Source organism: Mauremys reevesii, linkage group 9 (assembly GCF_016161935.1).
Source record: "Mauremys reevesii isolate NIE-2019 linkage group 9, ASM1616193v1, whole genome shotgun sequence".
Lineage (NCBI taxonomy): Eukaryota > Metazoa > Chordata > Testudines > Geoemydidae > Mauremys > Mauremys reevesii.
In genome coordinates, this window is record NC_052631.1 from 36,948,727 (window position 1) to 37,092,905 (window position 144,179).

Consider the following 144,179-nt stretch of genomic DNA (forward strand, 5'->3'; position numbering starts at 1 on the left):
GCTCAGAAAATATGTTTAGACCAAGCAATCAGAGTAAAGCAGACAAACAATCTTGTACTAGACAAAGGAATGTGGGTTTGCCAGTCTGGCAGGGTCAAGCTTTTCAAGCAAAGTACAATAGAAGGACATTTACATCTAAGGCAAACAAAAAATGATCAAGCTAATCAAAAAGGCAAGGGGGTTGGGGCCTGCACTCTGAAAAAAAGCAGCAGGGAAGAGGAACTCTGTCTGGGCTTACTTTTCAAAAATAAATTTCAAAGGTTTACTGAACTATAAAAAGAAGGGGAGAGAACCTTATTACTCACCTAGGGGACAAAGGGGAACAATGCACTTTGAGCTAACGAAGAGTGGATCCTCTTGGCCTGAAGAGTAGCTAGAACTGACTATAGGTGAGAAACCTGCTTAGACAAAGTTTGTACCTTGCTGAAGTTAAGTTTTAGTCACTAGAAAGTGAGTTTTGTTTTACTTGTAGCCCTACCTGTGTCTTCTAGTCTTACTTATCACTTCAATAGCTGTTCTTTGTTAATAAACCTAATCTTGTTTTATTACAAAACCATTTCAGTGCTGCGTATTAAACTGAAGGGTGAAGTCTTCCACTGAACTGGTAGGCTGGTGTGTGCTCTGTTTCTTTGGAGGTAGCGAACATAATAACACCTGTGAGTATCCAGTGAGAGGGACTGGACCCTCAGGGGAGATGGAAGGGCTGTTGGTGTCACCCTGAAAGGAGTAACCAGGCTGATGGATGTCAGGGTGAGGCCATTGTGCTGTGAGCAGGCTGCTGGTGGCAGAGGTCTGAACCAAAGCTGCAGAGATGCACCCAGGGTTACAGAGTAAGCAGTGACAGAACCCAATGCCGGTCTGGCTGAACCTCCAACACATCACAATGCTGTTTATTTATTCCTTCTCCAAGATCATGAATGAAGATGTTAAATAAGACTCGTCCTATTGCAGATCCTGCTCTACATACCACTTCCTTATGCCAAAATTTGCTGTTTGCTTTTACCCTTTGCTTTTGTCCTTTCTGACAGTTTTTAGTTCATGCACTTGTTCCTGTTCACCTCAATTTGAAGTCATTTTGAGAGTAAGATTTCATGCGATATCAAAGGCTTTGCTAAAATACATATATGTTACATCTTCCATTTTCCCTTCATGTAGTACTTTTGTAATTCTATCAAGCATGTTTGTGTGGTAAGATCTACTGATAAATCCATGAGAACAAAGCCGACTGTGTGCGTATTAGCTAGTTGTCTGATTTTTGTGCTATTTCAGCCTGTTGGTGATCCCTACACCAGAAAATATAAAGGATGAACAAGGCCAACTAAGCTTGTGGACCAAATGCTGCTTTCAGTTATAATGGTGTATATCTGGAGCAACTCCATTTGCCCTTAGGTTTTTGAATTTCCTGGCTTGTGAGTATTTGCTTGCTCAAACTGAACTTTATGTTAATGTTAGATTTTGCTCATGTGCGCACGTGCGCGCGCACACACACACATATATCTGTTCAGTACAAACGAAAGATTCTGCTTGCCATTAGGAATCCAAAGTGCATGCTTCATGGAACCGATTCTCCTGAAATGTGTAAGCAAGACTTTAAGAGCGTTACTGTGGCAATTACTCATGCCTGGAGAATTTAATGAAATAACCATTGCTACAGTCCAGATAAGTTAAGTGTGCACGAGTAACTGCAGCCCTGATACCAGGCACATTTTGTACCTTCTTTTCTCTTTGTGTAATTTGCATATCACCTGCAGCAACCTTTCTTAACCCCATCTATGAGATATTTCTATACATATCCAAGGCCATACATTTTGAAAGAAAGTCCCTTTCTTTTTTTCAATGGTGCAACAGGTCATGTAATGTCTTTTTATGTAATCAGTAAAATGTCCTCTGGCCCCAATTCAGGATGTAAGTACATGCTGAAGTCTAGCCTTATTCAGCGAAGCACTTCAGCACACGCTTGACTTCAATGAGATTTAAACCATGTGCTTAAAATTAAACACGTGGTTTGCTGAACAGAGATGCTTTCCTGAATTGGGGCCTCCGTGACTTATGCGGTATGTAATACTGACCTACAGGAATTGGTTTTAAATAAGCTTCATTTTTTTGTTGTCAGTGTAACATACTTTTCCACATTAGTAAGCTCAGTGAATTCATAGAAATTCATCCTACATGGAATAAGTGAACCCTGTATGTTCTTAATGTGGCCTATAAGATAGGAAATGAACATCAATTATCCAAAGATTTTTTGTTATCAATAGGATCACATAATTAAAGAAAACTAGAAAGTTGCAAGTTATTTTGAAACATATATAAAATGCCATTCACAAGTTTCCTGAGAATTGTGCAGTATCTGACTCCCATGCACATGACTTTCAGCTTGTTTTCAAAGTCCTAGTAACAGTCTTGTTTTCAGATTGGGAAAGGTTAAGTGACCCAGTATCTGAAACTGCATTAAACATAGCTGATGTTTGACAAGGACCTCTCTCCTTTGCATACATTTCACCTAGTAAGGAGAAAGAAAACGGATGTCATCATAAAAGTAACATGGAAACAAATTATATAAAGACAAAGTTAAGGAGACATAGCTAGGTACTCACCACCCCAAAATTGTGAAAATTAAGCTTGAATACCCAGCTTAACTCTGCCTCCTTGTGTGCATGTGTTCAAAGAATATAATATATTTTTCTATGATTTCTGATTTTAAAGTGCAGCCACTACTGAAACACAGCATCTTAAAATACCCTTAGAATAGAAATATATGGGAGCAAGCAGGGTTATTGCCTGGGATCCCATACCACAGGGGCCCCTGTGCAGCAGGGCTCGGGTTTCAGAAATTCAACTTGTGAGCAGGCAAGGGAGGTGGGTGGGGTCCCACATCCTAGTTTCTGCCCTGGGCCCCAACGAGTCTAAAGCCAGCCCTGCATAAACTTATTGGCTGATGCCAAGTGCCTAAGGTCAGGTCTCCTCTAGGAGCATGACCCAGGGTGACTGGCCTAGGGAGGTGGTCCATCCAGTCCCCCCTGTGACACACTTAGCTTGCCATCCCAGGTAGAGAAATTGAGCAAAGTCACATGGGCATGTGGCTTAAACAGGTGTGGCGAGAGAGAAAATGGAAGCCTGTTGAGAATCAAAGTGAAAGAGAAGAAAAATTCCAGATAGGAAATCCTGGGAGTTGCTGTTTGATAGAGCGTAGGGAGGGACTGAGGAGAGAAAACAGGCCCTTAGGAACGAGGGGCTGTGCTCAGCTTGAGACTGGGTTGGAAGACTTTTTGTGTTTGTTTGGGACTTAGGATACCCTGGAAGCAGAGGGGTGGACTTTTTTTTAAATGATTTAGCTGGAGGGCCCAGTTACTGCAGCAGCTAGCCTGAAGCCAGATGGGTTAAGCAAGGCTGTGACAAAGCACTTTGCTGGTATAGCTATACCAGTATACTATACTGTACTATATACTAGGGTAGATGCATTTTTACAGCCAAAAGTGTGGTTCTACTGGTATAGATTACCCCAGCCCCCTCCCCCGCCACCTCTCCCAAGCAAAAAAGGCTGCACCAGCAAAAGCATTTTAACAGTCTAACTGTGTTTGTGCTAGGGGCTTTTGCTGGCATAGGTATTTCCATCACAAATCACACCTCATCATACCACTGACCAACATAAACAGGTCAGCAAAAATTTGTAGTGTAGCTCTAGCTTAACTCTCCATTGCCATACATCTGATATCACCATTTCCACCTCTGCAAAATGAATGTGAAATAGCTGATTTGGTACCATGTTACACCCACTTTGCACACATACAGATGACCACCCAAGGTCCAGTTAGGAGGAGAATCAGGCACAGTGAGCAAATGTGTCCCTCATACTGCAGATGGGGATGTATCTATGATTTGGGAAAGGAATAGTGATGAAGGTGACAGAATGCTGTCTCAGCACTCCATCTTGCAAGGTGTTGAGCACTCTGGCCCTGATTCAGCAAGCATTAAAGCATGTGATTAACTGGAAGCATGAATGATGCAAAGTGGACTTAGCAGACCACAGACTCTGGCCATATATTTTATAAAAATATATAAAGAATAGCACAGGGATCAGCAACCTTTGGCATGCAGCCCGACAGGGTAAGCACCCTGGCGGTTCGTGTGCCAAAGGTTGCCGATCCCTGGAATAGCATTTGCTTGGCATAACGTGAAGTGATTTTTATACACCATCCTTAATGTTAGCTGTAGCAGTCTCATTTCTGGCAGTGGACTTTGTAAGTGTAGCTTACAACAATGTTTGCTTTTTGTGCATAATATGCTAGAAATCATAGGTAAAAAATCCAAAAATGCCTAAGTGATGTAGGAACCCCTGGGACTTAGGCATCTAAGTAAAGCTGGTCAGAAAAATTTCAATTAAACATTTTTCCTGTTGGAATTTGCCAGTTTGGGATCATGTTGATTTTGCCAAAAATTGCACCAGAAATCAGGCAGAACCCTGGCTAGCAGAAATCTGCCTGGTTTCCTATCAGCTCGTTTGCCTGGCTCCTTAGAAGCCTATCTGGCAAGCTGATGGCAATCTGAAAACCTAGAAGACAAGACTCTCGGCTCTTCAGTAATCTGGGCTTTCAGGGTACCCAGTACCCCCAAAACAGACTGCCCCAAAGCCGGGGATCCCAGTAGAATTAGGTAGAGAACAGTAATTCTGTTCTGTGAGAATTTTGAAACTTTCAGATTTTGTTCCAAATTTAGAATTTCTGAGTCTTCCTCAAAAGAGAACCACTGTTCTCTGCCCAGCTCTACTCTGAAGTCACACAGGCATTTCTGAAAATATTAGCCCTCTTCTCACTTCCAGTAATAGGCCCAGATTCTGCAGCCTAGTGGGTGTGGACAGACCATGTGAAGAGACTGTTGTCATTGCTTCATGATCAGAGTATGAGACTATAAAGCCCCTTTCCTCCACATCTCTCTGGCTCAGCATTGAAGTTAGCTCAGAAGGACCTGAGATGTGGACCCACAGTTCAGTTAAATCGGACACTAAATAAATAGTAGGTTTAGGATATAAATAAGGGGAAAACCCCAAAATAAAAAAGCCCTACACAAAGTGAAAGGTCCCTCAAGTTTACCAAACTTCCACTCTTGAAATGCACTTACTTAGTGTCAGTGGAGCCTACCAAAGTACTTAAAAGTTTTGTTTATGAGCCTTTATTTGTAGTCTGAGGTTCAAAGTTTTAATCCCACTGATGGAAAGGAGTTTGATGATTTCAGTGTTATTCCGGTCTGTACATATCACACATTTGTACTACAGCACAATTTGGTACAATTCAGAATAATTTGCTCTCTGTTCAGGAAACTGGAAGATCAGCACAAATAATTTTATGGGGGAAGGAGTCACAGGTGAGATTCGGGATTTATGTGGAATGGCAGAATGGATTAAGGAGGTTTATACAGAACCTCCCACTTAGGATTCCTTCTTTGATTCACATCTGTGATGGGGTGTACATACCCCACACTGGGCCTGAAGGGGTTAAAATACTGGGCCAAGATAGCCTCGCCCCTCCAAACCTGCAGAGCATGCTCCAACTGGAGAAGACGCTTAAAAGGGAGTGACTCGGCTCAGAAGGGGGATGCTGGGAAGGGAGGCAAGCCTGCCCTAGTGGCTCCTGAACAAACATGCTAAAGTAGCCTCTCTGTAAGCACTAGGACTGAATGCTGAGCTCAGGTGGGGTTGCACGCTGAGCTGTCTTTTCTTTTTCTTTTATCTTATATTGGACTTGGAGGCCGGGGGGATGGGGGAGGGGAGACAGATGGTAGGAAGTGACCCAGGGAGGGTAACTCTGAGGGCATTCCAAGGTGCTGGATACTCTTGATTCTCACAGGGCCTTGGGTTTGAGTCTAGTGGAATGGAAGGGCCTGGGCTCCCCTATCAACTGCATACGCCACATTCTGATGTCACTCCCCTCTCTAGTAAGAAGAAGGTTGGGATTCTGCAAACCTGAGGTGAAACTAAACCTATCCTCAAGTGGGGAACTGGAATGAAAGGCCTTCTTGCAAAGAGGTGATAATGGGTGTGCTGCTCACTAGACTACCTGGCCCTCTGAGGGCTCTATCACAGCATCCCATCTATTCTTCAGCTGTCTCCTCTGTTGCACGCGTGTGTATGAATGTATTGATGTGGGCTTAGCTCTCCATGAGAACTACCCAAAAATTAATAGATTTTAATACTAGAATGGACTGTTTTGATAATCTAGTTCAATCTTTTGTATAAGACGGGCCAAAGCCTTCATCATTCTATGGTTTTAAACTCCTGTTGTGTGCTCAGCTGCTCTTTTCTTCTGCTTGAGTTCCTCTGCTGTGTTTGGAATAAACACCTCTTTACAAAGCTGTTTCATTCCTTCATTGACTATAAACTGTCTTGTTTTCTCACATTTTTTATTATGGTCCCTTTCATGGAATCCCATCTTTGACTCTGAGCCTGGGAACCTAGCCCTCAACAAACATTTCATGTATGTGCATGGTCTCTGCACTCCCACCAGTAATATACAGAGTTCAGGATGGTATGACATACTTACAGTTGATATGCACCTGTGTTTTAGGGTGAGTTCACATGGCTTTTCTACAGAATTCTGCAGACACCTGTTGGGCTGGAGGACCCGCCTTTATATCAGCACCGGAGCCATCCTTAATTACATCCATTCACAGCTTTGAAGTTGGCCACATTCTATTCCTAGTAACACCGAAACCCTGTATGCCCTCTTGAAATCAGTGGAGTGCATTGATGGTATTGATTGCAGAATTTTGCCCATTTAAACTATTTATTTGTTGCTTCATGTCTCCTCTTGTGGGTGCATGCTGTAAAATGTGTCAAAAAGGAGTGAATGGAGTTGATTAACACTCATGGCTACCAGACAGAGAGCTTGTTATTGCACTGGATACCTTGAAAACATAAAAGAGGGCAAAATTCTGATCTCATTTTTCACAAGTGCAAATCCAGAATAAATTCATTTACTTCACTAGATCTACACTGGGATTAATCTGGTATAATGGAGAGCAGAATCTGGCCCACAGAAACTACATGGATAACATCACAGTTACACCAGGAGGCACTCATAGTGCCATGATGGGGACTGGCATCAGGGCAATTACAAAGTGAGATATCTGACAAACATCAAGATGTAAGTTTCCCATTTTGCTTAAGAAAGTGATGAGAGAAGTGGTCAATAAAAGGATGTATGAAAAGCTTTAAGTGAGAACAGAGGAAAACAAAAGGAACTGCCCTTGTTTACTCAGCACTCAGACAACCTAGTGAATGAGTTCTTATATAAACACTTACCAAAGTAAACTTGTGTGACCTGAGGAAAAACTCCTAATATGGGTTACTTTAGCCCAAAGCCAAATGCTAATGTCTTTACTCATGCTGAGTAGGACCTTATTCTGTGAGTACATCTAGTGAGTTAAGGACTACTCGTGGAGTAGGTTACTACTAACTGTGAGTAAGGCTAGCAGAATCCAGCCAAAAAATAAAACCAACAGAAGGTATCTCACCCCGACTATGGATAGGATGGAACAATGCAAGTTTGCGACATTAAGAACCTGTACAAGTTGATTACCAGAGTGCAGGCACTCAGAGTCCAGAGCCATACGAGCTTGTTTAGAGAATAATCAGTTATAAAGGTGATGTCAACCAGCTTTGAAGTGAACCTTCCCCATATGTGGACCTTTCCCTGAGCATGCTCAGATGAATCATTTACTTTCTCAAGGTCCAGTCTGCTTTTAATATGTTTGTATAATTTCCATTGCCATTAATAGCCTTTACTACTTCCTTCTTTGTTTTTTAAAAAATTGAATGTAGTCAGTTTAGCAAATGCAGCTAAGAGCTTTGGGTTTACTGGTTGTAAATAACCAATTTACTGGTTTTGTTTCCTTCACCTCCTTTGAGTGAAACCCCATGGTACGACCACTCTTGGGCTGGATCTCTGGATCTCTGCAGCCCTCTTTTTTCCCAACCATGATGATAACATGACAGGCTCAACTATGTTTGGAATAGGTGAGCTCTTTTCCTCTCTAGCTCTGTGACAAGTGGCCAATTAAGGTGACTCAAAAACAGTTTCTTCAAAACAAAGTCTTATTTATTCACCCAAAGGTACATAGCACATAGAGGAAAGAAATAAAACAACAAAGGCCTAGCCACCTAGGTTGTACCTAACTGTTGTTCTTTCCTTCCAAGTTCTCAGTGAGTTCCATTCATCCAAGCCCCCCGGCTCCTGGCCTGGGAGAGTCAGCCTTCTCTGTGTTTTATTTCTTGCTCTCTCTTTGTCCCTCTCTGAGATTCAGCTCCAGCCACTACTGTCCATTCAGCAGGGATCGTAAGCCAGGATCTTTAAGATTTTAGTATTCACATTGATCCTTGATCTGGTTCTAGGAAGAGTAAACCGCACTTGCCTTGCTGGAGCCAGGCAGGTGGACGTTCCCCATAATAGATTCCCCACTGTTATTGTTCCACTTTTTGTTTGTTTTTCCCCTTAACAGCCTCCTTTGATTTAACTCTGTGCAGTCAGGAAGGATAATATCAAGCAGGTACATTGAGGTGCTTTTGGTATTCATCAACAGAAATACAGATAACTCCCTCTTACTCCACACTATATCAGATCTGTTGTTGCCTGATAGACTGACACGCTGTAAATTCCCTGCTATGGCTATTCATGTAATCACTGAATCATTGCCTCTCAGAATTATGTTTGTTGTTTTCTTATTAGGGTCTTTCCTTTACATTCCTTGGAACAGATCCGCAGCTCGTGTAACTCAACCTCACTTTGCTGAAGTTGGTGGAGCTACATTGATTTACACCAGTTAAGGATCTGGCTCATTGTTTCTAAAACACACTTGAAAAAATATTTAATCCACCTTCTGTAACTGTAGGCAGCAGGAGCTTCATTCCATCATGTAGTGCTGGAGCACAGCATATTGCATTCTATAATGTTAACATTTAAAGAAATTAAAGATAGCAGAACCAATGTGAACAAATCACAAAACTCTCTCAAATTTCTTGCTAGAGCAAAAATGATCCCTTACTCTGTGATCTGAATGCACAATGTGTTATTTCTAGGAACACATATAATATTATTTTCACCACCCATGGAGGTACATTGTTGGTGTAGAAAATTGATGTTTTTTTTAAAGGGTGGCAGAAAATACTTTCTAAACTAGTCAGTAAACAGGTCACCTGCCATTAAACTGTTTGCTGAATTTGTGTAATTTACAGACAGACTGGTCATAAAGTGCTGAAAGCTCTGGGGATTTGGGTACCACCCAATGCAGAACAGATTAATTTCATGGTTTCCCTCTGCATTTGCACAATTTAAAAAATATGAGGCTGTTTCATTTGTTTGAACCCCTTGGATGAAGTTTCTTCAATTAGTTTTGTGCTAAGGTTTGGTCGCTCAGCATTTTCCAAAATGCTCCAATTCATCCATGTTTAATGTGTTCAAACACCCATACCTTGCTCTTCCTGTAATCTAGCACTCTCTAGTACAAAAACCATTTTGTTACTGTAACCTCTGTTCATCAGCAGTTTTCACCACTTGGATGCTATCCTTGTTTGCGCATTCCAGATCTAGCTTTCATATATTGGATGATTAGAGGTTGCTGCATAAAGTGCTGATCCTGGGACAGTTTAAATTGCACTCACCACTTTTTCAAATAGTTTTGAAGTTTTACTTTTAAGAATCTGTATTCACTGTTGGTCCTGGAGCCATTCAAGACCCTTTGAAACAAGGGATTAAAGAAAGTATTATTGTTGTGGCAGGGAGCTCCCATGGTTGCTTGAGAGGAAGGAGGGAGGGATAGCTCAGTGGTTTGAGCATTGGCCTGCTAAATGCAGCATTATTAGTTCAATCCTTGAGGGGACCATTTAGGGATCTGGAGCAAAAATCTGTCTGGGGATTAGCCCTGCTTTAAGCAGGGGGTCAGACTAGATGACCTCCTGAGGTCCATTCCAACACTTATATTCCATGATAGCCAAAAATCTAATTGACCACCTATTGATAGGAGAATCTCAATGATTTGATTAAGTTCTGATAACTCTTATATTCAGATGATACTTTGAAGCTTATCCAAATCTTTTGTGGCTTGTCCTTTCCTACTATTTCATCCTTCTTTCCTTTCTTTCAGTTAGAGATTGCCAAAATGATTCATATTTTTTCATGGAAAATGTATTTAAAAACACTTGTTTATGACTTTTTTATTGAAAACCTGAAAACCCTTAAACAGAAAATTTTTGGTCAAAACCCAGAAAGATGCTGGTGACCCAGTACTTCATGAGTCACACTGACCCTCCCAGGTTGCACCAGGGACATTACAACAGTACTTGTGATTGGATTTACCCAGCCTACATTGAACCAGCAATGGTTAGCAAGCTGCTTTAGGCCCACTCAGCCCTGCCCCACTACACCTGCACTCTTTGTCAGGTAATGAAGGGGCAGTTAAGGGAAGACAAGTACTTAGTAACTGGCTGACTAAGGAGGAGAATAGAGCTCTTGTAGCTTCCTGAGGAAAGGAACAGTCCAGAACTTCTGCAGGGGTGACTGACTGCCAAAGCTCCTCTGGAGAAAGGTAGGTCTGGCACAGGGCTATTGAGTTTGGTTTTTGCATGGAATCTTTCTTTGCTATGTTATAAAGAGATTGCTTAGACTGTTTGCGTTGTCTGGAGCGGCTTGAAGGGCCTAGTGAGACTGTTGCAGGGAACTCCAGCCCACTGTGTGTATGTGGGGAACTGTTTCAATAAACCCTATGGACTTCTTACCCCATATTTGAGTTTGTCCTGTAGTCTGCCTTGGACCCTGAAGAATATGGTCACATACAACATGCTGTCCCTTGCTTGGTGCCTGATTGCAAGCTGATGACCTAGTTCTTGGCAAATTCTGAGTTAAAGCACTTCTGGGATGGTTAGCAGACAGAGCAACACAGGAGGTGACCTGGCTCCCCAGCCTCCTGAGCCTACATTGTAATGCATTAAATTTTATACGGAAAGGAAATAAAATACTGGGGCTCAGTTGGAGCTGGTAGTGAGACCATGTGAACCTCGGATGGAAAAGGGAAGGCATGGCATTTTTCCAGAGGCAAGCAGTAGAGATGCTATTTCAAAGTTAATCAAAAAGAAAATATGAATTTGGAGTCTTTCCACCTATTGTACCATGTTTATAGCTTAGAAACCCAAGCTACACTTGCTCAAACTGCCAGCTGCTATTTGAATGAAGGGTTAGAGGAAGGCACTAGGAGTCAGTGATTCAGTGTGTGACTTTAGACAAGTCATTTCAAGTCTGTCTCATTTTAGTCATCTGCATACATATGGGTTTTGTAGGTATACATCTTAAACTTTTAAAGTGCTATTTGTTCCTAGGATGAAAGCTGATTGGTATGTACAAATAAAATGAAATATAATTAATGATGGTTTGGCTACTACAAAACCAAATGTTAATTCACTGACTTTATTTATAAGTGGAAAATAAGTTACTATTTTATCTTCATCACAACAATAACTTAAAGAAAAACCTGGACACCCCCTCCAAACAAACCAGAAAATAGGTATTGCCTGTTATTCCCTCTTCCTGATGCTTACCTAATATACAAATTAGGGAGGATGATACTGTAGTCTACATTTCATCTATTGGATTAGGAGACTTATTCTGCAAGTACTTAATAATTGAGAGACTATGCAATGTTAAAACATCAGGGTCATTCAGTAAGTACTAGGATCGCGAGTAGCTTCTACTAGACTTCATTACTGAATGTTCCACTAACTATAATTTGACAAAGTAGAAGAGATATGATGCTTCAGTTACTAGTAACATCGCTCAGTCCATGAGATGATCAAGTCCTAGGAACTGAAGACAGGCACTGAATCAAATGGTTTGCATATCAGTGCAGTGGTGGTTGCAACTTGCTTAAATAAATCATTTGAACATACCAGCCTGCTAATGTGTTGGCCAGGGAAAGATCAGTATGAGCAGCTCTATTTCATGAACATTTCAAAGCTTTATTTTAGGCATGTGATTTATTTCTTTTGTTCTGACCACTCCTTCACTATCACTTTTTTTTTTAATTAGTGCCCTTTCCCTGTCCTATATAAGGAGAGAAGAGGAGTCTCATTAGCATGGATGAATGTATCGATTCCAAAAATAGTCGGTTTTCCCTCTAGAAACTTTTCTACTCTAGAACTCATTAGCTTTGATTCAGTAGCCCATCAAAATTAAGTAGCAATAATAAGAATCATGTTTCCAGTAACACTTTACCTATTTGAAGAAAACTGGAATCAACTGTGGAAGTACAGTTACTGAATCTGGTTATGGTGGTGGTTGGTTGTGTGTGGGTTTTTTTGTTTGGTTTTGTTTTGGAGAGGCTATTTTTTTTTTAAAGACGACAAGAAAAAGCTTTCTTTTAAAGCACAGTTTATATTAAATTTTGATCTTGCAAGTGGATTATAGCTTGAGATTTTAGGCTTGCTTGAATATAAAGGCACTATGGGCCCCATCCACAGCCAGTTGAAGTCTCCCATTAACTTCCATAGATGCTGGATCAGGCCTTATGAGCCTAATCTTGCTTTCGGTGCACACCCAAAATTCCCCCTGCTGTAAGTCAATGGGAGTTCTTGGGTGTGAAAATGAAAGCAGGACTGTCCCTACTGTAAAGGGAGGGGATTTAGCTCTATTTTGTCAATTATTTAACATTCACTGGATAGGAGGTACCAGTAAATTACTGTGATGTGGGGTGGCAGAAATGAAGATATCTGTAGTCCGGAGGGACTGTGGAAGCCACCATTCACTTTGCTGGTAAATTGTCAATTCAACCCCCTTCCCTGAATTCTCTTGGCTTGAGCGTTTGACACATGCTGGAATTATATACATGTTCGAGTTGATTTGTCTCACACTAACTTTTTGTATGAATATTATTAACTTCAAAACAAATTCTAGGTCAGTACCATTTTGCTGTGGTTAATTCTCATGATTTAGGGGCAAATCCTGCTTGCCTTACTCAGAGGGATTATTTGACTACATTCTTGTACCATGGTGATAGCTATTGGGGAAGTGAGATTTGGTGCTGAACCTCCAAGGCCTTGTGTTCACAAGATGTTTTTGTCCTAAGGACGGCCTTCCTAATAAGGATCCACCCAGAGACCTCTACAAGTATAACAAGCAGTATAACTATAACATTACACTTCCCCAAGCAGGCAAGTCCTGAACTGGCATTAGTCACCTTTGTGCCCTTCTGAACTGGATGTGTCCCAGAGGCTGGAGCAGCACCTGTTCTAAATTAGACAGCCCTGGAGGTCTGTCTTACTATAGAAACCTCCTCAAGCTATCCTATGGCCTGCAAGGCTATGGAGAATTTCTTCAGCACTTTGTGATGTGACCCCATCCTTGACACACACTTCCAACCCTGACCCTAGCACGCCTCTCAAGCTGGAGCTTGATGAGGTCCTCTTCAGGCAGCCCCTGGCTGTCTTCCAAAGTGCCTGCACTGGGGCAATCCTTTCCTGGCAGCAGCTGGGACTTATTCCTTTTCTTCAACTCTTACAGTTCACAGTGCAGCAGTGCTCCACAGTGCAGCTACCCACAGGTGACTTGGAGACTTCGCATAGATAAAGTCCCTATACATACTAGCTGTATAGCTGTAACAGCATCCCCAAAGTCTACAGGCAAAAGCATTTTCTTGGCTGTCCATTTTTTTTTCTGTTTCCCTGTTAACTATAGTAAAATGTCCAGTAGTGTGAAAGTTATCAATGTTTTTAATATATCATAATTAGGTTTCAGCATCAACAACCTATAGGGACTGCCACATAGGTCTCCTTCTCTCTCAAAGCTATTTTCCCTCCCCCCCCCCTTGTCGTCTTGTTTCGCTGTATTCATCTGTTGTCTCTTGTTTTACACTGAGGCTGTGAGCCCCTTGGGATAGGGGATGGTCTTTATGTTTCTTCAGACCCTAGCACGATGCAATCCTGGTCCATGTCTCTTCTGAGGTACTGTGTTAATGCAAACCAATAATAATATTGGTTCAGGTGGATTCTTAGTCCAAACAAATGCAGCTACAACTACATATTAAAGGATTTCATTGCAGCCATAACAACTACATTTTTCTTTCATTTATTTTACATTTAAGTTCTGCAGCAAATTTCACACCAAGGCAACTTGCATTTGAACTCCACAGCTGCAGAATCACACACAGTAACTAGTGCCCTGATTACAGGATGTACGTTCGGGACTTGATCTCAGCTAGTGTATATCAGCATTGAAGTCCATTCGCACCACTTGAGGGGTCTAAGCCATTGCTGCTACTACTTTTCTCTTGACACACACATTATTGCAAACTCCAGCTTTCTGTTCCTTCCTCTTCCTTTTGTTCTCCTGAATAAATAATGCATCCTGTATAGAAGTGCACCTCTGCAAATCCCCACCAACAGGATCCATATGGACCAATTAATACACAACACAGTGTGCTTTAGACCTCACATTCCTATAATGTGCATTTCACCACTGTGTAGACAAGCCCCAATACAGATTGCTTTCTTCATGTTCTTCCTTCGTACAGTTGTTGCTGACCTGGTTCTTACTAGAATACAAGGATCTGTTTTTTCTCTAGATCTAAAATTCTGGGTGCTTTTGTTTTATCACTTTCAGATGAACAATTACTGTACCTTCTGAACACCTGCTCCTTCCCAATCTCTTGCTGGAGTTCTGTTTTGATTTCACATTCTATTCATTTATAGTCAGGCAATATCTCAGTGAAATAAAATGATTCCCCTGCTGCAGTTCATGTTCAGTTTCTGTTGAACGGTATCATGTTCTTTATGCTATTTTGTGTTTTAGTTGCAGGGGCGGCTCTAGGAATTCCGCTGCCCCAAGCAGGGCGGCGGGGCGCGCTCTGGTGGTCGCCGGTCCCGCGGCTCTGGTGGACCTCCCGCAAGCATGCCTACGGATGCTCCACCCGAGCCGCGGGACCAGCGGACCCTCCGCAGGCATTTCTGTGGGAGGTCCAGCGGAGCCGCCTGCCGCCCTCCCAGCAAAATGCCGCCCCAAGCGCGCGCTTGGCGCGCTGGGGTCTGGAGCTGGCCCTGTTTAGTTGCTCACAAAAGGCAGAAGGTGAAGACCTGGGGCTCTAATACCTTTCAATTTAACTCTTACCTCTTGTCTTCCATCATTATGCCCCATACCATCCAATTGGATTTACTAAAACTAAACGCTTTACCTTTCAGATTTGTTTTGCATGCAGCATTTGGTGCATAGTCTACAGCTTGTTGCATCAAATTAATGACAAGGGAAGAGCCAGTAATTTCCAACATACTTTTTTTTTTTTTCTTTCTTGGTAGTCTAACGGTAATTTATACACCAGAGAAGATCACTGATCCATTGAGGCTTGTCTATATTAACCCTGAAAAATCTAAGCAAACAACCTATCACCATCATGAACTTGAAAGTTCAGTTAGTGGTGTGGCCTCAGATTCCTTCCATAAACATTGATTCACTTCTCCTTTGAACTGACAAACATTACTTACCTTTATTGCCATGGGTGTCAGCTTGCTTAATGTTCCAGCTACCCTTGGGGTCAATAAGTTTTGTCTGAACTACTTATTCTAGTCCCATCTTTACCATCTACTTATGGCCTTGTTTATAATACTAACTTAATCAAAACAACTTATGGACATGAATCTGTCCCTTCCCTTTAAAGAGCATTTGAAGCCCACATACTAACGGAAGCTGTGTGTTATGAACTGGGGCATGGGTGGTCAGGCTTAGTAGACAGAGCAGAGACAGTTGGGCTTAGTGGTCAGAGTGGAGTCAGAAGCCAGGAACAAATCCAAAGGTCAGAGCTGGAGTTGGGAACTTAACAGAGTTATAAGACTGGGGGGTGGGGTGGGGGAGGGGAGGGGAGGGAGGAATTATAGTGACCTGGCCAGAGGCCCAAGCCACAAAGAGGAAGCCCTGCAGCTCATGGGGCATAAGAGAGGCTGCAGAGTGAGAGATTTGTACCAGGGGGCTGAGAAACTGCAAGAGGATGTGTTAAACCAGTGGGGAGGTAATCCCCAGATGAGCCCACAAGGAAGCACCTTAGTGGTGAGTGGAGCAAATGCTGTCAGTTTGCCATGTAGATACCTGTTCTGGGGTTATATGTACGCTGCACTGGCCCAGCAACTAAAGAGTTAACACAGGCACTGTCCATGGCTTCCAGTCAGCAGCATTGCAGCGTCTGAGGGGCAGGGTGGGGTGGCTACCAGAAGAGTGAGCAGGCTGGAAAAAGTTGTTCCTGCAAGCAAGCTACTAAAGGGCAGCCCAGGAGGGGGTGAACTGATGGACAGGCTGGAGAGATCCAGGGGAAGGTTGGAAGAAACTCAGGGCAGCATCAGAGTCAAAGTATCCTGACCATGCTTATAGAGAGATGGAAGGGACCTTGAAAGGTCATCAAGTCCAGTCCCCTGCCTTCCCTAGCAGGACCAAGTACTATCCCTGACAATTTTTTTTTTTTTGGTCCCCAAGATCCCTCAAGGATTGAATTTACAACCCTGGGTTTAGCAGGCCAATGCTCAAACCACTGAGCTATCCCTCCCTCCTCTGCTTACGTGGCTTGAGGGCCGTGAGTTGGAACCTAGTGGAGTGGGCGGACGGGTAGGTCTGGGATCTCCTACGAACCCCTGGCAGACTTGGAACTGGAGACAGGCTTTTCAGACTCCTGGGCACCAGAAATAGATTGACAGCCCCACAAGACTAGGTAGGCTGGCCAGATAGTAAGTGTCAAAAATCGGGACAGGAGGTGTGGGGGGGTAATAAGTGCCTATGTGAGGAAAAAGACCCCAAAATCGGGACTGTCCCTATAAAATCGGGACATCTGGTCACCCTAAGGCTAGGTGAACCCTGGAGTTGCACCACCCTTGGCCCAAGGGGTTGCCGTTGCACTGACACACTGCCTCATGGTGCTCCTAGACTGCAATCAAGTGCTCCCTTAACCTTCTCTTTAAGCTAAAAAGATGGAGCTCCCTGAATCTATTGCTGTAAGGCATGTTTTCTAATCCTGTAATCCTGCTTGTGGCTCTTCTCTGAATCTTCTCCAATTTATCAGCATACTTCTTGAATTGTGGGCACCAGAACTGGACACACTATTCCAGTAGCGGCAGAGGTGAAAGTAAGGCGGTATGGTGTACCAGCAAGAGCCAGTACACTGTGCTGGACTGCATTGGCTTTTGCAATGGGAATTTAAAGGGCTCTGGGCTTCCTGCCGCAGTGGGCATCCCAGAGCCCTTTAAATCCTGCCTGCGGCTCCGGCGGCCAGGCTGGGGCCAAGATTTAAAGGGCTCAGAGCTCCCTGCAGCGGCAGGAGCTCCAGGCCCTTTAAATCCCGGCCCCAGCCCGGCAAGGCTCGGGGTTCCCTGCAGCCGCGGGAGCTGGGGGGGGGCTTTAAATCCCACCCGCAGCTCCAGAAGCCAGAGCTGCTGTGGGAAATTAAAGGGTCCAGAGCTCTGGAGCCCCGGGCCCTTTAATTTGCCCCTGAGCCCTGGGGGCTCCCAGCCACCTCTGCAGCTGAGAGCCCTGGGTTGATTTAAAGGCCCTGGGGCTCCCAGCCACAGCCGGCGCACCAGGGCCTTTAAATTGTGAGAGGCCACGCCTCTTCCAGATGAGGCCACGTCCCACTCAGGACTCCACAGTACCGGTAAGTCCTGTAAGTTACTTTCACCCCTGCTCTGCTCTTCAAGATTCCTTTGTTTGTGTCCAAGGATAGCATCAGCCCATTTAGCCATAGCATTGCAGTGGAGGAGCTCATGTTCAGCTCATTATCCACCATGATCCCCAAACCTTTTTCAAAGTTAAGGATTTTTGTGTGTGGATGGGATATGAGTTAGGGGCAACACTCAACTTGAGTTAACTTTGCAATGAAGACCAGCCCTTTGGGGTCTGTGTGTGGTATGTATCTCCTCTTCCAGCCACTTCATCCTGAATCATGTAATGGCCTCTTGCTTCATTTAGGATGCTTTTATTTCTTTCCTGCTACATAGCATGTTAACGAAGGGCTTGCTCTTGAAAAGTGCTGAGCAACTGCAGTCTTTATTGGGTGAAATGCTAAATTCTCTATACAGTATTTATTTGGGAGATTTTCTAAGGCACCAAGGGTTGTTAGGTCAGCTGGAAGGACCTAAGGAATTGGGTTCTAACTCTGCTTTTGCTGCGTTCTTACACAGAAAGCTAATTGAAGTCAATGGGAGTTCTGTGGGCCAGTGGTTTTACTTGAATTGAAATCAAAGGGAATTTCTCTGAGTGTAGAGAAAGTGGAAAAACTGAAGAAGGACTTCAGGATGTGGCCCATCTCTTCAATGGGTGTTGGGGGGAGGAGGGGGCGAGGCGAAGGTTGCCCAGCACATGTTGAGATTAGGCCTCCGGTTTTCTGGGTTTATATGGCATCAGACAGATCCTCAGCTTGTGTAGACTGGCTTAGCCCACTGTTTTTACTTTTTGATGGTTACTATGTGTTACATTTGTAATATGTCAGCCAATGTGTTTCAGACTTGCATAATCTTTTTTGTATTTTAAACAATCATCTCAGAGCAATAATACATACTCACTTTTAAAAATATTTGTCTTGATATATTTCTTAATTTCTGACCCTGGCACATCAAACTCAATAGAAAATAGTCTAGTATTGGGAAGATTACATCACTAGTTTTATTTCTATATAACTGGCTTTCTGTTGTGGCTCCATGGACATTCATTGCTTTTTATTGTCTTTTATTGTTGAATTTAAGAGAAAAGCAATAAATATAAAGCATATGCTGAATTACAGACCTTGATTGTGGTCTTGATTGTCTCTTAAGAAAGACAGTATAAGCTACTTAGCCAAGAACTAGATGAATGAGAGATGTAGATGATGGAAACATGCACAAAGCCTCTTTCTAGCTGAGAAAGTTCTGTAGTTACATGGATTTTTAAGATCAGATTTATTTATTTTTTTTAAAATCTAGTGATCGTATCTTGCTGATAAACTAGAGGATCCAACCTTTAAGTATTTCAAAATATTAAGCCATACATCATTAGTAGGGAGAGTAATTATCTTGATGTGTCTTCATGGTGCTGAAAGAACTCGGCATGGCTGAGGGCACTGGTAAATTACTAGAGTGAATTAGGCTATGTCTATGCTGCTTCTGAAGGAAGCAGTTCTGCGCTAGTTCTGAAGGATCTCAAATGTGAAATTGCAGAACTACTAACTGTAGTCTGTAACCTATTGTTTAAATCAGCTTCTGTACCAGATGACTGGAGGATAGCTAATGTGATGCCAACTTTTAAAAAGGGCTCCAGAGGTGATCCCAGCAATTACAGGCCAGTACGTTTGACTTCAGTACCGAGTAAACTGGTTGAAACTATAGTAAAGAACAATATTGTCAGACACATAGATGAACAAAACTTGTTGGGGAAGAGTCAGCATAGTTTTTGGGGAGGCATGATTTCCCTTTACAATCTACTAGAATTCTTTGAGGGGAGGGTCAACAAGCCTATGAACAAGGGGGATCCAGTGGATATAGCATACTTAGATTTTCAGAAAGCCTTTGATAAAGTCCCTCACCAAAGGCTCTTAAGCAAAGTAAGCTGTCATGGGATAAGAAGGAAAGTCCTCTCATGGATTGGTAACAGGTTAAAAGATAGGAAACAAAGGGTAAGAAAAAAATGGTCAGCTCTCAGAATGGAGAGAGGTAAATAGTGGTGTCCCTCAGGGTTCTCTACTGGGCCCAGTCCTATTCAACATATACATAAATGATCTGGAAAAATGGGCAAGCAGTGAGGTGGCAAAATTTGCAGATGATACAAAACTACTCAAGATAGTTAAGTCCCAGGCAGACTACGAAGCGCTACGTAGGATCTCTCAAAACTGTGACTGGACAACAAAATGGCAGATGAAATTTCATGTTGATAAATGCAAAGTAATGCACATTGGAAAACATAATCCCAACTATACATATAAAATGATGAGGTCTAAATTAGCTGTTACCAAGATCTATCTTCAATGGTGTCATTGTGGATAGTTCTCTGAAAACATCCACTCAATATGCAGCGGCAGTCAAAAAAGCAAACAGAATGTTGAGAATAATTAAGAAAGGGATATATAATAGGACAGATAATCTCATATTGCCTCTATATAAATCCCTGGTATGCCCACGTCTTACGCACACAATTCCCAGAAATTAGTGACGTCCAACAATAGCTATTAGTCAATGCAGCTATTAGTCAATATAATGTGCACTTACTATGTCTTTTTTTTTTCAAAAGTACCTTAATGGTTTGTTTGTTTCTTGTGATGTATGTATTTCTGCACTTAAAAAAAAAAAAGGGCAGTGCAAGCCCTTTCATGTAGGAGCTTTGTGGAACATCATCTGGCCCATTTGATGATCTTAGTATGTGGAACTAGCCCCAACAGTCTACAGGTAACTAGAAATATTTATGAAAAACTACACCAACTGAATAAAAATAAACAATATATTTTTTTTCTAATTTCCTGGAAGGCAAAAGAACTGATGTCAAAATATTAAGGTCTCCTCCAAAACAGTGAAAATAGCAAACATCCTTACATACTCTCTTCAGAAAGCTAAGAAGTATTTAAAAAAAAAAAAGTAAACCAAAAACTCAGTCAAACAATATTAAAATCCCATTGAATGGTGAAGAGTTTGACAACTTGCCACCAAGAACCTGAAATCTTCCTAGGGGATGGTTGCTCATGACAAGAAGAGGAGTAATTGAACTGAAATCACCATGGATGATCTTGTTAGTGATGTCCTAATAACATCCATTTGACTAGAGTTTATCTCGCACTTTACAATTTACACTCAGAAGCAGATGTATGACACATTAAAATAGATCTTGTTTTGATCTTGACAAAGATTAAAGTAAATACTTTTAAAGTAACATGTAGTTGGCTGAATGTGGCTCCTGTGGACTTCAGTGAGAGTTGTGGGTGAACTCCCAAGTACAGAATTTTGGTCCAATTTATTTAGTAAGTGCACTGAATCTGAAGAGTGCTGAATCCAGATCATATTGATTTGTAAACCACAAAACAGTTTTCTCCAAAAGCATGAGTGGGCTGACTGGAAGCCACAGACACTGATTACCAATGTCAAACTGAAATTCAAGGTCAAGTTCAGTGGTGATGTGATTGATTGATTTTACATAAGTTACAGGTCAGGCATAAGTTAGAAAATTGATGGAAGTGTCAAGGCAGAATAACTTGTAACCAACTTGGTGGATGTGCTAAATGAATGTGATTTACAGTGATCAGATCGCCTATGGGGACCCAGGGGTGAAAGTAACTTAAAGGACTTACCGGTACTGCTGGGGTCCTCAGCGGGGGCATGGCCTCAACCAGAAGAGGCGGAGCCTTTAAATAAAGATTTAAAGGCCCCGCTCCAACTGTAGCTGGAAGCCCCGGGGCCTTTAAATCACCCCTGGAGCGACCAGCTGCAGAGGCAGCTGGGAGCCCCAGGGCTAAGGGGCGATTTAAAGGGCCAATGGCTCTGGCTGACACTACTGCAGCGGCGCTCTGGGCCCATTAAATCTCTGATGGAACCCTGCCACCGCTACCATGGGGCTCCGGCAGCTAGGCTTGGGCAGCACTTAAAGGGCTAGGGCTCCCTGCAGTGGCAGGAGCCCTGGGATCTTTAAATCGCTGCCCGAGCCCGGCTGCCGGAGCCCTACGGACCATACTGGCTTCCTTTCAGCTCTGTGGGGACCAAATACTGCCAAATAGTGCATGTAATGCCAATGGGATTGGCACCTACAGAAGGGTTGAGATCAGTCCGAAGCAGTAGGTCAGCACCAATGGTTTATAGAGGCGATGAAGCAGAAAGAGCTGTGTTTAGGAGAGTAGAAGGAAGCAGGGCAGAAGATTCTGTCTCCATTTCCATGAGCTGGCTAGCTGCTTTACTGTAGGTCCTTGTATTTGGGAGTTCCTGTTAAAATGGTGTATGAAGGAGAGAGAGCTGTGTGTACGCGCGTGCTCTCTCTCTCTCTCTCTTTAAGTTGCTCACTTTGTGAACAAATGTCTGTGTGATGAGTAAAGCCCTTCTTTTTACTGAAAATGTCCCAGGTTTTACTAAAGCAATCATTCAGTGTTTACACTTTTTAAAATCCAACTTTTGGATGTGCCAAACTCCCCAGACCTGGCTTCTTGTTCTGGAAGGAGTAACCTGGACCTCCCGGTCCCCAGTATTAACTCCAAATATTTACTCAGAAAACTCAAGTTTATTTTTTGCATTGACTTTCACCCTTTTTAATTCTTTTTTGTAATAAACACTGATAAATTCCTGGGACACTTTAAAACAAAATAAAAACCAGAAATGAAGAGCCTCAATTATGAGGTTAAAAAAATCCTTTAAATAGACTCCAGCATGTGCAATTCAACAATGACTTCAGCATGTTTTCTAAACCATCTCCCCACCAGCACCTGTTCAAGTGTAGTATGGCCTTGATACCTGAACTGTCCATGACTGTGACTGGTTGGATTCACACACGCGCCCCCTCCCCCCCCCCCGCCCCCGGGATGTCACCTGGTGTGTGGTTCTGTCTCTTCTACTCCATTATGGCCAGTTCATGCTTTTGCTCTTTTTCTTTCTCCTGAAGGGGTAGCCTCTGGATCTCCATGGCCCTCTTGTGCTCTGCTTTTTGTCTGGCTGCTTGTGCCTCCATTTCCATCTGTTTTAATTCATCTCTCTCTTTTATGCATCTTTTCGTTTTCTTCTACCTGCAACCTGTGGAGCTCCAACTCTTTGGTAGCTTCACTTTCACTCATTTTCTTTCTTTTCCTGTCCCTACTTCCCTTGACTGAAATAAGCAAACAGAAAATAACAAACCAGTAACCCCTTTGTCTGTTCTCTAGCCAACACACTTAAAATCACCACCAATTATCCTGCTTGCTGGGCCACGATGATCTCCTTGGTGCAGGGACAGAATGTTACTACAGCATCAAGCACAGTATTAGTGCCCAATAAATTACAAATAGTAAGAATACTAACAAGCCACTATTCAGGGCCTTGCTGGGCTGTTCCCATTAGGAGAAAAAATTGATGATTCCAGTCAAGTATTTCTTGGGTTCAGTCCCATTTAATTACAAAGAATGTACACACAGTCCTATTTCCCTAAAGACAGTAGAAAAACAGAATGGCAGGCAGTTTCCTTGCACGCCAATCCAAGTCTGGCATCGTACTGACTGGAAAGGCAAAAAGAAGCTCTGTCTCGTGACTAGTTCCAAGGCCATGCTAGTCTGCTAGCTTTCTCCTTGCTTTTTGCCTCTCTCCCACACAGGTTAGGCTAGCATAGCTATGTTTCTCTGGAGTTTTTTTTTTTATTTTTTGGTTTTGTTTTGTTTTGTTTTTCCCACCACACCTCTGAGAGACTTAGCTATGCCAATGTAAGCTTTCAGTACAGACCATCCCAGAGTGGACTCAGCAGTCTCCCATAGCTGTCCTGGCTTGCTGGTGCTAGGGGGAAGGAAAAACCAGCAAACCTTTATTTTTGCTATAGGCAAATCTGTAACCTGCCCACCCCCCAAGGAACTAAACAGGGCTTGCAATCCCTGTTCCATCCCAGTAACTGCAGTTTAGGTGCCTAAATACCTCTGAAAATCGGGCTCCTAGAGCATTCCTTTCACCAGGGAAATCCCATTAGACACTGTCACCACTTGCACTATTTTCTGAAGGAATAAGAGGAAATGATCATTGTGAAAACCAAGGGCATATCTACATGAGAAAGGTGAACCAGTTTAATTTAAGGAGTGATTTTTTTAAACCGGTTTAGTGAAACAGTTGCAAAAGATTGTGTGGAGAAACATATTTCATTTCAAACCAGGGTCAGTCCAATGTAACCTAAATTGATTAGAAATCAGATTATGCTAAACTGGAATAATAGTGTCCTTTCAGAGACTTGCACAGCTTGAACTAAATGGGTTTTAAACCAGAATTAAATTAAACGACTGCACAAGATTTCACTGGGGTCAAATCCATCATCTAGGCCAGGGAGTCCCCTCAAAGCTCACAGAAGAAGTATCCAGAATGACCATATTCTATTTTATATTCCATTTCACCCCCTGTTGGAATAATATCATAGAATCATAGAACTTAAGATCAGAAGGGACCATTATGATCATCTAGTCTGATCTCCCACAAGATGCAGGCCACAAAAGCTGACCCACCCACTCCTGAAATAATTCTCTCCCTTGACTCAGCTGTTGAAGTCCCCAAATCCTTATTTAAAGACTTCAAGTAGCAGATAATCCTCCAGCAAGCGACCCCTGCCCCATGCTGCGGAGGAAGGTGAAAAACCGCCAGGACCACTGCCAATCTACCCTGGAGGAAAATTCCTTCCCGACCCCAAATATGGCGATCAGCTGAACCCCGAGCATGCGGGCAAGACTCTCCAGCCAGACACTCAGGAAAAAGACTTTCAATATCCCAACATTGACCCTCGGTACTAATTACCAGTGGTCGCACGTTATTGACCTATTGGCTAAATCACGTTATCCTATCAAACCATTCCCTCCATAAACTTATCAAGCTTAATCTTAAAGCCAGAGAGGTCCTTCGCCCCCACTGTTTCCCTCAGTAGGCTGTTCCAGAATTTCACTTCCCTGATGGTTAGAAACCTTCGTCTAATTTCAAGCCTAAACTTCCCGACTGCCAATTTATATCCATTTGTTCTCGTGTCCACATTAGTACTGAGCTGAAATAATTCCTCTCCCTCCCTGGTATTTATCCCTCTGATATATTTAAAGAGAGCAATCATATCTCCTCTTAACCTTCTTTTGGTTAAGGAAAACAAACCGAGCACCTCAAGTCTCCTTTCATATGACAGGCTTTCCATTCCTCGGATCATTCTAGTGGCCCTTCTTTGTACCCGTTCCAGTTTGAATTCATCCTTCTTAAACATGGGAGACCAAAACTGCACACAGTACTCCAAATGAGGTCTCACCAATGCCTTGTATAACGGGACTAGCACCTCCTTATCTCTACTAGAAATACCTCTATCATACATGTTTGAACTGGACTGTGTAGTGTGGTTGAGAAGACCTGAGAGCTAGCTGAAATGGTTTTTAATCATTTTTCTTTCTCTCTCTCTCCAGAAAGGACCCTTCAAACCAACTGAATGTTTGTGGGATATTTTATTTTGGTCAACCTTTTTCCATTTGGCGGGGGGAAAAAAGTATTTCCTTGGGATATTTCTGATTTTAAAAAAAGTTCCAATTTTTTCCAGGGGGAATATTTTGACCAGATCTCTCCTATATATATTAGTAATATTGTCTTTCTTTTACGTGCAATTGAATTGCCCATGGAAATCATGGGAGTGACCAAGAGAGGAGATTTTTTTTCCGAAGGCATAAATGGGCACTGAATGTTTGATATTTGAATAGTAGGTTAAAATCTATGCGGAGACATCCTCATCTTCTGGAGCGTGCATTTGATGATAAGAAAAGGGTGCAAAGTAGAGTTGGTGACTTCAGACAAGCTAACTGCAGAATCCATTCAGAGTCAGGCTAACAGCTCTGAGGGTCAGTGGGAGAACAGAGAATGGAGTGCCCTTTGTTAGCAAGGAGGAAAACAATTTGAGTTCCTAATAGAAGCTATTGAACAGTTCATCAGCTTTCTGGTTTTCTCTGAGTCACAACAAAGGCTCTTGTAGAGATTATTCATATGAAGTAACATATGACAATGGTAAAGGATCATGGGGAGAGTCACTTGATTTCAACACTAGACAACAAACTATATCAGAACAAAGAAAGCTGCTCTGTCTCTAAGGGCTAGTCTACACTTACCAGCCGGGTCGACGCGGTGAGTTTGACTTCTCGGAGTTCGAACTATCACGTCTAATGTGGACGCGATAGTTCGAACTCCGGAAGCGCCGCGGTCAACTCCGGTACTCCACCACTGCAAACGGCGGTGGCGGAGTCGACCTTGGAGCCGTGGACTTCGATTCCGCGGCGTCTGGACGGGTGAGTAGTTCGAACTAGGGTACTTCGAATTCAGCTACGCTATTCACGTAGCTGAACTTGCGTACCCTAATTCGACCCCGCTTCTTAGTGTGGACCAGCCCTAACACTGTACAGTTTCTACCTAGAACCTTTCCTATCTCCCTCTCCTGCCTGGCTTCCTGTTACAGATTTAAAAGAACAGTAAAAATATCTTACTATATACTATGGGGCATCCAGGAAGGTAGCCAGAGAAATCCATGAAACCCACTATGAATTATGGGAGCTGACACACACACTTTTCCCCTTCTCCTGCTTAAAAGGAAACCTCCATCCACTGTTCTATTCTCTCCCCCCCCCCCCCCCACAGTTCTGTGTTCCCTGTCTCCCAGGTAAAGCAGCACAGCAGTTCGGGGCAGGTGGAGAAAGTTAACACCAGAATCTTGAGTCTTTCAGCTAGAAGAGAAGGGGACTCTCTTTGCAAGGGGGTTAACAGTGCATTAACTATTCTTAACTATCAGATTGCAGTACAGTCCATATAACCTGCATGCAACTTTGCAGTATGACCCTATCAGTCACAAAGGAATCAGGTTTGGGCTGGTTTAGTGCTTGTGAGAATTACAAGAAGCACACTGGTGCTGTATGCAGTGATTGGCAACTCTAGTCCCTAAACCAGTCCCCCTACATAGTTCTGGGGCCTTTGTGTTGCAGAAGCTGTTGTCTTTAGCATGTAGAGCTCAGTAAATATTTTTTCTCAAAACTGTTTGTTGGGTGAAAAATGCAGAGTCAGGGACACAAACATTTTCAGGAATTTTTGCTTGCTTTTTTGAGTAAAAAAACAAAATTCCAAAAAACCTGAAATGTTTTGTTTTGACCTTTTCAAAATGAAACACTTGGGGGATTTTTTTTCTTCAATTTGAAACTACTTTTCACTTTAATTTTTATTTAAAATTTTTTTTTCAAAAAATGTTAATAGCTCAAAATCAAAACAAATTGTTTTGGATCAAAAATGATGTGTGTTTTTTTTACTTTTCAAGAAGCTAAGCATTTTGAAAAAAGTTTTGGGTTTGACTTAAAACACACACACTTCTTATTTTGATTTGGTTTTAAGAATTGCCAGTCAACCAACAAATTCGTTATTCACCCAGCTGTGTTTGCATGAGGCTTATAATGGAAATCCTGGCTCCTAGTGGCAATTCAAGACCATTGCAGAATTAGGAATACATTCCCTACGCCTTTCCAAGAGAAGCATATTTTCCCCCTGGAGTGATGCTGAATGAGACCATAAAGCCCCTAACAAATATTAAACAAAATGATAACTGTATATTTAATGACCATATACTATCTCCCATCTCCATGCAAGCCTCCCATTGAAATTAGTGGGAGATTTGCTGTGGGTTGTGGGATGCTTATAGTTTTAAATTTTTACCTTGACCCATGGATCACAATATAAAATGAAAGTTGGTCCTGCCAATGAATGAGTTTGGCAACTTGAGTATATACAATAGTTTGTTGTAGAGACTCTACTCTGTTAGCCCTACTCATGCTGAATAGTGCCTTAACTCTGTGTGAGGAGGGATGGCAGAAGCCAGGATTGAAATTAAGTTCTCCTGATTTCCAACCCTATGTTCATTCCATCAGACCACACATTCCAAAGAAATATTGCAATAATGAAATATAGCAAAATAAAACCATACACAGTCACAACTTCCTGTCCCCCCTTCCCTTATCAAAACACACATACAAAAACCAAACCCCAGTACTACAGCTGGCCCAAGAAAAAAAGACAGGAACTGATTCTTCTTACTTATAACTCACTGAGAGGTGTTTAATAGACCTACAATACTCAAGAAGAACTGTTGGGAATAGACATGGGGAGGTAGAGATGGTCTCTTACAAGTATGTATGTTTGCATTAGGGAAGCAGCAATTCCTCCCTTCCTCTTTCCCAATTATTCTGATAAGTAAAGCTGTAGGAGTTACAACTATTGCTAACTGAACTGCTACAGCACAGGTAACAGTAATAAAGTACCTAACTTACTAAAAAATATTAGCCAAGAACTACTTAAATAATTTTTTCTTCAAGACTAGCATCTTCTGGGAAAGGTGCAAGTATCTTATTAGTATTTCATAATAAAGAAACTGTGTAATGAGAAATACACTGGCGACTTTTTCTTCCCCCATCCATTCAGTCCTGCAAGGTGTTGAACCTTCAACTTGCTATCACTACAGCATTTTGGGATTGCAGGTCCCAGAGTGCCTGTAACTCACCACACACAATGATACATGCCACTCTGACTATATCGTGCAAAGTTGAGCAATACATCTTCCATCGCCATGTTACTCTGCAGTGAAGGGCCAGTGAAAACTGGAAAGATCAGACTCTGAAATCATGACTAGAAACTGACAGGGAATTAAACAGCATATTGATATCTAAGGCCTTATCTTGCAGTCTTCTTTCAGGCAGAATTCTCATTGAAATTCAATGAAATCCAGTGGATTTGCTTGACTGAAGATTGCAGGATCAGACCTTTATTGTGGTGTTTTAAGGAGGTACATACTCATGTGAAGATGAGAGAGTAACAAAACATGCAAATTGAACCCTACACCTTCACTATCTAGGTCAAATGTCACAGCCACTTAGTTTCAACTGATTTTTGTGGGGATGACTCAAAGACACTTAATAAGAATCAGATGTGCAAGTTGCATCCAACTAACTGGATTCAACAAAACCCTGGAGTTGCTTTTGCTTGTATTTCAGTGGAATTCAACAGTTTGGCCAGAACAGAAACTGTCCCCTTTGGCTTGTTGCTCTCAGAGGAAAGACACAGTCTGAAAACTAGAGCCTATTTAGATGAGTGGCAATAGAAGTAAGAGGGTTTTCACATACGTAAGTAAGAAGGGAATTTAGCTGAGTGTGGGGGTATTCAAGTAGTATTTCAGGGGGTGCATATATGAATTTTTCAGGCTTAAAGTGTCTGTATCAACACCAAACACTTCAAAAATTTGATGTTTTTAAGACTGAAGACTAATATGGGTTTAATTTTTGGTTTCTTAAAACAGCCTCTAAAATCTGAGACACTTCAGATCATAACAGTTAGTTTCCATTCCTGAAAGCAGATGCTAAAGTGAATTTGCTCTTGATGACTGCGTGAACAGAACACAGCAGAGAATCTCTCAGCGACAGCCATGTTGGGACATTGTCAGAGGTCAGGTAGAAACACCCCTGCTAACTCCTTTTTGCAGCTTCTGTTATGTTGTGCCATTTATACTGCTTGAAATGATAAACTGTGACACTAGTGCATAATTTAAGTGTAGTTTTAGTGAGAGTAGTTAAGGGCAGAGTAGCAACGGCCACTATTTATTTATATAATGCATTTCTAAAAAGACTTACTTCATATGCTGGAACTGCAGCCCAAGAAATTATTTAATGTACATTTAAATTATATACTTGTCACAGTTTATCATCCAAAATCATAAATACAATATACCATGGTTTACTAAGGGTTGCAATGTAAACATGCCTGTTTCAGACCTAGGTGCGATTAGATTAGTAGCAAAAAAATTATTGGCTGCAAGTAAGGACCCTAATCTGGGCTGGGAAGGGGGAGAGCCCCATTGCGCTAGGCATTGTGTGCGCATGTGCGCACGCGCACACACACAGACACAATGCAAAGATGGCCCCTTTCTCCAGGAACTTTCCAGTTTAAAAATGCACGCACATCTGCGGTGCGGCAAAATCCGTGTTTGTGCATGTGAATAGGCAGTAAGGCATGAAACACAAATGTCGGTTTTTGAGTTTCGCTGGTGCGCATGCATTTTAAAAACAAATCATTGGTCCTAGTACAGCCCTTGATCAACTTTACTGAAGTCAATGGAGTTTCACTGGGGTGAATTTGGCCCATTATCTTTGTCATTGTGCCAGTTCCTGTTTCCACTTTAGTCTGTGACAAAAATTCAAGTGGCTTCAATGGGGACCAGATCAGGCCATTATGTTAAAATTAAGCAAACCTATGGTCCATAATTGACAGATACATGGCATAGTTTGCTATACCAACAGGAGTTCAGCAAGCTGGTGTTCTGCCACCATCATTGTTCGATATCGGCATTGGTTGATAAGCCTGAGGAGGCAAGTGTTCAATGGCATTGGGCTGAACACCATTCTGCTCCAAGATCTCGACTACACAGATGCTGCTGCCCTGTTGGCTCAGTTGGGTGAATTGCTGCAGTTTATGGATAATCGGGCTAGTCAAGAAGCAGTGCACAATGGGCTGGTTATTAATCTGGATAAAACGAAGTTCCTGGCCATTACCATCAAGCAACATCCAGTTCCAGATCCTGTATTAAATTATCCAGGCAGGACACTGAGCAGGTGGCAACTGTCAAATATTTGGGCAGTGTCCTAGTGCTGGAGGATGCTTGAAAGATGTGGACAATCATATGGCAGCAGCTGCTGCCATGTGGGGACTTCATGATATCAAGCTTGCTAAGAAGCTGCAGATCTACAGAACCACAGTCATGCCAACTCTATTGTATGGAAATGAATTGTGGATGCTGAGGTAGGCTGAAAAGTGACAAATTGACATTTTCAATTCTTGTCATCTTTGGCAGCTCCTCCATGTCCAGGGGCAGGACAAGCCAACCCAGCAACTGCCTCCATAAGAAATGGTTTGGGTTTGGCAGCTTTTTTTTTCTTTTTCTTTTTTCATATGGGCATCACATTGGAATTCATTCTTCTTCTTCCATTCTAAAGTGTGTACACCAAGGAATGCCGGTATATGGCTGGCAATCATGGGGGAGTCAAACGCGTGTCTGATATGGCTAAAACTGAATATACTACCAAGCCATGTTAGGCACCTTGATGAAGATACTGAAAGGTGAACTGTCAGGCTGGAAGGAGGTTACTAGTGGAGTTCCTCAGGGATCGGTTTTGGGACCAATCTTATTTAATCTTTTTATTACTGACCTTGGCACAAAAAGTGGGACTGTGCTAATAAAGTTTGCGATGACACAAAGCTGGGAGGCATTGCCAATACAGAGAGGGACCAGGATATCCTACAGGAAGACCTGGATGACTTTGTAAACTGGAGTAATAGTACTGGGATGAAATTTAATAGTGAAAAGTGCAAGGTCATGCAATTAGGGATTAATAACAAGAATTTTTGCTATAAACTAGGGACTCATCACTTGGAAGTAACAGAGGAGGAGAAGGACCTTGGAGTATTGGTTGATCACAGGATGACTATGAGCCGCCAATGTGATATGGCTGTGAAAAAAGCTAATGTGGTCTTGGGATGCATTAGGCGAGGTATTTCCAGTAAAGATAAAGAGGTGTTAGTACCGTTATACAAGGCACTGGAGATTATTGTGTGCAGTTCTGGTCTCCCATGTTTAAGAAGGATGAATTCAAACTGGAACAGGTACAGAGAAGGGCTACTAGGATGATCTGAAGAATGGAAAACCTGTCTTATGAAAAGGGACTCAAAGAGCTTGGCTTGTTTAGCCTAACCAAAAGAAGGCTGAGGGGAGATATGATTCCTTTCTATAAATATATCAGAGGGATAAATACCAGGGAGAGAGAGGAATTATTTAAGCTCAGTTCCAATGTGAACACAAGAACAAATGGATATAAGTTGGCCATCGGGAAGTTTAGACTTGAAATTAGATGAAGGTTTCTAACCATCAGAGGAGTGAAGTTCTGGAATAGCCTTCCAAGGGGAGCAGTGGAGGCAAAAGACATATCTGGCTTCAAGACTAAGCTTGATAAGTTTATGGAAGGGATGGTATGATGGGATAGCCTAATTTTTGACAATTAATTGATCTTTGACTATTAGTGATAAATATGCCCAATGGCCTGTGATGGGACACTAGATAGGGTGGGATCTGAGTTACTACAGATAATTATTTCTTGGGTGTCTGGCTGGTAAGTCTTGTCCACATGCACAAGGTTTAGCTGATCGCCATATTTTGGGCCAGGAAGGAATTTTCCTCCAGAGCAGATTGGCAGAGGTCCTGGGGGTTTTTCACCTTCCTCTGCAGAGTCGGGCACAGGTCACTTGCTGTAGGATTCTTTGCACCTTGAAGTCTTTAAATCACAAGTTGAGGACTTCAATAGCTCAGACATAGGTCAGGGGGTTTGTTACAGGAGTGGGTGGGTGAGTCTGCGGTCTGCATTGTGCAGGCAGTCAGACTAGAAGATCATAACGGTCCCTTCTGACCTTAAAGTCTATCCACATGGTCAGTTGGCAAGGAGGCCACATCGCTTTGGGATTCCCCATGATGATGATCCATCTCAGGATCCCAGTTGTAATTCTTAGGGTGAGCTCCCTAGTATTTTTTCTTTTCTTAAAAAGAGAGAGCCAGTTACACCCCGGGTTCTGCTGTTGCAAATTGGCAGAAGCTGGGTTGGACACTCCTGGTGGTATGAAGCTTGTAGGGAAGGAGCAGTACAAGTTTCCCACAACCTCCACCTCCAGTGGGAGACATGAAATTAGCTTGTGCACCTCTAAAGTGGGGAGGGGAGCAGGCACAGGATAGCAGTGGGACATGGTCAGAAGATGTAATGGTTTAGGGTAACTTCTTCAGAATCTCTGTTGGCGGAAGCCCTGGCCAGAAGTATAAGCTGCTTCATCCGTGGGCTCCTATGGGTAGAGGCAGCAATACAGTCACCTGCCTTTCCCTGGAATGAATGGCTCCTCTGGGAGAGCTCCACAATATTACAAAAAATAACGGAGACAAAGAAATGGAGAGACTAAATTTAAGGAGTAAGATCTTTCAGGCTATTAATTTTAGCTATATAATACTAGTGATGAAGATAGGTCACCCCATAATGCTATACTCAGATTTTATGTGAAATGTTTTTGATACCACATCATGTTTTGATTTTTTGTGGCTATATTCTTGTCACAGTTCAGACGGAATCTCTATACTACTTTTGTTCTTGGGTAGGTAAACCTAAGCTGTCTGTCCCAGCAATGGAAAAGAATGGGTTGAGGGGAGCAGGGGTTTAAAACAGTGCAAGCTGCCTGCATCAGTCATCCTAGCAGGCAGCTTAGAGCTGGCCAGTAGAAATCAAATAGTCAGTAGTGGAAACAGACCTTCCTTACAAATTCAGTGTGTATCCTGATATTAACCACTGCTTAATTTTGTAGTTGCTCTCCACAGTGGAACCCCTAGGGTAGAACAGCTGTTCTACCCTATGCTTCTTTGCAGCTGCTGCTATGGGTAGCACTTTATATCCCCTGTGCCCATGGAAGATGAACCTAACCTCTTGTATGTATTAGATGTTGCAAACATTCATATAGAAATAACGTCTTTAAAAAAGAGAGTCCACTTAACAACCTAAGTCCACTGTGCACCATGCTCAGTTCTTGGCTAACGTTGTAAGATGAACCGAAATCGCTGCCAGTCTCCCCTTGGGGTGCCTCTGAGGGTTTTAGCTGCTGGCAGCAAAGTGACTCAGCAGTTAGACAGTTCATACAGTGACTCCAACTCCGGTCTTGAGGCAACTATTTGCAAGGTTTCCCTTGTCCAATTTCCTTGTTTTAGTGCTCTTCTTACACTGCTGCCTCCTCCTTCTCTTCCTGTTTTTGTTTACACAATTAGATCTTGTAAGACTACACCATAAAAATATGCTCTGACATCTGGTATAAACTTAGGCTGCTGTTGCATGTGAATACAAGAATTTAAATACCCTGATTCATATTCTAAATATTGATGCAAATATGGCTGTCTTCTGTGTAAGGCAGGTTTGTTTGTTTGTAGCCGAGCCACTGTTCTTCGCTCAGTGCTCAGTGCCACAAGGGCCTGGGCTTGTGGATGCCAGTGTTCTAAGCACCTACAGCATTAAGCTACATTTCTGATTTCTGTGGCCATACCATAGGATGATCAGATGGTAAATGTGAAAAATTGGGACACTTTTTTTTTGGGGGGGGGGGGGAGGTGGAGGGACTAATAGTTGCCTATATAAGACAAAGCCCCTAATATTGGGATGTCTGATTGCCCTAACATGTCCAGTCCCTGTTGCTACTTGTGAACATGGAGAATCTAAACCTTCAACAGCAGTGATGAGCTGTCCTCAATGTCTCGGAAGACGGATTTGAATCAGCCCTCAAAAAGACCTGAAATAAAAACTTTTACCAGCTAACTTTTACCATTTGTTGAGAGAGGGGGAAAAAAACTCTCTAATAGCTTTTTGGCAATGTCAGCTACTGTCTCTGCTAGAAGCCTGGTCTACACTAGGCGTTTAAATCGGTTTTAGGAGCGTAAAACCGATTTAACGTAAAAAAAAACACACCAGCACCTTATATATATTTTTTCGATTTTAATGAACCTTAAAACTACTCCTCCCTCCCTAGAGAGAGGAGTAACGCTAGTATCGTATTAACATAGGGATTTAGTTTAGTGTGTGTGGATCTGGATCGATGGTATTACTCTCCGGCTATCTATCACAGTGACCCGGACCGACGCACTGCACCGCAGATGCAGTGGCAACAGGAAAAGCCAAAGGAACTTTGAATCTTTCCTTTTTTCTGTTTTGCTCAGCGATCAGCCCGATGGGCACCGAGGTGGCAAATCAAAAAAAAAAAAAAAAGAAAGCCCGCTTGTGGGATGCATGGATGTGGACGCTGTAAGGGGTAAGTATCAGCTCCATCCCAGAGAAGATGAAGAGAATCCTTTTCAAAAAATTTAAGAATTCCAGACAGACAGCACAGCAGGGTGTAGCAGCACTGCAACGTGACACGGAAAGCCAAGCGTATCAATGGGAATGAAAGAGGACTGGAGGACTGGACTGGACTGGAGGACTGAAGCTAGCCTAGAGTGCATGCAGCTCTGGCATATTCTGCTTCCCTCTCCAAAACACAGTGTCTCAAGGGTCAGGGCATAGCTTGCAGCCTACTCCCACCTCCCCCCACCCCCCCCCCCCCCCCCCCCAATCCTCTGACTCTTTTAAACAATCTACATGTTCTTTACCTTTACTGAATGCTGCAGATAGACGCGCAGCAGACAGTGCAGCAGCCCTCATCACATCCCACCTCCCCCAAATGGGCGGCTGATGGGACAAAAAAATGGAAATCAATCCTCATCATCATCCTCAGCCTCAGCTGGACAAACAAGGACCCCACCAGCCTCGTCATCAGCCTTTTTTCTGGTGTTTTTTGGTGGATGGATGGTGGGGCCATAATGGCAGGCATGGCTCCACATCTATAGCAACAGGGCTGGGCTCCATGCATAAAGCCCCCCCTTCATGTGAAAAGAAGATTCAGTTGCCCTGGATGCTGGGGCGGGATGCTGGCTTGCCTCCCTGTCTGTTCTGGTCCTGTCTGCAGCTGGAGGCCTGCACTCAGCTGGCCTTCACCTTCAACTCATTAACTACTTGTTCTTTATTTATTCATTCATTAAGCAATTAATTCATCACACACAAGGAGAAAGGGGGCTGGGAGAACGGAATCAAAAGGTGAAGTGGACACAGGGCAAGGTGGGGTTGTTAATAGCATACAGTGTATATAGCAGACAGTCTGACATGCAGCTGCAGCTGACTCTCTGCTTCTGCAGGTTGGTTCTATGTACTCTATGCTCTCTAGTACTCTTGCCTATATTTCAGATTACTGATTTTGATTTAGATACCAAAGGGGGGAACTTTTCATGTGTCATTCCAATTTTTTGGCTTTGCGCCCCTGGCTGATTGGCCAGGGGCACAAAAGCTAATGGTACAAAACAATGGAGTGCAACATGGCTAGGCAAATGGTTTGCTTTTGCGCAGGCTGATCATCCAGGGCAAGCAGCAAAATATGGTGTAGCAAAAGGTACAGCCATGCCATGATCATCCATCTCAAGTTCAGTGGTAGATGGCTGGTGGCTGGTGCAATAAGCAAAATGTCATGGCTGTGCAAAATCTAGCTTAGCTGTCGCTTCTGTGCTGCTGATTCGCTGCTATGCAGGCAGCTAGTACACATGCGGTGAAAGTCGCAAAAAGTGCTAAAGCCAAAACAGGGGCCATGCTTGCAAAAGGCACAAAATGCTTGTTTGCCCAGGTAAAAAAGCTGAAGGAGTGACTGGACGACATTTGAAGGATGAACCACTCAGTGACTGATTTTTTTTACCCATCAGCACTGGATGACAATGATTTTTGACCACTCAGCACGGAGGTTGCGGGGGGCGGGGAGGAACAGCGGGAAACAGTGCCACAGCCAGGAATAGCTACTATCGACCCACCCACCCACGGACCATGGACGACATCCCACCGCCACGGTACCATGATTTCGACGCGATTCCATTTATTTTTATAAATTCTGTTTATTAAAACCGGTTTATGCAAATTCGACTTAGAGTAGTTTACACTCTTGAATAACAATCAACATGTGAAGGGTAGAGGAAAGATACAATTTGAAGGCCCAATCCTGCAAAGACTTCTGCAAGTGCTTATCTTCAAGCATGAGAGACATCTCGCTGAAGTCAATGAGACTATTCATGTCTGTAAGGGTAACCACATGGCGGCTACTTCAGGATATGTATAACTTTATAAGCAACACATGGAAATGTATAACTTTTTGGTTCGAAATAGGTATTTCAACTATTCCAGTGGATCATTAGCCTTAATTTGCTGGCTAACTACATGTAGACATCCTAGATGAAGTAGATCTTGTGAGGGTACTAGTGGGAGGAAATTGTAGTGGTGGTTTACACCTACATTTAGATATAGTGTCTCTCTGGTAGAGGGCTACATGGAGGAAGATGTGTTGAAGGCTCTGGGAGAAACAGGTGGATGGGTGGGGCTAGTGTAAATGAAAAGCAGAAGAGGCAGGGGAGATAAAAGTGGACAGCTAGGGGGAGTTACAGCTGTGAAGGGCCTCCAGTTATGACAAGACGCTTGAACTTGATACAGTGCAAATAGGGGAACCATTGGAGAGATTCTGAGAGGGTGACCTGGTCAGAATGACCAGAGAGGAAGATGGTCATAGCATCAGCATTGTGTATGGATTGGAGGTAGTGTAGAGAAGTGTTCAGCAGGCCAAAGAGAAGGAGGTTGTGGAAATCAAGACCGAGGATAAAAGTCTGACTTAGAATTACACCATAGCTTATTAAAACAGAAATCACACATGTATAAAATAACTGCCTAACCAGTGAAAAGGAAGTTAGTCTATTTGTTTTGATCATTTTTCTCAGCTTGAACAGAGAACAGACTGGTCAGTTTACTTTTATGGTCTGTCTAGTCAGTTTCACTTTCTTGTGCTCACTCTCACAATGCTGTAATGATTAGACTGAAAACACTGTTATTGGCAGTGGGGGAGAATGCCTTGAAACTAGAAAAAGGAGTGAATCATTTTTAGTAAGCTTAAGCATTTGAAAAACTTTATAAAACCTACCTTTTTGGGCTAAACTTGATCTGATGTTGTCCATTTCATGACAATTAGGGATTTATTTATATTCCAGCCATTTAATTCAATCCAGGCTCTCTAAACTGCAGATTGGCACAGCTCTTTAGTCTGTGTCTGCTTTGTTGTACCATGTCCAGCTTTAATTTATGTATTCAGTACATAACACAGGTAGGGGTGTCCTACACTTTTCTGAAGGAATCCCCAATTCCTGTGATTATGTTCCAGCTTTCTCACAGGGAAAACAAATGAGAAAAGAAATTTGGAGACATTAAAGAAATGTAGTCAAAATATTGTAAATATTTAGCAATGAAAGGTGAGAGGATTTAAAAGTATGATTACAATGAGTAATAACGAGTTAATTTGTATCAGGGGTATCTTCATTTTAGTAAATTGGAAGTAACAATGAATACATTAACTGGGGAGAAAGAACAGCAAATAGTGCCATCTAGCGGCTAGATTTGGGTCTGCAATGGAAATAGTGAAACTGGAGGTTCTGTGCCAAACAAGAATACTCCTGACAAAATTTCTGATATGGTACATCCATGCAAATTATAAAGCACTTTCTCTAACAGTGTTGGTAATTTGTATGGAGATGTAATTGCTTTAATCTTATAGAGGCAATTGTTTTGGTAAAACTCTCCTGTGATGAAGTCTAGAAGGTTTTGATTACAACTGCCTGCATCTGATACTCAGAAACCTCATCAGAAGAAAAGATTGTTTGAAAAATCCTTAAAATGACTAAGGTCAACATTGTACTAGCTCCTTTTTTTAATTGTTCCTTTCCAAAACTTGTCTGTTATCAAACTGAATATAATAAAATCATGACATTTATAATGTGATCTAAAACAAAATGTCTGTGCTATTAATTTTAGTAGTACCCAGAGGCCCCGAGTATGGGAGTGGGGAGGGGACACGGTATGTACAGCCATGTAAGTAGACCTACTCTCTGCTTAAAGAGCTTACAATCTAAGGACCCAGGCCTGCAAACACTTAGGGTAGGTCTATACTTACCTGCCGGGTCGACGCGTAGCGTTCGACTTCTCGGAGTTCGAACTATCGCATCTAAACTAGACGCGATAGTTCAAACTCCGAACGCGCTCCCGTCGACTCCGGAACTCCACCACCGCAAACAGCAGTGGCGGAGTCGACGGGGGATCCGCAGACTTCGATCCCGCGGTGTCTGGACAGGTAAGAAGTTCGAACTAAGGTAGTTCGACTTCAGCTACGCTATTCGCGTAGCTGAAGTCGCGTACCTTAGTTCGACCCCCCCCCCACCACCCTAGTGTAGACCAGGCCTTACACAATTTAATCTACACTCTGAAAACAGTCCTATTGACTTCAGTGGGACTGCTCAGTGCATAAAATTAAGTGGATGTATACATCTTTTCAGCTGTGTGATTCCTTAATAGTCATGGGCACAGAAATCTGCCTAATACTGACTTGCAGGATTGGAGCCTTAGGCGTAAAGGTTTACAGAATCAAGACTAAGCATGTTTGCTGTACACCATTTTGAGAACTTAATGGGGAACTACTGGTATTGTGGGATGACACGTGGACCCTGTCCTTGGCTAGATGGACCGCTGAAGAATTCTGCAGCTTGAAATAAGCTATTTCATAAACAAACAAAAGAAGTACAAAATATATCCTATACCCTCAGCCTAGGGTGAGCCACAAACTCTTCGGGGAGTGTTGTGACTAGCTTTTGAAACCCTTTTAACTGTCTCCAGGTAATTGGAAATCAATTTATACAAAGTAAACTTCAGTTATACTCCAGCTCTCTAAAAGCAAATCCAGAGATAAGTAACTCAGTTTAAAATTCCACTGTTACAGAAATCATTTACATATTTGCCTAGTTCTTGTACTCAGCTATAAGAATTAAAGGTATATAGCAACAGAAGTGTATCTGCCTATACTTGCATCTCTTGGGAGGTAGGAGGGAGGGCAGCACATGACTACCTTCAAATACCAAGAACTTATGGTCACAGCAGATGCTGCAATTCAACCCCTGCCAGAGGCCACACGACTAAGAATATAGTATTAAATATCATATAGGAGAAAGAGGGAGATGGGTCCCAGCAAGCAGATAATAAAAAACGTTGCTTGAACACCACTTTCGCCTGTAAGTGCACAAGGGCAAAGATGTAAATAACAAATATTGCAATTTATAAGTAAAGCTCTCAAGCTTATTAGCACTGAGTGAAGAACCAAGTCTGATGCCCTCTTTTCTTGGGCAGAACCGCCCTTAACTTCAAGGGCAGTTTTGCCTGGGTAACAAGATTAGGCCCAGCATATATCAACCTGTGGTGTACTTGCACATTACATTGCCCTGTGCACTTTAAACATGGCCCTGAGCTGAGAGCCAAAGTTCAGATCTAGATTTCACTCTTCCAAGTTCAGAGGGGTTTGACAGTGAAGTTCTCATTTGGCCCACTATAGGGAAAAGGGCTAGCTGGATTTGGATCTGAACACTTCAAAACTGGCTAGATATTGGTTTCTGGAGAATTAGTTCAGGCCTATTTCTACTGCAATACTTCTAACTGTCTCAGGTTCTACATTTGAGGCTCAGATGGTAGAATAAGCCAAGGTTGTATTCATGTGTCCTAGCTAATGAATTATATTAAGTTATTGCTTATAGAGTAGTGACACTTTTTTATAGTAGGTGCATAACTTCCTTTTAGAAGTGCCCAAGGTGCAACAATGAATAAATGAAATAAAACTTTCTCTTTGCATATTTATGGAACGTATAGTGTAGGTAGGTAACATTATTGTCCAAATTAGGGCCCTGTCTTTGAGCCATAGGAGATCTTAGCACTCCAATGGTGGAAGAACGATTTATCCTCAGACTATGGCTGCCTCCTGTGCAGGTACTGGAAGTGGAGAGGAAAGGGGGTCCTTGTGTGTTCTCCACATCTAGCGCGCACACATGCATGACTGTCCATAACTTGCCCAAAGAGTAAGGGGAAGTGAAGAGGTGTAATCTGTTGGTTGTGAATATAACTTTTAATAAGGCTACTGGGACATCTTGAACATGGCAGGGAGCCAAAAAACCCTGGCTGGCAGTCTCTGCTCTACCCCACCCCTGTATTGAGTCTATTTGTGGTATTTTGAAAATCTTCTAACATAGCAAAGATATAGTCCTGATTAGGCTTTGGGAAAACTGCTTTAATATGAAGTTTTCCTCTGAAAAGTGATGGTTGTGGCATTGTGGGTAGAGCTGTATGAATAACTGAATTTTTGGTTAGCTGAAAATGTCATTTTTGGATGAAACAATGTTTCATTTTCAAGTTTTCTAAGCTTTTTGTAAATGAAGTAAAATTTGAAACTAATTTTAAATAAAAAATAAAAACTTGTTTTGAAAATGTCAACTTTTTTATTTATTGGTTTTAGAATTATTTTACTAAAACCATCTGGCAGCGTCACATAATTTGTCATCTCAAATCTGCATTTGTTGGCTAAAAACTTCATCCAGTATTTTTTCACCAGCTCTAATTATGGGCTTCTATGATTACTGGGCCAGACTCTGTGCAGTATCGCTCAGGAGGTGTGACTATCTTAATTCAAAATTTAGCTTGCTATATAAATACCTCGTCTCTGAAACTTAAAGTTCAGTCGTCATTTCCAGTAATGCACAACTAAAATAATTACACAATCTCTTTAATGCAAGAAAAGACAATGAACATGTACCTACAATTTGGTGTTTAGGGCAGGTGGCTTAAGCTTTCACACAAATAAAGCAATAATTTCAGCATATTCTGGTGATTACAGATTATTATTCAGGTAATATTAGCTTATTCAGGTGTGGCATCTTGTTTTAGGTGTTGTAACCTGTCATTTATTCTTTCAGTCTATTCATACTTATTTGGTAATTGCTTTGCTGAAGACCAGATTATATGTTGTTGAAATGTCACGTGTATTAAAGAATTGCCAAATAACTCTCTCAAACAACCAAAAGTTATTCACTAAACTGCAGTGACAACAGTTCATGCATAAAGCAGGATTCCAACTTGTTCTGATCGGATGCCTAATGTAAGGGCAAACTAGTTTTTGCTAAAATCAGAACCTTCTGTGCAGACCTTCACCCACAGTTTGAGCTTTGAAAAAGATTAGTTTAACTTTGGGATTTAAATCTAATATTTTTATGTTGCTGATTATAATAATTTAAATAATGCTTCACATAGGCTGGAAGATGTTTCCTATGGGACATCTGAATAAGCACTAGAGCTGTCTTAAGACAGTTCCAGAAGCCTGTCTTCACTGTGCCACTAAGATATTTCTGAATTAAGTGTTCTCACAACAGAACCTTGATATTGCACATTCCACTTCCACAAAATAGTCAGTGGAAGCAGCTGGTGCTCTGCATCGCTCAGGTCAAGACCCTAGTCAGGTATTGCTACTTAAGATCACCTCTGTTTAAGGGAGGGGGACTGTTTCATAAAATGTTCAAACAACTAGCATTATTACTGCTTATGGACCAGTTGGGACTGACTTTTTTTTTCTTTTTTTTTGTTTTGGACAGGTGAAGTACGTATCCCACAGTCTCAGAAATTCCAGTATACCTCTTCCTCCTCGTGGCCGTGGCTGGTGGCTTCTGCTCTGCCCTGCCAGGACTGCAGCCCCGCTTCCATCCCTCCAGCTTGCGCCTGCAGGTATCTGCTGTCACTGGCCCTATGGCCATGTAGGGAGTCCACTGCAGCTCTGCTGTCATGCCAGGAGTACAGGAGCTGTTCAGCAGCAGGGTGGCCCACTGGCCCCCTGTGGCTGGCGGCTCCACCTTGCAGTCCTGGCCAGGAGTCTCTGCTCTGCCAGGGCAACTGCAGCTTCCCCTGTATCTTGTGCCTGGTGTCTTAGGCCTCTGGACCATACAGGGAGCCCCTCCAGCCTCTCTGTCAGTCCTGAGAAAATGTCCTCTGCAGCTCTGCTGTGAGAATCAGCCTGAACTGCTGCAATCCTGTCAAGACCTCACTAAATCATGGTTACCAGAGCAACTGCATCATAAAGTGATGCCTGCGTGGAGTAAACTGCCGTGGTAAAAAGGCAGCTTCCTGGGGCACTATTTTCTATACCACAATTTGAGCCTCACCCGCAGCACTGCATTTGCTGGCATTGCATGTCACTATGCAGACAGAGTGAGTTACCTGACAGATTTAAATCAAATCCCAAGTGCATAACTGTCCTTTTTAAAAATTGGTATATACACAAAAAATGTAGCTTTGGGGAATTAGCTGCTGAACTCTTTGGTTAGATCCTTGTTTAGGGGGGTGAGCTGCTAAAGCCCCTCAATTGAGAATCCTTGTTGTGCTAGGCCCTGTGTAAACACATAATAAGGCTTGCCCCACTTGAGATAAAAGCCAAAGCAAAATGTGTGTGCAGATGCAAACTTTTCAGGAGGAGTTATGATCCAGAATTAGTTTGGATCCACCTATAATTGTTACTGAGTTTTAAATTGGGATGATATTAGGAACACTAGACTCTGTCTTACATGGCCCCATTCTTGTAGTATCTGAGCACCTCACAATCTTTAATGTATGTATCCTCTCAGCACCCTGTGAGACAGGAAAGTGTCATTTTACAGATTAGGTTCTCTGTCCTCAGTACCCAAAGTGACTGTCCCCAGATAACACAGCCTGTGACCATTCTGCTCCTCAAAAGCTAGCTGTGGCCTACAGGCTCCACTGTGACCAGTCTGTAGTAAAGGCTTTTCCAGTGAATTACTCATAAAGAGTGAGTCCACTTTGATCAAACAATTGAGTTTCTAAATGTTGAGGTGGTCTTCTTTTTTAAATGGACAGTTTCCTGGCCCCTGAAAATGTTCTCTTTCAAAAATATAGTTGGCAGAAAGGTGACCCCTGGTGGCCAGATGGAAGTGAAATTTCCTAACCCTATTAGTTTTTGGTAGAGGTCTTAGCAGCCTGCTGACCCATTAGGATAAGTCATCAAGTTTGCATCGTGGTAGCTTGTAGTCGGTGGCCAGAAAACTGGAGTGAAAACTCTACTGGAATGCTACTTTTCCCACTGCTCCTTCCTGCTCCTGCACAACTCTGCATGAAGCAACTTGCTTTATGACTCCACGTGAATTATTTTCTCTGATGGAAAATTAATCTAGCTCAAAACAGGATTAGGGAGCTTGGCACTTCCCTTTCATTGTAGGACAAACACACAAACATCCACCCCGGGACACTTGGCTTCGATAGTCAATTCAGATGCTTGCTGTCTATAAATGGTATCTTGCCTACCCATTCTTATCAGATAAGACTGCATTGTGGCCTTGCCCATGTTGTTAACTCTTGCTCTGGCATATAGGCGCCAGACACTGAAAGGTTTCAATAGGCAGTCTACAAAACACTACACATCTTTTGCAGGAAATTCCTTGAGACCTTTGATAATCTGGTCATATCAGTGAGGAAAAGAGGCATAGAAGACATGGACAATTCTAACTGATAAGCATAACAGAATATCTTTTGTAAAATATTGAGAGTTCAGCACATCATCATATGTTGATTGGGGGGGGGGGGGGGAAATACAACCAAGTGGTGATGCCAGGAGTCATAGTGGGTAGACCTTCACTGCGGAGTTAGTCCCAGCGATTGGTACCTGGGTCTGAACGCCAGGGTTAGCCTAGCCCAGGTGTGCGAAGCCACACTGTAAAGCCATACGATATCTTACCATCTCCATGCATTGGTGTATGTTGCTAGGTCTTCTGGGAGCGTATCCCATGGTTCTTTTTGCTGCAGTAAGCGAGGCCACTTGCTCAGTGAATTGTGGGAGAACTTGACTGTCCTTTTAGGTGTGTGTGTGTGTGTGTGCGCGCGCGCAAAGGGAGATTGTGGGAAGGCATTGTAGGACTATCAGCACTTCAGTGTGGTGAGTACATAGGCTAAATCAAAGTGGGAGGGTTATCAGCTAAAGTGAAACCTGTGCTCTTACCCATACCCCCGCTGTGCTAGCTAGCCTGGGTTGAAAGCACACCTAAGATAACCTATATCACTAGTAACAGAGAACCACAGTGAATGAATGAATCTTGCAAATTAGCAAGTAAAAGTGATGATAGAATAGGGGATCATCACAAAATTTACTTGATTTGTTTGTTTTTTAAATTGTGGTTTAAATGACTGATTAGAATACTATGGAATGCACTTGCTATGAAGTATCTTAGACTCTGGTCCATTATTTATTTATATTTTGCAATCCAGCTCCTTTGTTTCCTCTTCTGAGCCAACTGTCCCTAACACTGCCATGGTATAGTGGACATCTTGGGAAGTGGGAGGTGTTGGGGGTAGGAGAGGTGGTGTGTCAAGAACAAATCATGCCAAACCATAACTCCTTTCTATCAGTTCTCAACTGGCCTAGGATCTGCTGGTAAAATAGCCAGCTGTCATGATTTAAAGCAATACCTACCCTATTCTAACTCTTCATCAGGGCCAAAGTAACTACACAACTGGGGAAAATGTAAGTTGCTTCTTGACATCCCTGCCCCATGTTCCTGTATTGAGATGTTGGAGAAAACCTGGTCCAATGGGATTCTAATATGACACTTTATTGCAGCATCTGCTCTTCTGGCCTGAATCAAATCCCAATTAAACTAAACAAAAAACACCCCCATGTATGCCTACACAGCAATAAAAGATGCATGGCACAGCTAGGGCTGGGCTGGCTCAACTGACTTGGACTCACAAGGATCAGGCTATGGGGCCTCAGAACACAGACTCCAGCCTGAGCCTGCATCTCTATACTGCTATTTTGAGCACCTCAGCTTTAGCCCCAAAAGCTGACCCAGTCTCTGAGACTTGGAGCCATGGATTTTTTTTATTTCAATGTAGAGATACCCCCAGTGACTTCATTGGGTTTTACAGCAGACCATTAAACCTCCTGAGATTAGAGCTTGCTGAAAAATAGAATTTGTGTCCTGCTGGGAATTTCAAAATTTGGTTAAATTCTGAATCTGAAGAGTAAAAAAACAGACCCTTTTGCAAAAATAAATAACAATCTAAAATATTTTTTGTTTCAACCTTAGTGAAATGTTTAAGCAACACTAAAACATAATTTACAATAAAAGTTAAAATAAAGTAAAGTCAAAATAACATGTTTTAACCTTGTCAAATGAAATATTTCACTTTCCCATGAAACATTTTGGTTTTAATCAAATCAGCATTTTCTGATGGAAAATTTTCAATCAAATTTATGAGATGTAGGGAAATGACACAATTTGTTATGGAAGTTATAGAGTGGGAGGTTTAGGGAAGTGCAGATTAGTGAGATTCTGGGGTAAAATGAGTTTCTGCCAGCCAACAGAACTAATGATCAGGAAGAGAGAAATAGAGGAAAGTAATTGTGCAGGTCTTTTGTTTTCCTGAAAAATTCTATGTATGCAGCAGTTTTAAAAAAACCTAACAAAACAAAACTATTTTCCTGCTATCTACTTTTGTCACAAAAGGATTTACAATATTTTTTTACATTTAATTTTCCTTAAGGCAGTCAGCTAAGTTAGTTATACAATTGTAAAAGTTAAAGTTTTAATTGTAATTTGAAACTTGTCTAATCTGAGGGTATTTAACATACATATTTTAACCAGTAAATAATTCAGAAAAACTTTTTATTAAACCTAATTTTTTCTTTCCTTTTTTTATGCCCCATTTTTATCTTCTGTTTCCATATTTCAAACCAAATAACCAAGGTTCTTTATATTTATACTGTAGTAAGCATTTTCCTCATACAGTAATTACTGTAGAACTAAAATTATGTAAATTAGACATTTGCTTCCTTATAGCATGTCTTTGTACAGTGAGACATTAGGAATATGGATGTTTTGAGAGTTTCCTGTAAAAAAAAAAAAAAAAAAAAAAAAAATTCATGAAGGGCTACAGGAGTTGTGAAATGAAGACTTATGTTACCGAAGGCACATCCTATATCTCCTCACCTTAACCAATTCAGGTAAAACACGGACCAGTTTGTAAAGACATTTTCAATATTATTATTTTTAATAGTGTTGTGAGGATGAATAGTCTTGTAGTTAGGGCACTGGACTAGCACTTTAGAGGTTCAATTCCTGGCTTTACCACAAACTTCCTTTCTCTTCAGCAAGTCATCTCTCTGTTCTTCTGTGCTGTCACAGGTAGGGTACTTAAAGAACTAACTGAAGCAACCTTGGAACCATTAGCAATTATCTTTAAGAACTCCTGGATGTCCCGGAAAACTGGAGAAGGGCAAATATAGCACCTATCTTTAAAAGGGGGAACAAAGAGGACCTGGGGAATTATAGATCAGTCAACCTAACTTCAATACCTGGAAAGATACTGGAACACATTTAATAAACAATCAATTTGTAAGCACCTGGAGAATAATAGGGATATAAGGAATAGTCATCAGCATGTATTTGTCAAGAACAAATCATGTCAAACCAACCTAATTTCCTTTTTTGACAGGGTTACTGGCCTACTGGATATGGGGAAAGCAGTAAGTGTGATGTATCTTAATTTTAGTGAGGCTTTTGGCATAGTCCTATATGACAGTTTCATAAGCAAACTATGCAAATATGGTCTAGATAAAATTACTATATGATGGGTGACAACTCATTGAAAGATGGTACTCAAAAGGCAGTTATCAGTGTCAAACTGGGGGAATGTATCTAGTTGGGGTCCTGCAGGGGTCAATCTAGGGTCTGGTACTGTTTGACATTTTCATTAGTGACTTGGCTAACGGAGTGGCAAGTATGATTAAAGTTTACAGATGACATTAACCTGGGAGGGGTTGCAAGCACTTGGGAGGACAGGATTAGAATGACCTTGACAAAAAGGAGAATTGGTCTGAAGTCAGAATGATGAAATTCAATAACAAGTGCAAAGTGCCTCATTTAGGAAGCAAAAATCAAATGCACAACTACAAAACTGGGCAACAACTGGCTGGGTGGTAGGACTATTGAAAAGCATCTGGGTATTATAGGGGATCACAAATTGAATATGAGTCAACAATATGATGCAATTGCAAAAAAGCCTAATATCATTCTGGGGTGTATTAACAGGAGTGTTGTGGTATAACATACAGGAGGTAATTGCCCCGCTCTATTTGGCACTAGTGAGGCCTCAGATGGAGGACTGTGTCCAGTTCTGACTGCTACGCTTTGGGAAAGATGTGGGTAAACTGAAGAGAATCCAGAGGACAGCAACAAAAATGATAAAAGGTTTAGAAAAGCTGACTTACGAAGAAAGGTGAAAAATATTGGGTGTGTTTAGTCTGAGAGAGAGGCAGGCAGGCGCTGAGGGGGGACCTGATAAGTCTACAAATATGTTAAGAGCTGCTATAAAGTGGACGGTGATCAATTGTTCTCCATGGCCACTGAACGTAGGAGAAGAAGAAATGGGTTTGATCTGAAGCAAGGGAAATTTAATTTAGATATAGTTTGAATTTTTTTCCTAATAAGGGTAGTTAAGCTCTGAAATAGGCTTCTGAGAGAGACTTTTAAAAGCAGATTGGACAAACACATGTCAGGGAAGGTCTTGGTTTCCTTGGTCCACCAGAGCACAAGGGAGCTGGATTGGATGACTTCTCGAGGTTCCAGCCATACATTTCTATGATTCTGTGATGTAACTGATCTGCAAATAAAGGATTTGGGTTCTGGGGCTGTTATTTCAGCACCTGGCATAAACACTTCATCTGCACCAAAAATGTGTATACCAAAAACATTTTGGATGTTAGATGTATTAAAAGGATTGGAGCTGAAATTTCACTTGAAAGGAAAGATGGTTGAATGTCTGAGGTGGTGGACTGGGACTAAGGAGAACTGGGTCAAGTTCCTAGTATTGCTACAGATCTCTTGTGGTTTTTCAGACAATCCACTTACCTCTGTGCTGAAGTTGCCACCTGTAAAATGGAGACACTAATGCTACCTTTAGCTGTGTTGTGAAGAGTAAGCTGTCTGTGTTTGTATAACACCCAGCATGACCTGTAGATGCTACAATAATAAAAAAAAAAATCCAGAAATAGCAAGTGTGGGAAAATATCCAGTTGGCTATAACAGTGTAGATCTCCAAGGCTGGGTACAAGCGTCTTCCAAACTGTTTCAGCTGCTTTTTAGAAGAGAAGCAGTGAGTATGCACATTTGCTTGGAGAGCTTGTTAGTCCACTGTGACTGGTTGCATAAGTAGGTCTGCTCAGTGATGTGCACTGAATTCAGGTCAGTCTTATGGGATGTCTTCACATGGGAGAGAAGAATGGATTATGAAAAGCTTGATTGTTTGGAGAAACATTGCCCTCTAGAGTACAGTTACATTGTAACAATGACAAATATACTGGCAATCCTTTCTGTACATTTGCCTGGTAATACACCTGAGACAAATTCAAAAGAGGTTATCTGGCTACCTGGGCTGTTAATGTCATAATCACCTTTCAGAGGAACCATTGTGGTTTCTGAACATTTCCCTCTGACACGTCTCTCTATCTGATGACAGGCTATATCTGAATGGTTAACTAAAGTTAACCCTTTCTCCTTCCTTTCAATCACAAACAGTTATTAGTATGTGGCGGCCGGGGGAGAAGGAGAATGTCCAAAAAGGGACCCTGTTTTTAAGGGATTGCAATACAACACATTATTAACACAAAATATGTTAAAGGGGATTTTAAAGGTCAGTAATTTTCATCATTGCCGAGCCTAAGTAAAGAGGCAAAGTTCCAGGAGCAATCAGAGGCCAAGGAGAAGAAAATTGGCCTACACAGACTGAGGCTGTAACTACACTGAAATTTCAGTACCAATGCAACCCCACAGTGAAGACACATTTTACACGGGTGCATCACTATTTGGATTTCTGAAAATGTGTTTGCACTGGGGCAGCTATACCAGGTGCTAAAAACCAATGGAAAAAAAGACCTTTATTGGGCTTCTCAGGAACTACTAAGCTGAGGATAAAAAGTGAGATCAGGTGGGGCTGAGTCACTACTTTTTTCACTCCAATTTCATGCCGGTGGGGAGACCTGGACTTCAGGAGAGTCCCACTGGCAAAACAGAAACCAAATCATTTTACTGTGGCCATGAATCGCACCCAGCATGTTTACATTTCAAGTTATATTTTTATTTGGAGCCCAAGGAAGGAGGATGTTAAGACTTCAATTACATTGATGGGTTAATTTACAGAAAAAGCCTTTGCAAAGGGAAAGTTGTTGTAGAAAAGTAATACAAGGAAAGTCTAATTTTGTGGTTATTTACTCTAATACAAAGGAACTGTGTATTTTTTAAAGAACAGCAACATGACCAAAGAATATAATGTAACAAATAGACATTTCCATTAAATTAGTGGCGTAAGGATGCTATGGGTTAGCTTATCATTGAGGCACAGCCCTAACTAGGGGACAGTGCATCACTGCATTGTATCCAGGGAAGCAAGGGAAAGGGCTATGCCTCTCTTGAGATCTTTGATCACTTAGAATGGTGCAAACTGTCTCCTCCCTCCTGGTGTGTCCAGTCCACTTCATGAGTCAGTGAAGAGGGGAAGCAGGAAAAGAGAATAACCAGGAAAGAATGGGTTTAGTTACAGCACATCAGTGTTTTGCGGTTATCTGGCCTTCAAACTTTTCCGTTCATGGGGCCGCAGATTTTTACTCACACAGAGGTCTCATGGCAAGCCCTCTCCTTCACAGCTCCTCCACAGCTAACTTGATGGTCCTGGTGATAACAAGAACACAGTAGCAATATATCCCATAACGACAGTTTAGTGAGTAATGGTTCTGATGACCCCTCTAGAAATTCTGTGAAAGAAGCTGAGGAACCCATGGACCTCTTGCCAAAACATCAGTGGTGAATCTCAGAGGATGATCACTTCCCATACTATTTGACAAGAAGCAACATTTGCATATTCATTTGCAAATAGAAGATCCAGTGGTCAGAGACCACAACATTCCACTGGAAAACAAAACAAAAAGGGTGACTGACATAATGTTCTCTGACACTTTTTTTTTTTGTATCACCGTAAAGGATACTACCTGCACCCATTCAAACACCTCAAGCTAGTCAATTCCTATAACTCTTAGAGTTCCCTTCTGAATTATTTTTATAGCCATTCATTAACTAGGCACTTCATAAAGGCTAATATCCAAATCCACCTATGAAGCAATATGCCCACATTCTTGTCTAGAACACACACCAGAGTATGTGAAAACTTGCTCCATATGTCCAGTTTAAAAATCAAATCAGTGTAAAGCTGGCTTTACACATCTCTTTGAGACCACTTCCTCATAGGAGTAGGAGTTTATAGATCATCTTACAGGGATGGCTCTATATTTTCATGGTAAACATTAATTCGTTCTGGAGCAAAATGGCATTGTGATGGGTGTGTATAAATGCCATACAGCCAAGTAGTAAGGAAAGGGTTAATATAGCCATTAGGAAGGTGAACTTCTTCATTTGGTACTGATTACAGCTCCTTTAAAGGTTGCCTTCTCAGAAGTCAGGGAATTGGCTGAAGGAGTGATGTTTTCCTGGAGAGCTTGGAAGTAAATGACTCTGACTGGGATTAGCCAGCTGGGGTTGTAAACTTGTTTTGAGAGTCCAGTCCAGTCTAGGGAGGAAGATAGAGGGTTTAAATGCTAGGTCAGGTTTGAGGAACTGACTAAAGCAGACTGACCGAGGAACTGATTGCTTTAAGCTGAACTGGATCAAACCCGTTTCCAGCTTTGTTGGCCTGAACTGATTAAAACCTAGCAACTTTCTTCTCTGAAAGAGACAGTGCTGGTCAGGTAATGACTAGCTCTTTGGAGCATCCACAAGTATGCTCAGACTTGACATGGTGACGTAGGAGCTCAGGGGTGCCCCTGGCTTGCTGCCATGCACACCAAGTAGTAATTGGCAGTATGTACTGTCTGATGGCACAAATATTCACTCTCAGGCTCTGAAGGTTAAACCAGGATCTGATTGTAAAGAAGTGCACCTCCTTGAGAGCAATATCCTCAAGGAGGGGAAAGAGAAGATGGAGAACCCCAGCTTGGAGCAAAGAAAGCAGCACAGGGTGCTTGGAGAAAACAAAGCAGCCGATTCTCCCTACTGCTAGAGAAGTTGACCCTTTGAGAGTTCTCAAAAATTGTTTAGTGAGGGGAATTTTCTTGTGGGCTGACAGCTGGTAGGTGGAGGCAAGAGAACAGAACTGAATCCAAGCTGCTAAGGCTGACTGGTGCTCTTCTCCTCAGGGAATCTAAGAGGAAGGAAGCCACCAATAAACAGCACAGGACAGGCGCATGTGTACAGGAACAATTTGTATAAAGGGGGTGCTGAGAATCATTGAACCAAACTGTAAACCCACTCCAAGCCAGGAGGTGCAGCAGCATGGGGGGAGGGATAGCTCAGTGGTTTGAGCATTGGCCTGCTACACCCAGGGTTGTGAGTTCAATCCTTGAGAGGGCCACTTAGGGATCTGGGGCAAAAATCAGTACTTGGCCCTGCTAGTGAAGGCAGGGGGCTGGACTTAATGACCTTTCAAGGTCCCTTCCAGTTCTAGGAGATTGGTATATCTCTTATTATTTATCCCCAGCACCCTTAGTTCCAGCACCTATGAACAGGAGCACTGGAAGAGGGTCCCAAGAACCTGGAGCAGGTGGGATGTATCTGGCCCTCACAGATGTCAGTGCAGGACTGGAGTTGGAATATGAATTCCTTCATCAGGCCAAATTCACAGCCTGCTCCTGGACAGTGCCATTACATGGCATGGTGGCATAATGCTCTGGTAACCTCTCCTCAAGACATGTTGAACAATGAAGTGTGTGTGTGTGTGTGTATATGTGCCAATCTCATAAACATGAAAAATGGCATTTTTACCCCAGTGTGTCTTATCCCACCATGATGGAATGCTCAATGATTACTGAAAAACTATTGACAGGGCTGCCATAACTCAAGACAAACTCCTGGGCTAGATCTGGCAGAATTTTTTTTTTAAATAGTTTTCTGTTGGAAAATGCAGTTTTGTCAGTCAAAATATTTTGCAGGAACATGTTTTCAATTATTCTTTTGGTGGAGGAGGGAGTAGTCAAAACAAAAAGTTTTGACTTTCTCATTTTGTTTTGAGAAGATAAAAGCATCTTGTTTCAGCTCTTTTGATTCATTTTGTTTTGATTTAATATTCATGTTGTTTCAATACTATCCAAACAAATTTTAAACTTTTTGTAATAGGTAATCTTGAAACTTCAGCTTTTAGTTTTGATTCAGAATGAGTGTCTTATCTTGTATGAATAATGCCAAGCACATTAGGGGCCTTGGCTTTCATAATGCTTTTGAAAGAACATAATCTACAATGAGTTGCTAAATGTAATTTTTTATCAGCTTTAACAAAAACACAATGCAAAAGGGATTGCTTTAGCTCTGTGGTTTTCAAACTTTTTTTTCTGGAGACCCTGTTGAAGAAAATTTTTGATGCCTGAGACCCAACGGAGCTGGGGATGAGGGATTAGGGGTTTGGGATGGGCTCGGGTGCAGGGGTGAGGGCTGGGGTAGGGGGTTGGGGTGCAGGAGGGGGTCAGGGCCCTGGGCTGGGGGTGCAGGCTCTGGGGTGGGGCTGGGATGAGGTGTTTGGGATGCAGGAGAGGGCTCTGGGTTTGGGAGGGGTTCAGGGCTGGGGCAGGCGATTGGGATGCGGGGTTGAGGCACAGGCTTACCTCGGGCGGCTCCTGGTCAGTGGTGCAGTGGGTTTTCTAAGGCAGGCTTCCTGCCTGTCCTATTGCTGTGGACCGTGCTGCACCCCGGAAGCAGCCAGCAGCAGGTCTGCCTCCTAGGCGGAGGTGCGCAAGCGGCTCCATGTGGCGCTCACCTGCAGCCCCTCCCAGCTCCCATTGGCTGGTTTCTGGCCAATGGGAGTGCAGAGCCAGTGGTCGGGGTGGGGACAGCATGCGGAGCCCTGTGCCCCCCCCCCCCACTCACCGGAGCTGGACCTGCTGCTGGCCACAGTGTCAGAACAGGTAGGAACTAGCCTGCCTTAGCTTGGCAGCTCCGCTGACGGGACTTTTAACAGCCTGATTGGCGGTGCTGACCGGAGCCTCCACAACCCAGTACTGGGTCGCGACCTGCAGTTTGAAGACCGCTGCTCTAGCTAAATGGTACAAATGCTCTACTGGAACCAGTAGATAAGTCTTCTGTCCTTGTTCCCCATATACTGAATCTATAGAGGGAGCAGGATGGCATCCAAGATAAGTTGACATGCATATGGGCAAAGGCAAGATCTGGTTTGCTAATGAACAATATAACTAGGTTTCTCTGTAAGGTCTGTTTTTGCCACAGTCATTTGGAAAGTTCAAGGAAAAGGATTTAACTCCTATCTACGACTTTCATACAATCTTCTAACTTTCCTCCAAGGTCACTCTAGGAAAAACTCACTGCACTGATTGCTAGTGGCTGGATCCCCCAGGAAATATACTTTTCCTGTTCTGCTATGGAATGAGGGGTGCTACTATGGGAAGGATGCTCTATCCTCCCTCTTCCCCTGCCTCCGTGAGTAGCTGTGCTCCCTATCATGTATACAAGATAGCTATATCACCAAGCGATTGTGCTGAAGTCTATCAGATTTGCTGTGCTGATCTGATGTGCTGAAGTCTATCAGAAAAGTCCAAAGACCTCTTAATAAGGAGACACTCTAACTGTGGCTGTTTGGTCAAGCTACAAATTTGTATATTGACCTTATTTGACCCGCAGTCAAATATGAGCAGGTTGATGGAGGAGACAAATGCTTATTACTCTAAGCCCACTTTTTGGTCTGCTTTATGCATTCTGATAAGCACCCGATCTTTTATGTTCAGACTACATGTGCTCATAGATTAATTTTGGCAAAATTATGTAGCTTGGCTGATTTGGGGACCTAATCCAAAACCTATTGAAGTTGATGTAAAAGGACTCCATTGAGTCTTTTCACTGACTACAATGGGTTTTGGATCAGCCTCCTAAAGCAGAAGCCTCCCTTGCCATGGGTGAAATTTGCCTCTGTGCAGTGACTAGCAGAGAGCCTACACATCACTTAAGTCCCATTTACTCCTTACTTTGAGGGCATAAACATAGGCGGCAGGTTCGTATAATTTTTGGTGGGGCCCAAAATGGTGCCCCCTCCCCCGCTCTCACCCAGTAAGCCGATAAAAAATGAAGCTACAATTTGTCGGCACCACAAGATTACAAGGGTCATTTAAAAGTGGAAAGTCAGAAGCAGCACTTGCCTGCTTCAATATACGGTATTATCTTTTGTTGCACCTGTTGTGACAAAGTGGGAATGTTCTTAATGTGTTATCTGAATACTGTGTGGGTGCCTCAGTTTCCCCTGCAAGGTGCCAACTGATGGTGTTGGGGACAAAGAGATCAGGTGGCCTCCTTGTCCGGAAGAGACACAAAGGCCAGATGAGGGAGTGTCAGTTTGGAGCTGGCTGGGGAAATCAGGAGAGGCCCAGAACTTGGGTCTGGGCTCCCCACCCCCGAAGATGGACCTGACTGAGGGGTCCTGTTTTCTGTACCTACAAGCTCTGTTTTAGACTGTGATCCTGTCATCTAATAAACCTTCTGTTTTACCAGCTGGCTGAGAGTCAGGTTTACTGCAGAGTTGGGGTGCAGGGACCTCTGGCCGCCCCAGGACCCCGCCTGGGTGGACTCACTGCGGAAAGCGCATGGTGTGGAAGGGCATGCTGAATGCTCTGAGGTCAGACCCAGGAAGGTGTAAGCTTCTTGCCCTGGAGACAGTCTGCTCAGAGAGAGGAGGCTCCCCCAGAGTCCTGACTGGCTTTGTATGGAGTTGTTCCAAAGCATCACAGCATCCCCTTCCACACCATGCACTTCCAGGAAGTCCGCACAGGCACTGACACTCCCTCCTCTGGCCATTGTCTCTTTTCCAGGCATTAGGAGGCCACCTGATCTCTTTGTTCTCCAACACCTTCAGTTGGCACCTTGCAGGAGAACGGCCCAGGCCAACAGTTGCCTGGAGACAGGGTTGCAGCCATTCTCTGTGCAGACAGCATCACACTGGCCCTCTAGGGCTCTACAACAATCACACCCCCTTATCCCACCATCTAGAGCCTTGAGAAATGCATAGGGGAAACTGAGGCACCCACACAGTATTCAGAGAAGAACATTCCCACTTTGTAACACCTGTATACGACTAGTTATATACTTTAAAGGGGTGTAAAATAATCAAGTATTGTGCTAAACACAATGATACTCCAAACTGACCACCAAATTTAAGTTGCATGTTTTTCCCCTCAGGTGAGGGCTCTGGGGTGGGGCTGGGGATGAGGGGTTCACAGTGCAGGAGGGTGCTCAGGGTTGGGGTGCTGGGGGCACAGGGCTGGGGATAAGGAACTTGGGATGCAGACAGGCTGCCCCAGGGCTAGGGCCAGAGAGGACTCCCCATCACCACCACTGGCAGCAGCAAGCTCCAGGGGAGGGACCCCTCCTCTCTCCCCCTGCCCCCCACAGCACACTCACTTTGCACCACAGTCACTGCACATGCTCCTAGGGCCCCTCTCAGGTCCAGAAAGCTCACTCACCTCCCCTATGATGGGTACTGGGTGGTGGTGGTGGTGGGGTTGCCATCACAGATGGCCTTCCATGTTGCTGCCCCTCACCATAACTTCACTGTGGATGGGGGATGAGGCTGCCCCTTGCCCAGCATGGGGCAGAAGTGGGGTAGGCAGGTGGTGGTGGCTATGGGGCGGGGGAGCAGGGTGTCATAAAATTTACCCAAGCCCCAGCTGCTCAGGCCTAGAAAGCCTCCCTCTCCCATCCCTCCTGTGGTGGGTGGGTTGGTGGGTGCTGGGGGAGGGGGCATTGCCTTCACATGTGGCTTCCTGCCTCCCCTGTGCAGCCTGCTGGCCTCACTGGGGGTAGGAGCTGGGGCTGGGGCTGGGGCAGAATCATAGGGTCAAACACTCAAACATAATAAAAAATCATAGGGTCAAACACTCACGGAAGCAGCTGCTAAGGTGAGTGATGTCCGTCTCCTGGCCAGAAGTCCCCTTCGGTCTCCTCCATAGGGGAGGGGAGAACAGCACAGCACGGCCCCCTCCACTCCTCTCCCCCTCCCGAGGTGCTACAGCAGTAGCTAGCATTGCTCTTTCTTATGCTAATGCTGCAGCTTTAGCCCTTAGGCTGCGGCAGCAGAAGGGAGAGACACGCGCTGCGTGCTCTCTTTACATTCAGGCAGGGAAGCTCCGGGGAGAGGGAGAAAATATTGGTGGAGCAGAGCCCCTGATTATGAATATTCCTGGGGCTTTAGCTCCACGAGCCCATATAAGCTGGCGCCCATGAGCATAAGCATGCACTGCTAAAGTCCTAAATCTTGTGCTGGCTCTCTACGTCAGTGGTTCTCAAAGCCAGTCTGCTGCTTGTTCAGGGAAAGCCCCTGGAGAGCCAGGCTGGTTTGTTCACCTGCCGCATCTGCAGGTTTGGCCGATCGCGGCTCCCACTGGCCGCGGTTCACCGCTCCAGGCCAATGGGGACTGCAGGAAGCGGCATGGGCCGAAGGATGTGCTGGTCGCCCTTCCCGCAGCCCCCATTGGCCTGGAGCCGTGAACCGCGGCCAGTGGGAGACGCGATCAGCCGAACTTGCAGATGCGGCAGGTAAACAAACTGGCCCGGCCCACCAGGGGCTTTCTCTGAACAAGCAGAGGACTGGCTTTGAGAACCACTGCTCTACATAAGGGTGAAATTAATCCCCCTTCTTAAAGTAATCTGGCCATATACTTCTGTCCCAATTACAGGGCCAAATTTTGGTCCCATTGGAAAGAAGTTTTGCCCTCTTTGACTAAGCAAGGGACAAATAGTAACTGACAAATCAGAGGTTTGTATTTAGCTGCTGAACAAACTTTTACTGAAATCTTGGGGGTTTGGTTGTTGCTAGAGCTGTGCAAATAACTTTTTTTTTTTACATTTGCTGGCCATACCAAAAAGGCAAATAGTTTTGTGTCAAACACCCATTTTGTTTGACTTGAAACAATATTTAGTTTTGTTTTCAAACTTTAACCCTTTGGGGTTTTTTTCTAGTAAAGCTTTTAAAACAAATTATGAAACAGGTATTTCAGATAAAATCCTTACATTCCAAAAGTGTCAAAACAAAACATTTTAAAGTTTGGTTTTTTTACCAAAACAGCACGGCAAATTTGACACTAAGTAATACAATGGTTTGGTTGATGTGAATCTACTTTTTTGTTCTTTAAGCAAAAAAGCTCTCCATGTGTCTAAAGATAACAGTCCAAATTCTGCTTTCAGTTAGGCTATGTCTAAACTAGCACAGTTATCGATGTAACTATGTCGCTCAGGGGTCTTTCGGGGTGGCTGAATTATGTTGATGGAAGAGCTCTCTCTCTCTCTCTCGTCGCCATAGAGCAGCTACATGGGAGATCCTACAGTGGCGGTATCTAGTGTAGACATGGCCTTACTCTGCAGCTACAGGAATAACTCCATTCATATTTAAGGATGGTTTGCTAAAGTACATCATTATAATTTAAAGCAGAATTTGGCATGGCATATTGCCATTCAGAAATGTTATCCTTGGAACAAATTTCACTGATTTTCTTTTTAAAATTTCAAATCTGTACCTTCCTGTTTTACTGAAACAAAGGGCAACTGATTTAATCAAGGTTGATAGTGAAGATGTTACTGTTACTTAATTAGCTATTAGGTTAGAGACTAAAACGTATATATTTTTAGGGAATAGTACATGGAGCAACAAAATACCAAGTGAGGGAACATGACACTCTTGTCATTTGTCCTCCTTTAAATTGCAAATTTAAATCAATTTTTTGTGTATGTCAAATACCAGCACACATTGCAGTGATTAACAACCCCATGCTAATGAGATGAGAAATGAGTTTTAGATGCTTTTTGGTTTTAGAAGTAATTTGTGTAAAAAAATTAGATCCTGCTGTGACTCAACTATTTCTTACAATTTGAAATACACTGCCCTGGAAAATGTGTTATTGGAACATTTATCAAAGATCAAAGCTCATTATTTAAAAAGCTGACAAGCTTCTAACTGCATGTTTATTAGGAAGCAGAGCCTTAATCGTATCTGATTTTGTGTGTTCCTGTCCCATTAGATGTGACCTTTTAAAATCACTGTTTAAAAAAAAAATGGGAAGGGGGGATTCTTCCCCAGATTCCGCATTAAAATTTGGGTTACTTTAGAGATTGAAAAAATTTGATTTTTTTTTATAAGCTAAGGCAAAGTACATCTTTTTAAAATACCGAAGATTTGGGCCCTGATCCAGCAAAGCACTTAAGCACATACGTAGCTTTAAACATATAAGTAGTATCATTGATGCCAAATGTTCTCTGCTGGATCACGGCCTTTGGATTAGCATTCAAATGTTTCTGAATCTTCTGGGCCTGAAAAAATTGTGCAAACAGTCATGCGAACAGGCTCTGTAGGCTGGATAGGCTTTACTGTCACAGGCTTTCTTCATAGTTTGGAGTGTTGCTGGCAGGGCGCTCTCTAAAGTAGGGCTGCCCAAAGCGCAGCGCCGCGCCGCGCCCGCGCGTCCCCCGTCCCTGGGCCGTCCCTTCTTCGCGGCTCTTGAGCTCCGCCGCCCGGCGCGGTCCTGCGGCCACGGGCGGCCGGCGATGCGACCTGCGCGCCTGCGGGAGCTCAAGCTCAACCGGCGCGGGAAGACGGGACGCGCGGCAGCCGCGCCGCCGCAGGCGCTTCCCTGGCTCGCTCCTCGGCGTGAGGCATGCGGCAGCGTGAGCGAGCGAAACCCAGCCAAAATGGAATGGGGCGCCCCAATGGCCGCGCCGTTGCTGGTGAGAACAATGGAATGACTAAGCTAATAAAAACAGTTTAAAAAGTTTAATTTTTGCCAAACTGTGGTAAAGATTCATTTCAAGAGGGGAAGTGATGGCTTATACCACTTAGTTGAGCAGAGTTGGTTCTTCCGTCCTAATTTTATTTCTGTGTATGTTCAATGAAATAGTTAGGTTTTTCTCCTTCATCCATTTAATTTATCGAAGGGTATCAGCAGAAGGACTTTACCACTTTGCTGTATTAAAAGGCACCCTGAAAGACTGAATACAGAGAGCCTGTTTTTCACATTAGCACCCATTTTGCATAGATGTAAATATCACTAACAAATAAGAATGGTAGCATTTAGCACAGGTCAGGAATTTTCCATCAGAATAACTCTGACGGAAAATGCAGCTTCCACAAAATTTGGAGTTTTGCAAAAAATCTTTTTTTTCCCTTATTTTCTCTCCGTTTTCCCACCCCCCCGCCCCGTCAGGAAAATCAAAGCTCCTCAGATTTACACCAGGAGTGAGTTACCCTGTGTGTGAAATAAGATGTTTAAACTTCTTTTTAATTATGCTGACGGATGAATGTTGAGTAGTTGTTTGTTGCTAAGGGTTTCTCCCAGGCAGTTATTTTTATAGGACTTGGTTCAAATTGTGAACAAACTATTCCTGGAGGGAAATTCTCTGCACAATGCAGAATTTTACAGAAATTAATGTGCACGCAGAATTTCCTTTCCCTCACAGAAATGGGCTTCAGTGCTGCTGGCCACCACTAAGGGCTGCTGGACCCCGCAGAGCCCAGCTCGAACATAAAAGTCGTTGCTGGGGGAGAAGGGGAGGGAGCTAGAGAAGTGGTGGGCAACCTGCGGCCTGTCAGAGTAATCTGCTGGCAGGCCGTGAGATAGTCTTTAAGGTGCCACTGGACTCCTTGTTGTTTTTGTGGATACAGACTAACACCGCTACCCCATGAATGTAAACAAACTAACAGACTTATTGCATCTGAAGAAGTGGGGTTTTTTACCCACGAAAGTTTAAGCCCAAATAAATCTGTTAGTCTTTAAGGTGCCACCGGACTCCTTGTTTTTTGTTTACATTGACAATCCACAGATATGGCTGCGGTTCGCTGTTCCTTGCCAACAGGAGCTGCGGTAAGAGGTGCAGGCTGCAGGGATGTGCTTCCTGCAACTCCCATTGGCCAGGAACGGCGAACCGTGGCCACTGGGAGCTGCAGGTGGCCGTGCCTGCAGACAGTCAGTGTAAACAAACTGTTTCGCGGCCAACCAGTGGGTTACCCTGATGGGCCACAGGTTGCCCACCACTGAGCTAGAGGGTTCCCGGCAGCTGCAGTTCCCAGCACACCCTGAAGGAAGGAGACACCAGTGCTCAGCAAACTCCACACAAGCCTGAGACCAATCATCAGGCTGTTTCTCCCTCTGGATCCCTGAGCCCTGGAGGGGAAGGGGGCAGGTGTCTGGGCTGGTGGGGGGTGAGCCATGGCTGAGCTCTAAGGAGGGAGGGGGTTTGGGTGTATTGGCTGGGGGGCACTGTGGCTGGGCTTTGGGGAGGAGGGGTTGTGGGTGTCTGGTTCCCTGGCTGAGGGAGAAAGAAGGTGGGAAAGAAACAGGAACTGTGGTGTCATAGGGGTTTCTTTAACTCTCTACTCCTGGGGGAAAATTTGTGTGTCTGTATTTTATTTTGAATTTGCCAAAATAATTGAAACTAGTGTGATTATATAGTATTATTTTGATAAATAAAATTTGGCAGATTTTAAAATACAGTCAAACCTCACAATAACGCACCCCGCTATAACGCGAAATCGCATATAATGCGATCACAGGTTGGCTCCCCTTTAAAGCATAATACAGTACGGTACTGTACCAATGGTCCCCAACACCATGGCAGGGGAGAGAAGCTGCAGCCCCGCACCTGCCGGGGACAGAACTCCGAGGCTGCGGGCGCCAGTGCTGTCTGTCCCGGCAGGTGCGGGGCTGCGGCTTCTCTCCGGCTTCAAGAGGAGCCGCGGCTCCCCGCTTGCCGGGGACAGAGAGCACCGGCGTCCACAGCCCCGGAGTTCTCTGTCCCTGGCAGGCGGGGAGCCGCAGCTCCTCTCCCCTGCTGGGCACTAGGCGGCGCACATCAATGCACCGCATTGGGGACCACTGACAAACCTCGCTATACCGCGACCCCGCATTTAGCACGATGGAAGTTTTTGGACCCCAAACATCACATTATAGTGGGGTTTCACTGTATTGTGAACAGAATTTTTATTTGGCACAGAATGCCTCCAGGAATAATAAACTAGTGGCATAATGTCGTTATGAGACCTCTTCACCCAGAAGAGGCCGGTCTTCTGCTACTCATAGAGGTCCTGCTAGTGAGAAGGGCTGTGCCAGCAACACCACCATGTGGCTCCTCAACTGCAGTTTCAGCTTCTCTCCTCCCTGCCCCAACCCATTCCCTTAAGTATTTTATTTTTCCTCTCTGTGTTCATTTTTTTTTTTTATAATTAATGGGGAGATGCCGTAGCCTTTTCGGTGCAATGGTGTGAAAGTATTGGTGCTCATATACATGCTTGCACACAACCACAAAGTCTGCATGGGGAAGGGACATGAAAGAGAGCTCCCCAGGCTTGAACAACCCTAAATCCAACCTCTTAAAGATACTCAGTGTTCTATAATCTTTGGCTGAGACTCTTAAGACTCAAAGCTGTCAGTTGTAAACTATTAAGAGCTGTCAAACTTTTGCTTATCAGTGTTGAGCCCCGACTTAACTTGGATTGAGGCAGGAGGAGGGTTAGCCACCATATGTGTATTGCAATGTGAGGAAACCTTGAATTGGCTCTGAAATGGTGGTTTAGACACTAACCCATAATTTAGATTTCAATATTAAAATATTTAACCAGCATTAAATTCTGATTTCACTGCCTCTGAGGAAATTCTTTAGTTGGGATTCATAGCCAAATGGACAGGCTCGGTTTCTTTTTTAGGATTTATAAGGTTTATTTCTTGCATAATCTGATTTTGACCAATTTAGTTGCAATCCAATTTCAGTGCTAACTTGCTGAATTGATATATTGCTTTATTCTTAAATTTAGTGTTAAGGGTAGCTTAGTTTTAGTGAGACGCTTTCATGACTTTATTTTTAATAGCTTTAATAAAACATATAGAGCTGATACTAATTTCAGATTTCTTTCAGTAAGCACCAAAGGTCCAGATTCCTCAGGTCTGATCAGCTTCTCATGATTAGTCTTTGGCCCTCACATTGTAGTTGATCAGGGATTATTTGATAAATTTTTGTTGGAAAATGCTGAGTCAATGAAACTAAAGCTTTTCATGGAAATGTATCAGTATTGATAAACATACCATGGGAAGGTTTCCTCAGTTCCAAGATGGAATTCCTGGAGCGAGAGACACCCCGAATTGCTAACAGCCTTAGCCAGTGATTCAGGCAGAGCAGAGGTTTGAACCTGACCTCACATCCCAGTGAGTGCCCTCACTCTGGGCTGTGGGCTATTCTAGGGTGGATAGCTCTCTGGTTTCTTCATCCCAATGCAGAACTGGGGGGAAAATGGCCTCAAGTTTTGTGGAACAGGAAAACTGTTTCCTGCCCAGCTCTACCATTTTTTACAAATTAACCCTCATTCACTTGGCACAGAGCACATTATAAAGGCACTTCCATTTGTGTTCACCGCATGTGTGAATCTAATACCGTAAAGTAAAAAGGGTGAAAGTAATGGCCTAAAACTGATGATGGCCAAACTAGTTTGGTGGGAGAGGGAAAATAAGAATACTCCCTCCCTGCTGAACTGGGTATGTGTTCCAGCTTAAATGTCTGGATTTAAATCTGGTGTTTGGTTCTGGCATTCTGCACAACCTATGTGAGACAAGGTTAGCCCTCTCCAACCCACAACAACCAACCTCCTGTCTGAGGGTTAGAGATGGAAATGATGAGATCACCTCTCACGTAATCTTGGCACTTCTTCTTGCTGTCTGTTGGCAAACCTTAGAGCTACAAAAGTCCTTCCATGAAGCCATGTCATCCCCTACAAAGGAAAAATCCAGATAAAGGGCCAGGAACCAAAGTATGTTACAAATCACAGCTACCATCATAGCGTTCTATCCAGAGGACAGTGTTTGATTCTAGTTGGGTGGCAGGGTGGAGACACACCAAGCCCCCTAGTGTCTCAACATTCATGAGGGGGACTTTTATGGATCTGCAGATCTCTGTATAGAGCAGGGAAGTCTACCCTCCTCTCTCCCTCCTCTCATGCTCACCGTGGCAGCAGCAATGCTTCCTCAAAATCCATACTCTCACTTGTTCCCCAGTGGCATCTGCTCCAGAACTCCTGTTCGGTTGAGATGAAGAGTTCAGGGTGCTTAGGGTATTTGCATATGTAACCCTTCTGCCCCTCTGAGTTGGCAGCAACAAGGGCCGGGTTCAGTATCCAGGGGTTCCGTTTCAATAACACAATGCAAAACCGGCTCGAGCCCCCACCCAGTGACCTGGGACAATTACCTACCACTCCCTCGGGCGCCTCTAGGAGGCAAAACTTCCCCACTCGCAAGCACAGAGTCCGAGTGTAGCAAAATCCTTTTAATAAAGGAGGGAAACAATGCGGCATCACATTGGAGTGACACTACAAACAGGACTATACACAAACCATAAGCAAAAAACCCACCTCCAAGTACATTTGGCACTGTCCTTTCCTCCTTAGGGTCTTAAGTCCAGTCACCCCAAAGTCCAACAACCCAAGAGTCTCTGGTCAGTGCCACCCCAGAGTTCAAAAGTTTATCTGCTGAGTTTTACCCCCCCCAGCCTGGGTGGAAATGGGGGGTGGGGGGGCACACACAGGGTGTTAAGGGACACCTTACGTGGGCCAGGGTCGACTGCTGCACAGTGTGAAAATAACCATCCTATGCTGCTGTATGTTATGCTAAGTGGAGTGGGTTTACCAATGCAAATGCACATTCCTAAAATTCCTTTGCCCACTCCTCATAATGTACCACCAGATGTCAGGGTAGATCTCATCCTGACTTTGCTTACACATAGATGCCAAAGTTGGCATCCATTTCTCTGAATAAATCCCGGTGAGTGGAATAATATTTGAGGGGCTCCCCTCCCTGTGTCCTACACCACTTTTGTCCTCGGCACTCCCCAAAACACACATTTAAATCTGGAGAGTGGAACTATAGAGCTGGAGGGAAAAGAGATTCATTCTGTGGAAATTCTCCCTTCCTATTTCCACTGGATTTTGTGTCCCCTCCACTCTTATTAGTGGAGGGAAGATTAGGGTTTTGGTATTTTAACACTTTTGCTTCCTTTCCTTTTGCTCACAAACAAGTCTCTTGGTATCCTGACTGTGAGAGAGCCTATTCTCATGATTTCCCAGCTTTTTTGTGCAGAGAGAGGCTAATTCAGAGAAACACCTGAAATGCTGTCTGCTTATCCTAATCACCCCTGCAAAACATGAGGTTTGTTCAGCAGTTAATAAGCTATTGTAAGAGAATCCCCTCTTCTATGGCAAATCATAGGATGGTATATTTTCTTATGGGGCGGGGGAGGGGGTCAAAAAACACTTTCTGCCAACTGAAAGTACATGAAATCGGATGTATCCTGGAGCTGCCATTATTCTTCTGCAAACTTCAAAGATAAAATGCAGTTTTAAAAAAAACCATTAAATAAGTAGGTCACTACTTTATTACAGGATAAGCCTGTGTGGTCCTTGAGATGGTTAAGGAAATTCTTCTTTCTGAAAGTGTAGGTATTTTACAACACTGCAGAACTTGGCAATGCTGGTTTTAACATGGATCCTTTTTTTAAAAAAATGCTTTAGTACTAAAGTGAGCACATTTTAATGAACACCTGTGGAGAGCTAGACCTGTTAAAAAGAATAGATTTGCTGTGCTTCAAAGCAACCCATGTACATGCCCGCTGGAGCCATTTAAAAAGAATACACTGTGTCTAAACTGGAGAATCCAGTTAAGAGAATAAACTTTCAGTGCATAGAAAGACCAAATACAAGAGAAAGCTGAGCTGCATAAGAGAAGGATAGTGTTTTGTGGTTACATTTTTTTTCTCTTTTCACAAAACTACTTGTTCCTGCTCCCATTATGAATGAATGAAAGCAAGAACTCTTTGAACTGCATACCTGGAATACATAGAGGGGTATCGTCCCTCTGGTGCATCTCTATATGCAACAGGATTATGTGTTTAACTGGTTTCAACTGCATCTTCTTGATGTTCTTTAGCTAATAGTAGTTTTTATCCCTCAGGAAATGAGAAACTTTTGAGTGAGAATGTAATGACCACATTCACTAAAGGAAAAGTAATAGAATTTTTGCTGACTGATTATTTTATCACCATTAATACTTCCTTATGATGGTAATGAAAACCTTGAAATATTCAGCTGATGAAATGTTTTATAGTGAAGACTGAGCTCGCCTGCTACAGGAGCTGAATATCTGACCTGATTATGGCTTTAGTGGGTTGGCACAGGTGATGAGTGGTAAAATAATCAATGACTAAAACACAAATCCTGAAGCAAAGGCCTTCAAGGCTCATCTAATAGTTATATTTTGTTCAGATTATCTCCTCTTGTAAACAAAACAAATAGAACTGGATATGCTGAGGCACTGCTGCTAGAAATATCCATCTTCTTTAGTAGCAAAACCAGTAATAAGAGACCCCATTTTCAAGATTTTTCTTTTTAATTAGATGTTCTGTAACAGTCAGTGCTACTTTTCATTCAGCCATTCATTCTTTCTACCATTGCTGATACCCTGGAGCTTTTCCTGAAGTGGAAATCTTTTCAGACATTTTGATTAAAAATCATACATCACTGTGACCTCTTAAGGTAACTTTTTTGCATGATTTATATTTGTAGTTTTCAGGCATAACAAAAACATATACAAAGATCAAATGAATGCTAAATAAGAAATACTTTTCACTTGTATAGGGCCTTCCATTTGAGGATCATGAAGCACTGTGCAAACTTTAATTAAGCCCCACAACTATGGGGTAGTAGTGAATGAGACTTGCTATCTCAATTCTACAGATGAGGGTATGGGAGGGAAAATGAGGCATAAAGACTAAGACCTAAATAATTCCTGCACCTATGTGGGTTGTATTAGAAGTAGGAGACAGCACAGACCAAACAGCAAATGTGAAAAATAGGGACAGGGGGTGGGGTGGGGTGGGGGTAATAGGAGCTGATATAAGAAAAAGACCCCCAAAATCAAGACTGTCCCTAAAAAATTGGGACATCTGGTCACCCTAAGCACAGAGAATCCTGCTCTACCCTCTTCCATAAGGAGCACATGTAATGGGCTAGGTTCTATCCTGCACCGAAGTTCTATTTGAGTAGGGGAGGGGTGCATGCATGAGGGCTCAGCATCAGGGATCTTTTTCTGGCTCACTAATTCTCTGCTCTAGCCCCAGACCTGATACAACTTAGAGTAGCTGCCAGAATGCCACTGTCCTTGATGGACTCAACACCAGTATAGGACTGGTGTAGTGGAGTTCCATACCTCTTCCTCTGCTAGATTTCAGCCCCTTTTCACTGCCTGAGCCTCATAGGTGTGTCACAGCGGAGAATCTGGCCCTGCACATTTTTCACTGTGTAACGGAAAGGGACCAGCTAGCACTACCTACAGCATTGCCCAGCCCCAGAAGGGATATTTCTAAATGGAAGATAGGCAAGTCTGCATCCCTCCTTCACAACAGAGAACTTTTGCTTCTGCCTTGCGCTCAGTGCCCCTTGGTAACTAGGAGGCATTGTGCCTTTGTCATAAAGAGTCCAAGCACCAACACTTCAGCAATAATGACTCAAACTCAGCCATGAGTTTGAAACAACTGTTTTAAATGGAGTCAACTATTTAAGCACTAGTCTTTGCTACAGGAGCATCTAACCATGGGAAAACAAATAGTGAATTGCACATCCTAATGTGATGGCATCCAAAGATTCCAGGGTTGTCCTGCCCTCTGTGCATTAGTGTTGAGATGGAAACAGCTACATGCATGGTTGGGAGCTCTTTTTGTTCGGAATGTAATGACTGGGATTTGCAGTCTGTTACTGTCAAATTTTTAAATTCTCAGTGATTTTGATGTTGCAAATTACACCTGTGCAACAGCAAGGCTATGCTCTGCCCAGACTTCTAGACGATTATGATATCAGAGGTATCAGCCAATCACCATCTACTATACAGTTAATTTGCATGCAACCATTTCATTGGTTGTATAAAGGGGACTGCACAGATGGTGGACTATTTGACCTAACTTCCCCAGTTCTTCAAAACCACATAGCCCCTCACTTGCTACCCCCACGAATCAACATGCCTCTTTCAGGATTGTTACCGTATCTGGGTGTCACTTGGAAGCTTAGAATGTCTGCTGAGTCAGTGTGAAGTGATGGCAACTGCTAGGAGCGTGGCTGAGAGCTCTTTTTGTTCAAAATATCACTGGGTTCGATCCTCACCGAGCCCTGTGAGAACTTGATGGAACATTGGAAGCCAAAGGTTCTGTGGCAGCTGGAAAGTGGCAGCTGGTCAGAGAAGGCGGCAGTAACAGTTATGTGGGGTAACAAGGAGGTGGTGGTACTTCCAGCCAGATGGCAGCTCTGTGCACAAACTTTGGGGTGTGGGGGACATGTAGAAACAGCAACATTGCTCACCACAACCCGGCGCCTGGAAACAAAAGCCCCCCATTCTCAGCTTTTTTACATAGGACTTTACAAATTATATTCGTGCGACACCATGGGCTTTCAGCTACTAGCTGGTACAGAATGAGTGCTGACTGCTACTGTCCACAATAAAATGCAGGGCCGCCCTGGGGGGAAGCGGGGGGCAAGTGGGGTAATTTGCCTCGGGCCCCGCAGGGGCCCCCATGAGTTTTTTTGGGGCCCCTTGAGTGGGGTCCTTCACTCGCTCCGGGTGCCCCGGAAAACTCCCATGGGGCCCGGGCCCCTGGAGCTTCTTGCGCTCTGGGTCTTGGGTGGCAATTGGGTGGCGGGGGGTCCTTCTGCTCCGGGGCGGAAGGACCCCACCACCACCGAAGCAGGACCCGCTGCCGAAGTGCTCGGTCTTCAGCGGCAATTCAGCAGCAGGGGGTCTTTGGGGCACTTCAGCGGTGGGTCCCGGAGCGGAAGGACCCCCGGCCGCCAAATTACTGCCGAAGTGGGGGCCCCCCGCCGCCAAAGACTGCAGGCCCCCTGATTCCTCTGGGCGGCCTTGATAAAATTAGAGTCACATTATTGGAACGTACCATTTCAAAACGGTGTGGTGAATTTTGGGACTGTCCAGAATACCAGTGTAAGCAGAGTCAGGATGAGATCTACCCTGACATCTGGTGGTACATTATGAGGAGTGGGCAAAGGAATTTTAGGAATGTGCATTTGCATTGGTAAACCCACTCCACTTAGCATAACACACAGCAGCATGGGATGATTTTCACACTGTGGAATCCCCAATTTTTTTGTTATTGGGGCAGGAAGGAAAAAAAAGTTCTGTTACCTTAATTATGTGAATGAGGAACTATGAGACTGCTTTATGACAGAAATGACTCAACCTACATTAAATAGTACTTGCTAGACAAGGGACATGGGTTCCAAAACCCAGTGAAGGGAGAGAGGCTGGGGACTGGTGTGTGTACCTGATGGTATGGGCCCCCTTTTGAGGGCCTGGAACACCAATTGCACATCCTCCTCTCTCCACTGTTAAAGAGCAGAGCTAATTTTGAATCCTTTAGGAGTCTATCTGGAGGCTGCTGACCTGAATTCACGTTGGGCCAAGGTGGCACTGGGGCTCCTCTACTACAAGTTGAAACCACTAAGAGCTGAAATCACTAAAAGAGCTAAGCTTACTGAGCTGAGATCACTGAGTGGGGGAGCCTGAAGATCGATTGCTAAGCAGCTGGCAGAGCGGAGCAGTCTGCAGCACGTTGGCGCAGCCCGTGGAACAGTGAGCAGTGTGGAGCGGTTCGCGGGGACGGCTGATGCAGTCCACGGGTTGGCTGGAGGAGCAGCACAGCTGATGGAGTGGAGCCAGTCGTGGTGAAGGCTGTAGCAGAACTCCACGGAGAAGCGGGGCAGTCGGCCCTGGCCCACGTAAGGTGTCCCTTAACACCCTGTGTGTGCCCCCCCCATTTCCACCCAGGCTGGGGGGGTAAAACTCTGCAGATAAACTTTTGAACTCTGGGATGGCACTGACCAGAGACAGAGACTCTTGGGTTGTTGGACTTTGGGGTGATTGTACTTAAGACCCTAAGGGGGAAAGGGCAGTGCCAAATGTACTTGGAGGTGGGTTTTTTTGCTTATGGTTTGTGTATAGTCCTGTTTGTGGTGTCTCTCCAACGTGATGCCGCATTGGTTCCCTCCTTTATTAAAAGGATTTTGCTACACTCGGACTCTGTGCTTGCGAGTGGGGAAGTATTGCCTCCTAGAGGAGCCGGGGGGGGGGGGGGTAGGTAATTGTCCCAGGTCACTGGGTGGGGGCTCGAGACGGTTTTGCATTGTGTTATTGAAACGGAACCCCTGGATACTGAACCCGGCCCTTGTTGCTGCCAACTCAGAGGGGCAGAAGGGTTACACCAGAATTTCATTTCATGAAAAGTTTTGAGGTTTTGACATTTGTTTTTGTTCCAATGTGGATTGAAACTTACTTTTTGAAATTTCTCATTAAAGGCGGGGGGGGGAGAGAGAGAGATGAACTGATCCACACCTACCCCACATAGGCTACTGGTTAGGGCACTCACCAGGTTCAAGTCCCTGCTCTGCCCAATTCTGTTCTCTCTCTGGTTTTAAACAGAAATGCCATCCTGGGCCTGAGAAATCATCCCGACAAAATGCTCATCTAAACTAAGTTTCTGCAAGGCATTTCAATTTGGGCATTTTTCAAGAGAAAAAAGAGCTTTGTAAAAAAAAAATTGATTAGCTCTAGTGATTATAAATTATTTAATGGCCGATTCTCTTGTGTTGTTTAGCAGGCTAAAACTAAACAAGTCCAAGTTGGTCAGACACACTGAAAACAAGAGTATAAAAATGAGAAAGCGAATTGTAATCCAAAGTACAAATTGATTTCAGAGAATGAATATTTCCTTTCAGTCTGTGTGGCTTAAGATAAAATAAGTAGGATTAAACTGAAATTCTAAAGATCAGTCCTCAGAACAAACTCTCAAGTGATTTTAAAGAACTCTTCTCTCTTCCTTGGGCTGATAAGTAGACCAGTGTGAAACAGGTTCTCTTCTCTTCAGTTTGTCCTGAATGAGTGAAAACAATCTCGAAGTTGTCCCACCTGGACTTTAGCAGAGGGTTCTGTTTTATGCAGCGACATCTGTATGCTGTGTAAAAATAACTGATGTTAAACCACAATATTTGATGGACATCATTTCTACTATTCTTTCTTGCACCATATTGTTCCTATTTCATCAAATACTAGCTCCCAACTCCCACTGACTTCGGTGGAAGAGGAATCCACTTAAAATCTCGCAGGACCAGGCATTTAAATGAGTGAGTCTGGCTTGATACCTGATTAAACTTGTGCTGGGCATTTAATCCTGGAAGAAATCATGTGATCAATGATAGCCTGGAAGTGGTTATACCAAATATTGCTTCATCACCACCAATGCCTGAGAGGGAGAAAGGCAGTTCTCTTTCAAACAAAAATGTGGCATGTATGAAAGGTGGTTTTGTGAGAGCCATTTTTTCTGTTACAGGATGAGCTAGGTCTCTAAACAGTTCAAGTCCCAGCTCTAACCGTTACCATCTTGTAATTATGGGACTGGAGCAAGGCCTTTTGGGAAGAAGGAAGCAGATTAAAAAGCAGGTCATGGCCCTCAGGACTGAGGAATGCTAGAAGGAGCAGTAGTGGAGTGAGAGACTGTCTAGTAAGTGAAGTGGAACTGGTTGGAGTGAGCCAGAGGATGACAGCAAAAGGCAAGGGAAACCCACCAGGCAGGGGGGCTGTGTTGGTTCCCTGTAGAATCTCTGAGGAGGGTCTAGGGTATGACAGAAAGTGGCGTTGAGAAAAGCTGAAGAAGGGAGAGTTTTTGAGTAAAAGCAACAGTTGCTTTCTGTTACCAGTTTAGGCGCTCTGGAGCGCAGCTTGGTGTAGAGGGAGGGCTTGGGCTCCCCTATACCTCAGCTGTGCTATATGGATGGGATGAGCAGGTACCCTAATGGCTATGGGGGAAATAACTGTTGTGAAGCCCTTCAGAAGAATAGGAGGTTGAGACCTTTGAGTTGAGGGGTGTGGCCCAGGGAACACACACAATCTTGTAGAGCTCCTGCTTGAAGGGGAGAACTCTTGCTTTGGTAGGACCAAACTACCTCTGGAGAGGAGACTGCAGACCAACCTGGAAAACACAAGTATGAATGCACCCAGCAAGCAGAGAGCTAAGCTACATGCACCCAGTGTAAAAGCATCCTCAGAACCAAAGTGAAATGTCTGCTTCTTAGTGCAAGGAATTCATACAGCGACTGAACAACAGAAAAACATATTAGTGAACTAAAAAAGTTGAACCAACTTTTTTCAGGGTCTGGTAGGTGGCTGTCTCAGTTTTGAAGTAAATAAAGCTTTATGAAATGGTTTAACTCATCTCTGATTTTGAGTTGGAAGGAACTATGTGAGTCCGTGATTAGAACTGGGTTTCGTATGACTTCATCAAATTGTGTACCAAGAGAGGGTTAGATACAGTGACCTCTCTCTTATGAAGATCTGTATATGATCTCTATAGTAATAGTTAATTGTAAAGATGATGCTTTGGAGAAGACATGAAATTAATTTCAATTGTTCAGATTAACACATTTCAATTTACAAAATTCCTATTGTACATATAGAAAAAAATGCTGGACTAGAACAATTTGGCTAAATGGCTTTTATAATACACATTTCATTTGTATGTAGTAATGAGGGTCTGCAGCTCTATAGTTAAGAGTATACTGAAATCTGCAACTAAAATGGGATTTAAATCCTTCCATTTGCTCTGAATTTAGTCTCCAGCTTTAACAAATATACAAACAATAACAATTAACATTCGTATTTGTTTCATATTATGAAAAGTTATTGTCTGCAAGTCCAGTGTGGCTACTTTTATGCTGGGCATGAAGGGGAATATTTTGTCAATGAAGAGTTTGAGTACACATGGTTATGTATGGGTAGGGAGTTGAGCTTGTCAAACTCTCTCTTACACATTGTTTTGGTGGAAAATAGCCTCTTTCCTGAACCAGAAATATTGGTTTCTTTTGAAATTCTCTGGGGGATTTCAACACAAACTAAAAACGGGGTGGGGGGGGGGGTAGGAAGAAAAAGTGAAAAAAATCCATGTGAAATTTTGGAAAATATGAGAACTTCCCTTAAAATTCTTTTTTTTCCAGAGGAAGTTTTGAGGAGTCATGTCTTGAGGCTTGTCTGTATAGTAAGTCCCATTAAATTGGTGGTTTCCTCTGTGTGTGTGTGTGTGTGTGTACTGCACTTAAGCAGCATTATCTCTTAAATGAATCATAGTATGTGTCTATACATTCCAAACACTTAGACATTTCCACATTTGTAGGCTAGGTGGCACTCTTAGTCTGCACTTGTATCCTGACACACAACACTAAAAATGTTCAGAAAAGTATTTCAGATGTAATTCGAAAGAAAAAAGCCTTTCCAACACTGAAATTTGAGAAAATAATAAACCTTTAGACTAGATTATATTTCAAGTATATATTGAATTTTCTTTTTTGGAAAAGTACATATTTAAGTATTCTGTTAAATAATGGGTAAACTTTCCCATGGAAAAATGCATATAAGCTGTGTTTCAGCAGCCTAAAAATATATCAATCTACCTTTGGCAAATCCTATATAAAAGGAGAAATATTATGTTTTATAGGTGCACTCCTCTTTGTATAGTGATACAGGACCTGCTAACCTCAGTAGAAAATTCTACACAATGGTTTTTCAATCTCAATAAATAAAGACTGTTCAAATGTGCTCAATTTAAATATTTCTAAACATTTCATATTCATTTTGAGAAATTAAACAGGCCTTAGCGTCCAATCAGGTTTTTATTTTAATTCCTTGTCAAACTTTTTGCCTGTAAAACTAACCACCAGAGCCCCCAGAAAAGTCCGTGTGTGTGTTTACAAATGTAGACCCTCCATCTGTTCTATAGTGAGTTTGAAAAGTGGGGAGACAAGGGGTATGGTGCAGATTGCAGTCTCGTATATGTTACAGATATTGCTTTCTATGCCCCTAAGCATGTATGAGGTAGAAGCCATTTGTTCAACTGTAATGTGTGTTTTTTTTTTTTTTATTCACTTCACTTTACTGAAGTATGGACAATGTAGAATTCTGACTTGCCTTATTCTGATTCAGTCACGTAGGGCCAGATTGTGATACCCTTACAAGTAGTGAATAGCACTTGATTCCACAAGTAGCCTCATTAACTTCAGTGAGGCTACTTGTAAAGTAAGACTACCCAATATGAGTATGGGTATATCCCAGTCTGGTCCATATTGTACTTAGTATTTCAGGGCACATATGGTACTACATGTGCAGGTTTTTAATGAACATAAGAATGGTCATACTGAGTCAGACCAATGGTCCATCTAGCCCAGTATCCTCTGTTCCAACAGGGGCCAGTGCCAGGTGATTCAGAAGAATTAACAGAACAGGGCAATTATAGAATGATCCATCCTCTGTCATCCAGTTCCCAGCTTCTGACAGTCAGTGGTTTAAGGAAACCCAGAGCATAGGATTGCATCCCTGACCATCTTGGCTAATGGCCATTGCTGGACCTATCCTCCATCAACTTGCCCAATTCTTTTTTGAACCCAGTTATAGTTTTAGACTTTGCAACATCCCCTTTCAACGAGCCCCACAGGTTGACTGTGAGTTGTGTGAAGAACTTTCTTATGTTTGTTTTCATTGAGTGACCCCTGGTTCTCGTGTTATATGAAGGGATAAATAACACTTCCCTATTCAATTTCTCCATGCCATTCATGATTTTAGAGGCCTCTATCGTGCAATAGTATCATTCATTCATTTCATTACAGTATTTCTGTACAAAGTAAATAATACTTTAACAACTATGATTAGCATTTTAAATGGTGTGTGTGTACAGCATCCAGCGCAATGGGGTCGAGTCTATTATGAGAGCTCCTAGATACTATGGAAAGACAAATAATAAGTAAGAATAATAAATTTGAAATCTTGTAAACCAAATTACTTACTGACTGCAGTTTAGGGGTGGCAAATATTGTTTTGTTCCACCTTTTTCACGTAACCTATGATTATATACTTGCTAAAACAGCTTTTTTTGACTAAACTAGATTTTAAATGAGAAGCCTGTTTTTCAACTCAGGTACATTTAAAAAAAATATATCATCTGATGAATTCAGAGGTGAAAGATGGAGTTCAAAATGGTGTGTGTGTGTGTCTCATTATGCAGACTGCTTTATTTAATGCCTCTTAATTTTTCCTATCTATGTTGGTGTTCTATATGTATGTTTCTTTAAACAGATTAGCCAGTATTCATCTGCACATATGATAGAATTCTAATACTGGTCCTTTGAATAAAATACAAGGAGAGACCTTATGACATAGTTCCACTTTACTTTTTTTACTAAGATGAGTAATACAAACTAAAAAGGGAAATAGCATCTTTAAATTATAAGGGGCTGGATAAACCACGTGCTATCAGTACACCACATCTAATCTCTCTTGAAGCAACACTTAAATATTATGTCAGTTATTGCTTGTGTATTTAATAGTGCAAATGTTGTCTTTAATGTCGTAATCACACAATTTTTTCATTTACATACAAACACTTCATCTTTTAGAGTCTCACAAGTGCATGACTCTGCATTTCTTATTTAAAAGGCTTGAAAGAAAAATCAGATTCTTTCTAAACTGGTGTTAGTGAAATATCTAGACTGAAGAAAAAATTGGCAGTGGTTTAATAGTTTGCAAAGTGTGTGTGGGAGGAGACTTTTCTTTGCTAACATCGTAGCTCTCTCATAGATAAATACCATTTCATAAACATGCTCAAGCTGTTCTGCTCTGCCAGATAAGGAATGTGGGGTTGCTTGAGTAGGTTGCTAAGCTTATATCTGGGGCTGATGTCAGTACTAGACTACTACATTTCTGGCCAAGTCATGGAAGGGAGGGAAAACTCCACAGGCTGTCTGTCTATTTTGACTAATATAGTCCAGAGGCACATGTCTAACTGAAGGGAACATTTGGCTTCACGCTGTCTCTGCTAGCTTGTATGGAGGCTGTGTCCACTGCTACAAGGTGCAGGTGGAGGAAGTAACATGTAGCCTGGACTTTCCCCAATTTTGCAGGGTTTAGTTAGAGATCATGGCTTCATGCTACTGGCCACACCCCCGTTTCCTCCCTGGCCCACCCAGTCTCTCCCTCTGCATCCCTGCAAAAGAGAGCTGCCAAGCAGCTAGGCTTCAGGAACACAATGGACGGTAGTGCCCACTTCTTGTGGGCTCTCCACTGTACTTTCTGCTCAGCCCCATACAGTGGCTATGCTGTGATTCTTGTACGTTTTGGCCCTTACCCAGCTGCACAAGCAGAGGACAAAATGTTTGCCCCAATGTTACATATAATAAAGTAATTTTGAATTCCCTATTAAACTTAAATAAGGAGGAAAGGAAGCATCATCTGTTCCTTATTCAGGCAACTATCTGAAACCAATGGGAGCTTTGCATGTGTGGGATGCAGGATCACCTAGCCACTTTGAAATATGAAGCACTTAGAAGTCAGGAAAATCCAAAAGTGAAGGTTGCTCTTATTATATCAACTCAGACCAATTATACATCCTATATATCTTATGATATACATAAATAGCAATGCTTATTAATATTCATGCTTATATAACAGTGGGTGTAATATAAGAACCTCAACAGAATTATAATACATTAAATTTTACACATTAAAAGGCAACTGGAATGGAAAATGCATGTACAAATATCCTATACACAGGGCAATGGGAGGAATCCTATAGTTTGGACTTTCCTGATTTTTTTGAATGCTTGGAGCCTGAGTCTTTTTTACATTAAAGCCCCTTTATACCACTCAGGCAATACAAAAGGGCCTTAAAATGGATGGAAATGTAACTTCCTGTAGCTGAAATTTAGATATCCAATATTTGGGCAGGTGTTGTTCAATCAGATGTGCAGTGGAAAAATTTCAATATTTCAAAATTTTATCTAAAACTAAACTCTACCCGGATTCACCTGTGACTTCTAATAGCAATGTGGAAAACTACCAGCAATAAACCGTGATAATTTAAAAACTTGTAAACCAATTTTATTCACCTGTGGCTTGACAGTTTAAATGTCATTGAGATCTATAAAACTAATCAAATTCTTAAATTTTGAGCAGCAGCTATTTTTGACTTGCCCAAGCACAAATGTTTCTGGATGTCCCAATCAGAAAAGAGATGTTTGTTTTACATTGTCATAACGGAAGCAGCTGAATTGAACTCTCACTCTAAAATAAATAAATAAATAAATGAATGGTCTTTGTGACTCCTACAAAATACAGAAAACTTTAGACCGAAAGAGTGTTTTTGTTTTTAATTCATGCATGACTGAGTTAGATTGGAAATTGGAATTCAACTGGTCCTCACACTTGGTGAACCTTCCAGTAAATTGGTTCCAGTTTCAATAAGACTTGCAAACTTTCTAAACTTGAGTTCTGAGGAAACAGCTGTGTGTGGAAACCATGTGAAATTGCAGCTTTTGTATTGTTTCAACCACAAACCAGCAAACGCTGGCAATTTTAATGGCGTTTGGAATTAACTCAAAAGCTCCAAATGAACCAGAGAACTCATTGCAAAACTTAGAAGCTGCAAACCCACATGAGGCTTAACAAAATAAATGGTTTACAGACACAATGCCTTGCACAGTTCAAATGCTCTATATATGGATTGTGGTGAGGCAGCTATAGGGTCGCACAGGTTTCTTTGACCTTGACCTTGGGTGTGGCATATCAGCTGGACTGGTCTCACTGGTCAGTGATCTCATTCTGATGATAGACTGAAAGAATCATCATGGACTATCGTTTCCAGATATGTCAGTTGTCTTCCTCATATCGTTGACCATGGAAATATTGTTTACACTTCTGTGGATCCTAACAGAGGTAGATGGACATGTTTAAGTGACTCCATTTTCTTCTCTCGAAAGGACCTATTGAGTAGTCTGGGCAGTTGTGGTGTGGTATGCCACAAGGCTTGAATCTCTCACCCTTTCAGTTGAGTGTGCACATAGTCATATTGAGGAAATAGTGAGGACTGGGTTGAAGTTTCATCAGTATGGTGACCTTCAATGAGTGTGTGCTTTTGTTGCATTTGGGTAATGTTAGTTCAGTCAATATACAGGGCTTTTTATTTACTTTAAATATGCCTTGCGGCTGTTAAATAGACCCATTTAAGAATGGAGGTGGGGACATGTGATTTTTAGTGGAGGGGAACTGCCTTGTAGCTTTAGAGGAAAATAATAAAAAAGTGAGTTTGCAAGTCTGTTGCACAACAATACAATCATTATTTTTAATTCTTTGTCTCTAGAGGCCATGGCCCAAGGATCGCTGAAATTCAATATAATTATTACATTCTTTTAAAATTGCAGCTACACGGAAATATAGCTGCTTTCTAAGAAATGCTAAAAATGAGGTGTGCGTGTTTCTTATACTAGTGTTCAGTAATAAATTAATCTGTTGCCCTCTAGCCTTTGAAAGCCTTGCTCGTTTCAAAGTTTAAATAGATCTGGAAAAATCCTGTAACATTTTTTTCTTAAAGGGTAAAAAATCGGACACATCAAATTTTACGTCTCTTCCCCCCCTCCCCAAGCAGATACATGTCCATATAAGTCCCACTACATGTATATACCAAAGAGCAAACAAAACCTGTAAATATAGGGCTTTGTTGTTGTTCTACTTTATCCTTTATGTATTGGGTTTTTTTGTATTTAGAAAATACAAGATCCGCTGTTCAAAATCTAAGATCATGGAACTCTTGCATGCCAGTTTCTTTGAAGGTTGCCTCTTTTAATGTGCAGGTTGCAAGTGCTTGTTTTCATATTTACTGAACAGCACTGGACAATTGTGTAGTCTTGTGTAGAAGCTAAACAAAGGACGAGCAGCAACAGTGTACATTTCCTCTTTCTGTCTCATTCTGCTCCAGATGCAAAGAAAACAAACTGATCACAGGTAAAGCAAAAAGGATTTCAGTTTCATAGCTTATGCATGATAAGACCATCTCTGGAAAAGTCAAATAATGCTATTTGTTCACATTATAGCAACACCCCACTATCACAGACACCATTAAGATGCTGTCAGCATTTCTATTACGATCACATGTTTCAGGGGCTTATAACATGGCCATGAAAAGCCACTCTAAAAATTGAATCCAGAATATAGACTCTATTTGCTATATTGTGTGTGTTATTCTTGGCATTGCTGGGTGTGTGTCAAAAGTGTATAATAAAAAAAAAAGAACTGGCTAAATCAGAACAGGTGTACTGATGAGATATGGAGTCCAAAGACATCTCAGACTCAGGTCACTGATCTGCCCATTGCTGAATTTTCTTTGTCTAATAATATGGGATATAAAAGGACGTACAAGAATCACAGAATGATTTTGAAATATTGTGGCTTGAACAAACCCATCAACAAAAAGAGGAATTACAGAAATTATCATTTTATAGGCCCTGTATATCTAAGATTGTACTGGCAGAAATTAAGCCCTCTACCCGAAACATAGTTTATGTAGGTAATATCTGGGATGGACTTGTCTTCGGTACTCACTGAAAAGTCTGCTCCATGGGAATATATAGGGTCCAGATTCTGGCTGGCATCTGCATGGGCATTCAAAAGGATGAAATAAGGGTGCAAGGAGCATTCCCTTTTCCTTTTGCATCCTTGTGTCAGGGCTAGTTACGCATCACATGGGAAGCCTATTTCCCATCGCTCCTCTGCTAGAGTACCCCTGGGTACCGGGTGCCTAAAAGAGGACAGGTTTAAGTGAGGATCATGGCAGAGTGGTGAAATGTAGAAGGGGTTAATATTCTGCAAACTCTTCAAAGGTATTGTACAAGACACATTTGTTTGGGCTTCCTAGGAGGCCATCAGCCAGAATTCCTCCAGGGGCTGCACAGACCCTCTCTGCCCCCCTCTCGGGCTCCCAACAGTACATGGGGCAGAATCGGCCTATAACAAACTGCAGAATGTCATCAGCCTTCAGAAAATGCCATGATTTAATTAAAGAAGTGCCTTTATGTACTTTATTAGAGTAGCAGTTGCTATTACTAAGCTTATAGCACCATGTTATTAACTGACAATGGTTGCAGGTCCTTAGTCTTCAGCTAATTCCTTTAGAAAATGCACAGAATTTTGCTGCCCTGAAGAGTTATTTAACAAGTGTTTTTAATGAAAGAGTAGAAACATTGCACTCCATTGATTTGCCCCATGCAGTGAAATGTCACAGTCATTGGTCTTTCCCAAGAACATTACATGAAATTGCACCTGTTTTCATTACAGTGTTCAAGTACAATATTGTTAAGTAAATATTTTCACAAAAATGTGACCATTTTGAGATTTCCTGAGGTGCGAGCTGTCTCGCATGGTAAATAATTAAAGGATGTGCTTTTTTGTCTAGTAGCACAAACCAGTGCTTGATATAGGTTTGATCGTTTCAAATGTCTTTTTGATAATCCATAACTGTCTTCTACAATTATTTTCATCGTCCAGCCAACCAAAGATAAAAGGTAGAACATGCTTCTTTTGCCTACTCCCAAGGAAACTCCATTATCCTTGAAAGGTCATGTGACTGTGAAAAAGCCAGTCAGGACTGAGAGAAGCAGCCCACAAGGACACTCTTGGTATGAGCAGAAAATGAAGTTGTTACCAGACAGCAAACTGCAGCCCTCGATTCTTATGAATATTTGAATGAGTAACTAAAAACAGCTCAGTGAGCTCTAAGCCACTGTGACAGCTGACACTGCCTGGGAAACTAGCAGTCTACAAGGACCATGATGAAAAGATCACAAGTCACATTTCCACCGCCATTGCAATAAGTATATTATAAAATATTATTGGATCCATTGTCCTCAAATAGTAGCTAGGGGAAAAAACACTGCTCTCCCCCAATAAATTATCATAAGCAAGATACTCACAGAATCTCATGTGATATTTTGAATGCATTAAAATGCAATGATTTCTAACAATCTACTCAAGGCAGGAAAATAGTCACATTTTCTAGACATTGAAATATTGATGCTGCTGTTGCTTATACTCATAGAAGATTGGCCCTAGTGAATCTTTCATGAATACCTTTCAGCTAGTTCCACGTGGTAAGGAAGATGATGAGAACAGTTTCCCTGAAGCTAAAATGTTCTGAATAATTTGCACAAAAATGTATTAAGCAAGGTAACTGAGGATTAGACTATATTTTTGTAGCAATCATAAGATGTACAGAAGCCCTGCAAAAAACAAAACATCAACAGTCATCCATACTCCGCCCCCCTGCCCCCAATACATGATGTTAAAGTGCATTTTCTGACACTGGAATTTTTTGTGTGCATCTTCCAAAGCTGTATTTAAAATCACAGTTGGTATGATGTGCCTGGATATGTGGATTAAAGGTTAATGCATCATCCTTGGTTTACTGACTGGGTCTGACCTTGCATTTTTTACTCGCATAAACACTTTTTACTCAAGAGAGTAGTTCTGTTGACTTCAGTGGGGCTACTCACATCAATAAAGGTGCAGGATCAGTTCAGTATGTTATTGACTAAGATAGTGGCTTTAAACTAGTACAAGGGGAGTAAAACTTTCACCTAGTGCAGTTATTTGTGTTACCACTGCAAATTTATATTATACATCTGACTCCAAATCCGGATGAATTTTTCAGATAAAATGGGGCTGATTTACAGTAATTGAATACCCAGTAAAGGAAGCAATGTGTTTATAACAGTAAAAAGCCTGTTTGACAAGAAGTGAAATTCTTTGTGTGCTGAGTGGTACCTTACTCTGTGAGTAATATCATTGTTCTTAATAAGACAAGATATGCAAAGTTCTACTCAACATGAAAAGAGTGGCAGAATCTGGCCTGACTTCAGACTGGAAAATGGGAGAGCCAGAAATAGAAACCAGGGCTCATGACTCCCAGTCTTGTCTCTTTCTTCTCTAGAGATAAGATGTATTGGTGCTAGAGGATCCCCAGAGGGTGCTGGATAAATCAAAAAGCAGACAACAGGAGATTCTGCTACTGACCTGGACTAAAAATTCTCTACAAGCTTCTCTTTCAACTTCTTTATTTATTGAGATTTTGGCATATGTTCTTTGATCTTTAACTGTGCCTCAGGGACTTTACCTGGCTGTGATTAATTGAAATGGTTTAATTCTACTAACATGTTTAGATTGAGTATTGACATGGATATTAGTTCAATTTGCTCTTTGGAGCAAAGGTTTTGAAACTTCTTGCTCACGCTATTTGAGGGTATTGTCGTTTTGGGGAAAACTTTATTGCATAAACGTGCATAAAGATGCTAAGCCTGAGAGAGAAATGACTTACCAATGGAGGAAAAGAATTATTGACTAGGCTATAATATTTGCTGTTTGACAAGCACACATCTGTTAATTCTTTAATCAGAAAAATACGTACTGATGGCCATTATCCCCTCTTTCTTCTGGAATTGTAAACTGCCAGAAATCTTAACAATGACTCCGTGTGTTCAGTCGGGATAATCTGAAATCATATGGGTCATTATTTAGAGCTAGATTATACCATCAAGCACAGCTCTGAGTACGGGTCAGTGTGTAGGTTCCTTCCACTCTAGGGTGACCAGATGTCCCAATTTTATAGGGACGGTCCTGATACTAAGGGTTTTTTCTTATATAGGCACCTATGACCTCCCACCCCTGTCCTGATTTTTCACATTTGCTATTTGGTCACCCTAGGGGTGAGCACAGTGAGGCATTATGTTTCAGAGACCACAGTGCCTTCCTGTCCTCTTTGACTGCATAGCAGAAAGGGGGTAGCTAATCTAAGACACCCCTTTATGGGTTGCAACAAATTTTCTCTTCCTCCCTCAGCTCGGGGGTGGAGGGCAGGAAAGGAGGCTAGACCCATGATGCTAGCTGTTCCTATTCCTCCCCATCCACTCACTTTGAGGACAGTATCTATCAGGTGATATGGTACTTCTATTCAGGCTGCAGAATATAGATAGGAATCCTTATTCCCTCCTACCCCAGAATATCTGTGTTAAGACTAGGCATGATCTAGCCCCCCCCAACCTGCTAAATTAATGAGATGTACCAAAGTTCTGATCTGAAGACATTTCCAATACCTTTCTCCAGTCATAGGAGGGTAAGGGGCAGACAGTGTGCACCCTTTCTCCTTTTGCTAGGACTGGGAGCATTCACTTCAGTAAAATGTCAAAAAATCACTTTATTAATCACTGGAGATGCTCAGAAAATGGGGTATTTTCCGCCTATGGGAAAATTTAGGCAGACAAAAAAAGTGTTTGAAATTTTCCATGGAAAACAGATGTTTTCTGTTTTGTGTACAGTGTTCTGGGTATTAACATAACTCTCCTAATAAAGAGACATTTTAATTGTAGATATATGGAGCCCTAGCTACCAAGGTGTGCAACTGCAAGTAGCATTCAAGTCATGTGCACACAGACTGATTTCCTGATGCTTCCTCCAGACCCTTCATGCCTGTAGCCCCTGCTCTTCCTACCAAGTTCCATGCAGGTTGCTGTACTTTCCAGAAGCTTTTATTTAAAGAAATAGGAACAGATAAATCAGTCCTTAAGCACTGTCACTTACTCCTCTTGCCTTGTTCTTAAGCTCTCATAGAGCTTAACTGTGAAAATTTTGGATAACATAATGTCAAGGGCAAAGGGTCTTGTTTGCTAAGCCTTCACCTACCAGTCACTAAGGTCTTTATTCACCTCCCCTTCTCCTTTGATTTAGTGCCAAAAATAATTTCAATGGGGCCTCAATTCCTGCTCCTGCTTCCCCTTTGTATCTCTTAAAAAATCCTTTGGAGATGGGAACTATAGGATAACACAATTTATGAATAAGGTGCTTTGAGTAGTTTATTTGTCTTTACAAGGCACCAGTGGTGTTTGTGATTTTAAAAAGGCTCCCATGTGGGATAAGAACTTCCAAGAGAGTCTCACCTCACCCTGCAAACTATTCAAGTCAAACACTGCTGGAAAGAATGAGAAAGTTGGTACTCTTTCTCCAGCCTGACTCGCATTTCAGTGCATGCAAAATAAACTACTGGATATCTTTCCCATTTTCCACAAATACTAATGTGATAGCATTGCAGGGGCAAACCCAGCTCCTGCGCAAGCATTCAAATGGTCCTGTCCTCATAACCTGTTTTGATCTTAAAATATTTCCTTTTTACTAAATCTGCAATGACAATCTGACCTACATTGAGAATAAGAAGTATCTTCAAATTTGTTACCTAATTCTGTTTAATATTTTTCAAAAGGACACCAGGCATTAGATGCACATAAACAATGGTTCCTCATTAAATGAACATTCCATAGCATACTAAAATAACCAATTCCTCATCCATCCTTTGGCCAGGAAGCTTCACTCAGTGGGGTTCATTGCCACAGATAGTATCAGGACAGGAAGGCTCAAGCTGCAAGATATATTATATATTTGCCTCAGTAAGAACACCTGAATTTGGGCCAAGATGCCAAAATTTATTATGGATAATAGAAACAGTGGTGTGTGTTTGTTCAGTCATCCATCATAATCTTCCATGTGTCATTCACCTTAACTACTTCAAACTAGTAGTGTGAAGAACATGTTAGATGTACTGTATGCATATGGCAATATACAAACTCTGCACTGGACCATGTTAAGAAAGCGTTCGTGCTCTGATCTGCAAACTGGGGGCTTGACTGTCTATAGGTGCTATGCTGGACAGTGGAGAGTGGCAGAGTGGAGAGAGAACCCATGATGTAAACTGCATCATAGGTAGCTTTTGCACAGGGACTTATGGCATGTCTAATGTTTCTTTACCTCCCTGCTTTGGCGTGTAGGGTGACTCAGTTTTGCCTTCATAATGTAAAACAAATGATAGCTTCCAAAATATTTTGATTCTTCTCCTGCGTAGCCTAGGAAAAGCACAATTAAATACTATAATAATCATTCTTAAAAAAACAAGACACCCTCCCACAAAAAAAACAAACAGTAAGTTTACTCAAATACCTAACATAAATAAGGTAAGAACACATTTCTTAAACTAAAATTTGTATTGTTTTCCCCTTTCTTTGTGCTTTCCCACTGTCAACTTTCCATTACCGCTATTCAATTGCACGCTGGGAGGTTGCAAGGGATAGTGATCAGACATTTGTGGCACCGCAAATTGCAGCAACAGCAAAGAATTGCTCCCTAAAAATAGCCTTTATAGGTTTTTTTTCCCCTCTGAAAGCAAATCTCTGCTCTGTTTTTCAGTAAATAAATGCACCGAACCACACAGTCAACTGAACCTGTAGCCGACAAGGGGTTTGCTTCCACAGTTGACTTTCATTTAACCATGGAAAGAGAAGAAGAAGAAAAAAAAAAAGGAACACTTTATTGAAAAGATCAATCTTTTCCTAGCATTGTGTTTAAGAGGTGTCTGTTTCGGGGTATTCAGTAGCACCTCTGCACCTACAGGAAAAAAAAAAGAATAAGGATTTGTATCCTGCTCTGCAGCTGAGAAACACTGTAGCACTTTTCAGTGACTCTGGAATTCATTTCCTCTGAAATTTTGTTGGCTTTATACACACAAAACAAGACTTGAGAACTGATTCACTGCCACATCTTTTTCCATAGAAAAAATAGTGTAAACTTCCTTTGAAATCATCAAACTGAATTGTGGATACGTTATTTACCGGCTTGCTTTGATTTTATAACTAATGATGGAGGCACTGCTTGTGAGTCAATACTTAAGGCTGAATTTTTCATTTAAAGCAGGGATTCAGACTTTGTTTGGTATGAATAATATAGCATAGCCTCTCCAAACATACAGCACTTACTCTTTTTGAGTACAGAATATATCTAGATAGATAGCATTTGCAGGAAAACTTGTTAAATTTTATTCATAAACTGACATAAATTGGTCTTTTAAGAAACTCAGCAACCACTGTTTAATCTCTTTGGTTTGAATGATCATAACAATGGCACATCAAATACTTTAACTTTCCATATTGCTAAAACTCACTGAAAACTTATTCACAGGCTACATTTGAAGCAATTAGTTTGTAATTAAGCAAAGTTATTAGCTGTTCTATCCAATTGTTAAGTTTATAGACTACGGACCAGATTAATAGCTCATGTCATTCATAAGACGTGTCATTATGCCATTAAAAGTAACTTAATAAATCATCAACATTCCTTTCCAATTAATTTGCATGCTGTAATTCTATTGACTTGAAATGAATTAGTGGAGTAAGAGGAGATTTTACATGTGTAAATATGTAAATATCCTCTTTCAGAGCTCTCTGGAAATGTCCAGGTTATATTAACTTCTGAGGGTGGACTGTCAAAACAAATACCAATCCCCAACAAATTAAGTGAATGCCAAACCTGAAGTCACGCTAAACTATGTGTTTAAACTTTTTAAAGTCCAAAAATATTAGGCAATTGAGTAAGAGATGGAGAAAATAACTGCAGTGTATATAGATCAGGGATCGGCAATCTTTGGCATGTGTTCCACTGGGATAAGCCCCTTGGTGGCCCCTTGGTGGAGCTGCGCCTACAGCTCCCATTGGCCTGGAGTGGTGAACTGTGGCCAGTGGGAGCCACGATTGGCTGAACCTGCGGATGCGGCAGGTAAACAAACCAGCCCGGCCCACCATGGGGGCTTTCCCTGGCGGGTCACATGCCCAAGTTTGCCGATCCCTGGTATAGATCAACTGGTGGAAATGTTTGGTATTTAATACATGTTTTCTAGAGATTAAAAATAATAATAATAAAGGCTTATCTCTCACAAGTTAGCTATTTCTATCAAGAGTTTCCATTAAGCTAAGTGATTTTTTCAAGGGGCATTCTTTGCAGATTATTAAGGACCGATTAAGTGCCTCATGGGCTTCAATTACAATGGTTTTTGCAGAAATAAAATATAAGATGTAAATGACAAATTCTTTCATGGAAACCCCTGATGATCTGATTAAGCATCTCAGGAAAATCAGATTTCTATTTTTATCATAGGGTAGACAGTATCCTGGTATGTTTAAAAGAAATAAATTAAGCCATACTTTTGATTAACTTCTCCTTGGAATAACACGGCATTGCACTAGTCATTGTTTGAAATGACCAAACACATACGGCAGGATGGTGTTGTTTAAGCTATTTTTATCCCTGTTCTATATCTTTGCTTGGGATTACTGTCTTACAGTGTTACTGGAGACAACGAGGGGACAAATCATTCCATGAGATGTTGCTTGTGAAGTAACCTGAGGCAAAAAAAAGAAGGCAATCAGAAGTAGTTCAGGTCTGGGGATTATTACTTGGGGAATTAAGAGCCAAAAATAGGAATGCAGCCAGGGTGTAAGTAGGAGAAGCAGATTAAAAAAGTGAGAATGAGTCAGACTATTTATATATATATAAAAAAAAAAGCATGGAAAAACTTGATTGAATGTCCTGGCATATTAATATGAACTCTGTCTGCGTTGATGGGAGGTGTTCATACACTATTGTGATGAGGACATTAGATAACTGTACAAAATCAGTATTAAAGCTAAGTAACCCTGTGCAAGATCCTCATGTAGATGCACTTAAAACAGTTTAGCTTGTGTTGCTAAATAATTAAATTCAGGCAAGTGAGGTTCAATCTGCTTTAAGTGCATCTACATGAGGGGTTTACACTATCTTAACTACATTGTTTTGGGTTTTTTTTAATAATTAGCTGAATTGTTGCAATTCTAATATAGGCAAGGCCTTAAACACAACAGATGGTTTGACCTTCTGGAGCTGGCCTGGGACTGCTCCCAATACTGAAGGCATCCTGACTGCCTTAGATCTTGCAGGTCAAATCCCTTCCCAAATCAAAACCACAATCTTGTTCTAATATGTTTAGAGTAGAATACAGACAAACATGGTGTAACAATCTGCTTCACAAACTCTGTTGTGATAATTGGGCCTACAAATTTACCTTAATAGGGAGCTCAACTGTGAGAGAGTTTATAAAGTCACAATAACCTATAACAATAAATTGTGGTGAGAAACTATGCAGAAGGAGTTCAAACAAAGAGGCCTACTGATATAATTCAAGGACAGCGTTAAGATCATGCCTTAGGAGCTGTGTTAGACTAGAAATCAATGAACCAAAATCGGTGTGTCAAATTGAGCTTAATTGGTGACAAAATAATGAAGGGATTTTCTATTTCACCTATTATTCCCTTTTAGGGTCCTTTTTAAAAGACAAGAATGGATGTGTGTATAAAAGTTAGGAGAGGGAAAAATCTGGCTATCATGATGCTGACTGACTGAAAGATGAGAGAAGGGAAAGGTGCAAGCTTCACCATCATGACTGCCACCCCTACCATCTCCGGGGACTCTAGGATCCAGCCAGCCTTTGTCATTCTGATCCTGACCGGAGCGGGCCACAGAGAGGGACCCAGATGACATCTCCATCTCCATCACGTGAAACTTTGTTTCTTGCCCCTTCCCCCTCCTCCTTCCCTCATCTTCTTTTTCTTCCCTACTTTATTTCTTTTTTCCTGTCTTGCTTCTTCCTTCTCTCTAATAGGAGTGTGACTTAGCTGGCCAAGACTGTATATTTTGCTACAGAAAGGCAGCTAAAAGCAATGCCCTAAACAGCCTGATGCAGATGCAGGTTTGCCAGGTCTTGGAGTGGCTGATAAGATCAAGTGCTGTGCCTATGGTTTTTGGTTTTGTTTTGTTTTCCAGCAGTGAGGTTGCAAGTGAAAGTCCAGACCAGAGACAGAAGCTTTCCCCGTTTTGTGTGTGTTTGTCTTTGTTTGCCTTTTAGGAAACAAGATCAGACTTCTACAAGTGCTCCAGCCCATCTAAACTTAACTTTTTCTCATTTCCCCCAAAAGGACAGTTATTACCATCTAAGAGCCTGTAAAACAAGAGGGTTTCTTTCTAACGCCCGGTCTACACTAGGGGGTAGGGGGAGAATTGATTTAAGTTACACAACTTCAGCTATGTGAATAATGTAGCTGAAGTCGATGTACATAGATCTACTCACCGCGGTGTGTCTTCACTGCGCTGATTCGACTGCTGCCGCTCCCCCATCGACTCTGTCTGTGCCTCTCACACTGGAGGAGTACAGGAGTCAAGGGTGAGAGTGCTTGGGGGGTCAATTTCTAGTGTCTAGACTAGACGCGATAAATTGACCCCTGCTGGATTGATCGCTGCCCGCTGATCTGGCGAATAGTACAGACATACCCTAAGACTTTCTCCAGCTAAAGGGAATAAGGGATGTTGTTAAAATGAAAACCTTGTTTAATACTTTACATTTCAAATGCTTTAACTGTTTTTCCCTTCTCTGCATTCTTGATAAAGGGATTTAAAGATTTTTTTTATGGCGTGTTTGCCATGTACTGAGCAGGCTAAGATCTCTGTATACCAAACCCCAAACCTTGTTTAAAACCTTTTTGTGGTGGACAGTCATGTTAACAGCTCTGACTCTTTGGGCCCATATATTCTGTCTAAATTAATACAACCGCTCCTGTTTTACTTCTTTGTGATCTTGCATATCATGAGGCTGGGCAGCAATTGGCACTCTGCTGTACCTACATGTAGATCCATGGTACTGCACTGTGTCTCTACTGGTTCCCCATATCACTCCAGAGATCTTTTGTATGCTGTATGAGACAGCTTGTGCCCTTTAATTCTTCTCACTTGCAGGTATGGTACATCATGCTTTCTGCTGCTTCGAAGCTGTAGAAAGCTAGCATTCTGCTGTCTTCCTCATTGCACTTTTGCATAGGAGCGGACAATGTAGCCCACACACAATTTTGGTTGTTATAGAAAAATGTGCTTCATAATAATGGAGTTTATGGTGAATTTGAATAGAGCCAGCTTGTAGAGTTATTATATCCAGTGCAGCCAATGCCGGGTTTACAATGGCACCAGTGGTACCATGGAGCCAGGCCCATGCTCAGAAGGGGCACCAGCTTGCTCTGCTTGCACTGTGCCCTGAGACCCCGCCAGCCTGCTGGTTCCCCCGTTCTCACCACTTGCTCCTCTCGGCCTGCCCGCTCGCCGGCCCAGGGCTCCTCTCCCCACCCTGGTCCCACCTACCGGCTTCTCTCTGTCTCCTGGCTGGACCGCAGTGCACCTCAGGCTCCAGGCAGTCTCTTCCCACCACCTGTGGGGCCCCACCTGTCTCCCTGGAACTGAACTGCCTGGGACTGATGCAGTAGCTTGGCCAGTCTTGGCCAGTTGGGGGTGTGTGGGGGCACAGTGTGCCAGTTTGTAAATAGTGCCCTCGCACTGGGCTGGGTGGAGCGGGGCTGCCCCTGCCATGCCATGCCCCTGGCCAGCCCCTCGCTCCGGGGACTGCCCCCCCCCCACAGTGCTCCATTGCCATATCTATGCCCATTTGCAAGAACTGTCATTTTGACTAAAAATGCAGGGTGGTTTTTTCCTCCAAAAGAACTTTAAAAAAAAAAAAAGGAAAAAAAATGTATTCCAAATAAAGAGGGGGAAAATGTTAATATTTCATAGGCTGGCATACTCTCTTGTGCTTAGTGAGGAAACATACCAAAGAGGGATTCCATGATGATATATGAATTTTAATAATAAAAATCAATCAGGGAAACTGGCCTGTGATTGAAGATGTGATCCAGTATTCAGTGTGCATGTTTCAATACAGCTTACCCAGTGTTTGAGTCTAACCTTCAAAGTCTTCCTTTTAAGTATGGAATTCCTAAGTGTGACTATGGAACTGCTATTTGTTCTATTTTTACTCCTTCAACTGTAGCAACATGCAAGTACAAGCTGCAGTTTTCAAAATTGTTCCTCTCTGATGATTTATGGTACATGGATTTATTTCTTGCTCAGACTACAAATCAGATGTTCTGAACATTAGTTTTCTGGGGTGGGTATAAAGGTGGGAGGCAGAAAGAAGGGAGTTGAGTTCTCTGGTTTAATTTAGAATATCTAGCTTAGAAATTCATTATTTCAGTAACAGTGGCGACCTGCTGTAGTCGTGTTAAGCATTACACATGAAAGTGAAATGGGAGCCCATCGAGCTGCTTGTTACAAGAGGTTTGTCTGCATTCTGGTCTAATCAGATGTAAATAACCACCCTGCAACAACAGGACCATGTCTCTGTATTTAATTCAGAAGGAAAGGAAGGGGTTCAGTCTAGGCTGGTTCTCACAGGACAGTGCCCTGCAGATGGGGTGGTGCGTAGGTAGCTGCATGACCTTGAGAGCAGACCAGAAAATGAACTAAGTTACAATCGTTTTTCCCCTGCTGCTCCTCCCCTCCACCCAAAATGCTGTAGCTGAAGAGCAAATTACTTCATCCCTCTTTGTGGAGCAGCTTACTGTCTTTCCTGTGTGCTCACCCAGCTATTCTACAAGGAGAGGTAAAACTTAGGAATTTCCTATTCTGCCCACTTGTTTGGGGAAGTACTGGGCAAGCAGCCCCTGCTTTATCCCCATCTCCCTCACTTTGTCAGAGTCTGTCTGAGCATGGGAGAAAGGAAGAGACACACTTAGTTTAATCCCTTTTATCTTTGCTTTGCATTGCAGTGTTAGTGGAGGGAAACTAGGGGGCAAATAAGGACTGTGACAATTCACCCCAAGTTTCTGCTCAAGAGGAAGAGGCATTACTAAACTGTCACGTCACTTCCCACCCAGGGATGGGGAAGGGAGGCGAGGGATAATAAGTGTGTCTTTGACAGAGAGGCCCAAATCACTTGGTCTGCACCACAGCAAAATGTGGCCTCAAGAATCCTAAGCCTGGTCTACACTAGGCGTTTAAATCGGTTTTAGGAGCGTAAAACCGATTTAACGCCACAACCGTCCACACTAGGAGGCACCTTATATCGATTTTAATGGCTCTTTAAACTGGTTTCTGTACTCCTCCCTAACAAGAGGAGTAACGCTAGTATCGGTATTAACATATCGGATTAGGGTTAGTGTGGACGCTGATCGACGGCATTGGCCTCCGGGAGCTATCCCACAGTGCACCAGTGACCGCTCTGGACCGCAATCTGAACTCGGATGCAGTGGTCAGGTAGACAGGAAAAGCCCCGCGAACTTTTGAATATTTCCTGTTTGCCCAGCGTGGAGCTCCGATCAGCACGGGTGGCGATGCAGTCCGAAATCAAAATAAAAAAAGAGCTCCAGCACGGACCATGCGGATGTGATCGCTGTAAGGGCAGGCAAATCCGTTCTATCAGCGCTCCGTTACAGAAGATGAAATTCAGAATCCTTTTTTAAAAATCTCCAGACAGACGCCATAGCAGGGACTCAGCGCACTGCAGCGTGACAAGCGTAACGGAAAGCCAAAGAATCAAATGGACGCCCATAGACTGGAGGACTGAAGCTATCCCACAGTTCCTGCAGCCTCCGAAAAGTATTTGCATTCTTGGCTGAGCTCCAAATGCTTCTAGGGTCAAACACAGTGTCCGCGGTGGGTCAGGGCATAGCTTGGCAATCTACTCACCCCCCACACACACCCCCAGAAGCTAAAGGGAAAACAATCCTCTGACTCTTTTACGTGTCACCCTATCTTTACTGAATGCTGCAGATAGACACGATGCTGCAGCCGTCAACACCAACATCATCACTCCCCCCCTGCCATGGGTGGCTGATGGTACAAAAGGACTGGTAACCGTCCTCGTCATCAGCCTATTGGCACATGGGGCAGTAACCATGCTGACTAGCATCCGTCAGGTCGATCAAGGGCGCCTGGCCCTAATTTTTTCTGGTGGTGGATGGTGCAATATGGCTGGTAACCATCGTCATCATAGCAACAGGGGGCTGAGCTCCATCAGCCCCCACCCTTCATGTGTAAAGAAAAGATTCAGTTGCCCCTGGACTAGCAGAGGGATGCTGGGCTTCTCTCCTACACACTGCTTAATGTCCTGTCTGGACTATCATAGCAGCTGGAGGCTGCCTTCCACTCATTTCTCACTAACAAGTCACCATGTCTTATTCCTGCATTCTTTATTACTTCATCACACAAGTGGGGGGACAATGGTATGGTAGCCCAGGAAGGCTGGGGTAAGAACGGAATGAACAGGTGGTGTTGTTACAGGAGCACCCCCTGTGAATAGCATACAGATCACAATTTCTGCAGGATCTGACACAGAGCAGCTGTGCTCTCTGGTTCTATGATACAGTGGTTATCTAGTACACTTGCCTATATTCTAGGCAGGACTGATTCTATTTTTAGATACCAAAAAGGAGGGATTGACTCAGGGAGTCATTCCCAATTTTGGCTTTTGCGCCCCTGGCTAAGAGCAGCCAGGGGCACTTATGACAGCAGCAAATGGTACAAAAGGACTGGTAGCCATGATCATCTTAGTTCCAATTTACGGAAGGGTTTGGATGGTGCAATATGGCTGGTAACCATCTCTGCTGTCATGCAAAAGCAAAAGCATGCTTCTGTGTAGCGCTGCTGAATCGCCTCTGTGAGCGGCATCTAGTACACATACGGTGAGAGTCACAAAAGGCAAAACAAGCTCCATGATTGCCATGCTATGGCATCTGCCAGGGCAATCCAGGGGAAAAAGGCGCGAAATGCTTGTCTGCCGTTGCTTTCCCAGAGGAAGGAGTGACTAACGACATTTACCCAGAACCACCCGCGACAATGATTTTTGCCCCATCAGGCACTGGGATCTCAACCCGGAAGTTCCGAGGGGCGGCGGGGGAGGCTGCGGGAACTATGGGATAGCTAGGGAATAGCTACCCACAGTGCAACGCTCCAGAAGCCGACGCTAGCCTCGGACCGCGGACGCACACCACTGAATTAATGTGCTTAGTGTGGCCGCGCGCAATCGATTTTATAAAATCTGTTTTACAAAACCGGTTTATGCAAATTCAGAATAGTCCCGTAGTGTAGACGTACCCCTAGATGTCAGATGCATATTTCACAAAACAAAGTGACTTACTGGCTTTCACATTAAAGAAGACAAATGCTGACAAATAAGAACATATTCAAAACTTAAGGTCCTGATTGAGCAAAGCACGAAAGCACGTGCATAGCTTTAAGCACCTAGGTAGTCCTGTGCTTGAGTGCTTTGCTGTATCAGAGATTTAATACCCTGCTTTGAGCCATTATGCTGGGTATTCTTCAGCTCTTGCATGGGCTTTGTCCTGTCCTCTTGTTTTCTCTCCCCCCGACAGCACAAACCCCTGTTAGCTCTTTGGTTTGTGTTAGGGAGCACCGTGACCATCCCCAGCCTTCAGAAGGCTCAGGTGCCATGCATCTATGCACAGTTGGGCTTTTGAAGGTTGTCAGAAGCCTCTGCAGTTTCCTCACCTCCAGGGACTTGCCTCTGCATGCTTCCCAGGATTTATCCCAAGCCTTTCTCCTTTTGGGATTAGTTTATTCATGATCATTTTTACTTCTCCTGTTTTCCACCTTGTGATGCTCTGTATCTCAGGGGAACACCCAACATCCCCATGTTCATCCTTGTTTTGACTGTGTGGTATCCAATGCCAAGTTTGTCATGTTGAGTGTCTTCGGAAGGCTCGTGATGCACTGAGCATTGTTGTTATAGTAATGTTATAGTAATTGTTTTTACAACGTTATAGGTTATAATTTCATGTATATAGTTACGAGGTCTTCATGGCTTAAAATAAGCCCAGGCAAAAACTCTCCAAGAGCAGAGATGCAGTTCACACCTCATCAGGGCATGTATGGGACAAACCCAGCTCAGCTTCACAGGAACAAAGAACGCTGGCCTAGGCAGCAACAAAAGGATCTGTTGGACTCTCAAGTGAGTCATCTCCGACCTTCCTTTAGTCAGTTTGGGACTGCGATGAGGTAATGCTCACTTGACTCTGAAGCAGAGGGCAAAGCCAAGAGGGAAGAAAGAACATAATAAAAGGGAGAGACCTTTGCCATGCTCTTCCTCTCTCTTCCCTCTACATCTACAGACACCACACCAAGCGACTGAAGCACTGATCAAAGGAGAGAGCCTAGCTGAAGAGCAACCAGACAGACCGTGGTGAGAAGCATCTAAGATTGTAAGGGCACTGAAAGTGTTAAGATCAGCTTAGAATGCGTTTTGCTTTTATTTCATTTGAGCAAATCTGATGTGTTATGTTTTGACTTATAATCACTTAACATTTAGCTTTGTAGTTAATAAATCTCTTTGTTTATTCTACCTGAAGCAGTGTGTTTGGTTTGAAGCATGTCAGAGACTCCCCTTGGGTTAACAAGCCTGGTACATATAAATTTCTTTGTTAAATTGATGAACTCATATAAGCTTGCAGCGTTCAGCGGACATAACTGGACACTGCAAGATGGAGGTTCCTAGGGTTGTGTCTGGGACCAGAGATATTGGCTAGTGTCATTCATTTGCACAATCCAAGGAGCAGCTTACATGCCAGAGTCTGTGCGTGAACAGTCCAGGAGTGGAGGTTCTCACAGCAGAGCAGGGTAAGGCCAGCTCCCAGAGTCAAGGATTGGAGTGGCCTAGCAGAGCACCGGTCCAGACAACACCAGAGGGGAATGTCACACACGTACTCCTCTGTTGGCATGTCCTATGCTGCTCATCCTCACCCCACCATTCCAACCCCTAGTCAAGGCTGGTGAGGTAAAAGGGAAACAAGCAGTAAATAAATATATCGGTCTTTCCCAAGAGATGTTGTACCCGTGTTGGTCCCAGGATATTAGAGAGACAAGGTGGGTGAGGTAATATCTTTTATTGGACCAACTTCTGTTGGTGAAAGAGACAAGCTTTTGGCCTTACATGGAGCTGATGAAGACCTGAAGAAGAGCTCTGCGTAGCTCGTGCCTCTTACCAACAGAAGTTGGTCCAATAAAAGATATTACCTCACCATCCTGTCTTTCCCAAGAGAAACCGCTGAGGAGCTGCAGCAATTGTAGCAAACCTTCCCCATTATGTAATAGGGTGTGCATCTTGTTCTAGGGTAGCTCGCATCTTTGCAGATCATAAATCAAAACTTCCATGTTATGTGTGTATCACTTACAGCACACGGTCATTACTTAGGAGCCACTCTCAACTAACAGTGAAGTCCGTTGGGGGTTTTCCCACAAAAGACAGATCCTCAGCTGGTGTAAAGGGGTATAGCGCCATTGATTAGATGGCGATTTACACAAGCTGAAGATATGGCCCACTGACCTCAATGGCAGCTGGATCTGGTCCTTAATGCAGAATGGAAAAGAGAGACAATGATATAATGGGACATAAAAAAAAAATCTTTCAGGTACAGGAAGTGAATATCCAAAATATCAATTTTTCATTTGTCAAGAACTGCATGATGAAGAGGTAGATTGATGATACCAGGTGTTTGTTAATTGGAAAAATACCTGTAGGACATGGTCCTGATGAATTGACATTTTGCTTAAGATTCACAGGAAGCTTGGCATGGCAAAAGGACCCTCAATAGGATCTGCACCATTCCTTGAATAGATGAAAGGACACTTCAAAGTCTATTTGTTTAGTCAAAGTGTCTCTTTTCATCTTTGTTAATTATTCTGAAGAATAAAGAGCCATCAGTCTGTGCATGATGATCTCTCTGTGAAAATAGCTCTTTTTAAATGTAGGTGATTGTTAATCCCGTTTCCTATAAAATATAACATAATTAGATGTGTTTATTGACACTCTTCTAGACATTATCGCCATAATACAAAAATTGAATAAAGTCACTATTTTTAAATATTTTATTTTTAATATTGTTGGCACTTAACAATATGTTCCTATTTTCAGAGCATGGTGAGATCTGTGCTCCAGATTATTTTTCTTCCAGGTTATTACAATACAATATGTAATTGTATTAAATGAGAACTCTGTTTCCAAATGAACTATTATACTCTAATAATCACGTTCTTAAATGGCCCTATTGTTTCTTTTCACTGATACAGTACAAGTAGACATAAAGTCAGATGTTTTTATTAATTCAAATTTTGCACACGTTCTGACATTAAGAGAATGTTATTCCTAATTCTTCAAGTCCTTTGTGCATGGGAATCCTGAACTTTAAAATGGGAGTTCTTTGCCTGGAGAATTTTCAGGACTGGATGCATTTTTTCTTGCTGAAAATGACCAAAGAGAAATGATTAATCTGTGTAAAAATGTTCATTCCTGGGACCTGAGTCATACAAAATGAGTTAAGCTCCTGTAAATCATCATGCACTTTTATATTTGTTCAAGAAATGGCTCATGCATTAGTACCACCACCAACGCATTTGGTATATAATATAACCATTACAGGAATGGTTAATGCAAGAAGGACTTGATGACTTGGCAAAGATTTGGGTATCCCTGAAGAGGAGTTACTTACCAGTGCCAGCTAACCAAGTCCATTGGTATTCTGCAAGCCTACAAAAGCTAGATATAGTTAAATCTGATACTTTTCAGAATATCAGGCTGCTTGTTATTTCCAGTCGCCTGTGTGAACAGAACTGTGTAGCTTTGGCCTTTTGTAACCTGATGATCTCTACTACTATAATCACTGTAGCAGGCAGGTTATTATAGTTGTTCAATGCTGGGATCACCCATTTAAAATCAAGGTAAGGGGTGGTGTTTTTTTGTTTTTTTTTTAAATGGAAAAGACTTCAGTCAGTTTGCAAGATTGCTCTGCATTACTGTCAGGGCCGGCTCTGGCCTTTTTTGCCGCCCCAAGTGCAAAAAAAAAAATAAAAAATCTGCGGCGCGGCCAGAGTGGCAAAGCAGGAAAAAAAAAAAAAAACCTGCGGGGCTGCTGGAGCCAGGGTGCAGGGGGACTCCCTGTGCTGCAGACGTGCCCCGGCTAGCGGAGGGAAAGAAAGAAGTGGGGAGGCCAGGGCTTCAGCGGGGCGCTCGCCACACGGCCCCGACTGCCACACCACCTGCTGGGAGGGCTCCGTGCTGCTCCGGTCGGCGGGGAGGGAAGGACACAGGCTGCCCTGCCGGGCTTGCTACAGACCTGGCACCGGCTGGGGCAGACGGAGCATGCAGCCTGCTCCCCTCCTCCGCCCCCTACAGGGCGGCCAGATCGGCAAACAAAACAAACATACAAAAAAGCGGCCGTGCCGCCCTAGGATTGGGCGGATGCTGCCCCATAGAATCTGCCGCCCCAAGCACCAGCTTGCTTGGCTGGTGCCTGGAGCTGGCCCTGATTACTGTCAGTAGAGGAAGATAGCTTGCCTAGTGCTAAGACTGTGGCATGGCTATTTATTAAAATGAACTAGCTCATTTATGATACATGAAATAAAATGGTGAGCAGAACTAACAGTATCTGTCTATAAAGTGAGACTAAGGGGTTTGAGGCAGTTGTGGTAGTAGTAGTATCACAAGCAGAGAAAGTCAAAAGATTCACGGTGGGGCACTTGTGAAAATTTTAATTAAAAAAAGCAACACCCGTCACTCCTTTTCCATTAACGTAACTTTTGATTAGACCTTGTTTGTTTAGGGGTGGGAGAGGGGGGGAATGTTAGGAACAATGAGTTCCCTATTTTGATTAGGGCATCTGGTACTTTGATAATACAAATAATATTTAATAATATTAAAAATGATGAAAAGCATCTGAAATACACTCAAATATTTAAAGTAGCTCATGATTTTTGGGTAGTTAGTGGCTGTCGCTTCTGCCAGGTAGGAGAGTCTTTGCAGTCTTCCCCCTTCTCTCCACTTCATTAATGTTGGTGTTCTGGTGTCTTTTCCTTTTACCAGGTGGCCCTTCCACTTTGTAGGACTTGAGGTGACCATTCCCACTTTCCTTTGTACACCTCTATGCACTGGTGCTACTACATGCAACAAAGATACAGGCTCAGGAACAGTATAAGAGAGAGCTCCCTCTTTTGTGTTGGTTTGTCATGCTTTAAAGGATTGTAGGCACCCTGAAGGGAAGAGTAGGGAGAGAATGTACAATTTGTCGGTTTTTATTGTTAGAAGCCATTTTATTTCCAACTTGGATCAAAGAAGAGAGAAATCAGTCATCTTTATAGGGTGAAATAATAAATGTACTTAAAGGGCAAGGATGGTGAAATTCTTGCCATTCTACAGCAGAATCAGGTCAGACACATGGAGCTCAATTTCTAAACTTAATATCTAAAGTAAGGTGTATATAAAAAGAATCATGGAGCACAAAGCAGGTGAGAGAGAAATCCAGGGTGCCAAGTTTACCCACCTACCTGTGTAATTTGAGGTGCCCTAGTTTGAAAATTAGGTCCATTGCTTGGGGGTCTTTTAGTGCTAGTTAAAAAAATGCTACACACTCATCGTCCTACTAGTTACATACATGGGATTTTTTTTTCAATATATTCAATTTTCCCACTGTGAGTACTTAATTACTGGCCCATTCCTTTTCTGTTCCTCCTTCCCCACCCCTCCTTCACAAAGTTCCTTAGTGCACCAGCAATTCCGAAACATGAGTGTCACATTTCTTTAAATGGAACAGTTCGAAGACTGGAGCAATTGTGTCATAAATGCACTTAAAACTAGTCAAAATTCACTAGCTCTGTTTCCTTAAGGAAAGTTCCCACTACCCACTTATTGGAGCTTCAAACAAACTCACATGTTTGTCTGAATCCTGGGCCCATTGTAAGCACAACCACAGGATTGCAAATATGTTGTCTACATTGCTCCATTGTTTTTGAGGAATCTTATGTAAGCTAATGACCAATTCTCAGATAGTAATAGGTTTCGGTTGCTATTGATCTGAGCCACATTTGAACTAAGGACTTGGAGGTCAAAGGTTCTGAAGCCCATTACCAATTTCCTGAACCATCCAGTTGTCTACAATGTCTGTCTTTTAAATGTACTACTAATAAATAATATTTTGTGGCAATTTCTTCCCTCCCTACTATTTAGCACTGCACTGGCCTCCTTTTAGCTAAGGAAAAACTTTTTTTTTACGCCATTTCTTCAAGTCAAAAACATAGTTTGAGAGAATTGCAAAACCTCGAACACCACACAATTTGCCTGAACTGCTAATATCAAAACTGTTCTAAGGAGAAGCAGCTCATCAGTGAGGTTAGTGCAAAGAGCCACTGCCCCAGCAGAAGCTCTGGGAGCCAGTGATTCCTGGAGCTTCTAGGCAGTGCCAGTGCTAGCTTTAGGGGTGGGTGAACAGGGTTCCAACTTTCAGAGGTGCTGCATTGCTCAGCTGCTGCTCCACTGCCTTCTTGCTAGGATGGTCCATTATGGTGGGGTGGGAAGGGGTGCAAACAACAAGGGCTACACCTAAAAGGGTAGGCTCTAGGAAATATTTTGGGGAAGGTCTATGGCCTGTATTATACAGGAGGCCAAACTAGATGATCACTATGGTCCCTTCTGGCCTTGGAATCTATGGGTGTAGCCCCTTCTTCTTCCATGCATGGCTGGTGCAGAAGGGAAAGGACCATAATCTTGTCCTCTGTCCATGCCCCTTTAACAGACCAACAGCAGAAGTATTAACCTAGTGGAATCCAGATGTTCCCTGGGTGAAATTTGCCTCAAAATAGACTTAAGTAGGACTTCAGTGGTCTGTAAACCTCATGCTGGTCCTCTGCCCAAGCATCCTTATGTTTAAGGACCCTATGCCCTTAAACAAAGGGGAGAGTTTCCATGTACAATCTCCATCTCCCTTACAAATCAACTCGGGAGTGGAACACAATCTCACTCATTCTGAGTAGACTGGTTTGAACTTATTCCCACTTTGAAATAAAAAGTGAAGATAAATACGCTGGTACCAGACTATGAACACACTAACTCCATGCAGTGTAGTAAAATTCTACCTTTGCAGGGAGAGACTCCGCCAATTAGGTCTGTTGCAGAGGTCACCATGACAGGCCCTGAGTTAACATAAAATTACAAACATAAAGAATGTATTCTATGCTTCCAGCATCTTCAGCACTCTCTCGGATGCATTTAATTGTACAACAATCACCATAATTCAGTATGGCTAATTGATTCTGAAGAACAACCTGATTTCTTGTAAATCTATTCACTCTTTCTTGATCTGTACAATACCTGCAGGACATTCACTGGGTTCACTTTGAGTAGTTACTGCCTCTGGGAAATGTTACTTCTGGGAATATACTTCTACATCAGTAGGAATTTCAGGAGGAAAGGATTAGAGAGGTAACTGGTAACACATCTGTAGTGTCATTTGTTCCCCATCTAAGGGGATAATAAATAGATTCACATAACATAGCAACAGCCAATGAACATACTCACCCATCTGTTCAAGAGTGCTCAAATAGAGTCAGTAAAGTAATTATCCCTTAGGGGCTGTTTATATTTTAGAGTATCTGCTTGTCCTTTAGATCCTTAACCTTTCGACAGGTCCACATAGCAATGCTGTGATTTATTCTCTTTGTGGTCTTGACCTTCTCCTGGCAGATTGGATTCAACTTTACATTCCTTAAGAATGTTGCTGACATTAGAAAGGTACAGCCCTATATACTGTACATTAATATTAGTATTCTGCACTATTAAGTTATCAAGTTCAGTGATAACAATCTACTTTGGCTGGAAAAAAAACAATATGAAACAGTCACGTAACAGCTGAGTGTTTCAGGGATAATACAATTCAAAATAAGCCCATGTGCCTGCATTTTTATTTCATATTCTGGACTCTCTTCTTAAGTCTTTACTCAGGCAAAATTAAAGTCCTTCTCACATAAGGCTTCTGTGTAAGGCCCGATCCTGCTTCCTTTAAACCCAGTGGCAAATCTTTTATTAATTTAACTGAGGCTAGGACTGGGATATAACAGAATTTGCTATTTTGCCCTTAGATTTAATGTTGTTGCCAGTGCAGGCTTTCTCTGTGTTGGCTCATACAGCACTCAGCTCAGCACAGTGTTAAGCACCCTCCACTCCCATAATGCATCGGTAGTGTTAGTCCTCTATTCAGTGAGCATGCCTCCTAGTGGTAGAAATAATGCTTACGACTTGAAACTGTATTGGCAGCCTCAGCAGAGAGACCTTGGCATGAAAAGACATGGAGACTGACATGCCTTCTCCTCTTCTGACAGTGGCAGATTTAGAGTTAGTGGAGGCTTCATTTTTGCCCCCTCCCCCCCGGGAACTCAGCTAAGAAAAATAACCATCTCTCTTATCTCTCCTCCATTTTTCATTCTTTTTTTCTTCCTCCTCCTCCTGTATGATCAGTAATGGGAAGTAAAGGAAAATAAAGTGAGGTACCTTGATTGGGGCAGGGGGGTTGGGTGCAGGAGGGCATGTGGGGGTTGGGCTCTTAGAGGGAGTTTGGTTGCTGGGTGTGGGCTCTGGGCTGGGGCAGGGGGTTGGGGTGCGGGAGGGGTGAGGGCTCTGGGACGAGGTTTGAGTGCAGAGTGCGGGATCTGGGCTGGGGTTGTGATGTGGGAGGGGGTGAGGGGTGCAGGCTTTGGGCTCGGGCAGGGGGTTGGGGTGCGGGAGGAGTCAGGGGGCAGCATTTACCTTGGGCAGTGTGGCTCCCAAAGCAACTGGCACACCCCTCTGGCAGCGGCTCCTAGGCGAGAGGGCAGAGGGTCTCTGCACGCTGCTGCCTGCAGGCACCACCACCACAGCTCCCATTGGCTGCAGTTCCCAGCCAATGGGAGCTGCGGAGTCAGCGCTCGAGGCAGGGGCAACGTGTGGAGACACCCCCCAGGGGCCGCAGGGACATGCTGGCTGCTTCCGGGAGCAGCGCGGTGTGGAGGGAGACAGGCAGCGTGGGCATGGAGTTGCCTTAGCCCTGCTGTGCCACTGGCTGGGACTCGGGGGCGCGTTGTCAGATGAGATTTGTCCTGCATTTTGGGGGCTCCCTGTCACTGTTTCATGGTAAATTCACCTCTGCCTTCAGAGGTGATTCCCTTCTAGGTTACAATTGTAGCATATTGACTGGGCATGTGGGGAAAATTTGCACTGCCACTGCCAATGATATTCCTGTTATCAGGATAAACAGAGTGTTGTAGTCTCTAGGGCTGTCAATAGGGCACTTTTTCCATGGCTATGAAATTGCCTCACTTCTGTTGCTAGAGAGCCAAAGTAGGATCATGTCACTAGCCTAGCTGATAGATCTTATCTCTGCATGTTTGCAAATAAGCTCAAATTGTTTCATGTATTTTTAAAGTGGGCTCTGTGATTTATTTCCTAGGCTTCTATTTGCCCTGTTGTTCAGGATTTATATCATAACAAAGCTGCTGTATCTTTTTATCCATGGCTGTTTTTGATTTTAAATCTAGCTACTACAAATTAACCAACTTTTTAATGGTCAATACCGAAAGAAAGGATAATCTATATTTTCTAGCAAAGTATTGCATTTTTAATGAAATTATTAAACATGACTATAAAAACACATTGCAGTGTATCTGGCATTGTGCATCCTACCAAACACTTCATAAATGAACAATACAGGCATAGCTAGATGTGGACTTCTACTGACTGGAAGGCTAAGGCACAGGACTGGAGCTAAGGTGAGTTGAGTTCAATTTCTGGTTCTGTCACAGACTTTGATCTTGGGGAAAGTCACTGATCTCTCTATGGCTTTGTTTCCCATCTGTAAAATGGGGAATATCTTTTTTTTCTTAACCCTTTGTCTCTTATCTATCTAGACTGCAAGCCCGGCAGGGCAGGGAATTCTTTCACTATCTTTATGTATAGAGCTTAGCATAGTGGAGCCATTGTCCTACTGGGGCTACGAGGTGCATTGCTGTAATACCTCTACTAACTTATATATGAGTGTGATGCTTTGGGGTTCAACCTAGACCAATAAGGGTTGTGTCACTGCCTTCCCTGCAACTGTGGGTGCCTTAAATGCTATGCTGCTGTGACTCAAAGCCCTGGCACCATCTGTCTGCATACAAGCACACAGGTTACATCCTGGCTTCCACCACCCAGTGACCCCACATATCTGCCCTGTAGTCTCCAGCCCTCTCCTGGAACACTCACAAAAATATTAAATTTGCTCCTCCTTTAAAGAGACAGTAAACAGCAGCGTATTAATTAACTAGGGTTTGACAAACACTCATTTAAATCAAAACACTTAACTGGCTTATAATAAAAGTAAAACAAGTTTTTGTTTAGTGAAGTCATAGGTTTAAGTTATAGAAAGTATAAAGAAAAAATAGGCTTACAAGGAAACAAAAATAAAAATATGTTTCTAAGACTAATACTTAATTTCAGGAAGTTACAATCTTTGTCTAAGCTGGTTTGTCATCTATATTCAGTTCTCAAAGACTTCAACACCTTTGGCTGAAGTATCTATCGTTCTGTGATTTCAGGAGCTCCAGCCCTTTTTGTCCCAGAAGTGAATGGATGTCAAAATGGGTCTCTCTCTGTATGTCTTCCCAAACTTCATTGACCCTGCTTCAAGAGGCAGGAAGGCTTCCTAGGGGTGCAGTGTCCATCCTCTGTCAAGATTGTTAAGTAGTCATCTTTCCCCACATGCTTTCCTGATACCTTTGCTTACCTTGCATGTCAATGTGTTGTTCATTGTCTTTGGTCACACCTTGCTTAATTTACATCAGAGACACATTCAAGCAGGTGGAACTAGGTTCCTTTGTCTGGAATAGGCATGGGTTAGGCACTGCTTGTGCTTATCCAATGCTTTTTAAGAACATATTTGCAACACATATCTAACAGTCCTTTGGTGGCTGACCAGACATTCATCATGCAAGAACATTAATGATCAGTGAGTTGCTAATTTTCCAATGCTATATTACATGCCACGTTTTGTCACACTACTGTGTGTTGGGGTGCACAGAATATGCCAGGCCTGACAAGAGTTGCTGGCGGTGAACCTCCAGTGGGCCTCTGTGTCACAATGGGCTGTCCAAGTCTGCAGAAAATAAGTGGAAAATCTGTTATCTTGGCCAGAATTGAAAACACTTTTCATTTGTAGAATGTAAATGCTTGATACAGACTGGCTACGTGGCACATTGGCTCAAATCATTTAGCCCTGACCTGAATAAACCGTTAAAATTGTAAGGGATCATAAAAGAATCAGGAGGAGCCATCTCTCCTTCCAACCCATTAAGTTGAATGATGAGATACCTCTTGCTGGGGTTGTCTCCGCTGCAAGTGAAGGTGTGATTGTAGCACAGGTAGGCACACTGAAGGTGCCTCAGCAGGGGCTAGCTGCCACGATACAAGCCCGCAGAGGAGCCTGGGTTTGTACTCAACTTGCTCACCTGTGTTGAAGGCCATGCCTCCATGTCTTGACTGCTGTTGTTACCAGCTAGATAAGGAGGGCCTACCTTACAACCTCACCTTTACTTGCAGCTCAGCATAGATGTCCCCTGAGGGACAGTTACTGTCTATGGGATGGTGGGCTGTGCATTTCTGGGGTAGGCAAATAAAGTGGTGGTGGAATTGTGGGGGGATGCAGTCCCTGTGTGCTGGGTGCATCTCAACAGGTACAGATATGATTCCCGAAAGCCTGATGAACAGGGGATTCAGTGGCTAGAGGGAGAGACTATGTTGCTTTCCAGCTGTGTGAGGCACCTCGCCACCACCTGCCCTTAATGTGAAGAGGCCTTGTCTGTACTTGCTTTGTCTCAGCTCCCTGACTCTACCAGCCACAGGCAGCAAAAGCACTACCCCTACGCAGTCTCTGCAGTCAGTGATAGGAACACACCACCTCCTGGGCCTCTGGGTGTGCCACTGCAACGTCCAATCGCTGTGCCACTGGACACTCACAGTATTCACTGCCCCAAGCTTACCAGTTACACCGTAGATCACAGCTCTGCTTAACACGCAGCACTTAGTTATGTTTATATGAAAACAAGTAAAAGTTTATTGGACAAAGACTAGCAATTCTAATGAAAGCAAGTAAAAGTATTGGAAGCAACATGTTCACATATAAAATAAAAACATAACATGCACTCTAGAACCTAGACCTACTTAACTAGTTACTCTTGTGTCTTATAGCACAAACGCTCACCCCAAATCCTTCAAGCATATTACAGCCAGGCTTGGGAGTGATCATCCATTGAGGAGACAAGTCATGCTATCCTCCTACCTCCTCAATGGAAAGTGTGAGGGGCGTGGCAGAGGTATCCCTGCATATTCTCCAACAATCCATTGTCTTTACTCATAAAGAGGCTCCCCTTCTGCTGTTTTAATTCTTTCTGTAAATTTCCTTTCATGAAGATTTCACATTCTCTTGATTATCATTTTGGCTAAGTATGCAAATAGACCTAGGTGGTCTATGCCCAGCCTGGGTGATAAGCATCTCTCCCCACATCCCTAGAAGGAACTGGTCTGAGGCATGTCACCATGTGGTGACCTGCCTTAACTCCAAGGCTTTGAGAACATAATTTCCAGTATTGATACATAACTACTTAAATATTATCCGTCCCTACATTTTGAAACAATTATAATGAGCTGTCAGCTACTGGCTCGCAGTAGAGACCTCACAAGCCACCCTTTGGTGATTTATTGTGCATATACTTGACCCAGAGAACCCCTGTAAAACTCTGTGCTCACTATGCCCTTTGTCAGCTGGCACAAAAAGGCTGCTGGTCATAGGGAATGTATTTGTAAGTGTGCAGGTCCAGTATGGAGAAGGTGCACAGCAGGAGGAGAGGCTAATGCAAATACTAGGATGCAATAATGACCATCCAGATGCTCCCCTGCTATTTCTCAGCCTGGGGTGGATGATGTTTTCCTCCAACCCCTGTGGACTCTAGCAATCTGAATGAATGAAGATTTGGGCAGTAATCTGTCTTGCTGTACAATCATATAAGCATTGGTGAGCTGAGCTGAGCTATACTGGAGAAGATCTAAAATCCTGCCTTTCCAATAAAGATTAGGAAATATTGAGGCCAGATCCTCAGCTGGTGCCAATCTATGTAGCTTCTTTGACTTCAACAGATGTACAGCAGGAGGATCAGGTGCTCATTCTTTAAATGAGAGCTTAAATTCGGTGCAGCAAACTAGAGAGGAAGAAGCTTGATCCATGTATTTAGTTTGCTCAAGGCAATGTCTAACAAAGGTTATATACACTTTCCATTTGGCTGTTCCCCTTTGATTGCTCCTATTATGATATTTCTTATTGTCTTTTCCTACGGAACATTTGAATTTTGGAGCAGGAAAAGAATGGTATTTGGATTGCTCTGTGGGGTTGAAGCTTCATACGCGTACAGTTTAATAATAAAACCAAGCTCTTCTATAGCACTTTTCATCAGTAGTTCTCAAAGTGTTGTACAAAGGAGGTCTGTATCATTATCCCATTTTATAGGTGAAGAAACAGTCTGTTACAGACAGTGCATAGAACCATCACCATGGGTCAGGACTGAGGCTGCTGAATCCCATCTGGCCTTGTATAAGAATTTATTCTTTGGTGGAGCACCCTTTGAACCCTGTTTAACCTTTTTGAGTGATTCCTCCAACAGTAAACATGAAATATTATCACAAAAAATGACCACATCCTTTTCACTAACTACTTTGAATTTTTATAATTTCAAATGGAGTTGGTTTAATTAAGGAGCTGTAATGCTCAGACCAAGCAATATTTTCCTACTGGCATAGCCTCAACTATGATCGGCAGGCTGAGTTGGGGCTTCAGCAACTGCTACTGTGCTAGGAGTGGGCAGTGTGAGGGGCCGGAGAACAAAAGTAGGCAGGGTACCCCCAGGCGCACTAACCTATGAAGGAGCGGTAATTGCTATACTCTTTAAAAGTCTATGTGGGGAAGTGTTCTATGTAGATTCCCTGTCAGATCACCAGACTCTGTGGAAGTAGTGGGGCTATGGCCAATCCCCTGCCCTCCTCAGAGGTGTGTCTAGCATCACTAGTGGCACTTCTCTGCAGTTTGTGCTAAGGGATTATAAGGAACAGGATTTCGGCAAGTGCACAGTGAGAAGAAGGGCTCTCTGTGCTTTTTCCCTGCTTAGGGCACCCACTCCAGGATGTCTGGCCCAGAACCTCAGACCTCTTTTTGCTACTGAACATGTTAGTAACATAAGCAAAGCGTTTTAAACAAAGATCTACAGAGACCAAAACTTGGATCCCAACATTCCCAAACTTCTGGGGAGTTATATCTAGAGCCAAACTTCTCAGCTAGAGTTTATCTCTAGTTCAACAGCGTTTTGGTGGGCTTCTGCATCTTACACAAACAGGCACAACATATGCAGCTATACTGGCTAGGAAGTCAGGCATCACAATCTTTGTAAGGGATAGCAATCTTTGTACTTCAAGATACAAAACGATCACCTGCTACTGAACAAGTAAAAAGATGTATGTGTTCCAAGTGTCCAGGGGCGGCTCTAGACCCCAGCGCGCCAAGCAGGCGCTGGCGGCGGCGTTCCGGGGGGCGGCATGGCTCTCTTGAGCTCTCGCCGGCCCCCGCGCAGGTCCACCGAGCCCGGAACGGCGGACCTGCCGCCCAGGCACTGCGCGGGCCCGTCCGTCTCCCGCTGCTCGGCCGCTCTCCGCCCAGGCGCGCGCGCGGTGTCCAGGTTCCCCGGGGGCTCGCAGCTGACCCGCAGCAGCACGGCAGCAGCCAGGGGAAGACCACGGGACCGGACCCCGGGGACGGGGGGGCGGGCGGCGGGCTCGCTGCGGGCAGCGCTGCCCCGCTAGCGCCGCCCCCCCCAAGTGTCCTGTCAAGGATTGGGTGTAAGCTGCTGCCACAGGCTGGGCACTGGATGAAATGGAATGGTGGCATTTCACAAGTATTATTAGCAATTGAAACATCCCCCCCTTCAATTTGTAACTTCCCCCAGAAGGAGATTAGGAACATCTTTGGCAAGTTTAAGATGGAAGCTATAACACCTTGATCAGAGAGCTGGAAGAACTTAACAAGATTCACAATGGGATTGGATATTCATATGGTTATCAAGATTACGCAGAGTTACAATTAAATGACAAATTTTGGAAGGGATATTAAATGTCCTCTCCAAGACTGAGGCTAGTCTCTATTCAAGATGCAGAAGGCAGATTATTTTAAATGTTACTCCTTCCTCTGAAACATCTGGTACTGGTCAGGATATTGCACTACGTGGACCGAGTCTGGTCTAGTATGACCAGTCTTATGTCCCTAGAGTTCATCTGGATTCAGGGGTTTGTATAGGAGGAAATATTCCCTCACTGTTAACCTATAAAACTAAATTGTTCCAAATGAAAACCTCTGCTTTTGTATGTCTTAGTAAAAATGTGAAACATTCTAAGTGGATTTTTTGTGTGTGGAAATTTATCACTTTAAGGAGACTTGGTAGGTGTCTCATGATTTTGTGGTAAAGATCTATGCTAAACTATTTAGAAGATAAAGTTTGCAGCCCTTTCTAAGAGTTTTTGTTTATTTTTTTCTCATGAGTTTCAAGGCAGCATTAGCAAATCACCCAAAAACAGACATAAGACCCATCAAACTTCTTGAGTAGAAAGGAAATGTCTGGTTTCAATAATATGGCATCCTTTGTTATTCTTAGAAATGGGGGATCAATTACAAAAGCTTGTAATTCCCCAACTCTTAATGGCCAAGAAAAACCCCTCAGTAGTTTCCAAACACAAGAGAGCTGGCTTCACACTTAGATAAAGACTCAAATGGGTAATGTTAAATTTGTAGGTTCTTATTAGTGCTGTTCCTCAATCCCACTAGGCCAATAAATTCCTTAGAGAGCTCAACCCTTTCATTCCCATAAGGAAAGACTGAAATAAAGCGTTTGGGCCTCCTTAAAAGACCCCATTGTTTTAATGAAAGGTGAAAAAGGCTGCAAGATGTATCCTAGTCATTTTTACTTTCAGGGACTTGCAATGGTTTGCTCTCCCTTGAGAGGTTAATGGTAAGCAACAGACCACACATACTGGTTACAGATAGCCACAAGCTGCTTTTATTGTTTAGTAACAAAAACAGAATCGGAGTTCTCTATACAGTCTCTCTCTCTCTGCCTAGGAGTGTCTTCTTGTGGTGCCCGCAAAACTCCCCAAGAACCCTCTTTCCCCATGCCCCCAGATAGCATCTGTCTAGAACTCTGAATGAATATCTACCAGTGCCAGAATATGTCAGTGGCAATACTTGGACTGCTGCATTGTATTGTTAATCCAGATTGATTAGATTCAGACCCAAGTTATTAGAACTCCTAGAGAGTAAAAGGTCTGGGATAGACTAATTGTAGGGTGGTGATTTATGGTACCTGTTTAATTTTCATCCCTGTTGTATTTAGAGGGCCATGTTGTCAGACAGCCTCTACCTGCCTTCTGATTGTGCAGGCCCCCTTTTGTGTAAATAATATTACATTTGCAAAAGTGGATGTGCACATACACGGAATATGTGTGTGTCCATTTTTTTATGTGAAGTAACGTGCCCACTTCAGTGCTAACAAAATCAAAGACTGGGGCTGAAGGTCTTGATTGGGTTCTGCAACAAAACTGTGAAAGAAACCTTTGCCTTGTCTTAGGCACAGAGGAGGTCCTACAAGCAAGTGGACAAAACTGTATATTCTTATGGAGTTTAGCATTTAAGGGTATGTCAAGGAGTGAGTACAGGGCACGGTAGGGCTGTCAACCCCCCACCCCACTGAGGCAACAGTAAGGATCGGTGGAACTTGAACCTAGCCTTACAGGGCTACTAAGCAACCAGCAGCCCCACACTGCTACCTAGAAACTATTGTAAATTGGTCACTCCCTGCAACCTACAATCTGCACTGAATGATCCTCACAGGAAGTTCCGCCTTGAGTAAGCTGACTGACGGTATCTAGGCAACAATGTGGTTTTTGAGCTAGCTGGTATGCTCTGTTCCTGAATTCCTGTTGTTGACTTTGGTTTTGACTTGGATTTTGATTCTCAATTGGCCTCTGGAGTCCCAACATGGACCCCAATACCTGGTATTGACCATTGGCTGGTTCCTCACGCTATCTCTGACCCTTGGTTTAACTCCTGACTCTGACTTGACCCTGATACTGGCTCTGACCCCTGGCTTCAGTTCTGGGATACCAAGCTCTGTCATTAGTCCTGCCTACCTTTGCCCAGGATCCTGACAGGCACTGAAGGAATACCATTCTTTTAACCTAGCATAGAGGTGGTTTTGGATATCAGCAGTATTGTCTCAAAGGATATCTTTAAGGAAAAGGAAGCTAGTCTTGTGTCCTGTCCACTAGACCATGCTGCCTCTCTGTCTTGGAAGAACACATGTGGATGACCAGAAATACATTCTCTATAGTTCTGAGGGGGGCATACTCTAATTGCAGCGCAGCAGTGAGCAAAGTGTTGGTGTGATTGCTTTCCTCCTTTTTTTACTGTAACTTCTTGCTTCAGTTTTGGAAAACCAGGCCCCATGAGTGTATGCTTAATTACCAGTATCCTGCTGCTGGACATCAGCTTCCAAACTGAAGTGTGGAGCATAATTTCTGCTATTCCAGTGGGATTTTTGGAAATACAAGCAAGATGTTTCTCCTCTTCTCTGAGTAGTTGTGTAGAAGTCTGAAAAGGCTACCTTTGACCTAAACAGAGTTTAGAACTGATAGAAGGAGAGAGAGAATACCTGCTTGTCCTGAAGGCAGAAATCTTGAGCTGAATATATCCTGATGGGATGGAGCTGGAAAAGGAGTGGAGTGAATGAAGAATAAAGGAAAGGAATTAACCATGTAGCTACCAAAGGAGCATTTTCATGATGAAAGCAAATGGAGGGAATATGAAGCAGTACAGTCCATAGCTCTGATTGTGATAAGTTGGCTCAACAGAAAGAGCCTATTTATGGGAACATTTTGGAGGGTTTCAGGGGGAACATCCTGCCTATAAGAAGGATGAATGAAAACATTCCCCTTTTGAGAGAAAAATCAGGAGGGGCATACAAGCCAGAAAGCAAGAGAATTGGTTTCAATAGTATTTTTCACTTGGTTTTGAGACGAAAATATAAAATTATTGCTTCTCTGGGGCCATACAGAAGACTGGCCACGCTGTACGAATGGACAAGTGGGTGTGTTTGTCTATGTGGGGGCACAAGGAGACTGCTTTGCCTTTATGTTCACTGAGCAAGGTGTGGCTGTAGCTTTATTCTTTGCACTTGCTCACAAAGCACTGTGAGGCGCTAGCACTGCTAGCTTCCCTGAATTGAGAAGGTTAAGGAGAAGGGATCATGGCTCTGCCCTGGCTGATGGAACTGCATATTAAAGCATATAACTGCAGGCACCCACTCCCACAGCATAGTAAGCCCTGAGACTCCTTGCCTTCAAAAGGAGCAAACTGGGCGTAAGCCTCTATGTGAAATGCATATTGCAAAGTCATGGCTCTAGGCCCTAACTTCTCTGTGCCTGTGTTTGCATCTGTAAACAGGACATTGTGCTTTATGGTGGTGCTGGCAGCGTACATTATCAATATCCTGAAGTTCTCTTAAATCACCTTTTATCCAGTTCTGTCATTGATAAAGGCTCTCAAAGTGCAATTATAATTTATGCTTATTGATTACGGGGAGATGAGTGGCCCTCACGGGAGAGGAAGGTAGGACAAGGGACGCTCTTGGAATAGCCCATTTTGGAGAAGAACTGTAGACTGGAGTCTAGAGTTTGGCTTCCTTAATAACTCAAGGAAGTGGGTAATTCTGGGAGCTGACTCGGGGTCTCTGTGTTCTGTTGAGGACAGGAAGAATCCAGCCCATCTACTAGTTCTCAAACTTCCTAAATCCACAAGTTTGAATCCTGGCAAGATTGACTTGGTATTTTTTCCTTCCAAGTTAGAGCATTGAAAATTGCAGTTTAGTGCATGTGGCTTTTTTTGGGTGTGTGTGTATGTGTATGAAATCATAAAGCTTGGGAGCCTGTCTGCTCTGTAAAGCCATTTAAGATACCATGGCGCTTCTTGTAAGAACTTTGGTCTGACATCCTTGGCCAATACACCCATTGCTGTTGCATATGATGCTTTGCTCCGGTTGCCTGCCTGCTGCCCTTTCACTGGAAAAATAATCAGTGTGATTTCCACTCCAGCACAGGAGAGATTTGAAGTAGTTTGTAAAGAGCTTTGGAAGGGACTATATAAATGTAAAAGATTATTGTATCTAAATAGACTGAAGGCCTTTTTTAAAAGTTAGTGAGCATCTCTCATTCATTGTGCTTGGGTTAGATATTTCTGTCCTGGTATATCTCGAAAATCATAATGACTCTTATTTGGCATTAATGTGGAAGCCATGAGCATTTCTATGGGACTTTCATTGTCAATTCAGCATTAAAGTGCCATTAAAGTAAAGTGTTACTGTAAGAAGCACTATCTGCCAAACATTTCTCAGAAGAGCACTGGGCTGTACAAGATGGGGTAAGTGCTCACCCTTTCCATTTTCATATGAAAGCCAGAGATGAGTCGTCTTATTGATTAGACAAAACAATATAGAATAGATGTGGGGGGACAGTGAGCAACACTTTATGACAAGTGGCAAATCATTATATATTAACTTGCTATTCATTGCACTCCGGCAACCAAGATATTCCCTGTTTAGTATTCAAGGGAACATTCTATGAAACTACTTATGAATTTAGAACACTTACAATATAGTGATGCAAAATGTTCATATTAAACCTGGTGACTCCTGCCTATGCAGCCTCACTATACAAGTCTCACATGAGTTGTCAGAGAAATTTTACATGCCATGTCTCTGTGGCAGCATACGTACCTGTAGCTTTCACATAATGAAGACATCTAAGTTCCATTTTCAAAAGTCACTTAGGCGGTCAACGGAACTTAGGCTGCTGTGTCACTAAAACAGCTTCAGAATATTTTCCCGTAGGGAGAGAAATGAACTAGAAAGCAGAGCTAGTTTGGGAACTTTTTTGATAGTGTTTTGTATTGGAAAACACTGACTCATTGAAACTGAAACTTTTTGCCAAAACATCAGTTCTCTCCACGAGAGATTGAGAGACACTGCCTCTCAAGAGCCTGGTGGCTATGGGACTTATGAATTTTGCATCTACTTATGTCCACTTAAATGCGTTTGACCTACTATGTCACTTTAATATTATCCCTGTCTCTTATCCTCAACAGCCCTCTTGACCACCATCTGTTCACAAAGTCAGCTCGAAGTTTAGGAAGTGGTGACAAATTGGAGAACCCATGGTGCATTCCAACACTGGATGCACAGGGAGATTTTTTTTTCTCCTCTACTGATTCACCATTTATTCTGCTCTTTAGACAGAGTTTACAGATAGTCACCCAAGGTTCATATACACACAAGACAATTGGGTACAACCACATTCTTAGGAGGCTTTTGTGTGATTCAAGCAGTCCTTATGCTTGAGATGAGCAGCCCATCACGGTGTGGTCTATCCAGTGGCGAGCTCCATTCCATTTTTGTCTCACAGTACTTCCTGCTTCTTTCCAGCAAGGCAGAAGTAGTGGAGAAGCATGGAATCACCTCTTGCAAGGCCAGTATTATAAAACCTAAAGTCACTTCATGTTTTGAAGGACTTGAGGATTGTTTTTCCTTCTTTTCTGTCCTAAAAAGAACTTCATTTAATGGACTTTCTCATGCAAATGTGGCATTCCCAAGGAAGATTCATGATTGGATTACGTTCCTAGGCATTACAAATCAGACCTACTAGCAGGGATATGTTGATGGTTTGAAATGGGGCGGGGGGCGCAGAGGAAATAAATTAGGAAGCGAGAAGACCTTGGGCTACAAAGACATAAATACAAAATTTAAACCCATGGGGAAAAAAAGGAAAATGCAAAAATTCAATTTGAAAACATTTACAAAAATAGAACAAACTTGCTATGCAAGCCTCTTACTAAAATGATGAAGAACTTTAAACATGGAGCAGCACATAACCGTTAGGGATATTTTTTGATAAATAACGTTCATATTTTTCAAAAAGTGCTACAGAGCTATCCAAATGCAAGAAAAACAGATCAGAATGCATAAAAAGATATATTAATAACAGACTAGATTGCTTGTAGCAATTTTTTTTAAATAAAAAGCACACATACAGTCTCATTGGCTAGATTGATCTCCTAGAGTTGAGTTCTTTCTTTGGCCTTGACTTTGTCCTCTGCCCAATTTGGATGTATTCCTTTACTGTAAGCAGCATGAATGCATACAACCCCCAAACACTCCTCCCTCCACATGATGATTTATTTCTTAACTCATAAAGTAGAATTTGACTCAGTCCTGGACTGTAAAATCTCCACTAAGGCAGTGATTCACTGCCTGAGCACAATCATTTATTTATATTTTAAAGCTCCTTTTTGTAAGACAGAAAAGATCAGAAATAAGGTGGGTTTTTTTAAATTATTTTTTTAAAGAAAAATTTCCAGCCTATATAGTTTCAATACTCAAAATGTTTTTTCTTTTATATATCGAGTAGAGCTGTGAGAGCTTAGAAAAATGTACCTTCCTATCTGATGATTATCTCAAGTATATACACACATGCGTAAGAAATGTATATATATTTATGTGCGTGGATTAACAAAAATTCCAATTCGTAATATCTTTCAAATGTTGTGCTGTTTCTTATTTCACTTACACCAATGCACATCACAAGCAATTCTGCTCAGGTGAATGGCATAACAGTTATGCAAGTGGTATAAGAAAACAGAATTGGCAGCTTAGCACTAAAACAAGTTTGTTTTAAATTGTATTAGCGGTAGGAGGATTAGAATACCTGTGCTTCCTTTCTCTTGGATACACTGAGAAGAACCTTACTCCTCTGGAGTATTCTTACTCTCTAAATTGTTCCATTGATTTCAATGGCCCTGCTGAAGAAATAAGGACATTTCAAGATGAATAAGGATGGCATAATCGGGACCATTTGCTTCAGAGCATTTTTCTTCTTGGGAAGGCTGCCCCTTGATTAATCCACTTCAATCAGGACACATAGGTGGAAAGTTAGAGTGGGACTATAAAAAAAAGTTTAACCTGTAGCTAGCCCATAATTCTGTGAGCCCCATTTCTTGTCCCCTTGCTTCCCTTACTGGTGAGATGGCTTTCTGCCAATCAGCTAAGAAGGAAAAACCTTTCAAAAATACTTTTAAAAGCTGTTATTGTCTAAAGAATAGTGCAACTTCTAAAGGAAGACTTTAAAAGTGCTACAGTTTTGTAATTAAATAAAAAGTCTTGCTTTTTATCAGGAGGAAGGTCTGTTGTGAATGCTCCATCACTCCCCTTCTTCTTTTTAGCACAGGTTCTCATCCTGAGAAGTGCACAAATCTAGTCATATTCAGGACCAGAAAAGCCTCAATGTCCTCCACTAGAGAAAATCAGCTTTTGGGTAGAGCTGGCTGAAATTTTTTGGCAAAAGCTGTGTGTGTGTGAAAAGTGCAGATTCAATGACACCAAAACATTTCACCAATTGGTGTCAGCTTCACTGAGTTATTCATGTTATTCAAAACAAGTAGACTTCTGAAAGTCTGAACATTTAGTTCTGAAAGTATCAAATAAAAGTTTTTGAGCGGATTCAAAACGATTGTTGACTTCAAAATTTCTTTCCATTTTATTAAAGAAACAAATCAGAAATGCTCAATCAAAATGAAATGTTTTGTTTTACCTGAAACAAATACTTAGTTATTTCAGGATTACTAGCAAACGGAAAGTCAATTATTCATCCTCTGTACTTCTAGGGCCTGAATCCCCACTGCCTTTCATCATTCACACACACACTGCCTGTAAAATGCTACCATATCAGAATCTGCACAAGCATACATGATTCCACAACATGCATCTTCATTGCTTTGCATTACCTCTAACTGCAAACTCAACACAAGAGACAGTGTGGTTTTGAAGACTGAGCATAGTAATGTGAGTCAGAATTGCTGCCTTTTAATCCTGGCTCTGCCAGACTTACTGTGTACCATTAGTCATCACTTTAGCTCAGTGGCTCTATCTGTAACATGGGGCATCAGACAGGTGAAAGGATTAACTAAGTACTGTGTATGTAATATGTATTGTAACAAATCTGTATCAGCTTAACGGTTGTCATTAATTACACTGTGCAATGTGGCTACTCAGAACATCATGGTGAAAACAGGGTAGAACCTGCAAAGAACAGGCCCCTGCTGCTTCAGGTGAAGAAAAATTAGCTGTTAGCAGTAAAGAGTCTGACCTGCATGTTTGTCTTTAGCATGAAAAAGGTGTGTTTGATCTGGTGTGTTTGACCTTGTTTACACAAGGTAACTTGCAGTTTTCACACAGGTTAGCAGGTAAATGCTAAACTCTCCCAAAACATTTACCTCAATCTGCCAAGGCATGTGAAAACTGCAGCTGCCTGGTCCTTGATAGGATTTTATCATGTGTTAGCTCAAATATGGCAAACACCATTTTCCCTTGTGTGGACGAACCCACAGGGTTCTGTTCCCAGCTCTACCCCTGAGCTACCATGACCTGGGGAAAGTCACTTCATTCTCTCATCTTCAGTTTGCCCGTCTGTAAAATGGGAGAATATTGAGACTTATCTGCCACTGTGACACACACACTATCTATGGGAGAAAAATGGTAAGTAATTGGGAAGGTTATTTTTAGAGTCACACTCACCAGTTCATTCAATATTCTTTTTGCGTTGTTGGAAGTGCATGTGGGATCAGAGGGCCAGGAATTGTAGGTGAACTTACAGGGGCTTGTTCAACTGAAATCAAATCTTTGGCTAAAAAGCTTGCAGCACTAATGCTGAGCAAATTTAGGGTAATGTGCTGTCCTTGATAGTTAACAGTGGGAACTGTGCCATGGTCCAAGAGCATCATATGGCCGTTAAGCTAGCTATCAGATTTATAAGATATTTATCTTTAACTTGAATCTTACCAAAAGTGTCGATATGCTCATCTATTGCTCCACACTGAGCACTGGCTAGCCTGCTTCTTTACAACAGTTATTTTCTATCTTAAGCCATCACCTTGCATATTATCAGGACAGCTTCCTAGATGTATAATATGGCTAGTCCAAAGACAATTCATTGTAGGGTGCTTTCTGGTAACTCTGGGTTCAAAATGAATAACTGAGATGTTGCTATATACAGAGGGCGTGGTTCACTCCCATGCATTGGGCGGGAGGAGTGTCCACACTGCTTCCCCACTTGCCATTCATTCCTGTGTAAATTGGCATTGGGGCACCACAGGAGTCTACATGGAGAACTGCCTGGGGGTATGCTGAATCAGACCAATCCCCCCTGCTCTCCCTCTTCAGATAATGCAGCCAGCAGTGGTCCCACTGGTAGAAGGATGTCTTGTTGTGTAACTTTGAACCACTACACTCTTCCCCGCAAAGCACCAGACTGGGACTCAGGAGATTTGGGTTCTCTTCCCACATCTGCCACTGGTTTACTGGGTGACCTTTGGCAAGCCGACCCCGTGCCTCAGTTTCTCTAGCTAAAGAATGGAGATGATAGATACCTAATTTTGTAAAGTGCTTTCTGATTGTTGGAAAAATCATAGTGCTAATGAAGCCTTTCCGTATTAGGCCTGAGTAAACCAAAGTTATGTTTATGTTGTCCAAACTGTGAAAAAAAGCACAGAACTCACTAGACTGAAGGAGCCGTGTACCTAAAGTCAGCTATTTTTTTTATCAGTTTTTTTTGCTCCCCCAGATATGTTGGCTCCCCCCCAATGCAGCTGTGCTTCACAGTATGTATGCAAAGTATCTAGTACAAAGGGTACAAAACGGTGATATCTTAATGTTCTGATCTATGGATGAAAAACGCTCTAAGTGCTACATATTATTATTAATTAGTTTTCTGCAACAACAGTGTGCTTAGACAAAAAGCCAATGGCATTTGTAAGGAATCATTCTCAGTTGTTTCTATCCCACTCCCACTCTACAAAGGTGTTTTTGGCCCATGCTACAGGACACAAATATTTTTATTTTAAATAATGAAGCCCTTTTGACTCCAAAAATGCTTGTGGAAAAGCAGGTTTCTCTTTCTTAATGCTGCACTTTCAGTACTGGGGTGGGAGAGAGAAATTATCCACACCAAAAATGTTGATATTTTGAAATGAAATAATAAATGACCGCTGAGCTGCCTGAAACTTTGCACCAGATGAAGATCTGCCTCTCCATGTGTGCAAACCGCCACAGCTCCACTGAATCTAGGGCTGTCTAAACCCTCGACACTCATTCTCTGTAATGGAACCACCACCCAGCCTTACCAGTCCCATAAATGGTGCCACTATAATTACCAGCATTCCTGATGACACTACAGTTGCAGAATTGTAAATATATCTTTCAGTCATTTTATACTCTTTTGCACCCATGTATTCTGCAGGAATTGCAATAAGCTAATTAATATTATAATTAAGCTCCCTCCACCATACGTATATATTTATATACTATGCAGCGGACAACCAGCTGCAAAAGAGACTAGAGTTAATAGTTTTACTCATGGTTTACAATATTGTTGGCATGTTGACAGGAATGATTACATTCACAATGCGTGTTTTTACAGAACCTATCCTATATCTGCAGAACTGATTATGTTCCTTTATGGAGGTCAGGCCTCATAATGCAAATGTTAATGAACATTTTGTATTAAAAACTAAATACAAAGACTGAATCATTTTTATTAGCAGCTTCTTTAATGAATGAACTGTCCTTTGAACCCAAACAATTTAACCTTTAAGCACATGAAGCAAATTAGAAAGCAAAACAAAAACCAGATTTTAAAATCTCTGAATCTTCCCCACAAGATTTGATAGATTTTTAGCTATTGACTCTTAGTGCCTATTGAATCTAGATCAGATTAAAAGCTTTTCCTTTAAAAAAAACAAACACAATGGAAGAGAAATAAGTCTTCAAAAGAAAAACAATATTTTTGAAAAGATTTGAAAAAAGTACAATGGGATTTATTATTTTGCTACTGGAAAAATGTCAGGATGAGACCAAACTGCCAACGATATAGATTATGTATTGTAGTGTATATTTTAAGCAGCAAGCAGTCTATAAAATATTTCCAGCAGACTATCTTGTATAATGCAAGTTCACTATCAGAGACCACCTAATCAGTCTTTTAATATGAATTCTACTGGAGATTTGAATTAAAGTTTGAATACTAGCGGTTTACAGTCCATCAGTCTTTGAAATGATTAGACTTGTCTGCGCTGCCTGGCTTTGAAACTCTATTATGATCCAGAATTAAACTATCAGAATATCCTAGCAGATGACTTTGATGAAAGATACTGCTTTTTTCTCACTGTGTAGGTTAGTCTCTGGAGACTAGCAAAACTGACTTTTTTATTTTTATTTTTATTTTTATTTCTTCCCCTGTATTGCTTCTCATTACTAGTTTATTTTGTATTTTAATGATACTCCCTTGTTTTACAATAAGAACTCATGTTAAGTTTGTAACTAATTTGGAGACTATTGAAAGATAGTGAGTGATGAGCTCTTTAATTCATATAGATTTAAGTGTATGTATGAACTCTTTTTACGTCCTTGCAGAATCTTTTAGGGCTACCATTGAATTCAATATATGAATCTATATTTCTTGGATCCAGTTCTGTCATTAATAACTTAATCCAAACCAAACCTTTATTTGGTCTCTCTTTATATCATATTGCACCAATTTTCATTTAAAACAATAGTCCTACTCCCTAAATCTGATCTTTGCCCTCTGTTGCAAAATGATCCTATATATAAACCGCCTGTCAGTTATATATTCTATACAAAGTAATTTGTTTTTTTTTAATTATTAGATTTTTCATATTAGAATAAAAACATGGAAAGAAGGAAAATCGCTTACCAAGACATGATTATCTGTCTGATTAATAAATAAAAAATGAGCTTAATTGTGTAAACTTGATAAGAATTATTTTTCAACAATTTATAAAATATAGATATGGTTTCATTTATATAATATCTTCAGGAGGTGGCTTTGCTATCTTTTTTATGAGTACATTTTATAAAATTTCTTACACTCAATTTAATTAGGATATTTATTTTCTTTTGATAACTTTCATCAGTTGCAGCTGATAAGTAGGGCATGAATTCTTTGTTTCAATATCTGTTGTTTTCCAACCGAAGTCCCCACAACAGGACCAATGTATTCATTGGCCAATTGCTAATATCTTTAATTGGTTTTCTAAATATCTCCAAAGACAAAACCACCAAATATGTATGAAATCCCATCATAGCTCAAATTTGGATGATGTTTAATATATTCCAGATCAAAGGTTCACTTTTGCAAGGAGTTGAATAGCTCCTGGAGGTGCTGAGCATCCTCCATTCATCATGGATCAGAAAGAAGAATCTTGCCTATAATATGCAACTTGGTAGAATTCAATTTATCGGGTGTTTGAAAAAGCAAAGGACTAACTATTTGCATGATTGTTACTGAGATGCTCAAATATGAGACAACTAACCATTTTTAGGCTGCTAGGGCTGAATCCTGTATGCAAGATGTTGAGCAGTTCCTCAAGGTGCTGAGCACCCTCAGCTCTATAGATTTTGATAAATTAAACTCCACCAACATGCACAATATGGGCAAAATTCTTCTTCCTGATCCAACCTGCAGATGTTCTGGGAAGCAAGGTGGTCTAGTGAATCCTTATCATAAGACTGGGTTTCAGAAGGACCTAGGTTATGTTTTTGGCTCTGCCGTTGACTTTCTGTGTGACCTGGGCAAGTCATTTCACTCTGTGTACTTCATTTGCTCCACTTCTAAATAGGAATAGTAGTGATTACCTATCTTTGTAAAGTGCTTTCAGCCTATGTTACAGGAGAACTAAATGTAATATCCTACTATATCTGCATTACTGCACTTGGCCATTCTGTGCCCATGGACTAAATGCATGGAAAGAAAATCCATCCTATGAGTAAAATCTCCATAATACAGTTGAAGAGAGAAACTCATTCACTCAATGTGATATTTGAGAGTCTTGCAGATGCTCTGAAAGACTTTCAGAAATGTTGACCCTCCTGAGCATGACATACCAGCCTATGAGTGGAACACACATTTTTGCATTTTTCCCTAAGAAAAAGGAATTTGTCACGAGGGTTTTTTCTTTAATACAATGCATAAACTAAATATGTAGATTATATTCTAAATGATTGGATTGTTAGAGTTTTTAAATAAGTACTTAACTTTAAATATACAGAAATCCAGGAAAGGAGACTTGAAATCCTGAAAGGACACCGACTTAATTCCTGAAAAAACACTCCGGAGTGGTGAGGAAACTGAGGCAGGGAAATGCATACAGGTTTTTTTTGTCTAGATTTGTATATTTCTGTATATGAGGCATGAATGTCTAAAGCAAAGAGTGATTGTGTTAGAAAACTTGCAAAGTCCATGTGTTATGTGCTTCAGCTATCTCTGTCCCAGGAGAGGTGAATGGTAAACCAGAGTATGCACAAGGTTGGAGATTGGGGACAGGGTGTTCTTAGACAACTGGAGTGTGTCGATGAATCAGCACTTGTCCAGGGCCATAAAGCACCTAGGCTGTGAAGCCCCTCCTCCATGAAAGGGGGAACAGATGGAGTCTGTGTGCAGGAAAAGTGCCAGAGAGGGGCAAAGATAAATAGTACTGGAGCCTATTCAAACCAAGGGAAAGTCATTAGGAAAAACTTCCTAACTGTAAGGGGAGTGAAGCACTGGAACAAATTACCTAGGGAATGTATGGAATCTCTGTTGTTGGAGGTTTTTAAGAACAGGTTCGACAAACACCTGTCTCAAGAGTGGTCTACATAATACTTAGTCCTGCCTCAGTGCAGGAGACTGGACTAGATGACCTATCAAAGTCCTTTGCAGCCCTACATTTCATGATTCTGTGATAAGTAGTATGTGTCTTGGTGCGTTCACTTTAGCCTAATATCAATGGACCATTTTAGTTCTTGCACTGAGTTCTTATTTACTGAACATTATAGGTATAGTTACATAATGATCCAATGATACAGTTACTGGGACTAATTCTACTTTCAGTTAAATCTGCGTAAATGTAGTATAACTCCATTAATGTCAATAGATTTACTTTGGTGTTTCACTTGTGGAAATGAGATCAGAATCTGACTTGCTGGAAGACTGTGAAGACCAGAGGAGGAACCCACAAAAAAGATACCAATCGTTCATTCCATAATGTGGAAGAGTGTGAGATGTTTGGTAGTAGTATCCTCACTGCTGTATTTGAAAAAATGCAGTGTGTAGAGAATCCTGGTGCTCAAACAGAAAGGGGTGGGGGGAGACCCACTTGTGTCTGGGTTTCCTGTTTCTTCATTCACTGAATAGTGTCAGGACTTCTTTAGCCTCTTTAAATCCATACAGACTCACTAATGCATTTTGCCCTCATGGTAACAGTAGGATCACTGGATATGTTTGCTCCAAAGGGCTAACAAATGAATTCATATTAAATTTCATTTATACTAGGTAACAAATATAACAGACATTGAAATGTGTGCTCTGGCTTGATACGGTTGGCTCCAAAAGGGTCCTTAGATATAGTGGAAAGGGACCTGACTCCTTTCTTCTAGGAATGGCTATTGCTGTAGTTGTCTCATAGGTAGTACAGCAGGTGAGCTGTCTCAATTAAGACTGATATACAGTGATGTTTGGAAAATGGATTAGTCCAGCCAAGAGGGGAAAATGTTCTGTCCCGTGTGCATGGAAGAATAGTGAATGCACACAAAACTGGTGTTTGTGGAAGGGGTTGGGGAGTAAGGAATGGAGGCTTCCTGTTCAATTGTAGTTGGGAGTGAGTCCTGCAATGTTCTCCAGCCAAGCCCAGGATAAAGGGGAAGCCATCTTCATTTCCTGGGAGGCTCAAGTTATTGTCCCCAGAGAATTCTTAGTCAACACAAAGCAACTCATGGCTCTGAACATGTGGTATTGGAACTTGAGATGAAAACACCATACTAAATTTCAGTCTCTCTCTCCCTGTCCCTGGTGAATTGTACCTCCTTGAGCTGAAGGCCCTTTGTAGCTGCAGCATTTTGTCTGAACTTGACCTGCCGATGTCTGGACAGCACTGACACTTATGTCTCAGCCTGACATCCCCAAGGATACTTGAATTTTGCCCTCTAACAGTATTTCGGTGAGTTGTGTTCCAACTGACCACAAGGCATGGATGATTCACTTAAAGGCAATATGTCTTTGAGAAATACGCCAAGATCATACTACCTTAAATAATACATATTTATACTGTTGTTTACAAGGCTAAAGAGAGTTTCAAAAGACACAAATTCTATTCCCAAGGTGAATTTGCTTAATAGGATGAAAATGTATACATATAGGAAAGTGCTAAGATGTAATTGATAGAGTAAATTGTTAGAAGACTCAAACCATGAAATCATCTTTGTTTCAAAGCTGGCAAACACAGCTGATATGTACTTGGGGCCCACTGAATCTTCTTCCTTTTTAATTCCATGTTACAGGAGTGATTTAGATATGTATATATGTAAATAGCTAACAGATGGCATTCAAGAATATGTAGTACAGTTTCTGGGTTTTGTAGAACTGATCATGCTTATTACTGTGCACTGTAAATGGCTTCCTCTGGTTGGTCCTTATAATGCCTCCTAACAATCTCTTTAAGAAAGGTAGGTCACATCTCTGCCTGGGAATATTTACATAGGCTGTGTTCTGACCCCTTGTACAGGGATGAATTGAATCTTCCATGAACCTTCTGGAGCATGTGACACCCCCAAGGACCTAGGCTTCAGGCCATGTACCCGCTCTGGCTGGGCATGAAGGAGGGAGTATTTTGAATGTCCTGAAGGAGTGGCTGCAGGTGTGCTCCTCCTGCATGGTGGAGAGTTCAGGGAAGTGTGATACCTCCCTGAGTGGGGAATAACATGTGGAGTAAACCCTAACTGTCGTAAGTGAAGTCCTATTGAGCAAGATGTGTATGTTTAAACTGGAAGATGAAACTGGTTGAAGCAGAAGGCTTTCTGAGCAGAAATGAGAGGCTAGTTGCTTGTTGCTTATGGATCATCTCAGCTGGTTGTATACAAACTTTGAGGTGGCAGAAAACATTTTAAAAGGTGGGGAAAACACCAAGGTAACTCAGGAATTTAGTAAGAGAGTGAAAATGATGTGTTAGGGAATATAACTGGTCAGCAAAAGAGCAGTCAGAGGCTTTTCAGCTTAAGTAGGAGACGGTTGACTTGACCAGCAGGAGAAGAGGAGAAGAAATATTGCTGTCATCCGAAACACAGAGACTATTACTTGAGACACTGATCTGTAAAGAAAAAACAACAAATCCTAAAGTATTTGTATTGGAAATGGGAAGCTGCAGAAGCAACATATGACTATAGGTAGAGTTTATGGATAAACTAGATAAACTAGAGGAAAGAAACTACCAGTGTGTATCATTGTGTGATCCCTGCCATGTCTCTGTTATATTATGTATGTTGTACAGAGAGAGAGTTAAATATTTTTGTAACAATACCTTGCTCTTCTGTAGTAGTATTTTTTTTTCAGAGGGTCTCAAAGCACTTTGCAAATATTTGATAAAAAGGCTGAAGATACAGAATTAGACTAGGAAGACAAGGAAGAGTGTAATAAATAGCACAATGGGATGAAGTCAATTACCATACCCTCATTGATATAACAAGCCTCTTCATTCTTTATCGGGAAACAGTGAATCAGGCCATGGGGATTCATTCTGCATTAGAAGTATTTTTGCAGTCACTTTAATGATGATGATTTATTTGTTCTGTTCTTCCAAAATACTTCTAGGTGATGAGTAACAGGGTGCCTTGTTCTTAACTCATACCTAGGAGCATAGGACTAGATCCTCAGTTGGCTTGGCATTAATTGACAGACCTCTATTGAACTCTATGGAGCTATGCCAATTTATACCCGCTAAGGCTCTGGCACATTATCTCTTGCCAGATGCCTTAAGTACTCATGGGTTAACATGTGCAATTCAAGCAGGGAATTTCAAGGACTCGGAACAAAAACAAGTACCTAAAATTTGATTTTTATCATCCAGCCCAGTCATACCAATGACTCACTCCATATTGCATTGGAATTTCACTGTGTGAACTATGAGTGGATGTTCCATCCTGCACAGTGAACTCCTTTTCCCCATATGGTTCTCAATATGGGACCAGGACAATAGCCATGAGGTGATTAAAGTTATGGGAACATTTAATTAAAAAAACTAAGCTGTTTCCTGAGGTCTTTAGTCAGAGAAAGCTGCCATTGAAGTTAATAGGAGTTTGCTTTGGATAAGGACTATATAATCCTGCTCAAAACACCACTCATTCTTTGACTGCAAAAGGTTCCATATAATTCCTCTAACATTTTATTTTATAAATAAGAAGTCTCAATGGAAGCCTTGAGTGGTGATACAGATAAATCTAGATACAGAAATGGCTGATAGGTTGGAGGGAATTGTTTGGCTCCACAGCTGACAATGGTTGGAATGTCCGGAGGACAGCTGAATTTATTTTTTAGTTAAGAACGGCATGATATTCTGTCCACCAAGTAGCACAGACATCAATAAGAAGTTTGCCACCAGTTCTCTCCCTCCCCTAGCAGAAATTATTATGGTAATACATGAGCACTAAAACCTCACCATTTCCTAGTTATACTGAACCTGTTGTTACTCCAGACTTCACCCAGCCTCAAAAACAATTCACAGGCTAAAGAATGATGAACATAAGTCTGAAAGCACTTGGGTGTGTTGCTATACCTCCAAACTCAGGGACTGTGACTTGTGCTTTTCTTCTCCACCTCTTAATAATTGCTTTTCTTTTATTTTCCTTCTGTCCTTCAAGACCAATAGGATGCTTTTATAAGATTCATAAATTTGAAGTCCAGAAGGAACCATTATGATTATCTATTGTAGTCTGACCTTTCCTGCATGACACTGGTTAAAGAACCTCACCCAGTGAACTCTACATCAAACCCATAACTTCTGTTTGAGTTATAGCATGTCTTTTCAAAAGGCATCTAGTCTTGATCTAAAGACTTCAAGTACTGGAAGTTCCACTAGATAAGTTGTTCCAATGGTTAATTAACATCACTGTTAAAAGTGTGCACCTTATTTCTAATCTGAATTTGTCTGGTTTCAGCTTCCAACCACTGGATCTTGTTCTGCCTTTCTTTACTAAATTAAATAGCTGTCTACTTTCAGCGATCTCTTCCCCATGTAGGGACTTCTACCTTCTCTTGGATAAATCAAATAGATTGAGCTTCTTAAGTATCTCTTTATAAGGCATGTTTTCAAGACCTTAGATTATTCTTGTGTTCTTTTCTGAACCTTTTTCAGTTTCTCAGTATCTCTTTTGAAGTATGGACACCAGAACTGGACATAGTATTACAGTAATGGTCTCCACAATGCTGAATACAGAGGTAATACCATCTGCTCACTCCTGTCGATTCTCTCTTGCTTATACATCCAAGGATCACATTTGTTCTCAGCTACAGCATTGTAACTGGAGTTCCAGTTCAATTGATTATCCACTAGTACCTCATGTACTTCTCAATTTAGCAGCATTATGGGCTAGAGTCCGCAGTCTTGTAAGCATGGCCTATGTTCTATGACCATTCATTTGGTTGTATTAAAAGCATGTTGTTTAAATTATCCCACCTGATTAAGAAATCCAGGTCATCTTGAATAAATGACATGTCCCCATCATCATTTACCACTCCACTAATTTTGATACTTGATAAAGATATTGGCTAGCATTGCATCCAGAACAGACCCCTGCAGAACCCCACTAGAAATTCCCCCATTATATGACAATTCCTCATTTACATTTATTTTTGAGAACTATCAGTTATCCAGTTTTAAATACATTTAATATGGCTTACACTTATTTGTTACAGTGACATTTTTATCAAAAATGTCATGTGGGACTAAGACAAATGACTTACACAAATCTAAGTATATTATGTCAACATAATTTCATTTATCAGCCAAAATTATTAGCTTGTCAAAAAAAAGTTTGACATATTTTCCATGAAACCATAATGATTGGCATCAATTATTTTACCATCCTTTATTTTTTTAATGTTTGCATCCTATATCATTATCATGACATTAGTTTATTTCTGTCCTTTGGGTCTTCTCATGTTCCAAGAATTATTAAATGAATATTAAGCTTCAAAGAGCTCTGACAACATTTTTATACTCTTGATGCAAGTTGTCTGACCCTGCAAATTTAAAAAATATTTAACTTTTAACAGCTGCTGTTTAACATCCTCCCCAGTTACTGATGGAATAGGAACTATTTCATTATCACTGTAAAATATACATGTAATTCTGCTTCTTTCCAAATATAGAACAGAAATATTGATTAAATGCTTGTCTTTTGTACATCATGATTGACAATTTTTAACCATCCTTATCTAATCAACTCTGTACTATTGATAGGATTTTGTCTGTTCCTGATTTATTTAAATAGGATGACCAGATTTCCCGATTTTTGGGTCTTTTTCTTACATAGGCTCCTATTATCCCTACCCCCATCTAGATTTTTCACATTTGCTGTCTGGTAACCCTATGTTTAAATAATTCCTTCTTGTGGTTCTTAACTCTTCTGGCTATAGAATTTTCATTGATGCTTTAAGCTTCCCTTATCAATTGTCTCCATATCCTAACTACTGATTTGTACTCATTACTATCATTGTTTTCATTTGCTACATATTAATTTTTTGTTGTTGCTGCTCTTGTCTCCCCTTTCAATCAAGATGTTATTTGTACCCAAAGAAGCCTTGTTTTGTGATAACATATTTGTATTTTGGGGCATTCTTAAACAATTCCCAATTATTCACATTCATGTGTTTAAATGTTTTCTGCTCACTCAATTTTGCTAATGATTCTTTTCAGCTTTGGGAACTTGGCTTCTTTAAAGCACCAATAATATATATTTCTTGTTGCAACGATATTCTGTTTGCACATAACAAATAAAATTAACTCATGATTGTTTGCACCTAACGCAGCCATCAATTTTTATTTCCATGATCAATTCATTTTAACCTGTCACAGGTCTAATATAAAATTATCCCAAATTGATATATTGGTTCAGGGTAGTCAGCGCACTGAGGAATTCTAGAGTGGAGCACATGGTGGATATTCAAGTCTGTAATCAGCACTTCTGCTTCCTGAGGTACTTGGAGACAGATTTTTTTTTAAAGTATGTAGGCTGCCTAAAGATCCAGATAAGCTCCTAGGCACTTTTGAAAGATTTTTTTAAAAAATGCCTAGATGCTGATCTGAATCTTTAGGTGCTTAAATACCTTTCAAAATCTGGGCATAGGTCAGGCCAGACTCAGGATACTGTCATAGATTGCCTCCTTTCAATGGTGACTGGCTTTACTGCAGTAATTGGTGACCCAAAAATCAGGCCAGTAATTAGATGTCTATGTGACATCACTAGGCCTCTCATAGTGCCTTATTCCAGGAACTCTCAAATGTTTTAATAGTTTTGACCATACCTTTTATAGACAGTTTGTCTCAGTGATCACCTTCACCCATTCGCAATTCCATAGACCTTGTTCCCATTAATGATCTCCTATCTTTCATGTGTCAATTACAGAAATTTGCTTATGTGGAAAAGTAACATTAGATGCATTTTAATGCAACTTGGCAGGTGGAAACCAGAAGAAAGTTAACATGTGACCATGTAGTTCTCTGCAGACTATCAGCAGATGCTCTGTACACCTGCTGCTGTGGTCCACTGACCACAGTTTTAGACTCACTGCCTTATGATGTTGTTATAGAACATTTTTTTGAGTGTGACAAAAAAAGGGCAAGCAATATTGAATTTACGCAATGTAATAGATATTCCATAGCAGTCAAGCCTAAATTCAGACATCTCCATAACTCTTTCTCGCTTTGCAGAATACACACTGCATGTCCTATGGCATTTATGCCTCAATTCAGCTTGGTACTTAAACATATGCCTAGCATGGCTCCAATGGGATTGTTCACAGTTACAATTAGGCATGTACATAAGCATCTTGCTCAATCACAGCCTTCCTAGGTAAGGAGAGGAAGATGAACTTTTCTTCTCAAAATGTAAATCATGTACGATTCTAGGCATTTACAGATATATTTACTTCATATGCAACATCTAGCCTAAAAACAAATAAATGTAACCCAGCGTGTCCTGGAAATTTCCAAATCCTGAGTATTTTGGAGTTGGGAACTAAAATTTACAATTAATGTTTTGTTCTTCACTGAGGCAAATTCATTTTCTCTTTGTCATTAAATATTTTCTTTATCTGATAACTGATAGGTTCCCCCCCCCTCCCCTATCTTTCTCTCCCTTTTCCATTTTTTTTAACCAATTGTAATTATACAGGCCAATTCCTGGGCAGACTTGTTTTCAGCTGCATTGCTTACATGCCATTTTAATAGGCTGCAGTTTTTGTTAACTAAGTTATGGAAGATTAACTACTTCCAACAAGATGTAGTATTATACAGAGCTTTCTTTCCCAGCTGGGATGCACAGTATGTGTCACTGCTGACTCGCTTCCTCCTGCCTCCCTCCAGCTAAATGGCATTATGCCACTGCAGCAAAAGTTCTGTGGGAATCAGTTTCATTTGTGAGAGGTTTTCTGCAACACAACACTCAAGGTAGCTCTGATTATTGAGAGAACATGAAGGAAAAGAAATCAGATGAGCAAACCTTTATGCAACCCCCAATGCAAGCCTCCATATTAGCTTGTAAAATAGAAGGAACATTATTTTCACATCCATTTGGGTCGGGGAGAACTATATTTATTAACCTTTTTCAAACTTTTTATATATATTATCAGGTTTGGATGTTTTGACTAATGTGAAATAGTGTTTTTATCATGCTCTTTTGTGTCTTTGTGTGTATAAATTGCTTTATTGTCCGGTTTCTCATAAGAGCCAAAGGGTTCTTGTCTTCAGCAACATCGCTAGATGTTTGGATTTGCTGGAAGGTGAGTCAATTTTTCTCACTCAGTGGGCCAAAATCACTTCTGAATGAGGAATAAAGGGCTGGATTCTGGCTGTGAATTGCCGGAAGAAACTTCTCCTGGCCCAGGGGAACTCGCTGTTGGGGCATATAAGTGCTCTCCAGCTCCTACCTCACCACACTCCTAGTGCATTGGGAGCAACCAGTACCATGGGATGCAGTGGCCAATAAATGGTCAGGACTCAGGACTGTGGCACATCCCCCTCCATGATGGCTGTTATGCCAGGTTAAAGGCTACTATGGTAGCCAGGCACTCTATACCTCTGAGCATGTTGCTGGCCATTGGACCAACAAAGTCATAGATGCAGTGGCTGCACCCCCAACCTGCAAGCTTTTCCCGTTTCAGTGATGGTCTAAATCTAAAAACAAAGTTCGTATGAACCCCTGCAAACTGAAATGGCCAATTTTTAGCCAGCTATATTCTGGAGCTTCTGCCTAGATTTTTTTTTTTTTAGGTTTACAGCTGACTGTCTATGCTTTTGTGGATTTCAGTCACACAGTCATAACACATTGTTGCACTTTAGCATAGTTAGATTTCTGAGTATTCACGTGAAAGAGGATTTTACAGCTAGAAAATTTTCAACTTGTTTTATTTTATTACATTTTGTAAGAAATAAACTAAATTAAAAGTAAAAAAAAATGCTCTTTTCTCCCCTGGTTTCATACTGGAATGGATGTCATTTATCAAGTGCAAGGAGGATGGAATAAATCATATAAGTCATCTTAAATGTGATTTGCCACCTGCCTGATTTTTCAGAAGTGCATGCATGCTTAATTAATCTAATTAGTCAATGCACATATAAGGAGCAAATTTATAGTCTCTCTGTCATCATAAATAAAGTATTTTTGTTTTCCTAGAATAAATTATTCATTTTAGAGATGAAAGGTAGACAGTAATCCTGGATAGCTGGCTTCATTTTCAATGAAGCATGGAATAAATCCTGCCCTTCTTCCTTTTCTTTGGTTTTTATGCTGCTTCTATGAAAATATTCTGTTCATTCTATAGAATTCCTGTTACTACCAATAAAGAACATCATAAAAGTCTTTTCTAAGATAGGTAGATGGTACACAGTGTAAACTTCAATAGATTCTACTTCCTCAGGTACAACTTCATTTTTCACATGTAAAATTACTTTGATGGCCTCAGTCTGGTAACTGGCACATGAGTGTGTATTTGTGGATTTAGACACATAATGTGATGTTTTAAGAAATCCATGGTCACTTAGGGGTTCACAATGGTTGTTATGCTACAAACCATGCCATTCAGAGTGTCTTGGTGACAGTGTGCATAGAACTTAGATCCCCCTGCTCCAAAGGATAGGCCTTGTCAACCAAAAGAGAACTTTACAGTCGACAGCTTCGGGCTAGCAGCTGAGCAGTTCTGATTCTGTTCAGTACAGCAATGATACATACATACACACATACTAGTGAACTGCAATAAATTGAGATGGAAAATAATTGGATAGGTGCATTAGACAGGTTGGGATAGCATTAGGGATAGACCCATTTTTGGAGGCAGAGTGCCCGGATTCAATAGGACAACTCTTACATTCCTGAAACCACAGCATAATTAACTGTGCTAAAATGGCTGGGGACAACATTCATGGAATAAGGAAAGGGGCAGTGGGCCAGAAGCAACCTGCTACTTCAACTTTTAAATAAAAGGCCCTCCAGCTTTTTGCCCAGCTCTCTGCCACCCAGTGGGCACCTCTGATTTTTACTGTCCAGGTGTCAGGATGTATTTCCCTCTTATTCTTCATCTCTTGCTCACTAAAGGTTGTGCTCTCTCACAGCTGCAGAGCAGATGAGTGACAGGGCAGAGTCTCCTTCCATAGTCTCTCCTCTTGTCTCTTCCTCATGGGTATCTGTGGGGTGGGGGATGGAGTAGGAGTCAGGAGGGGAAAGACTCAGCGGGTACAAGAACATCAACCAAGAAGTTTGCTATAAGCTGCCTTCCTATCCCAGAATCAACATCTTGAAGAGGCAAGTGGGGCAGAAGTAGTATGAGGTCCCACAGGAGGAGAAAGGGGACAAAGTCCCAGGACAATAACTGAGATGAGGTCAGCATGGACACAGTAGCATCAGGAAGAGCATGTCACCATTCATCCTGTCCCACCAGCCATCTGTCAACAGGAAATCTGGTAATCTGTTCACCGCTGTGCCATTCAGTGCTAGAGGGATGTCCATGATTTGCAGCAGTTTCTACCTTCAGTAGAGGTGGACTCCTAAATAATTCTGAGGATGAGTTGTCAGTATTCTCTAGGTACCTAGTTATTTTCTGGAAGCCTTCCTTTTGTGTTTTCACATGCCCTAAAGTCCTGTTGTCTGGAATAGCGGTACATGATGTGAAAATGAGAGATTTATCTGACTTATTTATTTTAACATACAGCCCCACTTTCCCACCCCACCCTAAACGGAAGGAAATTCAGTGTGCTATGTTCAATGGTTTGGTGTCTCTCTCCCACTTTGTGCTCTGCAGGGGGGGATACAAAATCACATGTTGCCTAATGATAAATTTTAAGAAGATGCCTTTCAGCTTTGGATGTAGCGTGGTTGGGTTTTCTGTGAAGAGGAACTGCAGCTGAGCCCTTCCCTAACTGACATGCTTGGTCCTGCTTCCCAGCCTCATCATTCATGCCCGTCATGCAGAGGAAAACTCATTGAGCTTGATTCTCCAGTAAGGTACACTGGTTTTATGGTGGCAGTGGAATTATACCAGCATAAACCAGTGTAATGGACTGGAGCATCGCGCCTGCTCTGGGACGGGATGGCAAGTCTGCATGTCTGAAGAAAACAAACATTGGGTTTGTAGTACCATAGCAGCTAGCATTTTCTCTGTGATTTTACTCTCTGTAAAACGCCACACAAAAATTCTCCTCATCCTCACAACTCCCCTGAGAATAGGATTATCCTCATTGTACAGAGGATGAAACTGAGGTAGAGATGTTAGGTGCCATATTTTTGAGAGTTCAGCTCCCATTTAGCCACCTAAATAGTAGTAGCCAGGTTTTCAAAATAGCCCAGGACCCAGCTTCACTGAAAAGAAATGGGAGCTGTTGGGTGAGAACAATGGGAGATGTTGGGTGTTGAACACTTCTTGAAAAATATCTTGGTGCTATTGAATTTGACAGGCATTTTGCTGTTGAACTCAGAGAGGCCAGGATTTCACCCCTGGTCTTTGTAACTTTGCTGTGCTGGGATTAGAACTGAATAGATAGTAGCTACCAGGTCTGTGCTCAAACCACTAGATCATGTTTCTCTCTAAACAGTTGCGAGGATTAATTAATCTCTTAGAATTAGACATTCTTAGTCAAAATGGTAATTTCCACTTGATTTCCAGTGATCAAAGTGACATATTTAAATTTCATACTAACAGAGAAGCAACTCTGGGGGGGTATATTTTAAGAAATAGGTTTTGCTCTGTATGAGTAGCTGGTAATACAGAACTCCTGCAAGGCAAATTAATGCGAAACTGTTTAATTGGCGCATTGGAACTATAGGAACTATTTATTGTGAAATAGGATGTACCAAGTTTATTACAAGCACTTTTGACCATGTTTTAGTAGTTTTCTTTGGTTTAATAAAATTGTTAAATGTAACGTGACACCTGGTCCGTGGCTACTGCTCCTAGGCATTATGACAAAACAAAAGAATAACAGTAATAATTGGATTCAATTATTTATTGTATTGGTTTGGATAAAGGGATGCAAACAAACATTCTTTCTAGGGTTGAACCCTGTTGTATGCTCCATTTTTTGTAAGAGATTTGTAAAACTTGACTAACATTTCTTTTCATAACTATTTAGGCCCTTATCCTGTAAGAAGTTCTATATGGGTGGAGCCCTTCGCCTGCACAGGGATCATTGAAGGATCTGGGGCTTAGGACTTTCTCTGTTTCTCAAAAATATATTCCTGTCTATCCCAGGTACTTAGAGCCCTCATCATCATAGTATCTGAGCACCTCACAAGCAATGTAAATAAATAAAATATATTTCTCCTTACAAAATGCCTGTGAGGTAGGAAAGTACTATCCATCCCCATCTTACAGCTGGAGAACTGAGACAAAGAGATTTAGGGTACATTTTCATAGCAAAAAAGCTATGCACTGCCGCGAGTGTCAGAGACTGGGTCAGCTGACTTGGGGTTGTGGGGCTTGCATTGTGGGGCTCAAAATATCAGTGTAGATGTTACAACTTGGTCTGGAGCCCAGCTCTGAGACCCTTCCCTCTCGGTGGGTTTCACAGCCTAGGCTCCAGTCCAAGCCCAAATGTCTACATGACTATTTTTAGCCCTGTAGTGTGAGCCCAAGGGAGTTGACCCTGGCTCTGAGACTCACTGCCTCATGAGGTTGGATTTTTTTTGGCTGTGTAGACACCCCCTAAGGTGCAGTTCCTCAGAGGTATGTAGGTGCTTAGCTTCCATTGATGTTGCCAGGAGTTAGGTGCCTCAATACTTTTGAGGATCTGGGTGTAGGACCCAGGAGATTTGTGTCAGACCAGGGAGTTGACCCAAATCTCCCAAGTCCCAGGCTAGTGCTCTAACTACGGATCCACCCTCTCCTGTTGCTGCTTGTTAATCACAACTTAGTCTATGTCTACACTAGCACTTTTGTTGGCCAGGGATCTGGGAAAAAAAAACACACTCCTGACTGACATAAGTTACACCGACAGACAGTGGTGGCTCTATGTTTTTTGCCTCCCGAAGCACGGCAGGCAGGCGGCTTTTGGTGACGCGCCTGCGGGCGGTCCGCTGGTCACGCAGATTTGGCGGCGCACCTGCAGGTGGTCCGCTGGTCATGCAGATTCGGTGGCATGCTGGCGGGAGGTCCACCGGTGCCGTGCCATCGGCGTCCCCGCCTTCTAATTGTCGCTGAAGCCGCGGGACCGACAGACCTTCTGCAGCCACACTGCCGAAAGCCACCTGCCTGCTGCCCTAACAGCGACTGGCAGGCCGCCCCCCGCGGCTTGCCGCCCCAGGCACGCACTTGCTGCGCTGGTGCCTGGAGCCGCCCCTGCCGACAGAAATGCTGGTGTGCACAGTGCTATATTGGTAGGAGATGCTCTCCTGGCAACGCAGCTACTGCTGCTCGTTGGGGATGGTTGAGTTATGAGTGGCTACACAGGAGAACTTACAGTGGTACAGCTGTACCGATGCAGCTGCACTGCTGTTAGGTCTTCAGTGTAGACATGGCCTTAGTTCTGTTTTGCTCAGTTGTTTGTCCATTAACGTCACTGATGGCATCAAGAGGAATACAAACATACCAGGGCATAGTATTTGTCAGTTTATCACTTCTGCAGGCCAAGCAAAGCAAGCACAAAACTGCTTTTGTACAGATCCCTGGCTTTATTGGGAGAAACCTATTTGTTTGTTTTTAAACATCTAGAACATGGAGGATTTTCTTCACTCATTTATAACCATTTTCCTTTAGGAGAAATTTTCAGCCTAAACAATTTGTCACTGAAATATTAAAGAGACACTGTCATTCTTTTTACTAGCTCATATTTACACATCCAATCCCAAGTAGGGTCTGAATATCTCCAGATTCATATAAATAATAATAATTAGATGTAATAGTAATAGGTAGAGTTTTACTGACCTGATTTGGTACACATTTCATTGATTAGGCTCAATTAAGATGTAAAAGTGTCATGTGCATTGAACTGGTGGAGGAAAATAGTTCTAATATTTGAAGTACTTGTATGCAGCTTGATGGGCAATGCCTACTGGTGGTTTTGTGAGAGTAAGTGCTTATTGTTAGCTCGGACTGTAACACATCATCAATTAATTGCTCACAAATTTCTGGTCTCAGTCTGTGTAGGTTGTGAGCCATGGTAAATCATTAAACTTTCAATGTCAGAGAGTTTGAATTACAATGTCAGCCCTGCAAGGTATGAAATTTGCAAGTTTAATTTGGTGAAAATAACCCCTTTGTCTTGCAAAATCCTGCTGGTAAGGCCGAGAACACACACTCAGCACTCTGGCTTCTTTATAACCTTTCTTCTGTTTTGCACTGGCTGGGTTTCAGCCTCTCATGTATAGAACTTTCCTCAGTGGGCTGCCTCCTGTGTTCTTTCCTTATCTTACACATGCACGGTTGGGTTCCTAGGGAGTAGGAGTACCTGTAGGAGGAACAATGTCAGCCATGTGTTGTTCCGTCACTATGTTCTGAATAGCAGCAGATGCTTAAATCAAACAATATAGTCTCAGCCATCATGCCAATGTGCAATGAACAAACACTGCATTACAAAAAACAGAATAGAGGAATAAAATGTGGCTATGACTTAGCAAACATATATAATACAGTGCAGCAATTATCCAGCCACGAGAATGAGAACAACTCTAATTCTCAGGGCACGGATAACCTCTAGCTACATTCATCTCTTTTATAAAGCACTGTGTGCAAAGGCTCTGATTAACTTGCATATACATTGCCTTAAAGTAATACTATTTTGTACTTACATAGAAATGCTCATCCAAGGAATTCAGCGCGTGAAGTAGCTAAGCATGATCATTTCCACTTCATGGATGAGAAACTGAGGCACACAGAATAAAAGACTTGCCTAACGTCTAACAAGAATCTCGGGGTAGAGCTGAAAAAACAACCCACCTCAGGTCTTCTGAGTCACAGTCCTGAGCCTTAGCCCCAATACCATCCTCATCTTTTAATAAACTGAATGGAAGTATTACAAATGAAGCAGGCTTTATTTTCATTTCCCCAAGAGCTGTGTGCTTGCCACAGGATAATTTGATGCACATTTGCTATCCCTTGCCAAATCCTAGTGAAGACAAAGCACGTTATTATTACCACCAGGTAAACTAGAGAAGATAACCTGCCTCTGGTTATAGTGTTGTCCTTGCTTGACTACCTTGGGATTAAAAACTATAGATGCCTGATCTCCAGTAGGATTTTACCATGGGATAACAAATGTGCATTAAATTATCCTGCAGATAACACACACATCTTTTTGGTACTGAAGACATACCCTAAGCTAAACATTATGGTGTAAACTTTACCAGAGTGGCCATCTGACTGGAGGTTTACAGCTTCTGTAGCATATTAGCTATGGATGTTAGTAAATCTGGACAACAGCAAGCGGTATGGGTAGCTTATCCAGAATTAGCCAAATTTTAAACATGGACATCCAACACACATGAAAGCATGGAGAACCACTCAACTGGAGGCAGCTCACCAGCAACCGCCATGAAGACAGTGAGTGCTCATTGCAACTTAATCCTATTCACTGTAGTCTCTAGGCTCTCTCGCTTTGCTTTTGACAGCTCCCAACAGGCCCTCTTTCCTCCCTAACTTTTACTCCCCTTTCTGTCAATTAACTGGTAAGCATGTGGCATGCTCCACTCCCCTTGTGGTACTTCTTTGAAAGGACATCTAGCTCTTGTTCTTTCTCTTTCTCCCCCACCCATTACTGGATCAGGCCTCAAATACTAATCTAAACTTCCTAAAGTTTGGGTGTGTTTAGATTCTTTTTGGCTCACTTCATGGTAGATATAAAGACCGACAACTATTGTTCTGATCTTAGGTTTCTCAAAGACCACACCTGGGATTTTGGCTTGGACCTCTGTCTGGTGTGGCATTTTAGAAGCTGTAACATGGTCTATTTCTGAGGTAGCAGATAAACAGAAATCTATATAGGTAAAGTGGTCAGTTATGAATAGAAAATACAACCTTCCCCACTGTATTTTTTAAAGCTGATCATGGGGGTGGAAATGCTAAGGCATGTCTATGTTCCACTTAATTAGTAACCCAGCAGGTACCATAAGATGGTATCCCTTTGCGACATGGAATGTCACTTCAAGGAAAAAATCACAGAGAAGCCAGCACTAGCAAATAATCGTTTCTAGTATAGAATCATTATTCTGTGGTATTTAAATCCCACTGAGTTTAGTGCATTCACAGCAAGTTCTAGACAAGAGCCATCAGGGAAAACTCCAGTACTCTCTACTCCATGTTTACCTTTGCTAGAATTGCTCTGGATTCATTTATTTTGCAGAGCTTATCTAGCCAAAGGAAACATTTGTGCCCTGTGGCACCAGAGCTCTGACACGAAGTTACTGTGTTTCAAATTAGACACCCAAAGAATTGGACTTTAGACCAGGTGCCCTCTGACCTCTCGTAAACTGTGCAGTAACAAGCTGAGAATATATAAAAACTGTGCTTCACCACTGCTTATGAAATGTTTATATAGCAAGACAGGTACCAATCCGCCTAGTGAATGGCTGTTTTGGAAACTATTACCTGCTGAGAGGGAGGAATAGGGTAAATCCTATAAAACTCAGATGAGACATTTTAGGTATTTTCAATTCTATCTTCCCTGAAAAGGGATTCTAACTGGGTACGTACACAGGCTGAGGGCTGCTCAGCGTTCCCTACAGCGGGTGTACCATGCCATTCAGACAGATCATTCAGAATGGAATGTTTACTAAAGCTCAGCAGCGGTGATTATAACAGACTTCTTGCACATGCCGTTTACTAATGCATGGGAGTGAGCACAGCTGCCAAAGGAATTCTTCCCACTGCCTCCCCTACCCCCTGTAATAAACCCACATTCCAGAAGGTTAATTGTTCCAGTTAGTCACTGTTCTAGCACGAAAGGCTCGATGCAGTGGGCATTGATATCACTACACCAGCATACCCCAGGACTGAATCTGGCCAAATATATTCAAGTAACAACTATACCGTTTGCCATGCCAGCTAAGGAGAGTAAACAAGAGCAGCTTTTGACTTGTTCATTTAATTAAACTCCATGAACCAAATGGTGGAAGTGGGTGAAACTCCACATTTGGAGTCTGAGTTTGGTCCATTGGGTTAGATTCACACTATGGTTCCTGATGTCTTTCACCAATGTGGAAAATATCATTGCCTGAACCCGCTTCACCAGAGAAGGGGCCACAGCAGCTAAGCACAGCTTCAAAAGTGAGTGAAATGACTCACGCTAGCAGGGGATGCGCCAATTCAAGGTGTCACCTGTGCAGCCTCCAGCAATTATGTTGCTTTGGAGACGTGTTTTTGAGTGAAAGTTGTTCTGGCCCTGCACCCTCCCAGTAAGGCCACACAGCGAGGGAAGGGGTAGAAAACCCACCTGTTCTTCCTCAGGCTGAATCCCTCGGGTGAAGGGGCAGCATGGGTGAATCTAGCCCAGTAAATGTGATTATAATTAGGGTTTTAAAAGATGAGCTATAGGATGATTTATATGTCCTAGTTTAGGGTTAGATCATGCTTTAGCCTGAAGTCCATAGTGAGGGGGAGTAGAAAGACCTTGGCAGAATCATTTGAGTTTCAGAGCACATCGTCTTTCAGGGATCCCCAGTGGCATAAAGAAGGACAGTCACTCACTTACTACACCCATTTAAATAGTGTGGCACTGAAGTTTCAGACTCCCCTGTAGCTAGCTTGTTGACTCACCGGAGGGCAGATCCATGGCTCTGCCTGACGCGTGTCCTCTTTTCATCCATTTGCAACTGGGCAAAACAATCTCCCCTGCACTGCCCCAAGTCACTGTAGCCAATCCTAGCAAAGGCTGTGACTGGGAGAGCTCCCACTCAATCCTACACCTCTGCATGCCTGATTTAAGGCAGGGCACCACCTAGCCTTTAGCTTTACAGAACTGGCCCATTAAGAACCCAATCTTGCCAACCTTATTCATGATAAGCAGAACTTACTCTGCAAGTAGCTCCACTGAAGTCAGTGGGATTACAGTACTTATTCAATGAGCAAGCTGGCAGAATTACGCTCTACAGGATTTTACCTGGCTCCTTAAATGGCCGTAGGTGGGAAAGCATCTGTCTTATTAGTATAACTGTTTACCTGAAAATGGTTTGAAACTGATTATTACAGACAGACTGTTGGAGCCTGTGATAATCTCTGAATATCCCTGTTGGCCCAAAATGCTGTCCTTTGATGATGTCCTTTACAGATCTATTGTTGCTGCTCATTTGGCCGAGTGTTGACCTGCCTTGGCTGTCTGAAAATTAGCTGCAATTTGCTGAATTCATTCTGACTAAAAAACATAGCTAATTCAGATTAGAAAATTAAGAGCCAAATTCTTTTCTGGAAGAACCCACAACAAGGGGGGAAATGTGCCTAAAATTGTGAACTTGCCAGTTAGTGCTGCATTTTCTGCAAGAAACAAGGGGTTTGAGTCATCATCAGTATGGCCAACTCCAAGCATGCCAAAAATCATGAACCAGGCACCCAAAATTCACGAGATGGCTTAAAATCATGTTGTTTTTTCAATTTAGGGTTTGTTTGATTTGATTTACGGGTTTGAGCCTTTTGGTTTTACATTTCTTAACTTTTCTTTGTAATTATGAGAGCTAGAAACTTTCTCTTAAATGAAAGCTGAGATTGTCACATAATCACATGACTGTAGGAACAGAGGCTTTCAGAAAAACATCAAATAGTGCAAGACTAGTTATTGAAATCATGAGAGCAAGCAACACTACCTCTTGAAGCACATAGGGGAGTCAGCATAGAGCCTGTCCCCATCCTTTAGATTCCAGGGCCACTGTGCATCACATCACCTGCTCAGTATTACTCTTCAGCTTTCACCTCCCACAGCCAAATAACTCATTTGGGAGTCATGCCATCCTTGGTTCTCCCAGCATTACTGTAGGCTGCTCTCTTGGAGTGCAGGGGCAGAGGATCTGTGGATGTTGTTGAGTTGAAATTGCAACAGCTCCCACGCTGATTTGTTTGCTGAGCACCTGTTAGCAGTGTAATCAGACCCCACCCAAAATGCTGATTGTCATCCATTGTCCCCATTAGGGGGCTTCTGCTATTTCATGGGGAGGGGGGGAAGGTGCTGCTTAGCCCCCACTCTTCATTCCACTGGTTACAGTTGGTTTATGCCTTTTTTCCTTCTCTTTAGCTCCCTTGCATGCCACAGACCATGTGACCTTGTGAAATTACAAAGGGGTTTGGGAAGGCGGTGCTTATTGAAAGTTAAACCAGCTCTCTATGGTTGACTCAATAGCTTGGCCATCTTGTCTGCTTTGTGGATGTTTTAACATAGAGAAAAATGTTGGTTTTATCTCCCTCTTCAAAATTTCCAAATATTATTTGTTTAAATATTTAGGGCCCATGTAGGTTGGGGGAGGCTGTGCCTCCCCAAACGGCCTGGTGTGGCCCTGCCCACACTCTGCCCCTGGAGCTCTGCCCTGGTCCAGGCAGGTAAGATCCAAGGGGATGACCGGCCTGTCTCCATCAGGGACTCAGGGCAGCTGGCACTGGGGCCGTACTGCCCACTTGGACTGTGCTGCTCAGCGCTCTGGGCCTGGCCGCCTGGCGCACCAAGGCTGGAGGCACTGTGGTCACATTGCCTGGCCGCCAGGTGCTCCAGGGCTGGAGGGAGGGGCGGGGCCTCAGGCACAAGGGGAGGGGCCAGAGGCTATTATTCCCCAACAGCCAGGTCACTGGCCGCCCATGTTAGAGCCTGGTCATGCCACCATTTGCACACCGAGTCATAGGTGCCAACTTCCCCTGGTGCCGGTGGGTGCTCGCACCCCCCCTGCTCTGCCCTTGCCCCGCCCCCATTCCAACCCCTTCCCCAAAGTCCCCACCCCCTCCCTGCCCCTATTGGACCCCTTCCCCAAATCCCCGCCCCGGCCCCACCTCTTCCATGAGCGTGCCGTGTTCCCGCTCCTCCCCCTCCCTCCCAGACATGTGAAACAGCTGTTTTGCAGCGCAAGCGCTGGGAGCTAGGGGAAAAAAGTGGGCACGTGGCAGGGGGAGGAGGCAGAGATGAGGGGCAGGGAGCTGCAGAGCATCCACTAGTTTTTCCCCATGGGTGCTCCAGCCATGGAGGAGCACCCATGGAATTGGTGCCTATGCACTGAGTAACACTCAGTCTGATTAGTCCCATCTCTGCATTAGCCTACAGTGTGACTAGCACAGTAACAGAGCAAGCTCTGTCCTATAAGAGGAAGTTGCAGTGTGCACTCTTCTTGTGTCCCAGGAAGCTCCAGATATGCCTGAGACACAATGCCTCTGCTGCTCCCATTGGACGGTGCATCTCTGCCCAATCTCCAGTGCAGGACTGTGCCTTAAAAACACAGTGCAGCCCAGAGAAGGAAAGAAAACTAAGAGGAAGAAGGGAATGAGTATTATTGCTAGAGAAAGAGTCTCAGTTGCCCCATGTCTATAAGTCATGAGCACTGTTATGCTGGTAACATTTGTTTTAACTGCATTGTGCAATTCAGAGAAAAAAACTGAAGCTACAAAATATGAACTCATTTAATTTCAGAATTTGTGTCCATAAATCTTTAAACCTCTTTATGTAGAAAACCTGCTTAGGATTAATAGTGACATAATGTATATGGTCTGCCTTAAGAAGGAGTTCAAAATAAGGGAGGTCATGGTTGTCCAAGGAGATGGAGGATGTTCTAAGCAGAGGCAGGAGCATGAAAGGGAGTATGCAAATAAGAAGAGATGGGGGCACAATAAGGGACCATTAGACAGGAGGACTGGGAGGAGTGAAGACAATGGGAGAAGAAACAGGAGTGGATTTGTACTGAAGGTCAGGAGTAGAGCTGAGACTTGCAGGAACACCCATATTGTACAGTCTGGTACAGCCTGCCAGCTATTGGAGTGAAACCAGTGTCCTGTTAGTCACTTTTAGGTAGGAGCCTGTCTGTCTTGCCATTGACAACAGCGATAGCTACCCATTATACACGGGTTTTCATGAGACCCGTGCCTCGCAAGAGGTGCTATGACAGTGCATGCTCCGGAAATATGATGAAGCCAAAGAGCTTTGAAATGATGGCATGTGCTGTTCACAAGGCAGTCATACTCAGGGCCAGCTCCAAGTTTTTTGCCGCCCCAAGCAAAAAAATTTTCCCACGCCCCCCTGCTCCGCCCCAACTCCGTCCCTTCCCCGCCCCATTCCAACCCCTTCCCCAAATCCCCGGCCCCGCCTCCTCCCCCGGGTGCACCGCATTTCCCCTCCTACCTGGGAAGCCTGGGAGGAAGGAGGGAGAAGCAGAGCGGCAGCGTGCTCTGGGTAGGAGACGGAGGTGGGCTGGGGGGGGAGCGGTTCCTCTGCCCCCCGGGTTACTTCCTGCAGCCATCCCCACGCCCCCCACTGCCGCAGCTCACCTCTGCTCCGCCTGCTCCCCTGAGCGTGCCGCCGCCGCTCCACTTCTCCCCGCTCCCTCCCAGGCTTGCCGCAAAACAGCTGATTCGTGCGGCAAGCCTGGGAGGGAGCAGGGCTGGCTCTAGGCACCAGCGCTCCAAGCATGTGCTTGGGGCAGCACTTTCCAAGGGGAGTCACTTTGGCTCCTTTTCATTTTTTTTTCTTGGGGTGCAAAAAGCCAGGAGCCGGCCCTGACCAGAGGTGAGCTGTGGCGGTGGGAGGTACGGGGAGGGCCACAGGAAGTAACCCTGTGGGGGGGGGGAGAGGAACCGCTCCCCCACCCCAGCTCACCTCTGCTCCATTATCACTTGCTCCCCCGAGAGTGCCGCCACTCCGCTTCTCCCACCCTCCCTCCCAGGGCTGGCTCTGGCTTTTTTGCTGCCCCAAGCCAAAAAAGGGCAGCCAGAGCGGCGAAGCAACAACTACAACTACAACAAAACAAAAACAGTGTGCAGGGCGGCCGGAGTGGCGAACAAAAAACAAACAAAAAACCCCAGGGTGCAAACTTTCAGTGCCACTTACTTGTCGGCTCGTGGCTGCCTCCCCCGGCCGTGCTGGTGAGCCTCTGGGCAGGCGGCGGCTGCACTCTGGCTAGCAGGTCTCCCTGCTCTGCAGACATGCCCTGGGCAGCAGAGTGCACACCCCAGCTAGCGTGGGGGGGGAGGGAGGGGAGAGAAGAGGGGTGGCCAGGGCTTCCTTCAGCCGGGGTGCTCGCCACTCGGCGCCTCCCGCTGCGCCACCTGCCAGGAGGGCTCTGCGCCGCTCCCGCCTGCAGGTGAATTGAAAGTCGTTGGTCAGCGGGGAGGGAAGGATGCGGGCTGCTGGGGTTACTGCAGATCTGGCACCAGCTCAGGCAGACGGAGCGTGCAGCCTGCTCCCAGCAGGGCACCCCCCTCCTCCGCACTGCTGCCGCCCCTTCTCCACACCGCTGCCCCCCTCCTCCGCGCTGCCGCCCCCTACAGTGGTGCACTGAAAGTCATCAGCAAACCAAAACACAAAACAAAAAAAAAATACCACAGGGCGTAGGGTGGCCAGAGCGGCGAACAAAAAAAAAAAGGGAGCGGCCGTGCCACTTTAGGATTGGGTGGAATGCTGCCCCTTAGAATCCGCCATCCCAAGCACAAGCTTGCTTG

At 42.6% G+C, this 144,179-nt stretch overlaps 1 long non-coding RNA gene across 4 annotated transcripts; it reads left to right on the forward strand.

Annotated features, from left to right (window-relative positions):
* The first annotated feature begins 10,482 nt into the window (after positions 1–10,482).
* On the forward strand, positions 10,483–121,184 carry LOC120371503. Of its 4 annotated transcripts, none has more exons than XR_005584409.1 (3): positions 10,483–10,575; positions 41,835–41,964; positions 121,105–121,184. It is a non-coding gene; the product is annotated as an uncharacterized LOC120371503 (long non-coding RNA). The 4 variants fall into 4 exon arrangements; XR_005584408.1 differs by lacking the exon at positions 121,105–121,184 and adding an exon at positions 84,509–84,703; XR_005584410.1 differs by lacking the exon at positions 121,105–121,184 and adding an exon at positions 51,826–52,264.
* The last annotated feature ends 22,995 nt before the right edge of the window (positions 121,185–144,179 follow it).